The sequence below is a fragment of the Agelaius phoeniceus genome, chromosome Z (assembly GCF_051311805.1).
Source record: "Agelaius phoeniceus isolate bAgePho1 chromosome Z, bAgePho1.hap1, whole genome shotgun sequence".
NCBI classification, from domain to species: domain Eukaryota; kingdom Metazoa; phylum Chordata; class Aves; order Passeriformes; family Icteridae; genus Agelaius; species Agelaius phoeniceus.
This window is the reverse complement of record NC_135303.1, coordinates 55,706,602-55,811,726: the sequence shown is the minus strand read 5'-3', so window position 1 is coordinate 55,811,726 and position 105,125 is coordinate 55,706,602. Positions and strand designations below refer to the sequence as shown.

The window sequence follows — 105,125 nt, the reverse complement described above, 5'->3', positions numbered from 1 at the left end:
CTGACATAGTACAGAAGAGTTATGAAAGAGGCTTTTAAAGCAGTAAGAGATATATAGTTAAATATATAGTGAATATAGTTAAAGTTAATAATAGTTAGTTAAATATACAGACCTATTAAAGACACCACTGCTGGATTTTTTTCTGCTATTTGTTGATATGCAGGTTAATGGAATGTCATGTATGGAACTGTTGCTTCCTAATTCTGTCAGTATTGAATATAAAAATCACAGCTAAATTTCTACAGCTGAGTTTCAAACATGTTGGGTTTTATCTTTTTTGTCACTCCCTCCCTTCACACACGTGCAAGAATATAGAATGCAAACTAAAGCACCACTCTTGCCTATGGACTACATCACCACAACTCAGCTAGAGCCAGCTGACATTTCAAATTTTTGTTTCAGTGGCTGACAGCAGTCCAATGCTTATCCCTAGCTGGCTCCTGGCAGCTCAGACAACAGGGAGCACACTCAAGCCATCAGAAGGATCTTGTGAGGTTTATTCCTTCCCAGCAGCCAGACAGCTGGTTAAAGGAAGATGGCCAGTGCAAGCAAGGGAAACACCTCCGTGGCATTCACTAGTGAACAGACCACCTAACAACAAATTCCCAGAATAAGCTTCTCTCTACTAGGGCAGCAAATGGAATATCTACCATGAACATATTTTTTAAATCCAGGCAAACATTTTAGAAAAATTTCTATCACAAGTAAGGAAAACTTGCCAGAGAAGTGGATTTAAGCAGCCCCCATCTGAGCACTGCAATGAATGAAGTGCTAGAGGGATGCCTCCAGCACCAGAGCATTCAGCTACAGTGGCCTGACTACTGGTGTTGCCCAACATAACATGCTGGTTGCTTAGGAAAGCCATTGCAGACTATCAGGAAAGCATAAAAAATTCAAACACATGTGCTCTGTGTGCTCGTGGAGGACTCCTGTAACATTCCAGGTTTTGACTTTTCAAACTTGGGTCTAGTAGAAAACTGTGTTTTAATGAGTATGACATTACTCATTCACACAGAACATTAGGTACTTTATTCTGACATTAGATAACACAGCAATGAAGCGGTGTAAATCTGATTTAACAGTATTTTGTTTAGCAACTTCAAGTAATTTGTGCTAGATATTTTATCCTATATTTCTATAATGCTAATGCTTCAGAATTTTTTTAATTATATCCCTGCCAAGCCACACATATATCACAGTTTTCAGCTCACTGAAACAAATATTAACTCACTGTGTCTATTAACATCTCTTGACACTTACAATGCTGAGAGTACAGAAACTTAATCACAAATTCTAGCAGTAACACAATAAATGTTACTGTTGGTCAGCTAAATTGCAGTATCTGACAACACATGATAAAATAAAATACACTCTGCTTTGTATAGGCACTGTACTGAGATCTTGATTAAATAAAAGCCACAGAAATGACCTCTTTTTCTGCCTGAAGAAAATCCACAGGAACTAACCAGCACCATGCTGCAAAGCTTGCAGAATCCAAAAAGCTCTAACTTAGCAGTCTTAGACTGGAAAGGAGCATAATCAACAAAGAAGTTAAATTTACTGTCTGTATTCTTATTCAAAAAACACCTTGAAGCAGAGCAGTTTTGAGAAGTTCTCTATGTACTGAACACAACCAGGGTGTGTGCTGCAGATAGAACGCAAGGGAACAATCTTCTTCAAGTCTGACTTCAGGACTTGTTGGCTGGTTCAGCAAAGAAGTACAGCCTTGAAGGCCCCAAAGAACCTTTCCAGAAAGCAGCAATTACAGAGGAAAATATGCACATTGGATGGATAATGCAGAAGCCACCATATGAGAAATCTTCCATTACTCAGATTTACCAAACTGCTCTGTAGCTTTCCACTGGCAAACTAACAAAAGTTAGCTTCAGCATCCCACAAAATCACAGCTTATATCAAAGTCAGATCATAATTCAAGCATAGTGAAAGAGTAAGGAAAAAGAAACACCAACAATTTATAATCACTACGCTAAAAAGAGCTAAAAGAATGCCAGTACAGATGTATATTTTTTAAGTTACAGACAGTATCAATTAGCTTTCTTCCTTAGAGCATCCTGAAACTAGCAAACCCTCCTTAGTATTTAAATCATTCAGTTTTTCTTTGGAAGCCAAACACAAGAAAACAAGAATATATCAATTCACTACTAATTCTGGGCTTTTACTGCCTTCATTGTGCACTTCCTTCCTGTTTAATTCTATTTATCCTTATTTATCAGCATAAAGATTTTGTTAAATGAAGTTAGAAGAATTTTCATGCATTTTGTCAATGGATAAATAAAAACACTGACAAAGAAAAGATACTTAAAAATACCTGTCCAAAAACTGCCATACGCATCTAAATATTATACCCACAACATTCACCTAATTAATCTGCAAGAATTAGATATTGCAGTTCTTTGCTTATCTTTCTTCTACATAGTTAAAATTACATATAGGCACAATATGTAGAAAACACAACCAAAGAGCCTCACATCCAACAACCAGATTAGACATTAAACCAAAAAAACCCCAAAAAACCACACAAACAAAAAAAATCTTTCTTCCTTTTAGTTAAAATTTTAGATTATTTATCATTCTAAACAGAGCATTCCACATCTGTTTCCACTAGATGAATACCTCTGGGTTTGTGACCAAAAAACAATTTAGTTTAATCCCATGCTTTTCAGTTATGGTATTCAGGAAACAGAAAACTGGGTTGCTTGATTTTACTTTTTAGATATATGTGCCTTATTAACAACAGAAAAATTGCTACTTATTTCTTTCTGAATTTTCATTTAAAAATATTTTTGATCAAAAAAGAGAAATAAACCTTTATTTGCAGACATATATTATGTATTTGCTATTCTTTCACCAGCAAACTGACTGAGAGGGCATGTAACTTCCATAATATGACTCACTGGGAACAAAATTGTAAGAAATCAGTTAACAGCATAACAGAAAATATCTTTCCACTTCTTACAGCCAAAGGACACTAAGTACATTGTTTTTCTTTCCTCTTGCTCAAAAACAAATGCTACATTCAAAAAGCTTTATTAATTCAAGATACATGCCTTGGATTTTATAAGCAAGACTAGAATTCCAAGTAGCATCTTTGAGTAGCATAGCACAGGCATTGGCATTACAGAAAAGTAATACAGGGGAACAAATTACTGAGGAAAGCTAGGATGCTCTGTCACTACTATTCTCCATGGTCATTTTTCTAGTTAAGCTAGAGACGGGTTCACAAAACTTCTAGGGATAAATACCTTCCTAAGAATAAAAAACATAAGCCATTGCTACCTATCCTTGCTACTTGCAGGACTCAAAAAACCTAAACAAAGAAGTAAGCAAATTACTGCTGGACACAAAAATGAAGGCAATGAGTTGCAACCTTTATAGGAAATCTGTCCCTTTGAACTGGAAGATGTCCCTGTGTCTCTGCTTTGCTTGCCCTCTTTTGTCTGAATAAAAGCCCCATATTTCTTAAATGAATAAATAATAGCATCAGTCATGGCACACTGTTAAGTGGGCTGTACTGCAAGCCATTTTATGCCTGCAGTATCTCTTGACAAAGACCAGCTATTGGTCTAAGTACTTAGTACTTAGAGGAGAACACTGCCCGGTGAAAGCTGCAGTATTGAAAACCCCCACATTTAGCAAATCTGGGAAGAGTTTCATTTTGGAAACATTTTCAAAAAGAAGGAAAGAGTTCAGGAAATATCACTCACTGATTTCCTGAGAACACTATGAATCACTTCAGATCATCGTTAGTTTCAGAAAAGCAGAAGCACAGAACAAAACATTTTAGTAACAACTTACCAATCAAGCAATAGGATATTACTTACTTAAAAAAGCCCACATGAGTAATTTGGGAGAAAAACTGATCCTCAGCCAGATAAACAACAAGGAGATGAGCAAACTACTTTAAATGATGTAGGTCTTTTGTTACAGAAGGTACTCAGAACAAAATTTTCATGCATCTTTAATATTTACTACTATGCTTCAAAAGATAAACAATTCCAAACAACAGATTATTTTTCAGTATAGATGAGGGAATATAAATTAGCAGCTATAGCTTGTATAGGTATCTTTCTGCCCGTGGTAATCTGCAGCACTAGATGCTAATGGAAGTCTGACACCTGGATAAAGACCTGATTTGTTGGTTTGATAAACAGATCACATTGAAATTCTAAACTTTCAATGTAAATTTTTGAAGAAGTTCATTCATCAGTTTCACAGTCCTTTGGTTTTCTTCTCCACTACGGTTAAATCTGTAAGCAGTACGGATAAGAAGGTTATAAACTTCTTTGCTTGTATCAGTTATCTCAGTAATCTGAAAGAAAACACAAAAAGTTAAATTTGGCAATTATGTTCCTCAATACTAAGAATTCTTCAAAATACTTGAAAGAAAACCAGATTTTTTCCTCACCACTGAATATCTGAGAAACATTTTCTGCCCAAGGTATCTCTTTCCATACATCCCAGTGGAGCCAAGCAAGATTGAGATTTCTGTTGTTGTCTCAAATTTAAGTGAAACAAATCAAGAGGCCAGAAAGTTTTTAAAGGAAACACAAATGGATAGTATCACCATTTGTAAGTCATTGCCATAGAAAAGAACTAAAAGCACATGAAGGTTCTGCATGTATTTAGGGAGGCAATTCAATTCTGTAAAGCTTTCAAAAGTAAAAATAAATACTTCCCCCAAAAGATGACAAAAAACAGGAGAAGACTCTAAGTTGCAATTTTTGCAGATTGGAAGGGACTTGACTCCTCATTATCTGTGTTAAACCTGAAGTTTACTGTGCTAAAAAGAACCACAACCATGCATCCCAAATCAGTTCCACACCATTCTGCCTTTCATATATTGTCTTTAGTCCCTTTCAAATCATATGGAGAGCCTAGCTACACATTAGTGATTATAAAGATACAGTCAAAATTAATCAGATGGATAAACAAACTGGCCTACAACAGTTCATGACCCCTCTGCACTGGGAAATACTCAGTTTTGAAAGTTAGTTATATGGCTATCTATAAAGAAGCAGAAGATTGTCTTTGGTCCTCCTGGAGGGATTTAAAGTAGCAGGCTAGTACATTAGAGCATCACAGCTCAACAGCTGCACTTTCTTCATGAAGAGAAACTAGAAATAGCAGTCCGTAAAAATATATACAACCCTCCAAACTTTATCATTACATTCTTGTGCTGAGAAAAAAATCGATCATTTGTGAACTTGCACCCTAGGATGTGAGAAATACCTTAGCCCTTCTTAAAGAGAAAGTGTTACGTCTATTTAGTCAGCCAGCTGTATCAGAATGGCCTTACACATGCCATATACCCTATACAGGTCTGTACATAAGGCCACACAGCTGCTGAATGGAAAAACTTTTGGAAGTATTAAAACTACACACTGGCCCTAGACCTGCTTGCATAGGGGGGGCATGCACTTCTTACAAGAATATGGTTTGATAGTAAGGAATGGGTTTCTAATCCTACACTGAGATTGCACTGTTTATCTTAATTAACACAAATATATTTTATAGTTTGCACAAATATACCTGAAGGCTGTCATCACCAAAAGAAAGATACTGTGGCAAGCTTCCAGCCTTTTATTCCTCTTCATCTCTTTTTACACCTTAAAAGACACTGTCTTAGCTCTTAATTTTCTCCTTCCCTCTCAATTACCACACTGTTTTCTTCACTGGCTTTGCCAACCAGGCTTCTGCCACATCAATGCCAAGACCTAGTAACCAGCTGTTCCACCCAATGGAATACAGCAAGAAGAGAGTTCCATCATGTCTGCAGTAGCTGGATAATTCAGGGAGTGATTTTTTTTGGGAAAATCAAATGTTTGCACATGCTATCTATACCATTGTAAATGAACTGTAGGTGTCTCTTTAACTGCAAGCCACTACTTCAGCTGTTTCTGCATCTGTACATTGATATCAGTAACCCTGTCAGTGAGAAGTGAATGGAAAATATTTTAACTGAATTTTAGCTGAAATGGATATGTAGCAGATTAGATATGGCTGTTGTAGCCACAGTCTCCTTTAATTCTCTATTATGTGTTTTCTTTATTAAGAGGTAGAAATTTAAATCAAAAATAGTAAAATAAGTATGTATTGAAGTTAACCTGAAAAAAAGGAAGAAACACTTACATGGTAAATACATTCCTGGGCAATCTTATGTCCACCAGAGGAAAAGAGCAAGAAGTTGGTCAGAAGATGTGTTGTGAGTTGCTGGTTACAACACTGCTCCACACCTGTTACCCTGTGTACAGCAGCCTCCAGGTCTTTGAGAGAAAGGTCTCTGCAGCTGAACAGTGTCATTAGATGGTTGTAGAGTGCTTGGGCTTCTACCTGTAGGAAATAATTTCAAAGGGTGCAGGATCAGAGAGGAGTAAAGCTGAAATCTACGGTATTTTACTTTGGATTTATTCACTAAAAGAAAACTGAATCTTTGGAGAAACAACTCAAACATAAAAAAAGTTTGAATTTAAACAGCAGGAAAACCAGGAAAGGAAGGGCTGTAACACATTTCTTTTATACTGATTCACACACACAAAGGTGGAAAAAATGGACTTCTTTTTCTTTGGTCTTACAAATGAAGCAGACAGGGCATCAAGCCAGGATTTTACCTTTTTTAATAATATAAGGAAATGGAGAAAATCCCTCAGAAGAACATGGTCTGATTTTCACATTGTGGGAAAAAGAACAAAGGCTCCTCAAGGGCTCATTTCAGTATAGCTGCTGCAAATCAATTAAATCCCCATGCAGTCTGACCTCAGCTGATAAAATGTTCTGGTAAGAATGTGCAATTTAACTTCTTCCTGTGTTGTTCACAACTTATGTTTTTATGTTGTGAGCTAGACAATAAAACCTAACTTTTACTCGTGGTAGGAAACAGAAGAGTTTGGCACCTCTAGAAAAAGGACTATGAGCAACTACTGAAAAAAAATCCTAACAATAATTCTGTTCACTGAATTAAAAATTAACTGAAAAAAACTTGTAGATGGAATGCAAATGAGTATCAGCTGGAACAACAGAAAAATACACCACTACAGACCTAAAGAAAAAGAACACCTGATTCTCAAGGATATTCACTGGGACAATTTTTTTCAGACATTTGTCTGACATTGACCTACCCTTTCAACAATTTCACATAATATAGCCTGAAAAAGCTGCTATTCTTGCATTAAGTCCACAACTACATGTGAGGCACAAATGATACTAGGATCTACAGAAAGGTAACTGGAATTCCTCATGACTCTTTATTCCTCTGTGCATCATATGAGCCAGAGACTGCAGATGGAGAGTAGCTGGTCCTGCTCCAAGAGCTCATGTACCCTAGAAATCTCATTCTTAGGGCCAAACTCCAAGTTTTGCTTCCTCAGTGTTTCAGGCCCTAAAGATATGAAAGGAGTGCAACAAAGGAATAAATATTGAGAAGCAGAATTTTTAGTCCTGTACATATGAGTGAACTTTAGTGAACAGCAAAAATAGCCTTTTTCTTCTTTAAATAATTTAAGCACTTTGTATTACACTCTGGCTAATATAAAGGTGTCACCTAAAGTACAGAGCAGGAAGACAAAATCCTAAGTCATAAGTGCAAACCTTTCCACACAAAAATAATGCTGAATGAAAAGTACACCATACTGACATCTACCAGAAGTTCCCACGGCATGCTAATCCTCAACTAGTGAAAGGTGCTGGGTTTGAGGTGGAAACCACTTCATTTGAAAAAGCTGAGACCTAATCTGCCAAAGAACAAATTAAAAAAAAAACAACCCAAACACCTAACTAAAGGCAGAAGTTTTGCATAAAGTGTGGGAATCCTCCTGAAGAAGCCTGACCTGCGCAAAAAAAAAACAAAAAAGAAAAAAAAAAAAGAGAAGTCTCAGTTCAAATACCTAAGAAAAGAATGATAATGAACCAAAATGTCAGACCTCTGGAAAAAGATGAGTCACTGCGTGGGTTGTCAGCAGAAAAGCTTTTTTGTTTCTAAAGTCTGTCTTATGTTATGATTGAATAACAAAATGGAATGAGGGACACACAGGGAGATGATTTCATATATGGAACAAAGTGATTTCATTCTGCGGAGTTAGAACAATACATTGATCTGCAGCTATAGTGCACTAGCTTCAATCACTCCTGTTTATCGCTCATATATTGCCTACTTTCCCAAAACTACGTTCTAAAAACAACCCTGATTTCTTTACTTCACCCTAACTCTTACATAACTCAGTCAACCCTTCCCTTGCCTTCCCAGCCAAACCATCCCATCCCTTGCTCCTAGACTATGAGAAGTGTAAGTGAAAAAAAAAATTGTAGGTGATTGGGATGCGATCTTTCATTTGTAGTGCCGTCTGAAAAGCAGGAGGGGAAGGAAATAAAATATTGCATAATTCACTGTTGTACGTGGAGCGTTAGATGTAAATTTAACGCATGATTTTTACTACTGTGGTGTACTGAGCTGCATTTTTAAATCCATCAGAATCCATTTTAATTTAAGGTAAACTAGACAAGTTGCAGCCTTTTGAACTGGGCCTTTGTAGATCCAATTTCTTGGGCTAGTTCAGATTTGCACAATAAGTTTAAATTAAAGACTTTCAAGTATCTGCTTGCATACACAGATGCACAGCACTCTTCATGCAGTACAGTGTGTAAGGTTAAAGCACTGCTTCTTCTGTTACCAGCCCAGCATATGGTATTATGATGTATTTGTTACTGTATCACATGCCAAAAACTGGAGAGAAATCAGAGTAGCTGGGGAAGGCTAGGATTCAAGACTGTTTGATTAAGTATCTTCACGGTTTCAACTGCTGTGATTTCTCTTGTTTCCTTCTCAGAAGATGTCATAACACAGGCATGCTGAATTCTGTCACATTGATTTTAAAAATGCTATCACTATGGTAGTTTTATTTAGGACTAAAAACACCCTGGTTATCCAAAAGAAAGCCAAGAGGGTGCTAATCTATATCACATACTTAAAAATGAGGAAAAAGCTTTTCTAAATGCCAAAAATAAGAAAAAACCCAACTTTCAAGTAGTCCACTGTGACACAATTCCCAGAGACTTTGTAAAGTCAATACCTTTCATTTTTCTGATGTGCACTATTTGTTTTACAGCAATAAGATATAATCAGACTATTGACTGCATATTGCCACTACATTACCCACCATTGTTTGAGTCCTTTGTTGATTTTCATTCTTAGGACAGTAGTAAAATGCCAGCAGCCACAGCACAGGATCTGGTTCTACAGCAGCCTTCAGTAATTGCTCTGCTGCAATATCCAGCCAGTCTCCAAAACAAGCAACCAAAAACCAGATTTCAAAGAGGTCAGTGAGAGAACTGGAAAACAACGCAGATAAAATTAGGTATCTCTCATTATTTAACGTTTATAATTGCCTTAAATTAACTAGAAAGGATGCTGACAGTTAATTAAAAAAATATTTAAACTACTCTTTAACAGAGAATATCTTCCCTGCTAATCATACACCCATGTACTACTTATTTAGTCTATTATCTGAAATCACAATCAAATGAGACACACCTAGTGTTACTACAGGTTACTTTGACAGTACAACAGACTATCCTTAACAGCAGCTTCTAATAAACTGTGACAAAATATTATGTATGAAAAGATATGCTTCAGCTGCAGGATTTCCAAAACTTTAAAATCGTATTACACTCTTAACATACTGCTCCCTTTCACTTTCTCTCTGCTGCTTTCTAGGGTTATTTTCTGCTTTTTGGTAATTCATGAAGTGCATCCTTTTTGGTAATTAACAAGGAATTACATTTAGATGGACTAAATAGAAAGTTTTAAAGTATATTTTCAAGTATATCTCCTGACTTTTAAAATTCATGTTTTCTTAAATGAAAATTTTGAAGGTGTTTACAGAAGGATTATTGCTGTAAGAAAGGACCACCATTCATATCCATACTTTCTCATGTGCATTCACATAAAGTCGGAGAAGACTAAAGAAAAGAGATGCAAAGTAATGGCAGGTGTCTCAAAACCAAAAAGTTAAACTAAGCATGGAAGGACAAACAGAAGGACAGCTAGATTAAGAACTAGGAACAATTATTTCTAATAAATTTGGAAAAACTTGAAAGAATTAGATGGTTTTCTTATGTTTTATTCCTGGGGACTCCAAAAGCTGCTGCGCCACCTTTGCAAGGAGACTACAAGAAGATCTTAGAAATTCCAGGAATTGATGTTACCCTTATCTTGAACACTTTCTACCATTATGGAGCCTGTTTTGGATTAATGTACCCTGTGCTTCCATCCCTACTGCTGTTTCTGCCTGCTCTGTAGTGGCACCTATGCTCCACTGTCATTGCCAAAAGTGCCCCTTCACTATTTTTGGGATTTTTCCCCACAAAATGTCCATAAGTTCATCAACTGATCAATTGATTTCTAGTTTAAAATGTCATGTAACATTCACTGCTCACTGAGAGCACTACATATAATAATAAATCTCAGCACAGAAGCAATCTGTTGATTAGAAGGACACAGAAAGCACTTTCCTGTAAGACTCACATTTGATATAAAATAAACCCCCTGAAAACCAACCTATATAAGTAGAGAGCACTGAGAACCAACAGGATATACTGTCTAACAGAATTTTTTTCTCCTCTGTAAGTCTTATTAAGTCGAAAGACTACAGAATCAGGAATAAAGCAGTAAAAGAAAACTGAATATGGTTTCTTCATGGATATTAGTATTTATAACATGTTAGATCCATTTTCTTTCCAACTGGGAGGGGTTTGGTAGAAAACATAATTGTTGTAGGAGTTCTAAAGGAAGTAGGAGTGTATTCTGGCAAGTACAATACTGTTCAAACTAGTGTACTGTTCAAAATAAAGGGGGGAAAAGATTATATATAAACCGAGAAAGGGCTGGGACACAAAAGGAGAACAGACATGGTTATACTACTGTAATGCGTTATGATTGATGGTATTTGTTTTATTTATTTGCTCTAAGCTCAAGTTAACATGTTTCTTTAAAAAATCAGGGTCAGCTATGGGTCACAGTCCAAGGACAGAAAGGTTTGACACACTTCAGGGAGGAACAGGTGAGCACTGAACTGCAGCTCGCACAGAAAGTGAGAAGCCACCACCAGACAGCCTGGCCTCAGAGGGAGCAACAAAAAGCTTTTTTCTGCCACTCAGCAACAGAAAAAAAGGCCCCTGTGAGTTAACTGAAACCAAGCATGGTTGCAAGTAGCTTTGTTCCAGTACCCAGGGGGAAATCTGGACAGCAGCCAGGCAGAAGGGGACCTGGGGGTACTGATTAAAGGCAGACTGAACACTAGCCAGCAGTGAGCCCAGGTGGCCAAGAAGGCCAATGGATCCTGGCCTGTACCACCAACAGGACCAAGGCAGTGACTGTCCCCCTGTACTGGGCACTGGTGAGGCCACACCTTGGGTGCTGTTCTTCCCTGAATTTAGGTAGGACAGTGAGATGCTGGAGCAAGTCCAGAGAAGGGAAAGCAAGCTGGTAAAGGGTGAATCAAACCCTATGAGGAGCAGCTGAGGGGGCTGTTTAGTGTGGAGGAGGCTCAGGGGAGACCTTACTGCTCTCCACAATGACCAGAAAGGAGGGTACAGCCAGGTGGGGGTCGGTCTCTTCTCAGAGGCACCAGTGACAGGACAAGATGATAGTCTCAAGCTGCACCAGGGAAGGTTTACATTGGACATTAGGAAGAAGTTTTTCAGAGAAAGAGTAATCAGACATCAGAATGGGCTGCCCCGGGAGGTGATGGAGTCACTGCCCCTGGATGTTTAAAAAAGACTGAATGTGGCACTTGGTGTTGACAATGTGGAATTATTAGGTCATAGGTTGGACTTGATGATCTCAAAGGTTTTTTTCCAGCCTAGGTGATTCTGCGATTTTATGATCTTGTTTTGCAAGTCTGGCTGGCCTTGGTGTTCTATGTTTATTTTTATATATTTCAAGTTTAAAATCAAAATTAATTTGGTTTTTTTTGAATTTAAAAGCTGTTCAACATTCTTTGGACAGCTAACTCTCAGAGCAGACCTAAGCAAATTTGTATCCAAGCGCTATACAAGTCAGGTCTCATCACACTCCTTATAAGAAAGAATTAAAAGGCAGCAGCAGATAGAGATGTATGCTTTTTCATTATTTTCATATAGTCCCAGAACATCCCCTAGCAAAGCATAATTCATGTAGACAAACAAACAAACCCCCAAGGGCAGCAGGTCAGAAACATGGAGTGACAGCCCAAAGATTAACACAACAAAAATGATACTACAATCTGGCAGTCATATTTATGAAAATAAGGAAGTTTACAGTTTGGGCATTTGTACAAGCCTGCAGAAAGCCAAGCTCCTTCACAAAACAGGGTTAAAAGTTTTGAGGGAGAAATGGGAGAACAGACAAGTAAGCATTTCCATTATGCAGCTAGATGCTTTTTTGGAAGGAATGACAAGATTTTGTTTCCTCGGAGGCTTATTGGCCAGGTAGATGCTAAAAAGCTCAGGTTCAGAAAGTAATCCAAGTCCTATTCTTAAAAATAAAGCCCGACTTAGAGAATAATAAGAAACTGATGAAATACAGCCACTAAAGATTTCAAATGACATGACCTTTCACAAATTAACATGCAAAAGACAAAAGTTTGAAGATCTTATACTGCTTACCTAACATTTGTATCTTCTACTATTGCTTTGAGCATATCTGAAATGTGTTTCACATGTTGAGACCAATATGTAGTTGGGAGTTCTGAGGATGAAGGATGAAAACAAAACACTTAAAATCATAGCCTGTCCACTAGAATGTAACACTGAAGCATAAAGGTAGCTACAAATTTCTCCAAATTGATTAAGTTATAATGAAGTATTTAAAATTTCATTTCAAAATTTCCCAATTTTAAGCAATATCTGTTACTGTATTTCATACAACAATTCATTGATAAAGCCATGGAAGGAAGTACAGCTAGGAATATTGAAATGAGGTTTATGTTCCTTTGCTACTGCAATATTAATATATAATCAGTGCAGTAGTATTTTTAGAGACTCTTGCACAGAGCTTTAATTATTGTCCATAAAAAAATCGTAGCAAATTGAACAGTGGTTTCTTGATATGTATGAATAGGAAACCTGAAAAAAAGTTGGGTTTGCAACCTAAAATATCAGAATTCAAGCCTCAGAAAGAAACAGAAAGCCTGTTTCCTGTGAAATACATGTGAATTTTTCCATAATGACAATTACTGATATTATAACATAACAATATTGCAGTATTTTTACAATCTCTTAACATGGCAATCATTCCTACATAATTATTCTTTCTTTGTTATTCACTTCTGATTTAGTTCTCTTTAAAGTTACATCAGTAGTATTGTTACATAAGAACCAGATGTTCCTGAAGAAAAATATATTAAAAGAATATGATGAAAATTGCTAAATCAAACACACCCTAGAAAGGAAATACCAAAAAGTTACCTCTATCCCTTTTAAAGTTATTTTAAGACATATACAGATCATGCAGACTCATAATGCTGCAAAGACTTTATGAAAAAACTTACCAAAAGGATGTCTGACTAAACTTCTAACAAGAGGCTGGTGATGGTATGGGAAGTAGGCCTTCAGTGGAAATTTCTACTAAGACACAAAATCATTATTTTAAGAGGTTTCTGGTCAGTTTTCAAAACAAACCCACAGTGAATAATCTCATCTAAGGCAGTAATTAACAATACAGACTGAAGCAAGAAAACAGAAAATTAACTCTTTAGTTAATTTTAGGATTTGGCATTAAAAGGGGGATATTTAGGAAATGCTTGCTTATAAAAAGTAATTATTTATAGATTTTAAAAGTATATGCATGAAAAGAGATTCAGAGCATGAAGAAAATTACGTTACTAGTCTTATCTTTTTCCCTGTAATCACGTAAGTTTTCATTCCTAATATGCAGAGCTTAAAAGAGACACTAGTTTAATTTCATTTTCCAGTATAAACAGATTCACAGATTATATTAAACTAAGAAGTAATAACATCTACAGAATCTGAGGGTGTTGTGTAGATTATTGCCATCTGTTCAAAAATGGAAACCTAAACTTCTTAGGACCTGATCCAGCAGCAGGTAGGGCAGTCACAGATAACAGACTTGCCCTGTTTATCTGAGAATGTGTGACTTGCATGCTGTGAACACTGCTTGTGTAACTGAGACTAGCAGTATTAGCACACCTCTAATCTGTCTGTGCAGCAAACACGTACTACAGGCAGGTCTAACATGGAGCATGTAGGTGCAAGTGCAACACCAATTCCCCTGAGACAGACAGAAAGCCAGCCAGGCCTATGTGGTGATCACTGGCACAAAATCTAGCTGGAGTCCAGGGCACAGCAGGGTCAGCACTGGGCCCAGTCTTATTTAACATTTTCATTAATGAACTGGATGAAGGGGCAGCAAGTTCCCTTGGCAAGTTTGGTGATGACACTAAACTGGGAGGAGTGGTTGATACATTTAAGGGTTGTGCTGCCATCCAGAGGGACCTTGACAGGCTGGAGAAATGGGTTGACAGAAGCCAAATAAATGCCAACAAGGAGAAAGTATAAAGTCCTGCACTTGGGCAGGAATAACTCCAGGTACATGCTGGCGGATACCCAGCTGGAAAGCAGTACGCAGAGAAGGACCTGGGGACCCAGTGGACACCAAGGTGAGTGTGAGTCAGCAGTGTGCCCTGCAACAGAGCAGAGTGACATCTCGAGCTGCCTTAGGCAAAGGATTGCCAGCAGGTCCAGGGAGGGGCTCCTTCCCCTCCCCTCAGCACTGTAAGCAGCCATTCCAGCAGCCTAACCTGAAGTACTATGCCCAGTTAATGCTCAATTAAATAAAGGACCACAAGGATCATTAAAGGACCAGAGAACTTCTATGAGGAAAGACTGAGAGGGCCTGAAGAGAAGGCTCAAGGGGGATCTTGGTATATGAACACCTAAAAGGAGGGTGCAAAATAACGGAACAAAGGTTTTGGTAGTGGTGCACAGCAACAGGATCAGAGGTAATGGCACAAACTCAAGCATAGGTTATTCTGTCTGTGTATCAGAAAACACTTCTGTAATTTATCTTTTCACTTTGTTTCCACTGTGAGGTGGCTAAGCACTACCACAGTTTGCCCAAAAAGTTGTAGAGTCCCACCTGGACATAGGCCTGGACAATTGGTTCTAAGTAGCTATGATTTGGAGCTCAGGAGTTGGACAAGATGATGTCCAGAGGTCTCTTCCAATTGTCAAGCAATCTATGATTCTCTCATTTACATCTTTGAATCTCCATACCATTAATCTTTCTGACAGCTGCCACACTGCAACAGAGATTCACTCTCCTATCACACAAACCTGTGAACTGCCAGACACAAGCCAGTTCTTCTGCAAATTTTATGGATGTATGTTTGCCTAGAGTTTTTCCAGTTAACTGTCTCTGAATTCTGAAGGTCTCAGTGACCAGGTAGAACCCACTTCATATTGTCAATAATGTTTTTACCATTCTTCTGCTAAATGCTACAGGAGCACTTTATGTCCTGTCAAGGGCAATCAGATAACACAAAGACAGATACCTTATGAATATATGTAATGATGGTATGACCAAAGGGGAAAGAAGAGATCTGACTGACTTAAAGTTTAGGAAGCAATCTGTACCTGCCTTTTTGCAAGTTAACTAAAATTAAAATTACATTTGATTCATAAACTGTGAGACAAGGGACTTTTAATTCTATCATTGAAGATAACAGCTTAATTAGAACTCCATTACTTAAACAGTATACAAGCTAAATAAAGTAAACTCAATATTTAAAACCACTTTAGAAAAATGGGCTGCAGTCCATGTTAGCTGCTAGCTAGCATGCCAGCAGGCAAAGGACTTTCACCTTCAAGAAAACATATCACCTGCACAGCAGGATTAGCTCTTGGGTGTCTGATGGGTGTGGAACCTTTACTTTCTTTCTCACCCACTGATCCCCACCTGGGGCTACACAGTGTGTTGTTGCCATGCAGTCAGGGTGGCACAAGATTATCATGCACAGCATTAATGTATTAAGCAAGACAGATGCCTGAAACAGGAAGACAGATTCAATCACACTGCTAATTAAAAGCCAGTATGCCACAAGTTTCAAGAAATCCCAGTATTCTCTTAATTATCATTGGCCTCAAAAAGATGCAAAAACTCAAAGGAACAGAAAATTTTCTTAAGTTTAAAGTGTAAGGTTTTAAATGACAAGTTCTTCCTAAACTTGCATCATACGAATTTGATTTCAAAAAACAAACAAGATGAACAAGATGGTCAGGATGTGACCATGTGATTTGGGAATCTGAAGTCAAGTTTGCAACCTGTAAGTAAAGTAAGATTTTTCATATCTGTATTTTGAAATTTTAAGGTAAGAAACTGATCTTGCTCTTGTTTTAATTAGCACAAAACTATTTCTATTTAATTCAGTTGAGTAAGACCATTACAAAAACCTGTGCAGAAGAAGAAAGACTAAGCTGTAAAATTTGAAAATTTAGACTAAAGAAAATTTTAGAGAGACCACTGTTGAGGGTCAGGAACTGAAACCAGTATGTATTCTGTGTCCCAATATGTATTACCCTGTGTCTTTTACCTTCTGAACAGACAAATATGACTATTCAATATCCTTCTTATAAATATTTAGGGGACTAGAAATGGGATTGTTATTTCTGTTTCATTTATAGTCAAAGACCCTGCTTCTGCAAAAGAAAAATGCTTCTAGCATTTTTCCTCCTTTTTATCAAAGACAAATGTTCATGTTCACTCTACAGGCAGAACCCTCAGCATCAGGGGAACTGAGCCAGGGAAAAGCACTTTAGGCTGATGAAGGTTAAGTTAGGTAAACTGCTCTTACGTGCTAGTTTCATGCTATAATTTTATGCGCAGGTGAAGATGTTTGAACTGAACTTTGGCATATCTATGCAGCTACAGAGGGATGCTATTATTTATATTCAGTCACCTCACTTAAGAGTAGAATTGGGTTTTTTTTCTTGTGAAATTTTGCATTTTGTCACTGGAGAAAAATAAGAAAGAGATCTTGACTAACCTGTTTGTTTTCATTCTGATAAGCCTGAAGGAAGAGCTGTGTAAACACCTGTATAATTGTCATAACTTCTGGGGTTCCATCAGTTTCCATCAGTGCATTCCTATGCATTGAAAAGTTAGATATGACACATCAGATAATTAGTCTGCCCATCACACCACTGTTAACTGAATGAAAGAAAAAGGTAGGTATATTCTTTGTATGCTGTAGATTCAAACTGTGTCTGAGCTCATTACACCACTAACAGAAATACTAACTTTGCAGGCTTTTTAGATTTTATTTTTAGTTAAAAAAAAAACAAACAAAAAACAAACCTTACACACAACTCCTACAAATAAATTAGACTTAGTAAATATATACAATATATACAATATACATGCAGACACATAATTTATCCTACCTAAATAAGTATACAATTAAAAAGACTAGCACAACTTTATTAGCCAAATTTGGCATCTGATCAGTTTATTGTGTTCAGAGCAACTACTCCCATGATTGAGTTAAGCATACTTTATAGTGTTTTGTGGCATCCCATAGGCCACTCTAGAGGTTTACAAAGGTGAGTGCTTCAATTTGCCTTCCTTGAGCAAATGGAGCAAGTAGAGAAAAGCACATAGCAGCAATTCTCATTCTCTTATTTGAAAGACATATAGTAGAAAGGAGAAAAAATGTTCAAAGTAAGTTGCCAGTGAGATACGAGTATTAGAGAATTGTTTCATTCCTCCTAAAATATATGAAGAGTTAACACATTACTGTAACATAGAAATGTCACAAAACTACAGGCAAATAGGCAAAAGGCACTGGTAAAAAAAATAAGAAATAGTACATGGAAACTCAAGACAATCTAGGTGTATGGGCTTCTGTATAGCCACACAAGGCAAGAAAACATATCAAGAAAACACTGGGAAATAAAAGCAGTAAGTAATATCACTGTGATAAATCATATAGAACAATTAATCTCAATATGCATGCAAATAGCAGGAAAAGTTATTACAGAAAGAGACACAATGCTTAGATCCATACTTCTAACAGAACACTAACCCCAAATATAAAAGAAATTTTGTGCCAGCTATAGAAATCTAACACAGTTTCCAAGCAAGAAAGTACATTTTCTTTATCAGCAGTTCTCTAAAATCTCACGTGTGATTACAACTTGTGTAGTAACTTAACATCTGCACACCACTTGATAATAGTTGGAAGGACATGGAGAAATAGAACAAAAATAAACAGAAGGCTGCATAAACCAATTGGTCTGCAAAAACCAGCTAACATATACAGTTTCATGTAAGTATCAAGAGAAGGTGAGGCATAGTATTCTTAAAATACATCAACGTTTTAATACCAACAATGTAGAGGGACAAGCACACTAAGCAGAAACAATTCAAAGTAAAGAAAGGGAGCAGAAATGCAGGCTTAGAAACAGGAAAACATCATTTTTAAGACAATTTGAAACATTGATAGAAGTGCAAAGTTTTACCAGGAAATACTGTGTTGGACAAAGCCCTGCATTAGCTGAGAAACATAATTTTATCCATTTCTATGTCTACCAAAAGGGAAGGATGCAAAAGAGTAGTGAAGTCATGTGGTTTTTTAAAAAAATATTCCATATGCCATGACCTTAAATAAGCTAGGATGCTTGGACAAATTTTGTCTCCCTGTACCATCACACTATACAGTCTCCAGCCTAAGACATCAACACACATCTACTGAAGTCACATCAATTTTTAAATGCATCTTGCTTTGGGAAAGTGATTAATCTCAACTCTTCAGAAAGTGCTCTCTGTGTGCAGACACACAGAGACCACAGCAACAAAGGACTGCCAGAGCAGTGACTCCCAAGTGGCTCCACTCTCACAATACAGTGGTCTACAGTGCCTACAGCCAAGCCTCTTCTGTTAGTGCTGGCACAAACCTGAATGTGCACACAGACACACAAATGCCCCCACACACATGCACCTGGGAGCCCTCTTTTCCTAAGAAAGGAAAGACTCGATGAGCAAAGGATGTCAGTCACTAAATACATAATTGCTGTATTGGTATTGTCAATACTGATAACCCTGGCAGTGGATCTACTTAAAGACTTGATTAAGTCAAGTGAAAAGAAGAGAAAAGCCACTGCAAACTGTGTATAAAGGATTTGAAGGCCCTGCATGGTAACCAATATATTGGTTGCTTCAAAATAATTTTAATGTATTCAAAACTAAATTCACTATTAATAGGTGGATCAATAGCTGAAGGCCATTAAGAGCATATCTAACACAAATCCTGAAAAGTATATAAGCAAAATGTAAAGGAGGCTACACTAGTAAGAGCAAAAGGTTTTGCTAAATGCTACCTTCATGAAATGGCCAAGCCATTTCAGCATTTAAAATTTTCACCTCAAAACTGTATTTCAACCACAAATCTCTACTGAAGTACAAAATAAACTACAAATTTTAAAGGCTAAAATACACTGTAGTCAACTGGACCAATGATTATTATGATGTAACTTTTACTTAAAGTTGATAAGATTTTTAACATTTTTCATTATTTTCAGTGTACTACACAGAAAGGGACTTTAGAGCCTACAGGTAAAGAAAAAGATACCCTGAAATTATAGTATGTTGCAGATTATAGTGCTGCTTCTGCTCTTGAAGAAAACCTCAGTGTTTGAATGGGTCATTTGAAGCCCCTCCCACAGTAATTTCAAAACTTACTTGAAAATTTCATTTACAATTCTGAAAATAGCAGGATGGCTTGCTGCTTGTGGCTGTTGATAATCAAATGAAAGAAAATTAGGTATTAATAAGGAACAACTCACACAACTGTCATTGCATAATTTACAGCTTAACTCATTGATGCTATTTACACAGCAATTATTAAACTGTAACTCTAAGATCAACTCTCACAAAGCCCTCAGATTTTCTCAAGATTAGAATTCTTAGGATTCTCTGTAGCAAGACCAAGCAGGCTCAACAGCTGACAAATGCAAACACCTGGGATCCCAAACTGTTTATGAAAACATCACTACAAATACTGAAGTTGGCAGACAGAAGGAACAGGTCGTTGCATGCAATTGCTAGAGGCTAGACACAGGGAGTAGATTTTCAACAAGCTCTTCTTTCCTCTCTGCAGAAAATCCTCTCAGGATGTGCTTTGAGATTCTTGCTACATCTTCAAAATTAAATTCCACAAATTAAATTGATTTTATCACCTTTGTCTTTAATAGTTTTGCATGCATTTTCATCCCAGATATTTTCTCACAGTATAATCTTCTTTTGTGAACTTCAGTGTTGCTAGTATAAGCTAATTGTCTTAGTGCATCAAAAACAATTTTTTAACTAGTGAAGCCTTTTACCATGCTACCACACAAAAGACTGTTTTGAGAAAGTTGTTATATTAAACACGCACCAGTAAACAAACTGCTTTCTAATTCCATATTCTCAGGCTTTTATGCAACACCTAGAAAAAACCCCACTTATACATTTCCCAAAGTACTAAGTTAAAGTCTAAGTTGAAAAGCAAATCCTCACTTAGTGTCTCTGATGCTAGTGCCTGAAGATTTAGTAAGAATATAGTTCTTGAACAGCCTAGAGTAAAGCATGTTTAATAAAATGCATTATATAAACTTTAGGAAGCATGGTATTTATAAAATTTCATTTATCAATACAGCTTAAAGTGCATAATGCACTACTGAAAACTTGTATGCGCTCATTTCAAGCTAAAAAGTACCAAGTAGAAAATTAAGATAACACTGAAATAGTAAATATAAATTATGTTTATAAAAATAAGCGATAATAATTACTATAACAACACTAATAACGATTAAAATAATATCTTTTTAATGGTACACAGGGAGAACAAGGACTTTGCTTGGTACGATCCGTACATGATAACATTAGAAAACAAACAACCCTTACTAAGGACTGTTTATCAGAGCTGCTCCTCCCCGCAGCTGCGGCTCCGTGCTGGGCAGAGGAGGCGGCAGCTCTGCCCCATCTCTGCGCTATGGAACGGGCGCCACCTCCTGCTCCAGAGAGGAGCAGCGCCCCAAATCCCGCCGGAGCAGCCACGGAACCCCCGGCACCAGGCTGCCAGGAGGCACGGGCCGCTCCTTGCCTGGGGGGCTGGCTCTGTGCTCGTGTTCTGTCTGTTTCTGTCTTGGTTTGTGGGAAGACTGGGCTGTATCTCCAGAGCTGCCTGCTAGATCCAACCATCCTGAGGTGCTGGAGAGCAGTGGAAAGTGAGAGTGTGTTTTCAGTCCAATTGATTCCATAATTCCTCCCCTCCTACCCACCTTTGCACGCACACTTCTCTGATGAGGAACTCACACACTGTTGCTTAGGACAGGCTGGATACAAACCAGAAAGGGTCCACCAGAGGATCAGCTGACAGATCAGCTGACAGAATGTGCTGTATACAACAATGAAAAACTCTGCACGTCTTCCCGGCAGACAGCAGCAATTTAACCGTATCCACTATAAGAAATCATTGTTACTAGCCCCTAGGGTTTTATCTACACTACTGAAATCAATATGATTGATATTTCATCACTGGTAGTCAAAAGGGAAAAACAAAAAAACAAAACCCAAGCCCAAACCCCACTGTTAGCAAATTTCACAAGATTTTGATCAATGGACTGTATGGAATTAATTTGCAAGCATTCAAGAACAAGCATGCTGTGATAATGCAAAATTCTGCCCCACAATTTGAATATACCCTTTGTGTAACAGGTCAAGAACAGGCAGCACAATTCTGCTGCTGCTAAGAGCAGTTCTGGAATTTGGGAGGGATTATCATTTTCAGGAGGGATTTTAATAAAATTTTCTTCTTGTTGACATTATCTCCTTATATTTTCAAAATAAAAAGGCATTTTACATTTCAATAATCTTGTATGCAACTATTCAATGCTTTTCACAGAAATCAAACCTATGTATTGTTCAATCACTTCTAAATCATGCACAATACAGACAGCACAATACACACTAAACAAAAATATTCAAACACAGAATTGGACCTGCATGTGTGGTATTATGATAGAAAAAATGTACTTTCAACATAACATTTTCCAGACACTAGTCTTGAAGAACTTTACTACTTATGTATCTGTATTATTAGAAAGCAGAATCTGAAACAACTTACTTATAACACAAAGCCAGAAAGTGAGTAAAAAAACAAGAATAATATATTTGCATCTACAGTAAGCAAGTAAATGGGGAAAAAAAAAGAGACCGAATAATCTGCTTTTTATTCATATCACAGAATCCTCTGTAACAACCACAAGAATAAACGTGGGGAACTAAACATGACCAAGGTCATACAGATTTGAGGTGGTAACTCTCAATTTTCAGACTCACATGCAATTAATTGGACATGACACTTCTAGAAGTTAAGCACATCTAACTTCAGGAAACTACTGCAGTGCTGTATTTCAAATGTTGTCTGCACCTTCCAATTGTATATTTGTATTTCTGAATTTTATTTTATATTTGCCAGTTTAAAATAGGAAATGTTACTTTTTTCTTATAGGAAATGCCAAATGTGTTTTTATTTTGAGGAATACATTTATTTTTAAAGCACACGTATATTTTTACAGAAGTTTTAAAAGTGCCTGAATCTATCAACATTAAGAGTAATTTTCTCTATCCTTCCTCATTTCTTCCCCATTAATGCCTCTTTCATTGGTTCTGTACATTGGAGAGTATTTTTACTGTAGAGCTCAGGGACAGTGGGGATAAGGCTGAGTGCCTGTGGGTGACAGTCAGAGGGATGGCCCACAAGGCAGAGATCCTACTGGGAGTCTGTCACAGACCACTCAGCCAGGATGAAGTGAAATATTCTATCAGTAGATGTTTCATGATCACTGCCCCTTGTGGGAGACTTTAACTTGCCAAATGTCTGCTGGAAGCTCAGCAGTGGAGAGGAGACAGTCTAGAAGGTTCCTGCAGTGTGTGGAAGGTAAATTCCAGACACAGCTTATGAGGGAGCCTAGCAGGGCATGCCCTGCCAGACCTGCTGCTCACAAACAGAGAAGGGCTGTGGGACGTGTGGTGGTCAGAGACCATCTTGGGCACACCGACCATGGTATGACAGAGTTTCTCTGTTCTTGGTGAAGTAAGGAAGGGATCAACAGAACCTCTACCTTGGACTTCCAGAGGGCAGACTTTGGCCTGTTCAGGACACTGGTTCAGAGAGTCCCTCAGGAAACTGTTCTTAAAAACAAAGGGGTCCAGGAAGGCTGGATATCCTTTAAGAAGAAAATTTTAAAGGCACAGGAGCAGGCCATCTCCATGTGACAAGAGATGAGATGGCATGGGAACTCAGAGAAAAAAGGAGAGCTTATGACCTTTGGAGGAAAGGGCAGGCAACTCAGGATGTCATTAGGCCATACAGAGAGAAAACTAGAAAGACAAAACCTCAACTAGAACTCAATCTGGCCACTGCTGCGAAAAGACTATAGAAAGTGTTTTTACAAATACTTAACTACAAAAGGAGAGTCAAGAAAAATCTCCATCCTTTACTGAACACAGAAGGGAAGAGAATCCCCTGTTCAGTATGAGGAAAAGGCTGGGTACTTAATGCTTTCCTTACCACAGTCTTTAATAGAAAGCTCCATTATCCTCAGGCCCCTCTGAGCAGGTAGATAGGGATGGGGAGCAGAACAGAGCCCCTGCAATCCAGGAGGAAGTTATGAGTGACCTGCTCTGCCACACAATCACAAGTCTGTGGATTCAGATGGGATCCACCCAAGGGTACTGAAGAAGCTGGCAGAAGTGCTCATTAAGCTGCTCTCCATCATTTATCATTAGTCCTGGCTAAGGTCTCAGATGTCTGAAGGTTGGCCAGTGTGACACCCATCTACAAGAATTGTGGAAGGGAGGACCCAGGGAACTACAGGCCTGTGAGCCTGACCTTGGTGCCAGGAAAGGTTATGGATCAGGTTCCCCTTGTGCACCATCACACTGTACATACAGGACAATCAGGAGATCAGGCCCAGCCAACAGGGATTTGGGACAGGCTGCCTGACCAACCTAAATGCCTTTTATGACCAGATGACCTGCCTATTGGGTGAGAGAAAATTTGCGGATATTGTCTACCTAGACTTTAGCAAAGCACCTCATTGCAAGGGCACTGAGGGGCTGCAGCAAGTGCAGAGAAGGGCACTGGAGCTGGTGAAGGGTCTGGAACACCCTGTGAAGAGCAGCTGAGGGAGCTGGGGGTGTTTAGCCTGGAGAAAAGGAGGCTCAGGGCAGACCTTATCACTCTCTGCAACTGCCTGAGAGGAGGGTGCAGCCAGGTGAGGGTTGGCCTCTTTCCCAGGCAACCAGTGACAGGACAAGAGGACAGAATGTCAACCTCTGTGTAGATCAGTAATAATTTTGTCAGTTAAACATTAGAACAGGCTGCCCAGGGAGGTGTTGGAGTCACCATCCCTGGAAATGTTCTAAAAACAACTGGGTGTAGCACTTAAGAGTCGTGATTTAGTTGACATGGTGGTTTTCTCAAAGATTGGACTCAATGATCTTGGAGGTCTTTTTCAACCCCAACAATTCTACCATTCTACACTAACAAGGTGGAAAATAAAATGCAGCAAGAACAGATGGCTTATAAAGAAGAAGAAGACAACAAATTTTAAGCCCTCTCAACCTATTGCACTTTTCTTGCAACATACTTTTGAAACAAATAAAACTACTTTGGAAAGCTATCTCAGAATCAAACAGAAACTAAATGACACCAATTCAATCACATCTCTTTTTATATACATGGGTTTTAAAAATCTGTGTATACACATATCTATCCATTCCTGGTAAAACATAAAATACTAGTATGTGTATTTACTGCACGTTTAGACATACAAATCCTAAAGTTACTTCAGAAAGGAAGACATCCACTAACCCACTCAATTTCAAAGAAGCTAAGAGACCATCTGTGATGGTCAGTTCACTTGTTTTTATTACTTCTGAGTAACTACAGAATTTCCAATATTAATTTCAGTTTAGCCACAAACATAATAGCATGCCATATAAACATAAGTTAGTGGACCATCACACAACAATTACTCTTGGAATTAAAATATGTCAGTAGTACATATCAAGTTTATTTCATCAGAGAAGTACAGTAGTTTACAACTATCTGTGTACCTTAGATCTCGGTGAGGTTTATGTACAGTATGATTATTGCATTAAGACACCTGATTTAGGTAAGTTACTCTGATAATGAAATTATGAAAGAACTGATTGAAGTTTCCTTCTTATAATGTACTATAATCAAATCACTAACATCACTATTTTTCCTCTAAAGGTTTTCTTCTAGGTAGGAAAGTAGAAATCTAGTTTTGTCTCGTGATTCCACTATTACCATATCCATAAGGTAAACAGAGCTGACATCCTAAAACACCATAATCCAACTGCCAAAAAATTCAGATCCACATTCCTAAAAAAAATATTTAAATATCCTTTAGGCAGGCTAAATTAATATACTGTGGATTCAAAGTGCTTACTAATTTAACGTCACACAAGAATCTTTACAGTAAAATGAACATGTTGTACAAAATACCGTTATGCATCTAGACCACTATTTCAGGATCACGTTATTTTCCTTCTATACTGCCTCTCTGAAGCTTCTCATCCAGTTGTTTTTACCTCTTATGCCATCTCCCATATATGCACCCTGCCTCTTATCAATTCCTATCAATCCAGCTGCCTACTGCTCTCTTCTTTACAGCTCCATTCATTCCATTCTTTGTCCACAGGATGTCCTCTCTAAACCAGCTTTCAAAGCTACTGCACTGGTCTTGTGAATATCTTATTTTGAAACCACAAAGTCTTTGGAGCAGAGGCAAGTGAAGACAATCTAAGTGTGCCAGCACAGTAATGTTCCATTCTTTTCAGAGATCAGGATGTGACGGAAACTGAAGGATGAAGATTTTTATTAAATTACAAAAACCAACATATGAAACAAGTATTTGACTATTTTAAAAATATATTTTATATTTATAACCTAGATTTAGATATCTTTTTTTTCCTCAGCCAGTACATGGTATAGTACCAGATACTATATAAAGTTTACAATATATCTGATATAGAAAAACTATGCATAGGCCTTCTATGTAGTCTTGTTTGCTGTAGTACCTAAATCCCCAGTTGGCATGTGAAGAACTGCTGACACCAAGGCATTTATGAGATTTGCAAGTATCGTAATGGATCCCTAAAACAGAAGATTTCCAGGTTCAATTAAAAAGGAAGAATATGTAAAGGTAGCATTCTTTTCCTCACTAGAATGCGTACTCTGTAAGCAGTTTCATAGGCTGAAAATAAAACACCATATGCCATTCATTAGTTCTGTCATTTTACGAAACATATAATTTGACTGCATAGCACACATGCTATTTCACACTGCAATTAACAATTAAATTTACATTCAGTGCTGCAAACTAGCTCATTATTTTGGAAAAAGTACAGTGCCAGGTTTTCTCATAGGGAAGATTTTGGTGCTCTGCATAACACAGCATCTGAAAACAAATTTTAATTACAGGTTAGCAAATGTTTTGCATTAAGAATTTTGTTCAGGTTTGCAAACAAAACCAAGTAACTAAGCAGTCCATAACAAGGGACTCCAGTTGTTCAGACTGCTGGACAAAGGGCACAGCGTTTGAAGTAAAAACAGAATCAAATCCTTCCTGGCCAGAGTTTATAATTTTTTAAGAAAGAAAAACGTACTCAGCACCCTCACCACTGGGATTTGTGTTTCTTTACCCATTTTTCATCACTGGATGAGATCTTTTTTTCTCTTCTACCAATTCACTGCAAAAACTAAAAAATTAGTGATGTTTGTAAGACTCAAGATTTGGTTTGAATTAACAAGTTTTATGTCCCATAATGGCCGTTTATGCTGATGCATGTCTCTACGCTGACATATTTGCAAACTGTCACTCCTGAAGCATGAAAAAGCAGTATCAAATGTACTATATGTTGCACATACCAGCAATGAGTCTTTTATGACACGAGCCACTTCTTCCAGTGAATTCAACTGAATGGAAAACAACTGGTCTAAAAGATGTAAGGTAGCTTTTTCAAGGCTTGGTAAGTGACGAAGCCAAAGGCTGAAGACAGCTGATTCAGGAAGGGAGATCTTCTTCCTGGTTTAGAGAGGAAGATACTGTTTTACTTGAGTAACTAGAAGGAAGACCAAAAAAAATTTACTCTTTTTATTTTGTTGGGTTTTTTTTAATATATTGGGGAAAAAGGAGACACAAAGATCAACCTGAAGCAAGAGAGAGAAGATCTTGTTTACAGTTCAATAGCAAATCATAATAGCAAAGAATGACAGGAAATCACCATCATCTACAAATGCAACTTTACCACGTGTGTTTAAAACCTAGAAATTTGGTCACATGGGAACTCATCAAAGGGAAACAGAATGTTTAAGTCTTGAGTTCCCTTCCTCTCTCAAGAAAGATCCTGTCCCTGTGCTCTCCTCAAACCCAGATTAGTTCCTGCAGACAGCCACTGACAGATGAACAGGAAGGTTTCTGCTGTATAAGCAAAGCATTACCTATCTTTGCAGAGAAATAAGCAAGATACCCAAAACCAACAACAACAAAAAGGAAAAAAGAGATAACAAACAAAGAGAAAAAAATTACTTAGAGGTAGCTAAGTCTTCAGCCCACCAGCACTGACCAGTGCTATACAACAGACAAATAGTTAAGAAGACAAGTTATCTCTTCACCTAAAGACTTCAGCTATTGGTGTTGTATCACCACAAAAGAAAAGGCACAGTGTGGACCAGCATGAATCAAAATACACTAAACTAACCTCCCAAGAAGAGATAGCACAAACACCCTAGAATATTTTTGTAGCTATTTTGATAGTTGCAAATTAAAAGGTTCAAAGCAAAACAATACATAAATAACAATAAATATTTGCCTTGGTCTTAAATCAAGTTAAGATTAAAAAACCTAAAATTAGGATAGAGAATACATGCAAACTAAAGCTACTGATAAAAGGAGAAAAACACCAGCAGAAAGAATATTAAGCTGTTTTAGGATCTATTTTCAATGTATTTATTTTGCCATACATTTGTTTCATTAAGAGCTCTCAGAATCCTGAATTTCATTTAAAAGACTGTATTTTTTCTATTCAGTATTATGGAATGACCTTAAATTATACATGAGGAGAAAAGAAATACATTGAAGTACCCAGAATTTCAAAAGTGTAAAGCAATGTTCAATTTCAGGATACTGTTTTATTAAATATTACTATTAAAGCACACACACGTGAGAGTAAATAAAGAATGACAAGAGATTAGCTGATTTTGCCACTATCAACTTTCTTATTGTTTTTGTGACAGCATGGTAGATGTTATAAATATTATGTCAGGAAAAGAACGCTAATAAGCTTACACAGAGGTGCTGCAACTGTAAGATATAAAAACCATACAGGAAGTTAACTGTAGTGATTATACTCCCACAGCTGAACTTGCAGATGTCCCCACCAGGACAATTTTGAGTTCTTTGGAGTCCTGCAAGTGCCCTACTCTCTGGGGCAGGTTCCACCCATTTTCAGAAAGAAGACATGTTCAGAACTCAACAGAGTAAGGGAAAATAGAAGTCAATTGTCAGAGAGGGGAAAAAAATAAAATACAAGCACATTCACATTAAGACCACATGAATTCAGTGACAGTCCTGGAATATATCATGCAAAGCATGTGTGATCCTGTACCTCTCTCAGGGAAACTTTTGCAAACTGCACTTTTGTTGAGGACCCTGCAAGAGCCACTAAGTCAAAAGCCATGTGAAATCAGGTATATTTGTTCACTGTGATAAGTAAGTAGCTCAACAGTTAATAAAAGAGACATTTCTTTCAGTCAGAAGAACCTCTTACTACCATCCAAAGAATGGCCTTACTCACAACATGAAGTGTCAGAATGGTCATGATGGACTGCCCATCAGCTTACTGATATGAGAACAAAACATCTGTACAGAACCTGTGAACTTGCTCTCAAAGTCTTTCAGACTTATGGAACAGGAACAGTCAGAAGCCACAAAATATGGACAAGTGGAAGGGTGAAAGACAGCTCTGTGCTTTTGAGCACATCTTTCACTACCAACTGCCACATTCACACTCCTTTTTAATTCCTTTTCCTCGACTTCTAGTAACACGCATTGATTAGTTATTGTACTTTTCCATTAATTATCTATTTTTGTCTGGAGCCCTCAGTGGATCACCACAACAGTATTCATAAGAACATCTCAGAAATTATGATGAGTACAGAGGAAGCAATTAAGACTACTTAGAAAAGGAGAGAAATGGATAATTGACACAAAATGTTCACAAGGGACATTTTCTAGTATAAAAAAAATGTTTATAATACGGCCTTTCAGGTACAACTTGAATAAAGCAATTCTCAAGCAAATGCAGGCTGTGCTTTTCCTGACATTTTCCCTTCATGGCATAGGCAACCTTGCTGAGTTCAGGTTCACTCAGCTGGTTTCCATGCATTGACTAATTTTATCAGAACAGTAGGTTTAGTGGTAGCAAAACAAGCAGAGACGTATTTCACAAATTGCTCCTCTTTCAGACTCATTAAAACTAATCTGCTGAAAACCAGAAGAATTTAAAATCTGGAGACACAATTTCACAAAAAAAAAGAGAAAAAAACAACAACAACAAAACAAAACAAAACAAAAAAAAACCCCACCAAAAACAAACAACCAAACAAAACCAAAAACAAAACCCCAAAAGAATTATGAAAACATCAAACATAAGGATCTATCTTACAGAAAAACTATAATCACTCCCAAAATATCAAGTTAGCAAAGGTAATACACTTATATGACACATAAATGACATTTCTGTAGCAAATAATCACAACTTCCACAAAATTCCTAAAATCTATTGAAGGTTTTAACCTCCTTTTTAGGGAATAGGTGAGACAAAGTCACAGTCAATATTTAAAGCTGTTACGCCACATTTTGTGCATTACAGCAATGTAAAATTTGGCTTTGGCCCACATCCTTAGCTCTGCTATCCAACTGCAAGGGAAATACCTTACTAGAAAAGTATACAGTGCATTCAGCACACAAACCTAGAAAAAGGACATTGAATTGAATTTATAGTCTTTATGAAAAAGCAAAACAATACAAACCCTGCTACTTACTTTAAAAAGGCCTCATTCACAGCCTCTAGAAACTCTGAACTGAGAATTTCTTTTGATGACCCTCCATGGTAAAGAAGGAGAGTTTCCAGCAATGGAGTTAGATCAGGCAAAGTAATGAGAGGCACACAGAAAATGGAAATAGCATTCACACGACTGGCTGAAATGCTGAGGGAAAAAATAAACACAGTTCATATTTCAGAAAAGTCATAAATTCTAAACTGTTAAGCAAAGAAAAGGGCATTAATAATTACAGAATATTAAATGTAAGACGTGCATACCTAACTGCTCAAAAATTATTTACTAGAATGACTGTTGACATATCATTTCTTATTTTGCCTAGAATTTTAAGAAGTCAGATAAAATTTTGATATTTAAGTGCTCAAAACAAACCATGTGAGGGATATCAACACAACTCTGAATTGAACCCAGTTGTGATGGCTCCATCACCACATCCTTACTAGTAGATACTTAACTGTTCAGTGAAGGAAGACTGGAGATTCATAGCTCCTAGGCAAGTTTCCTGGAGCCCCAGAAGAGACAACCTAACTGCTTTTCAGGCCTCCTGTTGCTTTTTTAACCTTTCTTTCCTCTTAACAGAAACAATTTATGAATCCTGCTGTCTTCAAGTGCTCAGCTGGAAAATTTTTGTCTTACAGATCTACAGCTGAAGAAAAATGTAGCCCCTTTGGACCTTAATACACAAAGCACTTGCTGGATCTTCTCACTAAAACTACATGGTTGGAAGTGGTTAAAGACAGTGGAATCTGGAACATAAAGAAAATACAGAAACTTTGGAACTTTAGGAAAATTAAAATACTAGGGACTAGATTTGCAAAAAGAAGTCACAACTTTCCCAGAGAATGTATATTGTTTCTAGCATATGAAACTGTAGCATTGACAGGAAGATACTTATAAAGACCAAGAACTATGAAACACTGAATTCCAGCAAATTAAAACATTGTCCTATATTGTTTGTAAAAGGCTTCCCTGAGTTCCTGCAAATTTCTCCTGATTCACTAAAAGAAGTGTATTCTCTGAAAAAATCTGGAAGTATTTTTTTTGAGGAGTCACCAACAGGACTTCAGGACCTATTGGTGAGGACAGGGAATTAAGAAGGCTGCTCAGCAGTATGGACATGAGGTACTAATCATCACTATTTAACCAGAGAGAGAAATAAAATGAAACATTTTCCAAGATGCACATTTCTCAGTAATTACCTAATTAAATATTTGTTTAAGGTTTCTTATACTGAAATACTTCAAAATGCTCTTTTGTTACAAGTATTTTTGTAAGAATGGTAATTATTGGGATGATCTGATTGTGCAGCAGTATTTTCCAGGATACACAGACCTGAAACTCTAAATCAGCTCCCTTTACAAAATTATGTTTCTAATTCCTTATCCAGGATTAGCAAAATTCAGCAGATGAATTTACTCTTACCTAACTTCAGAAGAAAAACCCTGTAAAGATAGTTTTGTTCTAGATAATCTTCAAAATATGTTCTTGGAAAATAGTGCACAATCCACTCTACTGTGTACAATGAATTTGCAACGATGTTATCATCTGAATTTTTAAAATATCACTAAGTGGAAAAAGGAAAAACTGTACATCTCTAAAAGCAAACTACTTTTGTCTCTGGAACTTGAATAAACATCCATATCGTAATTTCTACATTCAAAAATCAACCTAAGTTCAAAGTTTTCTCTTTCTCCAAGCAGAAATCAGGTATTTTTCTTCCCAACAGTCTCAACCAGCTTTACAGCTAAGTCTATCTCACCCTACTTTTAAAAATGTTGGCCTTCAGTTCCTATATGGAAAGAAACTTCATGATACTCCTCATTAACTGCGTCCATAATTTTAATACTAAAGTCAGTTCTAAACAAATCCAGCTCACTTAATCTTCCTTAGCAAATATCTAGATGCAAAGAGGAAGGGGAGGATAACAGCCAAGTTAAGCCAAGAAAGGCATAAATCAGACAGCAAAAGGACATGATCATGTGACAAAGAGTGACAGCAGCACCATTAGCAAATGATCTTTCAAGGTCCCTTCCAATTCCTCTACTACTCCTAGGTTAAGTACAAACACTTACATGAAGAAGCCAAGCCTACCAAGCTTGTCCACACCTTAAATTATCTAACATATGTATCCAAAACTTTTCAACTGAAGCCTTATTTGCCCAAGACTGTAAAATGATTCTCACTGAACTGTAATGACCCAGACCAAAACATATCAAACTTATGTTTAGATAACACCTACCTCTCCTGAATGTTAAATCCATTGCACTGGTTTTCTCTGAGTTCTGTTACTAATGAAACGACCATCTGTAAAATAAAATAAAAGTAAATACATTACATTTACTGACAATAAGCAGACACAAGTTGCATGGTTCTCTGTGTGACTGTAAAGGATGTACTGTAAAGGTCAATTACTTCCTCTGTTCATCTATTTTGATTTTTTAATTTTTTAACTATTGATGTCAAATTAAAGCTCTCCAAATCACTGAACAGACTATACTGCAAAATGTTATTTTACACATTATACACTTTATACATTTTAAAGCAAAGAAGATATTCATTTTAGCTCTGCTTCCCCAAGAGTAAAGGCATAACTTGCAGAAGAGCATTACTAATAATTTTTACATACTTTGTCTAATTTGAGTCAACATATCATGAAATATTATTCCCATTACTTTTATATATCTTAAATAAAAAAGTGACTTTAGCTAACATTTAGGGTTCATCTCCCATTTTAAATGCAGCAGATACAGTAAAAAACATTCAGAAGTTACATTCTAATACAAAAAATTATAAATATAATTTTAACTTCATGGGTAAAAAATAATGATAGAATAGGTTTTTCTTTTGTTATAGCACAACGGGAATGGGAATTTTGTTTTTATGAATATTTATTATAGTGTAATCTAATAAAAATTTCTCATTCGTCCAGAGATCTCCCACTTCATTTTTTTCCTTAAAAGGTTGTAAAAGTAACTGAGGTAAGAAAAGATAAACAAAGTTCAGTTCATGTTCCTTATCACAATGACAGCTCCATGTAGGTGCTTATAAACTAGTGATTTATTATTGTCAAAATCTCAATTACACCAAATACTTACATTTTTAACCAAGTGACAATAATAATCTGCTGACGTGTAGCCCAGAGCTGATATGAACGTACTGGTTTCCGCTTCATTACTTTCCCACTTAGAAGAAGAAAGGAGATGGCACAGCAAACTCTGAAAAATCAACAGAATGGCAATGAAGTTCCAGGCTAACACAAGCTGTGTAAAGGGATATTGAACTCTGCCTGGGGTAAGGCCTTTTGATCAGCTGTGGCCATTTTACACCATTGATACAGAAGAGCAGACAGCCCCACCAACCATAAGGAAAATGCTGCAGCTGCTACAATCAAATGTGGGGTCACACACACCACAAAATCTCAGCAGCTGTCCAATCTCAATGGAGACCATTCACATCAAAACCACAGACCGTAGCTAGGTTTCAGTTCTCTGAGAGCCATTTCAATCACCTGTAGTCTTGATCAGTACCATGATCAAGAAGTGCAAGTGTGTAATTAACATCTACTTTTCCATATCACTTCTTCAAGATGCTCCGGGATTCAGAGTCTGGTCTCACACTGTAGTTTGCTTAATTTACTCATTATTTTGAGAAGATGATGATAAAAATCTTATCTTGACATTTACTTCTCTACCAATTTCACTACAAAATGCTTTATGTTTCATAAAAGCCTTTTAAATACATCATATGATAATCTAAGCAATCCTTTGATGATAGATTCCAAGTCAGATTAACAGATTTGGTATACAGGCATGCACAGGGGACTCTGAGCACAGTACTCATGCTTTCCTAGTTCTTCAGCCCTACTACAGCTCTGCTGTCATTTGGACAGATCTTACACCCCAGCACCTTCCCTAGCAAACTCATTATGAAAACCAAAAATGCAAAATCTTAAGCTTCTTTTTTTTTTTTTTAATCTTGGTGTCACAACTGAGCTGAGATAGTTCTAAGTTGATCATCAAACTATCTACTCTGCATTTTTTACAGTTTCATTCCTGTTCTTGACTGCTAAATGCTAACATGACAACAGTTATGTTCCCTTTCCAGGGTTCATTTCAGGGCTTTATACATCACTGACACTTAAAGTATAAACTTTATATGGCACTAAGTATATAAAATTCTTTGTAACAGAGGGTCAGGATTAGTATACACTGAAAAAGGCCTTCATTTAAAAACATGATTAAAGGAAAGTTCAGACAAAACCTCTGTGACTTCCATGGGTTTAGGCTGCTTCATTCTGTGCATTCTTATTAATAAAAAGAGGAACATGATGAAAGATTTTTGAGACCAAAAAAAAAAAAAGGAAATCTCATTAACTTATTTTCTCCTTTCAGAAACTCAAGTATTTATACATGCTTTTGTTGAACATCCCTAAGCAACTGTTTCAGAAGTCCTGGAATTAGATATACTCAATCCATGCGTTCCATGTTTAATTGATGCGAGAGAGAAGAATCAGCAGAACACCAGAGGTCTAAGAAAATTCACTGTTCTCAAAATAGGTAAGAATTTGGGATACCTTATTTATTGTACTTCAGGATTCTTTTACTACCTTGAGGAGTTATGTTAAATGTCTAAATATGTCTTTTCCTTCATAACTTTTTTCCTAGATAGCCCTCAACAGGAGCAGCTGCTGTTCTACTGGCGTCCAGAGAATTCCCACAAATAAAAGAGAAAGAAAAATGCTATGGCAAAACAGTTTCAAAGTAGTAACTTACATTCAATTTTTGCATTCTTAAGAAAAAGAAAAGAGCAGATACTAAAAATGTACAACCCTCTCTAAAGGTGTCAAAAGCAAAAGTTAAAATCTATTAACTCTACAATCTCCCAACAGGCCTTAATCAATTCATTAATAAAAAATAATAACCTTTATATATTTTTATTGTCTTTTGCAACTATTACTAAAGTTAAATTTTCTTTTCAGAACACTAACAAGGGTACCTACAAAACAGGATAGTTTTCCAAGTAGAATGAGATAAGGGACCAAACTGCAAGTCAAAAACAAAATAAAGGAGGTGTTACAACAGCAAACCTGGGATGCCCCTTTCATGAGAGGTAAGGAAGGGCTTGAAAAGTACAGAGTCTGTTGGATTGATTAATGAAAGACTTACAAAAAGCTTGACTCGTGATAATAAACATAAAAATCTCTGAAAAGGATTTGGCAGGCTGACATGGCACCAAATGACAGCTAAATGAGGGAGTGGCTTAAAATCCCACATATTCACCTGTACCAAATTTATTATCTAGTGACCCTTTCTGTAACCAGAATTTTCCAAAAGGTAAAATAAATTGAATGGTCTCTTTGTGAAGAGTACTTTTGAAATTATTCCCCCCCAGCCCTTGTGTAACAGCCAGTGTTAACCAAGCAGTAGAAGAAAAGAGAAGCAAAATGACTATACACCATCAGAGTCTGCGTATGTCCTGCAACACTCTCCTGTGATGGTTTTCAGTTTGGTACTGTTTTGGGGTTTTGCTTGCTTATTTACTTGCTTGGGGTTTTTTGTTGCTTCATTTTCAATTTACTAGATCCATGCAAGGAATTTGCAGATTTTTTTTCTTGAAATGTACAAAATCTCTGAGCGGCCAGAAGGGGGCAAGGGAAACACAGGCAAGAAGATATTGTAGTCAAAATGAAAGGAGCTATTAAGTATTTATATATGACAAATAGGTATAAAAGATGGAAAACATTTACAATTCAGCTCTGTGTCTTATGTATTTCATTTTACTGACAGTGTTGCAGTGGAAAGCCAGAGACACCCCTACATGCAAAAAAGGTATTTGTTAAAGTAAGTTAAAGCATTTATCTTTTTCAGTTTGAAAGCTTTCTTAATCTTCTAGAACACACAAAGAAAGCTCTCCTTCTCTTGAGAAAAAGAAGCTTATTTATTTCTTATATAATTCTGGTTGTAAGTGATAATTCTTTTACTACTCTATATTAACAGAGAGCTGTCTGGAAGAAAAATTAGTACTGATGCTTCACTCATAGTTGACAAATGAGTTGTTAGGGTAAGGAATATTTAATGTCTTCATCAATGGGATGGGATTGAGTGGGACAGTAGGATCGAGTGCACCCACAGCAAGTTTGCAGATGACACCAAGACACGTGGTGCAGTTGATTCCCTGTGGGAAGGGATGCCATCCACAGGAAGGAGGGGCGGGCCTGTGCGTACTTCACCAAGTTCAGCAAGGCCAAGTGAAAAATCCCGCACCTAGACTGAGCAATCTCCAATATCAATTATCAGGGATGAATGGATTGAGAGTAGCCTTGAGAGCAGAGAAGGGCTCAGGAATATCTGAAACTAACTCTTTCAGAAAGTACCATAGAGAAATATAAAAGATTTCAGATTTTCTCACATATATAGGAAGCAATACAAACATTCAAACCTTGTGACAGGTTCCATTATTACATTATGAATCACCCAAGCATTTGGAAAATCAAAAGGCATGACATATTACAGAGCCACAGTATCAAACAGTTATTTGATACTGATGGCTTTTAAGGAATCATTTCAAGATCAATACCTACGAGATATTCAAGTACATGCTGAGAAAACTGTCAGTACTAAATGTACTCCTGTACTGATAGTATCAGCCAAGGATCCTACACTTCCCCAGCAAAATTAACAACTGGTGATCTGCATAATCATCAGTTACTCCTGGCAGTGAATCAATTACCACTCACTGTCTAATCCACTAATACCACATTCTACAAGCCAAGAAAGTGGATCTGCAGCAGAAATGCTGCATTCAAAAGGAAAAATAACAAGGGGTCTTTTATTTTTGTATTTCCAGAATCAAGATGGCTGATTCTGGAAAACAAACACCAGTCAGGCACACTCTAATATCCTAAATGACTTTTTTCTTGACTTCTCTCGCCACTAAGTAAGGAAACCACCTTGGCTGTAATTGCAAGAGAAGAAATCCATCCCCCGGCCTAGGATTAAAGGCATGCTATTCAAAATCCCATTCAACCTGAAACTGAATTAAAGAATTTTTATAAAGCCCTCACAATGACCAACTTCTCTGAACAACCTTGCAAGTGACTTTATTGTACTGATGCAATTTATACTGAGTAATACTGTAGATAATTCAAAATCCACTGTTGCAGAGAGATTTCTAGTACCTTTAACAGGCAGATAATCCTATGAGCATTACCACAAAGATGTAAACTCATAAACTTTCTTTATCAGTGTAAGCACACTGCTTCATATCTACAAGATCCTATAGCATATCTCCACTTCCTCCCCACTCCCACAACAAAATTCAGTACGGGATATGGAATAACATATGATTTGCTGAGGCAAAGCAAGGGAAGAAAACAAATTTTCCAGTTCTTAGACTTCACAGTAGTTCTTGTTCTGTGGATGGTCCAGAGCTGGGATACCAAGACAAAGAAAACAAAAGAAAAAGAGAGGATAAAGAGAGAAAAGAGAAAGAAAGCCAGAGAAACACAAGAATGAGAGAAAAAATAAAGAGGGGACCTGATTTATTCCCTTTTATAGTTCATCTGGTGCATGCCTCTTATGTAAACTAGACAAAACACAATTTTGTTCACTCATGCACAGTCAGCCCTTCTCCTGGAAGTGAGGTGGGGGTGGGGGACTAAGCATGAGTCTCAAGGCAGAGCAGGATCTTGGCTCAGAACAGCACTGCCCCAGCTCTACAGGACTCTCTCCTGCAATCACACCTTTCCTGTAGCAATACTCAGAATGTTGAGACAAAACATGCTTGGATCTGATCCTCTACAGTGGCCCCTCAGTCAGTTTGCAAATGAAACCAAGTTGGGTGGGAGATTTGATTTGCTGAAGTGTAGAAAGCCTTTACTGAGGGATCTGGACCAGCTGGATCAATGGGCTGAGGCCAGCAGTATGAAGTTTGGTATGGTGAAGTCTGGTCACAACAACCCCAGACAGCACTACAGGCTGGGGCAAGAGAGGCTGGAAAGCTGCCCAGCCAAAAAGGACCTGCAGGGGCTGGTCAGCAATGAGCCAGCTGTGCCCAGGTGGCCAGGAAGGCATCTTGGCCTCTACCATCAATAGTGTGGCCAGAGGACAGGGCACTGACTGCCCCCTGCTCTAGGCACTGGTGAGGCCACACCTTGAATCCTGAGTCCAGTTCTGGGCCGCTCACTGCAAGAAGGCCATTGAGGGGCTGGAGCAAGGCCAGAGAAGGGCAACAGAGCTGGTGAAAGATCTGAAGCAGAGACCCTATGAGGGGCAGCTCTGGGAGCTGGGGATGTTTGGCCAGGAGAAAAGGAGGGGAGACTCTACACCTATTGTTCTCTACAAGTGCCTGAAAGGAGGGTGTAGCCAGGCAGGGGATGGTCTCTTCTGTGACAATCTCAGTAACAGCTGACAGGACAAGAAGACATGGTCTCAAGTTGCACCAAGGGAGGTTTAGACGGAAAAATGTCTTCATTGACAGTGTTGTCAGGCATTGAAATCAACTGCTGTATTGGTGGTGGCATCATCACTCCTGGAAGTCTTCAAAAGGTGTGTAGTTGTGGCACTAAGAGATGTGGTTAGGTGGCAGTATGGCAGTGCAGTGTTAACATTGGACTTCATGTTCTCATAGGTCTATTCCAAACTCTATGATTCTAAAGTGGACTAAGTAACTAAAATACTTTTCATAAAAGCTAAGCTAACTCTTTTGATACTCCTCTTTAAGTAATGAAGGCTGATTTCCATGAGCTATAAGGGATTTGTTGAGTTACTCCATAACTTTGTTTGTAACAACCATCTCATGAGGCACATGACTATATGAAAGCCTGGAAATTAGTTTTCTGGAACAGAATTTGTCCCTCCACTGATTTAAGTAACATAGTCCCAGGAAAACAGGAACTCAACTAGTGTCCACAAATCCAGCACAAAGGCAGGAGGGGCTTTAGGTTCTGATACCATATTTACCAAGCAGGGATCCAAAAGCTCTGAACCCCTTTACCCCTTTTCTTTCTGAAATAGCCAATATTTTCCTGTACACATCAATGGGGAAAAGTATAGAAGCTTGAATTAAAGGCACTACTACTTCTGAAATTAGACATCAACACATAAACAGAACTAGATTTTTATTACAAGATGACAAGTTTTATGCTAGTAACTGTATTTGTGTAGCAACTGTCCTGGAATTTATGACACAGTTTCAAAGAAATTCCAGGGGAGGCAGATAAAGCAGTTTATTTCTGGAAATTTCTCAATGCACTCTTTCCAAAATATTTATGGTTCTGAATGTCCTCAGAAGCAGATGTGAAAATCAATAGCTACACTATATTTTGAACAGTGGAGATGGACAGTTTCACTGAGATAAACCATTCAAACCTAACATTGATTAAGACTTCCCAGCAATGATACTGAGCTCGTTTTTGCTATCTTGGATGAGTCTATCAAAGCAAAAGTAGAGCAGGATTAAACTGAATAATCTATCATTTATTCTAAATAATTATTTCTCTTAAGTATATTCTGCATGAAAACACAAAGTGCAGTTATTTTTTGAGAAGAGACCATTAATGACATTTTGCAAAAAATTATGATTTGTGTAAATCTGTTGGAGTAAGTACAGCATGGATACCCAAGGGGAAATCTCTGAAATCTGGTCAAGTAACAGGTTTATTTCTGACCTTTCTATCTGCTTCAACAGGACCAGATTTTTTCAGCTCTACTAAAAGAAAGCAGGTATATTACGAAAAACTACATCTTATTCAGAGGAAGTTTTAGATGTAAGTGCTATTTCTTATTTGCATTTAATAAGACTTTAGAATGAGAATTCCTTGTATGTCAATGACTCCAGGAGTCTGTACATCAGTGTTGCTCTTGGGCATTTCCTCTATAGCCAGATGGCCCATGGCTTTCAATGCAAGTCTAGAAGACAAGAAGTCAAATTCTATTTCCAATCTGGCTTAAAAAGTAATCCAAAACTGTATAATTGATTACATTACAGATAAATCAGACAATATGATTTCCAGCCATAATTTAAAAATATAAAAACAGTACATAATAGGGTTTTTCTTTAAATGTAGGGCTCTAACAGCCCACATTACTTCCTAAATCATTTAAACAGAGTCCTCAGTAAGCAAGATATACACATTGCTCTGATTTGTTTTGTAAATATGAATTAATTTTTTGTTTGCTAGCTTTCAGCAGCTCAAATTCCTGTAAGTATTTTAGTAGCATTTTCCTAAAAATCCTGCCTAAAGGCCTGTGAGTTTTATCATGTCCCATATTCTCTAGATTGAATAACTAATTGACCATAAAACACAGAGTTGGTACTTTAAAACCTTCTTACCATGAAATAAGTAGCCAGTTCTGAAGAATCATGGTGGTTAAGTCTGTAAATCACAAAGCAGTATATTCTTTTAAAGACCATTTCACCAACTGTTTACAAAATCAATTCTGGGACCGGGATGCTTACACAATACAGTTCATATTATTTCCACACACCCACTCAAAACAGAGTTTGTGACTTTTAATTTTGCTTCTAAGACCTCTTGCTCACTTGCTCCTTGGCTTCAGGAGAACACAGAAAAACAGTTTTCCGCAAACCAAAATCAAAATGTAAAAGAATATAAGGTGTGGGAAATGCAAGCACAGAGAAGCAAAGCTTCGATCATACAAGTTCAGAGATAGAGATGGGTACAGTGTTTGACCTAAGACCTTGGAGAAGGCTTGGAGCTTTAGAATAGAATAGTGAAACAGACATGAAATAAGAATAAAAATGTGTACTTTAAGCACAAATATGTTTTAAGCAAGTAGATATAGGCCTCATATAAGTGAACAAATACAGTAAGCAAAATAGTAGAAGATTTTAGAGTTTCACAATAGAACCTCTTGTAGAGTTGATAAAAAGCAGAGGATACAGCAATAAGTTTCAATAGAGTTACATGATTGGATAGAAAAAGACACATTGTGGCAAATTGTGCAAAACTTAGCAATTACCAATTGGTTATGAAAGTGCTAGCGAGCTTTGTGGAAGTAGCTGATTGGATAAGAAATTTATAAGAGACATTGTAACTAGAATTAGTTAGAATTCTAGAATTAATGGCTTCGCATACAAGGCTTCTAACATGGTAACTATGGATGTAACAACCTTCATCTCACCCTTCCACGAGACTGATTTTGCAATAAACCATCTTTTAAACACCTCATCAGTTGACCCTGTCTTTCTGCATCCCGAACAACTGGTGCCCACCGTGTCAGGAACAAGACTTTCATCTCACTTTGGGACGGCCCTGGAGGATGATTAAAGGAAGCCCTGAAAAGAGGGTGAGAGTCAAGTTCCAGTCGAAAAGAGGGTCAGAGTCGAGTTCCAATCGGCTGCTGAGAGGAAGCAGATTCCCAGCTCCCATCAACTGCTGAGAGGAAGCAGATTACTGTGCTTGCTGGACCCAGCCTGGCCTGAGTCTGACTTGGATCACCTGCAAAGAGACATCAGGTGAGCTCTGGGGAACAGGACAAGAGATGTGTCCAAAGAACAGAGAGACATTTATACTCTGGTAAGATCTAACTCTTGTGCTGTACCCAAGCAAGAACTTAAAGATCTTTCAAGCTGGGTACAGAAAAGTTTTGAAAATGCAGATTTTGAATTTGCTTTTACTATGTGTTTTTGGGACACTGTTGGAGTTAAGCTATATGACTATGGGAGTTAAGCTATTGGATTTTACAGTCGCTAGGTTGCTTCCTGTATGCCATGTGCTTATCAAGATATTTAACAAACAGTTCAGGCCACTGCACCCTTGGTAACTCCCTCAGCTCTGCCACTCACTGTGGCTGTGCCTGCTGTGGCTCTGCCTGCTCAGGCAAATCCCCTGCCTCGGGTGGGCCCCCTCCTGCTCCTGCTGCTCCTGCTGCCCGGACTGCGCCTGCAGGCTGTGTTACCTCTAGCTGCTTCTGATACTACAGAGAAAGGGAAAGATAAGAAGGAGCTTGAAACTTTTAAACAAACTATAGAAGAACAACCATTTTCTGACTCTTGCACCGCTATAGTTTGTTTAAAAGTTTCAAGCTCTTTCTTATCTTCGCAGAGAGCTCCCAAGCCTCCAGCATACAGGCTCAGAGATAGAAATGCATACAGTGTTTGACCTAAGACACTGGAGAAGGCTTGGAGCTTTCTGTGCTTGCATTTCCCACCATGAGGTATCAAACACCATACAGATTTAAATATCATCTAGCTTTTAAAATACTATCATACTCAAAATTATTCTGTTTTCTCAATATTTTATAAAAATTCTCAGTGTATCAATTAGGGGAAATTACATGGCATATATTTGTGAACAACAATTAGTATGTACGAGCATATTACACCAAAAAATAGTAAAAATCGTAAAAAATTTTTTTAACTAGACCATTGATTAGCTAACCAAAAAGTTCAGTCTCTCCTTTAAAATTAAAACTGGTTAAAACGGATTTCAAAAGACAAAATGTTAAATCACATACACACATACTTTTCAATTATTAGCTACTGAACACAACCTCTCACTTCAGCAAATTCAGTCTATTCCAGTAATCACTCAGAGGTTTTGCAAAAAAGAAACCACTTCAGTTTCAATTAACATTGGGGAAGCTTGGAATATTCTTCAGTAATTTAGTTAATTAGGGTCAAAGTGACTAAGTACATAGGAGAGGTTTGCTTCCTACATTTCTTTCTGACATTTACTGTCAGGGAGTTTTTTTGTTTCAGCACAGTTTATGGATACATGCATCTACAGGATGGTTTTCATTAGCTAAATTCTGTGCCAGCACACTAAATAAAACTGCTGGCTATGTTTAGGATTTACTGGATCTTCTCATTTTAGTCCTTCTTCACTTGGAACATAAGTCTGATATCTGCCTACATCTAAATCTCTATTGATAACCATGACAGACCAGTTGATCATAAACAAATTATTCTGCTAAACACTCATAGAAAAGCAAGGCTCTTGTCATTCAAGCATGTGATCAAGTTATAGAAAATCTACAGATAAATGACTAGACTGAACAAACAAAAAAAAAAACCCTACAGGAATGGTACTATTCTTTCAGAAAATTAATACTCAGACTTCATTACTTTTCACATATTCCCAGACATGAAAACCTAGATTCTCTGAAGTTCTCCACACTCTGTCTGATGATTACCCTTAACCCTGTTCTGTCCCTGAAGAATTAAGCAGGCTCATCTTCAGTCAGTGTCTTCAGTAAAACTGCTTTAGGTGCTCTTATATTAGGCCAATTTCCTTAATTTTCTTTCAAAAGTCGTAACTACATTTTTCTCTTTAAAAATATTTTAGAAGTATGGCAAAAATACACTAAAGGACCATGAAAGCCTACTAGAAAAACTTAAATGAAAAAATTTCAAAAACCCATTGAGACAAATATGCTTTTTCTTTAGAAATTAAAGTATGCTATAAATTGTATTACCCTTGCTGATACATGAGGCTTAGTAAAAAGACTAGTCTCATATTCTACCTCTCTTCCTAAAATGGATGAAAAATGTTACATGATCCTAATTTCCAAATGAAATGTGGAAAAGAAAATTATAGGGAGGGGAAGGGAAGGCTGCACTGTTTTTTCCTCACCAATTCAGCCTCAGTTACCTTCTGTGACACTGGTACAGTAAAAACACATTGCACTACTACTGCGGCTAAGACCATGAAACTTTTTAATGGATGAGTTCCAAAGCCTAAGCTCCATCTGTAAGTCACTAACAAAACCCTCAGAAATCATAAGAAAGAAGCTGAAGAACTGCTGGGCTGGCAAGCTTTGAGTCTAGTCTTGGCCTCAGACAGGAAAAGCAGTTTCAAATCTCCTTCCCTTTTCTCTCTCCTTTCTCTTTAAGAAACACCCACCTAGAAAGTGCTATTACTCTTTGTATTAAAAAAGGGGAGACTTTTGATGCTGAAATAAAACACACATTTACACTAAATTACAAAAGGAAATTCAATAGCTCTACCAGAGTAAACCATAAATCTTTTTTCTTTTTTTTTAAAGCTCTCTGGTTTAACTAGCCAGTGATTTAGAATTAATTTCCTTCTTCCCTCCACAATTTTCAAAAGCCAAAATACAAGCTTCCCACTGAAGAATTCCTTTTATCCACAAAAAAAAGGTGTGGAAAAGAGGGATGAATAAGTTTAGAAAGAGTGGATGGATTGTAAGATGTTTCACTTTTACTTTAAATCTGTGAGTTACATAATTTCTAGAAAAATTATAATCTTAAATTTATGCTTTTTTCAATGAATGTATGCACCCATTTTTATACTTCCAATAGGTACACATTGCAAATACTGCATCTAATTTACAATGATATTTAGGGAAAATTACTTTAATCCCTTTGGACTTCCTAAGTCTCATGCTGTTACATGTTTAAGGGGAGAAAATTATCCACTGAACTTCTTAGCAAAAAAAAGCACAAAACACACTTATAATGGTAATACAAAAACTGCTGGTCGCAGTTATATTAAATTGAGCAAAAATATCTAATGCCAGTAGAATTTCTTCAAATAGAGACCTATTTTTGTGTCTCAGTAACAAATCATTATTCTTTACTAGACCCACCTGGCAAACCTAAAGTGCTCTGAGAAATGTCAGCTGGCTAGCAATTTGTGACACTTGCTGTTAAAGCTCAAGCAGCCTTGCAGGAAAGCAGAATCCTTGGTTTCTCATTTTGTTCTTTGACATACTTAGCCTTTGTTTATTTCGACCCAGAAGCTGAGAAATCCTTTATAATCATGTTAGCTTGGCATTGTTAAAGAATTACATTTGAAGAAGAGAGGTCTGTTTTTTCCCAGCCCACTCATAATACCATTCTATTTTCAACCAGAAGACTACAGGAATGCTTGCAAACTTGAAAACATTGCTAATTCTCTTACATCCTACCAATGCAACTGTCTATAGGTGACCAGAGAAGGTCCAAATAAGCTTAAAATGCTGATTCTCAAAAGAGCTAGTGAGAAGACTAACTAACTATCTAGATGTATAATCTTCAAAATGTTCAAAATTACCAAGAACTCCCTCTGGCTAACTTTACAAAAGTGAAAGAACAACAGAAAAAAGAAAATACTGACAGTGAATCAGTAAAACTTCAAGATAATAAGTATTAGAAATAGGTTATGTCCTATATATGAAGAAATCTTCATTCTAAAATGTTTTCAATGTTAAACAGATCCAGCCCCAGTCTCTTCTTGTATGAATAAGTTTAACATCTTTTATCACTCTCCCATCCTTTATGAAATAAATTGTTTTAGAATCTATTCTACTAGAAATCTCGAATATATACTACCACTGTATCAATTACTCATCTTTGATTCATGGGTCAATTCCCATTTTCAATGCAGGATTTCCCCTCACCCATACTTAACCATACCTAAGACCCTTGGGGTCTTTAACCTTTAACAGAACTGTACATTAGCAAGTTTAAGAGGCAGATATGTCAAGTTTCAAGCAAATACTGCTATGAGATGTGGGTTTTCTAAGGTGTGTACACCTTAGGAAGTACACTCAATTCAACAGGATAAAGTCCTTGGTATCTGGAACACAAATTAATCGCGCAAAGGACAGAGAAAAGTGCCTGAATCGCTCTTTACTCCCTTGGGACACATTGTAAAGCAAGCCAGCTTGATTATTAAAATTCAATTTTAGCTAGCAATTTAAAATTTGAAAAGTCTCTTATCACATTAAGAGTTCATTAAGTCATTAGGCTTTAATTAATTATGTCAGATCTTAAACACATGCCTACATCTCACATAAGTCCTCTGTCCTCTGTTTTGATTCAAATGAACATTCACTTTGAACTATCTGTTACTCACTGACACTTAAGACATTTCTTTCAAGCTCATTCACACACTTGATTCCACATATGGCTAATTACAATGTAAAAAGTCATCTATCAAAATATATCCTTTCATGCACATGCACTTAAAAATAAAATTAAATTATTTGTCCTCAACTGCAGCTGATTTACACACTCCAAAAAAGGCCTGTAAATGCTATGTAACAATTTTCATGACACCAAGTTTAGCTGCTTAAATCTATTCCATTAAACTCAGATTCCAAATGACTATATGTCAAATATCAAGGAGGGGTAATCAACTTTCAAAGGAGTAAACTGGCCACAAGGTTAAAAAAACACAAGAAAGTTCCCCTTCATTATGGTTGGAGAAAAGGTATTGTGCTAATGGCTAGAGAGAAAATAAAGCATTTTACAGAAACAGCAAAACCACACCGGGCATTGAAGGAAAAAAAAATCAGGAGAATAAAAAAAAGATGAAAAGCTTTTAAATTTAACATAACACAGCATTTAATGTAAGGCCAGAGGTTTTTTCTTGCTGCAAAAACCAACAAAGGTTTTAAAGTAATATATATTTTAATAACAAAAGCCGCAACAGAGCACAACAAACTTTTTAAAGAGCCCATAGATAGTACATTATATACAATTTAGTTTAAGCAAAACTGATTTGGTAGGTAACAGCTGACAGAAGCAAGCAGCCAAAAGGAGGGGTGATGGAAAGCTATATTTTTTCAAAATTAAAACCCCTTAATGGTCTGTGGAATGCTGTTTACTTCAGCTCTTTTTTACAACCACTGTTGCATGGAGAAGGGATTGACTGAAACGTCTGCAGCCTGTGGCCACCCACACTATGGGAAGCACTATGATTAAAGAGAATGCTACGTTGTTGTATCTGCCAGCAGTCTGTTCCATGCTGTAATTATTATACTAGCCGTCTTCTTATAATCTATTGCATCTGTTGCATCTTGTGGCAAGACCCCAGTGTAAGCACTGTCCAACAAGAAAACCGTTGAACCTGAACAGCAAGTTATTTTTAATGCGCACAAATGGTCTGAAAACTGGATACTTTAAATACTTCTCCTTAAAGTTTATGAAAACATTTTGCCTTACAGGATAGCCAGTGACACAGAGAAAGCAGATCTACCACTGAAATATTCACTTTAACCTAACTACTTAAAGATACAGTCTGACACATCACCCATTCACCCCAAATCTTCACAATGAGCTAAGATGTTGCATCAGATCTTAGAAGCACAAAAACTGTGAATTCTAGATAAGACATGTATCTAGAAAATACTAATATATCAGAATATATCTCTTAATATTGTTATTACATCCACTGTATATTTCTGATGACCCTATGACTATAACTGCTCCCTTCCTCTATAAGAATATTTAATAGTGAATATTTAATAGCAACAGCAACTTTGAAAATAAAAAGAAAAGTCCTAAATACCAAAATAAGTAGCAGTTCTCTAAGCAGAAATTTTATTTTGAATTCTGATCTCTGCATTAAGTGGTAAAGGAGTTCAAAACTTACACTACATGCATTCTCTTGATTTTTTTTTTGCGTTTTATCACACAAAATCAAGCAGTACAACACTATTGTGCACAACACATAGCTGTTATTGCACTCTTCTCTAACAAATGGTAAAGGCAGCCTGTACCATTTCAACAATTTTACCAGGAGTTGGCTGCAAATGCTCCTGTGAAAAGCACAGACTGTCTACTGGCTGTAACTATGAGATATTGCACTAAGCAGCGTGCCACCACCTAGCAAAAGAGGGAAAAAGGATATATCACAAGCAAGGCTGAATGAAAACAATCAAGGACTGAGTAAAAGCCCATTTATCTCCAAGCACTCCAGACCACTTTGAGGAAATGCCTTTAGACCCTCTTACATACAAGCCGTTGATGGAAGGCAAGGGTAAATTCCATATATAGTGATTGAGGAAAACTGCTACAAAGACTTCTGTAGGACCAGTGAAAAACACAGAAAAAATTAATACAAAAAGTATAAACAAGATACATACTTTAATCACCATCAGACATCTTTCATCTGAAGGAACACTCTATGATCTCTGCAGTGATCAAAGCTCCTGATGATTATTTGCACAGGTTAGAGGAGGAATGACAACGCTTTTCCAAACATACCAAAAAAGCCATAAGATCCGTAAAACCACAAAACTGAGTCTCAGAAAGTGATTAAGTAACTTTGAACTACTTTGGCCTCCAGGAGACTTAACATTTTCCATTTGTCTCTTGGATGCATGCCTCCTGGAACACAGACGTCCATCTCCCCACAACTGCCAGGGAAAACCAGATCCCCTGCTCCACGCCTTCCCATCCCTCTTACACTGACATTCCCTTCTGATTATTTTGTGTTTTATCATGGTAAAATATTGCAGTGATATTATCAAAAAGGTAAGAAATAGCCCAAAACAACAATTAATCTTAGTCCAAATACTACTCAAATTGTTTTCCCTTTGGAGAGGAGAAATGTATTGTAATAAAACCCTGTTAAAACCTATGCTCTATGACACAGATTCTCTCTCCTTTAACTTTCTCAGTAATAAATAGCAGGTGAAATATGTTCATATTTTAACTCAGATATCTCTGTTCAGCTCTTAATCTCCTTCTTTCAAAGTTGTCTAGATAAGAAGGAAAATATATGTTTCTCAGTATGTCCTCTAGCAACTCATAAGCCTTTTAATAGACATATTACCCATATATGTCCTTAAAGTAGTACTCTTATCTCATAGAGACATCCTTTATTATAAATCAAACACTATTTTAATAAGTCTTCCATCAGATGATCTTGGGGCCCATATCCCCTGTGGAATGACAATTCACAAGTGATTTAGGCTCTTCCTACTAAAGAACAGATATTGAGGTTCACTCTAATTTGAGCACTAGATATTTTCTTTATGTTACCTGAAATTCCTTTCTCCTAGAAAAATGTGAACTTGAAGACTTTCTTCTATAAGAGTTAATTATTAAAAGAACATCTTTCAGGAAAAGAAGAGAAAAGCTCTTTACATTATGTTTGGATTACTTCTAACATTTGTCCTTTCCTAACAATTTCTAATGTTTTCCTAACAATCTGACAAAGCGTGCATAAAAAAAAAAAGTAGGTAATGAGTTTGAAAGATGGCAAGTATATTGGCCCCAAAATCAAATCAACATTCTTTACCTGAGAAGAGAATATTGTAATTCCAATTCCATGTACATCCTACTTAGCATCACAGAATGGTTTGGGTTGGAAGGGGACCTTGAAGATGATCTAAATCCAACCCACCCATCCACCATGGGCAGGGACACTTTCAAGGCATCTGGGCCTTGCCTGAGCTCCGCTGCAGCCGTGCCTGTGCTGGCCATGTACCTTGCTGCCTTGTAGCCTGAGCCCTGGCCATGACTTCACAGCCAAACCTTGGGCCTGCCTCGTCCCTGTGGGCCGAGTGTGGCAGTCACTGGACTCACGGCTGACCCTGGTGATTGCCACCGGACTTGCTCTATATTCAATTTCACTAGGTGTCACTAACAAGTCTTTTCAATTAGCCTCTCTATTGAATAGCCCCAGATCTTACAAGGATTAAGAGTTGACCTATATCTACATTTTGCTTCACCAAATGCTTATTGAATTTTCCAGCCAAAGGCAATTCTGTTGAGAGTCTGAATTTACCTTCGTAAATGCAATAATTAGGAGCTGAAAAGTGTTCCATTTCTGAATTTATTTACCGACCTTTTGGCCTCAACTGGATTACTATTATTTAAGATGAAGCTCTATTTTCACAAAAAAAAAAAAAGAAAAAAAAAAAAAGAAACCACACAAGCATCTTACTGCATGAACTGAGGTCAGTGGATGATTAGGATTTCTTATTTTTGTTTATGTTAAGCCCATGACACAAACAGCAGAATTTTCCCATTTTAACTGACATGACTGCAGTGATACCATCTCTGGGTTTTTTTATTTGCAGAGATGGTCACCAAAAGTGAGGATTCTTCTTCATAAATTTTTTATTCCATTATGTTTTGAAAATTTTTCAAGATCTGCACATATTGCTTCTTGAAGAGCTTTGCACAAGAGTACACTTAAGGATGGTTCAGGCCACTTGATGAAGGATATTCAGAAGACTTTTTATACAGTGCATCCATATGCATGACATTCTTAGTACAATCTGTCTTGCTCTACTCTTCTCCACAGGTGTGTTATGCCTGTGCAAAACCCTTTGTGCTTGTTTCACTTAGCTCAGGAATTCTGCTTCTTTCAGAAATTACTTGGAGCTTCTGACTACATGCACTTATTTATATGCAGCTTTCCCTACGGTGAGGGCTGAACTAGGACTGTTTTTCTAAAAGCAAGCCTGATGTTATAGAAAGCTTAATATCTGGCACCAGCCAGAAACTTCCATTTTTGTGTTATTATCACATATTTTCTTCTTATATATTTAAATGAATAATCTTTCATTGGTCTTGGGTTGGCTTTGTATATTGCCAAAAAACACACCAGTTATTCTACAGAACAGGTGGCCTTCAGGAAAGAGTCACAGAACATCTGGGCCTCTCCAGGTTTGTTCTGCACTTTGAGTACTACTCTACTGAACTGGAATTTTTTTTTTTTTTTTGGTCCACTGTCCCAGCTTCTGGCAAAAGTTATTCAGTTCCATCAGGTACTTTAGATCGGCATGCCCTTTCAGCTCACCTTTCTTCCTCCCTCTCTGTCAGATTTTCTTTCATAAGTGGCCCTGACAAAATTAGTATTCAATTTTTCCATGTTTAGCTTTGACTGACACAGCCTTTTTCGTTTTCTTTTGGCTCTGATTGTCCAATTGGTGCTTGATGAATACAACCAATCACAGCTTTGGTCTATATCTGCTAACATGTAGCTCACCACTTGTTCTAAATTCTAATTTACACTATGATCTATTGGCTGTAAGTCAGCCTTTAAGTTTGTAAGATTGGCGTTTGTTGGACCCAATTCTGATGGCTTATCAGGATGGTTTATCAACTCAGAAATGACATTAAAGTCTGCATTTCCCACCCTCTCCATATGGGTGAAGTTTTCATGCCTATGTGGCATGAAAAACTGGATTAAAATTTTCATGAATGTTAAGAACATTAATAATAGCATAGCGTAACAATAAAATTTCTAAAAATACATTGTTCCAGTGCTTCAAGACTTTAACCAATCATAAATTATCGGAATAACCTAAAAAAACTCCAAACATAAAAAATGCAATATGACAAAAGGGATCACTAGCCTGTAATTATTCAGAATCTCTTGTGTGCTCAGAAGAGCCTCCAGAACAGGCAACCATTAGCAGCAGGAAATATAGAAAATGTTCTTGTTTCCTTTTTTATAAGACATGCTTATTTAATGATTGCTCTTAGTTTTAACTAAGAAAGGAAAACTTTCAAAACAGAATAGCTGAAGACAATGTATATGTACAAGAACTAATTCCCAGTTTTTATTTTCACCTTCTGCTCCGGTGAGACCCCACCTGGAACACTCCATCCAACCTGAAGTCCCCAACACAGGAAGGACATGGACCTGTTGGAGAGAGTCCAGAGGAGGGACACCTAGATGATCAGAGGGATGGAGCACCTCTCTTGTGAGGAAATGCTGAGAGAATTGGGGTGAGCTTGCATAAAAGAAGGCTTTGGGGTGATATAATTGTAGCCTTCCAGCACCTGAAGGGAGTCTACAAGAAAGATGGAGAGACTTTTTATGAGAGCATGTGGTGACAGGACAAGAGGAAATGGATTTAAACTAAAAGAGAGTAGGCTTAGATTTGATATTTAGAAGAAATTCTTTACTGTGAGGGTAGTAAAGCACTGGCACAGGTATACCAGACAAGCTGTGAATGCCCCAACCCTGGAAGTTTTCAAGCTGGATGGAGCTCTGAGCAACGGGTCTAGTGGGACCTTTCCAACCCAGGCCACTCTACAGCAAGTTTAACAAATTATCAGCAACCCACCATATGATACTGCCTTTTTATCAAAACACATGCAGGAACACCCGGGAAAGGCCACCACAGCACTGCATTAGGTGCAGCAGCACCCAAGTTAGAGCCCTGTGCAGGCAGGGATGCACGGGGCACACAGCAGCGAGCGCTCAGGGCAGAGATCGCCATCTCCCGGCTCCGAGCAGCGCCGGCTCCGGCAGCAGACCGCGCCCGTGCTGCTGCACCAGGGAATGCTGGCCCCTAACCAGAGGCCACACACAGAAGAATGAGCAGCTTGTTGTTCCCCACATCACGGGGAAAGTCTCACACCCACAGGAAATAAACTCGTGAAAGCAGCAGCAATTTAAAAAGAGGTTACCGAATGAATGAAAACATGGGAGCAGCAAACCAAGAAATACGATGAGAGACATGCTACAGATATTCAGAACAGATTGGGTAGTTTGTGCTTTAATAATACAAATGAGCTACTAGGAAACCATGTAATAGGAAAATAGGAAAAACAAAGGAGTGGAAATACAGAAAAACCTGTGCTGTTCAGAATACTACTTGTAAATTTACAACAGTGAGAGGAGGAGGAAGTGAGAGAAAAGAAATAGCTGTTTCTTTTTACTCAAGCTATTTGCAATGTGAGATTTTCATTGTAAGTACCTCAGAACCAAGGTTTGAGGTGTTCACATGTAAACTATTCACATATACTCTTTAAACAAGACATCCTTGGATAGAAAGCCCTAAGTGCTACAACCCCAAATTTTAATAAGCAGTCACTATCAAAGAAAGTGAAAACACAGGTAGAATTCTTCTACATCTGTGGAAAAATTATGGGCAGAAAAATTAAAAACTCAGCTCAACTGAATGCATTGTGAATACAGCAAAGATAATGAAATTAATTTTCTTATTAGTGAGGATCCTGAACTGTTGCCAAAAATGTCAGGAATCTTAACGCACGATTCTCATTACTGCAATCAACATTAGAAACAAAGAGTCGAAACAATGCCACACAATAAGGGCAGCAGGGAAGCTGGCTTCTAAATTTGAGACTATTATTAAAATAAATGTTCAGTTTTCCTTGGAATTGTATTTATTAGAATGCTGTGAAACAGAAAACTGCATACATATTAATAGAAAATTAGTATATGCGTACCTGTATGTGATAGGAAGAATGCCATCTACTGGTATATAAAAATATACACCACTGTTTCTAAGTTAGCAAACATGCTAATAATATCATAATAGGCAACAATGTTGTCATTACTATGTTCTACAAACAACAGTGTCCAGTTTTGAACTTTGCCTCACATATTCAGCATACTATATTTTAGCAAATACACGTCAGCCATGTATCCTACAACATAAGCTTCTACCCATAAAACAGACAAAGAAGCAAATACAATTGTCTTATTTTAAGGTCTTCAGACCTTACTGCAGCCTACCAGTATTTAAAAGGGGCTTATAAGAAAGATGGGGATAGATATGGCCATGCATAAGATACAGATTTTCAAAAGAAAAGCAGTATTAGAAATAAATTCCAGAGACATAAACAATTCATAACCATAGCTCATAAACTGAGAGCACAGAATAAGGTGTGGCCAAGTTAATAAAAAGGAAACCTGCTTCAAAAAAGCTTTCACTTGCAGCAATGTGATTTCAAGAGTAATGTGCAGTGAAAGGAAGCTGTTCTAGCCACATCACGGAGAAGTCTATTCTAAAGCCATACATACTTCACAGCTCCAAAAATCTCTGCTCAGAGAAGGCCAGCTGGAGAAACTAACTTTCCTAGAGACTGGTTTCACCAGGGCATGATCGTTTTTATTAGTGAGACATCTGTGGCAGCATGTATCTTGGCTTCCTGTGCTGTTGGATTCCAACACTAAGGCTCAGAGTCATAAACAAAACAAAAAATATCTACCATTTTAAGTAGCATCTAATCCTAAAAACAGTCTACATCGCACACTTTATTTAAATATCACTAAATTTCTTTTCACATTTTATTATTTTAAAGAACTTACCAACCTGCACACTCTTAGTTTCAGAAATGTTGTAATAATGCATTTCAAGTGGGTAGCTACCCTTTTTGCCATTAAAAACAACACAGCTTCTCTATGACAATGGCAGGAAAGTTAAAAAGTAAGCCAGAATTAAACACATTCAACATTAAATACATTTTTTGCAACTTTGAAAATGCAATTTAGTAGCTAAAAACAAAAGTCTTGAGATCAGCCCTGCTATCAATGATCTTAGCTAAAGACACACTGAATGGCCCCAGTACCCCCCAGGAACTCACGCCTCCCACCAACAAAAAAAGCAAGGTGTAAAGTCACAGTTAATGTACACAGCTATTAAAACAAGGGGATGAAGAGATTCAACACTAACTTGACCAAATAATGTAATTTTCCAATCAGATACAACTTTGTATTTTGTTTGTTTTTTAAAATATAAATCATTATCACAGATGGCAAAAGAAAACCCTCAAGAGTAGCAAAACATTTAGTTTAGGTTCTTATGTAAAAACAAGCATGATAGTCCTTATTGTACCACAATTGCTGGTGACTAGAATGACAGGGATGATCAGGAAAGGGAAATAAAACCACTTTCTTCAAAAAGTTTTGTGATGACACCCACTGGGCAGTAAAAAACTGAGAAGAAATTCTACTAACTCTAGAAAACAATTTAATCATACCCTTTCTTTTAATCCCAACTGCTGTATTCTCATGTGGTGCTGCATTCACCTTAGACAACCAGGTAAGTGCTGAACAATAAAAATAGCGAGTAAGATATGTTTGTGCTTTGAACTCCTCCATGCCCTCTTTCCCTAACCTTTAGGTTAACTCTTGACGCATCAAGTTACAGTGGCTATTACAGGTGATTGAAACACACAGAGTAGGTGGAAAAATTTCTGCGTATTACAGGGCAGTTTGAACCAAATACTTGACATGTTAGTTTCAATACAAGACAAAAGCAGCAGTCCCATCTCCATCCATCTCCAACTGTTTGTTCTTGCTTACCTGATTCTTTTTCCTATATCAACATCAATTCAGTTACATGGATCACATGAGTCAGACATTGTAGATTAAAACAACTGAAGTTTTTTTTTTTCTGTCTGTAGTAGACTGTCTGGGTACAACTCTCCCTCACCACTGAACATCACTAATGCACATGTTATTAATATGCATCATTAATGCATCTGTATGTGCTATGCTACTAAAAAGCAAAATGGACAAATTTTGCTCTCTTTAGCAACTAACTGCATACTACTGTGCCCCTCCTATTTCATTACAAAGAATACAAGGAATCAGCAAGACTACATTTGGAAAGGCAGAGGGGTTTTTTGTGTCATTTTACTTTGGTATTCAAGCATTGCCACACTTTGAATTAAAAGTATACTAACCTCAGTAAAAGCCTCCTGCAAAACATTAAAGACAGGAAAAAAATAAGGGTGATTTTACTCAGCATTAAATTGTTCAAATTTTCATGGTAAGTGGTACAGCCCACTAAACAGGTATATACAGGTACCCAAGGCCACCTAAAAGACTGTGAGAACATATTTCTAAGACTACTGCTTTTATATCAACAATAGCTGTTTACTAACAACAAAAATGTGCATTGTCATCATCATCAATTATTTTATAATAATTTGTACATCCTAGTATTACATGCATACCTAGATAATATGACACACAAAATAAACTAGTAAGTAAGAAATTATCTACCTACAGAAATCTAGTAATATTTTCAGCTTTAGCAGAGCTGTACATAAATATTGATTAGGCTGCTACATTCCCACAAGTTGTGAGGACTAAAAGATTTTTAAAAATTCCCTTTATATTTTCTACCACATTTTTACATGGAGTCATGGAAAAATGAAGGACACAACAGAACTGCACCCTCAAATTAGTCAGCCATGTAAAATATTAAGCATCAATATGCTGCAAGCTATTTACATGCTGATGCGCTTTGTTAATTCAGTGTGGAAATACGAAAAATATGAACAGATGTGCCATGCAAAACTCTAATTTTGGGACTAAAGTTAGATATTCATTATTCATTAAGCCACTAAATATAAATCCACACACAAGCACTGCCTCTTCCCTCTCTGACTGTCTTTGAAAAAAGTTCAGACACAATTAAATTCTTCATAGGCAGGAGATTAAACAAAACCAAAAAAGAATAAAAATTACAGAACAAATATAAGTTGCTTTCTAAACAAACCATGACATTTTTCCAGGTTATGTATTTTATCCTAATTGAAAGCTTCTTTATTTTTAATAGCAACACTTGCTTCCCTTCTGATTTGAGGTTGCTGCTCCTTATTCAAGGATACTAGATCTGGTGAATCTAGGAAGAGCATCAAAACTATCAAACGTAAAATACCTCATCCTTTTCAGATTTAAAATGAGACTAACACTGACTGTGTTATAATTAGAATCATATATTCTTCAACACAATATGTATGCAAATTGTGTTTGGAGCAGTTTCTTAAATGACAGAATGACAGTGTATCCATGCTATAGATGTAGAACCTTTAAATCATCATTTTAATTCAAAGCAGTCCAGGGAAGGATTCATTCACTTACCCGTATCCAGCTGTTGGCCTTCAGTTCCACAGCATTCTGTGGTTCACTGCTGTACAGACAGCATAAGCACCACATCAGAGTCTTCTGGCTTTCATCTGCACGGAAAAAAGGAAATAAAGATACACTTAGAGGGAAAAGAAAAACCCAAACAAAACACAGACGGAATTACACACAACAATCTCTATTCATCCACAAAATTCAGGCCCTAAATATCAGCCTCAGCTCATGCTGCTCCTATTCTACCAGATTCATACCACACACTTAACTTTAATCACTATATACTTCTGGTGTAATCATTTCCTTCAACAGCAGTTTAAAAGGTACCAAAGTTCAGAATCTATACAACAGTTAGATGATCTTAAGAAATTTGCAGGACCTAGTAATTCACTCACATAAATAATACCTGAAGCTACCTTCAAGGAACTTTCAACACAGTAAATAATATCATTCATAACAGAGAATAGTCTAGTGTAGTAAAATAGTTTATTACATTGTGTCTAAAGCTTGCACAACTCAAGTATGCTCAATTACAAAAAACTAAAGTTTGTGAAGTATGAAATCATTCATAACTAGAATATAAATTACCAAGTTCTCTGTAAAAATAGAGAAAGTCTCCATGCGTCAGGAATATGACATTTCTGCAGACAGCAGAATAGCTAAATGATAATGCAAAAAAATCCCATTCCAATTTTTTGTTAAGGATCAGATTGGGTTTTACTTAATTCTAACCCACTGTTTGAAATTAGCTCTCTTCTTTAAGAATCTACTACAAAATGAGCACAACTCTCACTGCTCAGATGAACAGATATTATAGAGGAGCTGATTATCTGAAATAAGCAGCTGAAGAGACATTTAACTCATGAGTATTTCACACAACTTTGTTTTCAATAGGCTTTGGTGGCTTTTTCCCTAATGTTCTTTGGCACATACTAATATGTTCTACAGTGAATTTAATGCCAGAACAAAACTGTGTGATTGAAATTCTGAAAACCACATGTAGTTCAGATATAATGTTCACTTAGTAAGCAATAAGCTTCTTGTTAAAAATAATACAAATAAGTGATACTATCAGTTTTAGACATTATGTTATGAGACAATTTGATTATCAAGCTGAACAAGTAAATTCTTTTGTTTTCTCTGTATTTGTTATCCAGGATGCAATAAACAGTATTATTTAGAAGTGTTTTGTTGAGAAAGCCTGAGGAAAAAATAAAAGGTCCATTAAGTAATGCCTGTATTTTCACCAGGTGACCAAAGATGTTAACACTGATTTAAACCAGTATTCCTCAATAAATGTCCAACAAACCTGGAGGCCATTACTGACCTCCCACTGACTAACATCTCTGCAATAGAAATGGTTTCCCAAGCATACACTTTTAACCCACCACAGTTCGGGGTATTCTGCTTTTGTGTGTTTGGGGACTTGTTTTAATATGGATCTTTACAAGGCTAACAATTTCCTATGTTTTGTAATTCTGCAGTTAAAGGATGCATCTTGCATACTGCTCAGCAGAAGTTCTTAAATCCCGATTATATCCAACTGGCATTCAGACATCAGCACCAGCAGACAACTATCTTCTTCAAAAGCACCTTTCATCTAAACTCTACTATGACATTATCTGCGAGGAAAAAATAATGAGTGGTTTATTTACTTAAATGACTAAATCACAGCAAATTCCTTCTTGGAAAATAAAGATTTTAAACATTATTAATTAGTAATACTAAATATTGCCTGATTGTGAAGTCTGGCTTTTGACATACCCTTCAATTATATAAATTACACAGAAAAAGGGAAGAAGACATCAACTCCAAACCTCTTATCTCAAACAACATATACATAGTTCAAGTATTTCTTCTTTTGACTCATACAGTTTATAGTGTATGTCTACAATATGTCAATAAGTAACTTTATTTAAATTTTGGTTTTCTTTTAACTTAAAAAATTAAGAAAAGCTGTGAAGAAAATACATGTAACTGCTTGAATAGATTTCTGGATGAGAAAATTTTTTGTTACATGTGATGACTTGCTGCATACTATAAAATACTTTGCATGTATTGCTCCAATATGCAAAATGCAAACCAGTATAATGAAAGCTAAAATGATGAAAACAAAGCCTAAATAAATTGAGCTGGCACACTTTGCTAGCATAATAAGTTTACACAGATTAACACAGATAGATTCAAACTTCATCCCCAGTGAAACCAACCTATGCTGGTCTCACAGATAAGTCAAAAGTTTCCAAAAAATAAGGAACTGGTACAACTTCAGATTTTCCTAGTTCAAAAAATTACTTTTTGACCAAAACTGAGGTAGCCTCCCATAGATCTATGAAAAAAAGAAAAAGAGCCCATAATCTTGCTGATATACTCCATGACACACTCTGAGGGAAACTCTTGGTTCACTGTTTTCACAGCTGCCCTGGAACAGGGGATGAAAGATGGGAAGATTAGCCCAGATCTTAAAATAATTACAGCAGCTGCAAAATATAATCCTATCAAAAGACCAAACACAGAGCCATCGAAAACCTAGTGGTGGATTTTTTCCTCCCAGTTTTCTAGCAACTGTGATCTCAATGGAAAACCTATCATCATGATGAACACTGAAAAGCATTATCAGGATACAAACAAAGGCATTTAATCTTACTATGGCATGAAAGGTTGACTAACACCCAAACAACCAATTAATACATCCACAGAAATAAAATTAAAAACTCAAAGGTGGATACTCCAGCTCAAAAAAGGTTATCTACCACCTATCTACAGAACTCCTTTAAGAAGGTTAATGTTGTATTCCAACAAAGAGAACAAAAAATTTCTGTAGGAAATTTTAGACAGCTTGCAAGTTGCTTTGGGGAAAAAAATGAAAGAAAGAAAAACAAAACACCAACCACAAAAAGGGAAAAGAATACCAAAGAAACAAACAAGCAAACAAACAAAAGAACTGAAACACTTCCAACCAACCAACCAGTCAAAAGTCCAAACCTTTATGATAATTTTGTACTTCTTTCCTGCCAATCTCACAACGAAAAAAAAACTATAAAAAACCAGACAAAGAACAAAAAGATATGTTTTTCTCATAACACAAGGTAGTCTCAATCATCCCAAGCACATTCAGTTTATAAATACCCTGTGGCCAGACAGAAGAAAGAAAACCCTAATCTTACAGCCAGAAATATTATTTTTAGAGTTTGTTGTAAAATTTTATTGAAACATATCACAAAATGTGGATTAGCTAAAACTGAACTTTCTGTTGATATTAGTCCATTCTCAAGCTTGCCTGTTCACACACATTTACTGACATAGAGAGCCACCAAGAAACCTCCCAGCATTTATAGTATTAGTTTGGGATTCGAGGCATTTGGGCTTAAAACTCAAACCAGAAGGGTTCCACTGAGAAGATAATCACACAGCCCACAAAAAAACCAAATAAAAACAAACAAACAAAAAAAACCCAACTAACCCCCCCTTCCGCCAAAAATAAACCAAAAAAACCCACCACACACCAAAAAACCCAAACAGAAAAAACACCACCACTGGAATTCCAATAACCAAAACTGAATTCCTCCTGTATCCCTTGTGGTTCAGGACCACAAGTACAGCCATGAGATTTTCTTCAGTCGTGCTTCCCTCACATTAGCATTCTAAACAAGGCTAACTTGGTCACCTCCTCCTCAGGAGTGTTAATGAGGAGATTATTTTCCCTCAGAGACTATGCTTCCTGCACTGAGTGGTCAGCCATGTCAGCCTCCAGCACCAACAGACATTCATCTAAGGCGATAGGTATTGTGGTTTGGACATGATGCAAAATTATATTGTTTTTCCTGCTCCATTTTTTGGTATGAAAGACTGAATTGAACAAAATTAGTTCCTTCTTCTGTGAGGGTGGCCTGATCTCGACACATGCCTGAATGAGCTATTTATCCAAATGAGAAATTATATGAAACCCACTTGAGAGTCAGCATCTGCTATAGCCAGCACTATCTTAAAGAATATCTTCAGAACCAGTGCCAAACAAAATGAAAAACTGCTGAATCTAAAATGCCACCAGTCCAAAGAGTGCTCAGGTGACTCTAAGAAGAGGAAGTGGTGGGAATGTATAAGCAGACATCTTCAGGTCTATTGATGTCAGAAAATCTTTAAGCATTAAAGTGAAGGATTCCATTTTGAGCAAGTAGAGCTCTTTGGTTTGCTTGCCACTTGGAGACAAAAAAAAACAAACTGTAGCAAGGCTTCATTGTCAAGCAAACTTCAGAGGTGACCAAATTGCAGAAGAAGTGCAAATTGCAGCTTCAGAAAATGCTGAAAGAACACAAAAAAGAGGAAAGAAGTAGAGGAAACCAAGAATGTACTGCTGGGATTTTTGTGAAAAGGAGCCAAAAGCAGACAGAGATGGCTTTCTACTCTGATGAGAAATATAAGTGAAGCTACTTTCTATAACACAATATACTGTCAGCTCAGAAAAACTTACCATCTGAAGACTTGCATATTGCAAACAAAAACTTAGAAGCAAAGCATGTAAACATTAATGGTTACCAACACACTCAAAATCTATGATTAGAAGGGAAACCTCTCTGTAGTAAAAATAGATCTCTAAGTATGAAAAGGCTTTTCAAAAAGCACACATTTGTTCCTCTGCAAAAGTGGTCTATGTCTAAACTTATGTTTCCTTCCCAAATTTTGCTTTCAGAGGTGAAATGCTGACATTACACACATCTACTATGTTTTACAGACAAGTTCATTTTGCCTGTGCTTGGAGCTGTCTAGAAGACAAAGCCAAAACAGAAGATGTATGCTGTGCTTGACTTAAAAAGCCCTTCTAGCTGAAAAAAATTTGCCCTTTTCTCTATTTCCCCAAAAAGAAGCATAAAGCAGAAGAGACATAATGTTATTTAATTTTTCTTTTCTTTCCCTTTTATTTGTAGTTGTAATAAGAGAAAAAGACTGACAAAAAGTTATTTTAAGGGGCTCACAGGGAAGCTCAGAATCAGTTTTCTGCTTTAATGAGATCCCAAGTAAGTTCTCAAAAATTTAACATCTCAGTTCCTGAAAAATGCATCAGAACTGTTGATGGCATAGCACAAGGAGCGCCTCCTCCCTCCAAACAATTTTCCTGTGCCAAATTTATTTTCTCTTCTATATTCTCATCCACACACATATTCACCACCAGTAAGAGCATTTCATTTTTCCATATGCCTTTTTCCTATGTTACTACTTTACTGTTTTAATTTAGATTCTATGTGCATTGTCACTAGTTAAGGACAGAGAGACGGGGAAAATACATCCTAAGGATTCAATAAAAACAGACAAATCATAATATAGACTAATTACAAAACACACATATCAGATAAGTTATTTCTTCTGTCTTAGCTGTCTATGTCTATTCTGATACACACAGAAGGAAACTTCCGTTGTAAGAATCTGAAGCACTAGATTTTGTACATTTTGAGACTCCAGCAAAATGTAATCAATACAGCAAAAAATGGGAATGGAAATCATGATGCACATAAACACTCACTGGGTTTAAAACTTACTGGTCCCAAGCCAAGATTCCATGAAATTAATTAGATCCAAAAGTGAATTTAACATTTCTGAATCCCATATATTTTAAACACCATGGATAGCCTTTTCATCTCAAAAGTTTACTTCATTAAAAAAGACTGCTGTGTTTTTATGGAAAAAAAAATCATAGTATGCAACAACTCATATTTTCCTAATTTCTACAAAACAAAGTTTATGGAACTGCTGCAGAAATATCTTAACACATTCTTACCATATCCTATAACAAAAGGATTCCAACAGAGCCTTCCTAGAAGCTGTCCAATTAAAGGGAACTGCTGGATTGCTACAGTGGGACCCTGCTAAAACACAAACAAAAAGATAGTAAATATACTGCACATCAAAAGTAGGTTAAGAGAACTGTTAATGATACTCACTGCTGTAAATTACAATCCAAATTATTATACTGTGAAATGCTCTGAAAGCAAAACACATGCAGGTATGTAGATTTTCTATAATATCATCATTCAAGTAAGTTAAAACTTAGGTAATTTTCTTACCTAATACTTAACTATGTTAGAAAATTTGTTCATTTGCCTCACACCCAGCAGATCAGTATTAGTAACTAGCAAGTATACAATATCATTGTATTAAAAGCCTAATTAACATACATTTTTTTGATTGTTATAATACACTGTCTCACAGTTTCTGAAGAGATTAATATCTACTGTGGCATAAAATTACTTCGTTACTTTTGTTTGCTTTCTTTAAATTAACTTCCTTAATAACTAGCCAGTAACAAACTGACATTTAACTTCTAACCAAACAGAAAGACGTTTCACTATAAAAGTAATAGACAACGTATTTTATATACAATCCTGTGTAGTCAGTCTTATTTTTCCATTTTTGTAGCTTTACTATCTAATAAATGAAGGCATTAAAAAACAGTGCTGCGCTGAGATAACATACAAGTAGCAAGGATGATGAGCATCTCCTGCTACTACAATAAATTCCTTACAGTGTCTCATGTTTGGGGCTACACCAAGACTTTCTGGGGCCATATTCACAAAATCCATTTCAGGCCATGCCTCAGATTACGTGAAGTAGCAACATTCTTTTTCCCCCTTAAGGAAAAAGAAATGCAAATATGGGAAGAAACTCCACTCCTCCAAAACCTTTTACTTCAAATGTAACATTTAAAATCAGTTCAGAAACAAACCTCACTCTGCAGTCTACAGATAAGAATATTTTAAAAAAAGAACTTCCAGAAGAAGCAAGCCTTATGCCATAATGCAGTACTTCTAAGGCTAATTATACTGAATATATACACTGAAAAAGTGATACTCAGAAAAACATACTAGCAACTAAACATGAACAACTACTTTTACTCAAGAGTGCAGACAATAATTAAATCAATAAACAGAACAGGCACAGTTTATGCCAGTGATCTGACCGTGCTGCTAGAATTCACTGTGTGTGCCATAACAAACACTGGGGTTAACACGTCAGCAGACCCCCTAAGATTTAAAGGACCAGTCACAGTTTTGCATGTTAAGGCCTTTAAATCATCCGATTTATGACCTGACAACCAGAATCAAATTCTTCTTTACTTAAAGAGTTTTTTTAAGACGCTAGAGCATTGGCTGGGAAACTTCACCTGACATCAACCAATCATGTAGAAAAAGCCCCTTTCACAATAAATCAGGGAAACAGGAAGCACACTCCTGTTTGCATTACCTGTGACTGTTTCCCCAGTTTGCCCCCCTGATCCAGTATTACCTTAGGTCAACAAGATAAACCTTTTTGCTACTGTTACCCTCTGGTTTTGTCAAAACATGGTGCAAATTGTTTTGGAGGACCTCTTCAAAACAGGTCACTCTTCCTTCTAAAGCCACTTACCAAATGTTTTATTGTTTCATAAAGCTGATGTAGAAATTCCTGGAGCTGGGGCAAGTGAAGGCACACATCTTTCTGTGATTCCAAAGTAGTGGCCTGACCCCACTCAATAGCTTTATCCAACCAATACTCAAAGTTCAGTTTGGGCACTGTAGTGTCCTGAGCCATTCCACAATCCTGAAAAAAAGATTTTAACTCCACATCAGGCAGCACTGAACACTGGCTTCAAACCAAGAACAAATATACAAAGAGAGGATTTATACCACCTTTTTTTGTGTGCACACAAGAATGGGCTGTAGGGAGTGTCTGTTTACATCTCATAAGGCTGGTAACTTTATCTGCAATATTAAGAAGTTAAACTAATAACCCCATCATGACGAAGTAGCAAAAGAAGCACAATAATCAGCAAATCATCTTAGAAAAAATTTAACACCCAGATGTGTTTCAGGCTTTTCTTATCCAAATTTGTCATCATCAATAGTTCACTCAGAATTTTAGAATAATTTGAGCATGCATTTGTTTCAAATGCTATGCATGATGAAAAACTAAAAATGCTTGTTCCAAGATAAATGAAAGTATTAAGATTAGGCTTAATCAAAACAAAAGGCACCAGAAGGCCTTCGATCATTGTAATTTCTGTATTTGTAATTGATCATTCATATTTATGTGAAAAAAAGAGTATTCTCCTTAATAGAAATGAATAAATTTAATATTTCAGGTCTGTTTCTCCTTGCATACCCTACAAGTAAGAGGGAAAAAAATATAACCGTATGCAGCTGTACATATAACCCAGTTCTGAATGGAACCTGGATCATATAAATGATCTCTATCCTATGGCACACTTCACTCTAAAAAACTGGTCTTTGTGGGATAAGCACTATCATAAAGCCAGAACATTAAAACCTAACCAAACTGCACTGGTAAAAGATACCAAAAAACAGCATACAATTTTTTTCTGCTTTACTATTATATTTTTCTTTGACGGAAGGACAGAGATTAGCACAGCAGGCAGTATAACAACCTTTAAATCTCTCTGAAAGAAATGTCTCATAGGTTGGAAGACCAAATGAGCTCTTGCAGCCTTTCAATCATTGTTCTTTCTGTCAAAACTGTAAAGACAACTGTCAATTAACAGAATGTGGTGGCAATTTTCAGAAATGAATTGTTGCCCACTTGGAGACATTCAGACACTCATAGATGCCACAGAAATGAATGAATATGCATCTTTGCAAGCTATAAACCAAAAATTACACCAGAACCCCCAGAGCAGTCCTGCAAACCAAGCTTGCTTTATACAGCTAACCCTTACAAACACAGGATTTGTATAGCATAATAATCTCAGCCAGACAAAAATTTGAAGATAATTAATAAGTTGTTTAATTACTATGAGAAACAAATAAATAAATAAATACATAAATACATAAGCCCTAGTGAATCACAACTATCATTTGAGTTTGGATCCTGTCCAGAAAAAATAAAGAAAAAAGAAAAAGTGAAAAATAAAATTGAGGTTAAGCTGTTGGATTGCTAGTGTACAATATGTATTTGCCCCAAATTTGTTCAAAGACAAGTAAGCAAAGCCACTGCTCTTGTGTTCTTTACTACGCTCCCATTTTTATCTGCCACTGTTGCTGTCAGCAGAGCTCTTAAAGGACCTGTGCAGTACCAAGATGTTACTGATCTCCTCTGAGTATCAAAACATGCTATGAGGCCGTCCAGCACAGCAGCTGGCTGAAGCGACATGGGTCCCACAGGCAATTAGCCATCAAACACTTTTATCACCACAGGGACATAAGAAAGTCTCAGAACAAGTTGAAGCCAGGAAGTGAACTAACACATGTGGTTAAATTAATGAGCCTGCTTGATGTTCCCAGACAAGATCAATCCTACCAAATAACTGAAAAATCAATCTCCTAATAAAATGGCTCCTAAAACTTTTAGGAAAGAAGATAAAAAGGAAAAAAAAAAAAAAAAAGAAGAGGGAGCACAAAAACTCCAGCATCAGCATTTTGGGGCTAATCATGAGTTGATTAAGTATTAACTGAGAATCGAAATAAAGCAAATCAAGCAGGATAATCTAATATACTGAGTACCTGTTTCTACTATTCAGTATGCAAAATAGCACAGCCATCACTCTTCTTTTTCCAGAAGTCTGAGATCCCAGCTCTCCAATAAGAAAGGTGTTTTGTCTCCCTGGTTAATACAGCTAAATAAACTGGATTGCACATTCTATCTTTTTTTTTTTTTAAGTACTGCAACTATTTAAAAAAACCCCAAAACAACAGCACAAATCGTAAGTGAAAGAAAATCTTAGAAGTGTACCTCTTCTTTATGCTGGTAACTGCAAGTGTGAATTTTTTACTGTTTCTGATAGCTAACTCCTTTAAAACATCTGAATATTTTGGAGATGAGAAAAGTGTTCTCCCATCAACAGACTTGCAATAATCACACACAAGACAAAGCAGCTCTATGTTCGGTGCTATTCAAAACCCTCACCTTGTTGCATGGAAGCACAAACGAAGGACCTGGACCAAAAAAACTCCAGCTATACAATCTAGGGTTCAGAACCTATCCTCAGAAGGATCAGTCCTGGCCTTGATCTTTTTGCATTATTTTCTCATGAAAATGAAACACCACACTGTTTCTTAAGCACAGTTCAGAAATTCTAGCTGCAATTTAATGCTCAATTAATGGATACATTTATTGGTAAAAAATAGAGGAGACAGTTCTATATGCATTTCCAAAGTGGATTAAAGGACAAATATATGTGGTTTTCTGTGCAATTAATTTTCTGCAACTGCTAAATATCCTAATATATCAGCAATAGGGAACAAATGATCCCTGTGATTAAGAGAAGATGTAATCTTCAGTGCACTTCTTTATCTTTGAATAACCATTTAGAGTGACATGTAAAGATCTTTGCACTTGTGGGCAAGTGGGAGGAGGAAGGGTTGTGCTCTTCTGTAAAGTTTTGGACACGAACTACTCTTGTAGATTCAACGGTAGCAGAATCCCTTACCGGAATTATTACACAGCCACAGAATCCTCTGAGTTGGAAGGGACACATAAGGATCACCATGTCCAACTTTTAAGGAAATGGTCTGTGTGAGAATGGAACCCATATTCCAATCCACTGAACTCATCTCAGGGCTGAATGCAGATTTTCAAGAATTATAATCACCAAAAATGCTAAAGGCACTGCTGCTCTCTGTTTTGGAATACTACCAATTCAGCTCTTTTATAAAATTATACTGAGATTAACAGAAGAACACAATAAAGTGGCATTTTGAGGAATTGCTGCGTTATTCATATGGGCCACTGGCCCTTGTTTAGCATTTACTATGTGCTTCAATTTATCCTTGATCATGAATTAATCAAGTGATCAATTAATATACATTAAGTGATTAATTTAATATGCATTAAGATTTTCAGCATCTCAACACCACATGTTCCACACTATTTCCAATAGTGCTCTGTTTTCAATAGCATGACTTTTAAGCAGTACTTGTTTGTTGTCACTGGAAGTTTCCAATTAGTTATTTTATTGATTGTTTACTTCAACTGTAGCATCTAGTCCTGAAAAGAGCAATTTGATTAATACAGCTTACTCTTGTCTTCATCCCAACATTACTGGAAAACACACAGAAAAGCTACTGTGTATATATAAATACTGTGAATGTATAAATAACCTGATTAAAAAGCAAACGTACCAGAGACACAGATTTCATCTCAAAAACCATCATAGGATATAGAATATGGTTTATCAGAGAAATAGAAAACTGTTAGGTAAACAAAGGTAATTTAAATGTTCAGGTTCTAGTATCATATAGAACACACTGGAAGAGCTACAGGAATCACGGACAATAAATACTTGATTAATAATTTGACTTACAATACTGACAAGTATATTCCTATAGTCTCTTTCGGATTAATTTCCATTCTTTTCAGTTAGTCAGGACTCACTTTAGCTGCCAAAAATCAAAAACCGATTCTCATTTTGACTGGGTTCTCCACAACATGGCAAATTCAGAAGCCAGATTTATCGTAAATCATCTTATAGTACCTTTTACTTCTAGAAAGAAGTCTTTAGTCCTCTTCTCTGAGAACCCCCAGGCAAACCCTCTTGGCCTCATACTTTCGAGCACATGGAACCTTGGGGAGCTCTGGTATGAGGGTACTCATTATACCTTTCAGAAGCTAATGGCAGCATTTCTAACCAGGAATTTTATTCTTTCAAGTGAGCTCTCTGGATAGTGTCTGAAACATACCACTTTAGTCAATAACTTTTGCTACCAGATCTTGAGGCAAAGTCCCCAGATCTTGCTTTAGTAGGTTCACAAAAATTACAATTAAACTTTCATTAATTTATTTCTATTTAATCTTGTAAATTCAGCTGGTAAATTTAAATTAAGCCTTTTAAGTAGAAGGAACTTTGAGGTACTGCTAAGGTACAATATTTCCTTATGTCACAGTGTTCCAAATACACATGACTAAAACTTGTATTCAAGGTATAAAGCTCTCACTTTGCCTTGAATCAATGATAAGTAGCTCCGTGATCCAAATGAATGTTTTACTTTCCACTCTTCTTCCTCCTCTTCTCTTATATCCTACCCACCAGCAACTTTAGCTTATGAGGAAAAACATAAAATAAGAAAACAGTTAAAAATACTCTTATGATGTCAGGGCCCAAGGGCCCAAAGCAAAAGAATTCACCATTAAGATAACAAAACATATAAATATGCACTCCAAATTCCAAACTATTTTTAAGGGGTTTTAATACTTACAAAAGCAGTATGACAGTCCTTTTGTGCATATTTATTACTCTAATAGATATTAGGAGACTAAAATTACCAATTAGGAGCACTTCAGTATATTATATAATCAAAAGATACCATCATGTGACTCCTTAATCACCCTTAACTTGATTGTGATACAGCACCGATGATACAGTAATATAACAAAAGCGTATTCACTTTTTCAGGGTGTCAAAGGTTATTATAATCATGTCACAAATTTACTACCTAATGGATATTCTCAGGTTATGCCAAGAGGAAAAAAAAAAAGTACCAATTATCCTGATCTTTGCAACTGCTTTCTGATTTATTAATTCTCTACATAAAATATGTATTTCTTTACCTTGTTCTCAAGTATATTTTTCATCTTCACCTTGACAAGTCTCCTGCTTGCCAAGAACAGAAGAAAATTCAATATATACTTAGATAGGAGGTAAGAGCAAACATAACTTATTTCCTACTGTAAAGACAGTCTGTTACCAGCCTCCCCAAAATAAATTTTAAAAATAGTTTATTAGGAAAAAAATCATATTTTTTAGAAACTTCAAAAGGCCCAGGAGTAGTAAAGACTATGTGAAAATTAAAAACTATTGTTAGTTTTAAGTATGAAAATTAAAAACTATTACTATAAAAACGATTTATTCCTGTCATCTTATTTTCCAGTACACTTTGTAGAGAAATTTGCTTCACAGGCTGGTTTATAGGTTGGTATTAAGTCTAATCTACACACACTGGCAGTCCAGCAGTAAAGAATAATCGAGAGAATAACTTCCATCTTCATTTCAGACTGGTGTGCTTATAAGCAGTGTTGATTAGTGTTCATTTTTTATTTAGTAAATTTTCACATAAAAACAAGTTTGCCTATTTGTATATCTACAGATATTTTAGAGCAAGAAAAAACAACTATTGTAGAAAACTGCCTGTCTACATGCACACTTTCCAAATTAAAACAAATTGCATGCTACTATATCTTCCCCTGGAAATAAAATTAAAGGACAGAGTTTTGCAAAGGAATCAATATTGGCTAAGCAACCTGTGAAATCTGGCAAACTGAACAGCTGTCAACCAGATGGCTAACATTATTATTCAATGTTTAGACTAAAAATTCTCCTGGAGAAAGTAATTAACTCTTTCCTTTTGCTACTCTATATTTGTTTCTCCTATTTACTCTGATAATTAGTAATTTAACAGAGTTGCCTTCTGAATTACATTATCAGGTCTCACAGGAAAAAGAGCTCAGTTTTCATGTTTAAGCAATTGTGGCCCCTAGCAGGGCTAATTTTGAGGCCAGCATATATATTAAACCTCTCGCACAGGTATCATCTGAGTATCATTGCAAACTGCAGAACTATATTTCCAGTTGCATTCTGTTGCTCTGCAGGTCTAGAGAAGACTTGATGCCCTGAGGAAGCAAACTTTGCTGGGATTCATGCAAGATCTCCCTTTCTCAGATACTCTGAAAACATTACATCTCCCTCTCCCCACAAAAGGACTGTATGATCATGATAAAGCGTTTCTCTACCAGAAGGAGGTTGGGCACTGAACAGGATCCCCAGGGAAGTGGTCACAGCACCAGCCTGACAGAGTTCAAGAGCATTTGGACAATGCTCTCAGCACGTGTTGTGACTTTTGGGGTGTCCTGTTCAGGACTACGAGCTGGACTCGATGATCCTTATGGATCCCTTCCAACTCAACATGTTCTGTGATTTCCATTAATCAGGTTTCATGACCCCAAAAAAATCATTTATTTGCCTCACACAAAAATTAATTTTAAAACTTTCTGGTTCCAATAGCTCATCTTGTAGGAGCAGATCTTCCCTCTAATTTACCCCATTTCAAGAGGCTTAAAAACAAAGAATAAAACCCTCTTTAATGGGAAAAGCAGAAATAGTATCTCAGCACATCCATCTAACTCTTATCTTCTGTCTACAGGAACAGTGAAAGCAGGAGTGATATCACTGAATTTTACATATGTTATTTGCTACCTTTCCATAATGAATCTTAACAGGGCAAGAAGGCAATCAACTATACTTTCAAACACAAAATACGCAAGTACTAACCCACACAATGGATTTTTAGGAACAAACAGAAAAAAAAATCTCATCACAATCCACTATAAGACACTCCTGGCAAGAAACACACCAAAGAAGTTACTAATACTTAAATTTAAGTGGAGAAAACAGGCAATAAAGTAAGGTACCTTCACATCTCTGGCAGAAGACTCTGCAATTCAGCAAAGTACCAAAACATACCATGTCCTAGTTTAAAAGAATTTCAATGTCAGCAGGAGCCAGAACAATATCCAGCAAGACCAACATAAAGCTATCCGTACCAGAACACAGGGAATCAGATGGATGTGCAAAATCTAAACTTGTCTCTATTGTCTGGCTATTAGGCAAATCCCAGATTTGATCAATGCGCACTGATGTGAAGCAGATCAACATCACATTCTAGAACAAAATCCAGACTTGAAAAAAGACTTGAAAAAAACAGGGGGCTGCTAGCTCACTCCTTAATTCCTTACTTGCTCTTCTGTATGTGGATTGCTTGCTCTTATCGGTGATCTACCACAGAGGTGGTACAACAACAATACACCTCAAAATACAAAAGAAGCTAAAATTTACATCCTGAAAGTGTGTGGCATGGTGAACAGAAGCACAAACAATCATACACCTTCACAGGTTTCTAGAAATGGAAGGAGGGAAGGGGGTGTGGAGCACATCTCCTTTCAATGTATTTCCTCAGTAAGGTTTTTATGTGTTTTGTGTTGCAATCTAAATAGTACACCTTACAAGACTATTTGGTAACACTCAGCTCACTGGAATGTAGCAATCTCTCCTAATGCTTGAGGAATGAAGTTTCTGGGGGGATATCTCTAATGAAAATTAACGTTCAAAGATCCTTGGATTTAGCTTGTTGGACAGGGCCTTTTCATTCAGTCAGCTAATTTTCAGCTCACTTCTATGACAACAGTGGAAATAAAGATGACACATGGGAAATTGCAGCTAAAACAACTATGCAAAGAATAAAGGCAACTCTGGGAAGAGACACTAGGTCTGATCGAGGCTTCAAACTACAGAAGGCAGAACTGTCTCAGGTATCTGGCAACATAAAAATATTTTTACAGCACTTTGGAGAAAGTCCAATTATTGCTAACACCACTTTAGCTTCACTAACAGTTGCAGTAACATCACACACCAATTTTGTATGGGTCTCTGATAACAGCAGTCTAAACGCCACATAAGTTAGATCTTATTTTGCAGATTACAAGAAAAGGAATGAAATGCTCGTTGTGTTTACATCAATGGCAAAATTTTTGTTAGTCTCAGTTAAGACTAAATTTCACATTGAGCTTTAATGACAGTGAGAAACCCATCCACATAAGAGCTTACCAAGTAACTACATTAGAAAAATTAAGCCTTTTAGCGATAATGGTAAATTCTTGTTAGATTAAATCTGTTGTTTGGACCCATTCTCCCATACCAAATCTACCAGCTAATGCATCACTCCTTATCTTGTGGGTTACCTAACAGTTATCTGGGTTATCTGGCTATAGAGTTTTCATTACCCAATTCTAGCAAACGAGAAATTTTTTTACCAATTAGAAATTCTACTTTTTCACTTAAAACTTTTACATGTGGTTACCACCGTCTCCCATAGCTTAAAACCAGTATTAGAGATTTATACTGTCATTTCAAACATCTGAAAGATTTTCTTCAACTCCTTCTCTACAGAGTAACACTTCAGAAAAAAAAAACTGATGTGGGGGTGCTGGTGGGCAGCAGCTCAGGGTGAGCCAGCAGTGTGTGCCCGGGCAGCCAGGAGGGCAAACCCCATCCCGGGGTGCAGCAGACACAGCATCACCAGCTGGGATTGGGATCATCCCGCTGGATCCAGCCCTGGTGCGCCTCACCCCGAGTCCTGTGTGCAGTGCTGGGCCCCACACTCTGAGAAGGGTGGGAAGAAGGTCCTGGAATGGTCCAGAGGGAACCTGGAGAGGGAGTGCTGGTCTGTTCCCAGGATTTCCTGGAATCCAGTAACAGGATATGTGCAAATGGTTCAAGCCTTATCACGGGATGTTCAGACTGGACACTGGGAAATATTTCTTTACCAGGAGAGTGGTCAAACACTGGAAGAGGTCTCCTACAGATGTGGCTTTTGCTCCATGTCTGTTAAGTGCCTTAAAAAGAGGCAGTTGGACAATGCATTTAATACCAAAGTTAACATTTGTTCTGTTGTGAATTGGTCAGGCAGTTTGACTACATGATTTTTGTCCCAAAAAACCCGTCCATTCTATTCTGGTCTGAACATGAACTGAGCCAAACCAATCACCCAAATTTCCCTCATCACAGAACCTCCTTTTCTATCAACTTGTATACTGCTTGAGTGGAATACAAAGAAACCTATTTCCTTAAAGTTCACTTCCTCTGGGGAAAAAAAAAGGTAAAGATTAATTCAAAGTTTCACCATGGAATTAGCAGCATTTTGTGCCAGTTACATACTATGAGCTATCGGTGATGAGTATGTTGCATATACACCAATCCTTGGCAGGCACTTTCTTTTTTAGAAATTTAAGTTTGCAATTAACAGATGCATTATAAAATAATTCTCCCATGTCCAAGCATGAACAGAAGCACATACACTAAACTGTACATAGCAAGTTAGAACATTAATCCTCTCATCAGAGGAGTCACTTATGACCTGTAATATAGAAAAAAACATGTATTCCCTTGTATTAGTGTATCAAGGAATAGCATTTACTTCCACCTGTATGTACTAAAATTACAAGGAGGCAAGGGGAAAACCTAAAAATGTTCCTGCCAGAGCATAATCTTCCCCCAGCTAAGCTGTGGGGGTTGGGAGGGAAAGCAACAGAGACACAACCTGTTTACATGCAGAGAAGAATCACTACTCACCTTTCTTCCTTCAATTAAATAATGAATGAACATAAGGGGCTTTATAATTCCAACAATGCTTCTATAATAGTCATGCAACTGCTAAATTCAAGCTTTCCCCCGGCTTACACAGGTATACAAAAAGACATATGTTCCAAATTCTTTATCTCAAGTATTTGAACATAAGGTAAAATACTGACTGTGTTATTGATATCCAGAGCTACTCATACAGTTGGGTTCTAATTCTTATACTAAGAATTTTTATAAGAATCTCTAATATTTATTTAGTAATGAAAAACATACCTTTCATTGAAATCCCACAGTTCTACAGAGTTAAAGCATTTCTGCGTTAGCATAAGGAAACAGAGGAACAAACAGAAAACAATTTCTTCAAAGTCACTGAGGAGACATATGACAAAAAGAGATGAAACACACAAATCTTATATACTTTAGCCTATTAGGAAACACTGTTTTTGAAGGCTTTCCTCAAAGACAATCTATTATTCAACTTAAGCTCCTCAAGCATGACATGACAATTTATGCAATGATGGTCAATATTGTACCAAAAAGAATCCCAAAAAAGTATTTTCTTTTCAGTTTATATTACACACATTTACCTTGATATGAACTCTAATAACAGCTTAATAAGTGTAAGTAAAAAAATCTCTGAAAAGTATTCACAGAGTCCACAGTAAAAGCAAACCTGTAAATGAAAGAATGCACTTCTCTGGCATAAAAGAAAAGAGTCTCATACTTTTCCCCCTCCTCTCTCACTGACTACTCACACTCAGAAATAGCCACAAAATAAAATCTTCAGAATAAAGATGTATTTATGGCACTAAGTACATCTGACAGAAAAAGAAAAATTCATTCTTCAGAAGAATAAAAATAACTTCATGACATCCACATCAACATTTACACGTTTTTGTTGTACATTATCTTAACACACTCCCACAGATACTTGTCCCTGGAGTCCATTGACAAGGTTTCATGCTATTCACAGGCATTAAATCAGGCCATTCATTCTTTGCAAACAAGAAGAGATAAGTTTCCTCAGAAACATCTAGAGCAAAGACTTTTGCTCATTCACTCAGTCAAACTCATACCGAAGCAACAATTAGCTGTGTGGGCATTTAGACTGAAGACAGGGAATTGACATTCAAATCGATGAGACAATGATTAGTGGAATTTTCAGTCAATTATTCCTGCATATTTTATGAGCACTTACTTTTTAATGCTACAGAGGATCCCCTGATTTGTCAATAATGCCTGTCACATCCGTTCACAAAAACCTCCCAGTTTTGCCCCGGTATGAAATGAAAGATGTATTTTTCTCTTATCTTATGGGAAGAGAGCTTCTTATGAAAGTGGTCAGTTGATGATAAATAAGAACTTCTAATGTACAGCGTAGAAAAAAAATACTAGCTAGTAGTATGTCTCCTGGCCTCTTCTACTTGGACACTCATTTATGTCAATTTAGTTGATACCTTATTAAAATCTTATCTGCAATACTTCAATACTGTCACACAGTTAATCAAGATTTATTAAAAAAATGTCCAATGAATCTATTAATAGGGAGGAAGGACAGCACTACAATTTGGCTTCAGGAGTCAGAAGTCTAAGAATCCAATTCTCACATCTGACACATGACACTAAATAAATTAAAGTTAGTTAAGTAAGGCTCACTCTGCTCCACCTCTGCAGAAGCTTGATTAGTTCTGCTCTAATTTTAAAGAATAGTACATTTACTTATATACTTGTCTACTTAAAAAAAAAAAAACAAAAACAAAAAAAAAAACCCAAACTAAAACCAAATATCTGGTAACATCAGATTTACTCTATTCACAGGTTTTTTTAAATTTATTACTCTCAAAGATTTACAAAGTTCCTTTTGCTGCAGTAGCCTTGTGGGCTTTATTTTGCAAGATTACCATAAATGATACTGCGCAGATTACACTTGAGCAAGTAATAATGTGTCCTTAGAGTGCATCCAGTAATACCTGTACAAATCATCACTAGTAAAATCATGAAACTATAGCTCCCAGTATTGCTTAGAAATACACTTTCTACTGGAAGTTAAAAATGCATGGAGAAGTACTGTGTCATAACCCTGCAACCATATGCAAGGCTAACAGTTAAAAAACTAACAGAAACCTCTCACAAACAGCATCTGACATGAGTCTGCCCTTTATTATTACACAGAGTAAAAGCATTCTTGAACAAATTTTAAAGACACTGTAATCAAAACTTCCAAAATTCAGAAGAGTAAATTGTGATTGTTAATATAAATAATCTAGATTTATCTTCGTTAATTTATTATTTATGTTTACTGAGTTTATTATTAATATAATAATAATAAAGAGTATTTTGCACCTCCATAATATTTAACATACTGTACATTCCTGTAACTTAGAAAGTAGACTAACTGCATGATCCTAAAGTGTTCTTGGGACCTGGTGGTATGTGCCACCAAGTCTCAAACACAAAGAATTTTCTAATTCCCAAAACTGCATTAAAGGAGTTACAGATTTTTAATGAGTATTACCATTGTCTTCACTTTAATAACATTAACAATGACAGCAATTTATTATAGCATTAACTGAAAAACATTTTCTGGGAATACCTTTCATAGTGAAGGTTTAATTGTTTAAGATTTGATTTTTGAGAGCTGTTCTACCACTTATGCATGTAGCAAGATCTTTACAATCTAGCATACTTTTGCTCATTGTTTAGGTCAGGTTGACACAAAATATGCTGCATTCACTTTATTTATTATTTATTCAAATAATTTTTTTTAAATTATCTGATAAAGACTAAAGATTTTTATTTGGGAATGATCTCATGCAATATACACATCTTCCTGTAAATGCCAAAAATTATTCCATGTACACCAGAGGATTCTAAGGAAACGGGAACTTTCTGAGTTCCTGTTTCAAGAAAGACTTGTTTCACCTATCTCTGTCACCCTTCTTAAGATCCTCCACCCAAATGTGTTTTGAAAGACATCTTTGCCATAAACAGTACCTTCACAACTGTAGGGCAGTATACTGAAACATACATATTCAGGAAAAAGAAATTATAGTTTAAAAGTACACTGAGCACCCAAGGATGTTCCACTGATGGAACAAGGCTGTGTCGAGTGCCTTCAAAGGGGTATCCTTTGTTGCTGTAACTCCTCATAACATCACCCCAACTCCACCAGTGTCCCTTATGACCCATGGTATACTCTGTGGTTAATTTCATGTGCACTCACCCTGCTGGTCCATATGTACATGCTGACCAGATGGAATCACAGAATCATACAATGTTAAGGAGGTAGAATGGACCCTACAGATCATCTAGTCCCAACCCTCCCTGCCACAAGGAGGGACATTGCCCACTAGACCAGGTTGCTCAAGGACTTGCGCAGCCTGGCCTAGAACACTGCCAGAGATGGGCACCCAGAACCTCCCTGGGCAGCCTGTTTCAGTGTCTCACCACCCTCACAGGAATGAACTTCTTCCTAATATACAACCCAAAGTTCCCCTCTTTCAGTTTGAACCCTTTGCCCCTTGCCTCATCACTACAGCTCCAAATGAGGAGTCTCTCTCCAGCTTCCCTGTAGCCTCCCTTCAGATAATGGAAGGTGGCTGTGGGTTCTCTACACAACTTTCTCTTATTCAAGCTGAACAGTCCCAAATTTCTTTGCCTGTCTTTGTAAGGGAGATTATCCAGTTCCAGAGGACTCCTGCCCAACAACATGGGGAATATCAGTCTTTCTCTTTGACCCTTCCTTCGAATTTTAGAATATATATAGGAATAGAATCACCATAAAACCTTTATTCTGCTTTGAAACTTGGTTAAAAATACCATGTTCAATCCTTAGTAGCCAAAGACACGGAGAGGCAGACTCACACACATCTCACTTCCTGAGAATACAAACATAAAAAGCACAGAAGTTATCAGCAAAACTGATCCATGCTTGTAAGCAAGAAGATAACCTCCGGGATCCTTTTTCGAATCAGGTTTTCCCAGCGCCACGTTCTCTGGAGCCCAGGCCCTGCGGCGGCGCCCAGCCCTGCAGCGCCACCGCCGCCCAGGAGGCGGCAGCAGTGAGCACCCGCCCCGCCGCGCCCGAGGCGCCCCCGGCAGGGCCGAACCCAGCGGGCAGGGTTCCATGGATTTGGAATTAACAGATATATTGCAAAGTAATATAGCAACGCCCCGATCTCTGCCTTCCGCAACGTGTCCACCCCTGCTTCGAACACTGTATGGTGATCAGTTCTTATGACACAGCTTTCCAATCTTTAGCTAAGAAGGGGAGGTGAGCATAAACCCAAAAAATGGAGCAAGTAGTTCATGTAACTCGGAACATAAACTGAATTAAATTTATTTGGCACAGACAATGAAGCCTTCTTTTCACAAAAGGGATGGGGGACAGCTTAAGAGCCTTTAATTACATATCAGAAAAAAATCCCAAATTCTGAAGGTTCTCCTAGTTTTCAAAAGCCCGTCACTGGATTGTTATATCATAGTAGTTTTACCTAAAGGATTCTTCACTCTCAGAGAGAGAGCATTATGCCATTTTAGTTATTTTAGTTATCCTCCCACATGAAAAATGGCCATTCGGAAAATTTTTGAGAGGAGAGGAAATTTAATTACCTACATTTGTGAACCAAACCCAACACTTAAAATGTCAAATTCTCCCAGCACTTATGGGACATCTGTCTTCCCTAATCTTTAGTTTAAATAAAAGGCCAGCTATATCTTCTGACAGTATTCCTTAAAAGCCTACTCTGCTGGAGTTCCTCCACCACAGCAGATGTCTGTGTCACATTGCACAGAACAAAAGCTGGCAAAGTCTGCTGAATCAGAAACAATCCCCCTCCCTCTATCAACCATTTAGGAATGTATCCGTGTATTATTGTTGCATCCATCTTGCACATACATCACAAAATGACCTTTTGTCACTCTGTTTCCTCCCTAGAAGGAGGGGGTATAGCAAGACGCTGACAGCACAGATGTTGATGCCTCTCTTCGCGGATGTTTTCAGTACCAGATAGTACCTACACGGGGAATACAAGAAGGCTGGACACGGACTTTCTACAGGGGCACGTAGTGATAGGACAAAGGGAATGGCCTTAGACAGAGTACGTTTAGCCTAAATGTTAGGAAGAAACTTTTCACCCAGAGAGTGGTGAGGCACTGGCACAGGCTACCCAGAGAAACTGGGGCTGTCTCATTGCTGGAAGTGCTCGGGGCCAGGCTGGCCGGGGCACGCTAGCACGGACACCTCATGAGCCAGGCAGGCAGGCACCAGCAGCTCGGGCAGCAGCGCCAAGGACGTAGCGCAGGCCACGGTCACCTCCCTCTGCCCACCTCAAAGCCTCAGGGAAGGCGGGCCCGACGCCTCGCTGCCCATGTCACCCCTTCCCCAGCAGACTTGTCGCCGCCAGCTCTCGCGGAGGGTGAAAGGGGAGGGCGCGGAGCCAGGCGGCTCATCCGCACTAGCGCATCCCCTTCCCGCCACGACACCCCCGGACCCCGACCACCGCGGCGCGGCCAGCGGGGGCAGGACGGGCGAGAAGCCGCGGCTCCCTGGAGCGGCTGGGCAGGTCCCGCCGGAGCTCCCCGCTCCCGCTCCGTCCCGCCCCTGCCTGGCCGCCGCTTACCGCGCCCGCCGCGCCGCGCCGCGCCATTGGGGTTTCGCGCGCGCTGCCCGCTGCCCCGGGCCGCGCCTGCGCGGGGGGGCGGGGCCGGGCGGGGCCGCCTGTCCTCTGGGGACCCGGGACAGGGCCCGGGAGCGCGTTGAGGCTGGCTTTGGGCGGTGCCTCTGCGCGCAGAGGGTGGCGGGCACTGGAACAGGCCTCCCCGTACTAAGCCTGTCTGTCTGAGTTAAAGAAGAGCTTGGACAAGGCTCTCAGGCACATTCTGTGACTCTTACGGATGTCCTGCGCAGGGCCGGGAGTTGGACTTCCATGGTCCTTGTGGGTCCCTTCCATTTCAGGATACTCTGTGATTCTTTGATTATGAATGTGTGATTCAGCCCGCCCCAGCCACACACGCTTGGCCTCCCGACTCAAACATGGGACATCAAGAGGCAGAGCTGTGGCAGAAGCCCTGTCGTTCTTGGCCACCGCACTCCCAGCGGGACCCTAGCGACAGTGAGGCATCTCGGTGGCCTGCATGCTGAAAACTCACTGAGCACACTGAAGAACACACTGAAAACCAGTGACATGGGCAAAGCCAGTCTGACCCCGCACATGCAGCTCAGGAGCGCTCCACAGGGAAACCAAAGTGACAGGGACATGGTGGCCCCAGTGTGGGTTGTGTCTTCTGGGCCGCCATGCACTGAAAGCTGGCCGTGGCCAGGCCAAGGTGCCTGCACACAGTTTTGTCCTTTGACCATGAATGAATAAAACCCTTCATCTGTACCACTTTTTAAGTGCAAAAAACTTTTTAAGTTGCTTCTTTTCACTTTTCTGAACATAGAAGGTCCTTGTATCCCTGAGAACAAAATGCTACCAGTATGAGTACAGACATAGAGCAAGTAAGAAATTTTGTTTTGGATAAACTTAGGGTTGGAAATAAATACTCAATTTACTGAAATTTGTGTTGGTGCCAAAGTGAGAAATATAGACAGGGTGAACCCTACTGTCCCTCAGTTTGTTATAAAGCATTAGTAATAAAACTACCAAGACCTGTACTCTGACACTGATCCTCAAAGCAGTCCTGCTGAAAATACCAATGCTACACAACCTAACTACTTGGTGCATTTTTGCTCATCATTCCCTAGCCTATTTACACAGTCATACTTCATTCTCTTCCTCTCATTCTTCCTCTTCAGCTCATCTCCTCAGCTCCTTCTCCTGTTTACCCTGGTAGTTCTTTCATTCCTGCCTGGTTTTACGTCCACGTTCATTATTTGAAAAATAGAGCTGGTGGGAATTTGCTACTATATTTCCACCTGTCTTTTTGAGAAGCCATCAGCACACAGAATTCTTTGTTTCCTAGCATCTTCCTCCAAATATGTATTCTTACACCTTGTCTTTATTTCCTCCTTGAAGAAACTGGATAGTAAAGCACTCATTGCATTCCTACCTATGGGAAAACAAAACAGAAAAAAGTAAAGAACAAAGTTACTAAGGCAAAACACTCTCTGTCTTAAACCTAGGTTGAATTGTTACTTTTCATATGGATTTTAAATTAAATTGCAGTGACATCATTAGTCTGAATTATAGGCTAGTTTGTATTAGACTTGTATTCAAGATTTAAAGTCTGCTTGAACATATGACAACCACGGCTGCTGAAGTTGAAATTGCTATTTTTCTTTTCTCAATTTTAAAAGACTAGCTGTTGTTCAGACTCCTTACTCCCACTCAGCTTTCATATTCTTGCATTCATTCTTGCATTCTTGCTTTTTTTTTAGAGGTTGCCTCTTTTTTGATCACCTCTGCTTTCAATTTTCTATAAAATGAGACATCCTTATCAGTACAAAAGCAAGTTCAACCTACTCGTACAGTGAAATCCCCACGCATTACTTAAATTACTTTTTACATTTCATCCTGTCAAATCAGAAACACCTGATGAATTAAAAGCTTGTTTGTGAAAAGTTCAAAGTTCTTTCTTGGTAAACAGCAACTGGTCATGAGGCAACCCATCAAGACAAACTGTCAGGAATGTTTCCCATACATCCAACACATTTGCAGAGCATAACTTGGAGCTTTGTATGTAATGCCCATATTCACACAGTGAGTCCAGTTCATAACTCATGCAATTCTTCTAATCATTCTACTCCTCTTTTTTGTCAAGTGAAAATATGAAAGAATTTGTCTTTGTTTTCTATCATGAATTGTGTTAACACTTTCTTAAATGTCAGCATTTTTAGTTGTTTCATTCATGACACTTTTTATGGCTCTGGTACACTGGAAGAAGCTTGAGTGGAAGGAGTTTGATAACATCATTTTCCATGTTCCTGATTGAACATATTCCAGAGTTGTCCAAAGTGTATTTCTGCTCCATAGTCAGAGTAGCAAAAATGGCCTTTGTTAATCAGCTTGATGCATACACCCTCAACTTACACAATTTTGTTGCTGCTCAACAAGCCATTGGCACAAAAAGTTCTCATGCACACCTGAACATATGGCTAAAGATCACTGTAATATAGTAGGAGCTGTAAAAAATAAACCCAGGAATTAAAAAAAAAAAGCAAAAAGACCTAGAGCATTTAAGGAAGTAATGGGAAAGGGTATAATAGATAAATATATAAAAAAATAGAAGCAAATAAAAAACAAATGTGAAAGTAAATTACTAATATTAATAAACCCTAGTAGGTGGAAAGAACACTAGGTAATATTACCTTCAAAGGACCCTCATTTTAAATAATCAAAAAATAAGTGGAAATGATACAAATAATGAAATAGTAGTACAAATCAAGTGAATGCCAATACAAATGTTATGTTACTTCAGACATTCTGTGTGGAGTTTTCCACTTCCTCTTTTAATAAATGCAAAACTTTTGAGGTTAAAAAATGTCATGGGGATTGCTATTTCTTTAGCCTTCATCTTTAATAACAGATACTACTACATATAGAGCTAATACAGCTGCCTTAGAGAATTACTAATAGTAAATCTCTGACACAAATAATATTTGAAATTATTAAGTCACCAGAAATAGCACTGCTACAAATATAAAATTCCATGACTTCAAACCCTGAATATTTCAGAAAGGATATTCCACATAGCAGAGAATTTCTGGCTGCTCTCTGAGAACCTTAGCAATCTCCTCTTCCCCAGGGTATGTTGCCAAAGCGCCTCATTAAGCCTTGCACTTTGATGAGACACAGCAGATACTATACTTCAGTTCGGAGTAAAATATCTACTTTTGATCTTTTGGCCAGTATTAATTTGGTAGAAAAAAAGTCCTTTGTTAGGGAAAGAGAAAGAAATACATATTTGACAAGTTTGAGGGGGAAAAAGGAAGAGAGGGAAAAAAAAAAAAAAGGAAAAGTTCCAGCTGTTTGAAGCTTTTCAGAAGTTTGGAATGTTAGAATAAATGCTAGGGGAGGTAGTAGACTGATGGAATGAACTGCAGGTGAGGTGCACAAAGGTACATGGTAAATATAATTATTAATGCACATGACCACCACATACATAATATATTATATGTACATCATAACAATTAGCTACAGAGGACAAACTGCTCAAAGCAACAGACAAGTAGCAAGCAAAATGCCCCCAGACCCCTTAGCTGAGGATGTGCCTTCATGTAGATCTGTGGCTAGCTCAAAATGGTTGGTACAGAGATAACAGAGATAACAAGGAGCTAAGAAAATGCTGCAGCCATACTGTTGTTCTTTAGATATGGGATGGGAACTACATGACCACCACAGTGGCAAGCAAAGCATAGATCATATTCAGGAGATTCCCGGAGAAGACCACAGTGTGTTACAAGTCACCAATAGATTTAAGTGTACTGCTGTTTGCTAGCCACAGTAGGGGATTTCTGAATAGGCAGATAGGGCATTTCTAGATGCTGATTATATATTTGAAAATTTACCCACTAAAATACGGTGTTTTGGGCAGGTGTTGGTCAAATAGTTAGACATGTTGACTTCCATGAGTTCCAGGTGTTCATTTTCTCCCATATCACCCATTTGATTTGCAGTATAATTTCATGGTTGCTTATGCTTTTCCATTAAAGAAACTGTCTTCAGTAAGGAGGAGGGAGTTGCTTCTTGGAGGCATCAGAGTCTGCAAATCCTGTTGGTGAACTTTGTGAGCAGTGCATACCACGCAGTCTTTATGTTCACACTGGAATAATTTTATCTCTCCTTCTTTTTTTGTTGATTTGGAATGCAGGTCCTGTTGATTTGACATCCTGTCATGTCAAAGATGTTTACTTACTCCTGAGCAGGACAAGAACATTTTCTGTGTTCTGTATCCCAAGTGATAGATGAATATGTATGGTTTCTTCTCAATGCAAACACCATTAAATCTTTAGCTGGGGACCCTATGAAGGATCCAAAAAAATTGGCCCTGAATTGACCAGTGCTGTTAAATGTTCTTTAAACCAGACCTGAGGAGTTCTCCTAGGAGTTCTCCTACCTTCTGTTAAGGGAGGCCTCTTATTTCTCAGACTGGCATAAAACATGGTCACAAGGATAAAATTTGGAAATTGTACCATATATCAATCACTTAGCTAATCTTGGCACAGTCAAGATTTTCATAATTCATCTTATTATGTATATTTCCAAAGTGTTATTAGAGAAGCTGAAGTGTTTAGGTTGGTGATTATGTTTCTATCTATAGTTTATACATTTTTTTGTTGAAAATAATCCTGAAAATAAATCCTTTTCCTGTACCTGCACTCACAGCAGGTGCTATACAGAGAAAGCATGAGTTACATCAATTATTCCCAAGAACTGAGACAATAAAAATTTAAAAAAATCTTTCATGATTTCCTGCTCCTATTGTGTCCTGCTGAACCCTTGAATACTGGAGAGCATTTCCAAACTTTGTTCCACAGAATCAAGCACAGTACATTGAAGCAGAGAGCTTAGTAATTTCTGTAATTTTTGCTATTTCATTTTGCATGATGCATTTGCATATATACCTTTCATTTATAGAGGTATATGAAAAAATAATTCCCAACCATGTGGGAAGCATATGTGGTCTGTACAAAGCTGTAAAAAGCTCTTTTGAACACTATGAATTATATTAATGCAAGTGATTATCAGTTGTGAACAAATTCCCTTATTGATATTCTAAAAATTTGCTGTAACATATACAGAAGAAGCATGAAATACTTGCTACAGGATGGAAAGTTAGTGACTTTGCCTTGACCTGCTCTCTTACTGACAGCTATTAACAGTATGAAATATCCAGCGAGCATTTCAGTTTCACGAGTGTGACTATATTCTTTCCTGCTTTATATAAAATACTCTCCTTAACTAAAAGAGGTATTTACACATTCTAGAACCTGTGAGGTTTAACCAAAATTTGAGATGATAAAAGGGGAAATGTTGTTTTTGCTGGCAGAAAGCAGGAGCCATAATAAATAGTCAGCAAAATGTGATAAAGATTGTGCTTGAATCAATTTTCAGAGGGTTGGAGATATGGGAAACTGCCTGTTAAGAATTGGTCTTTCATGAATTCCATTATTATTTAAACTCATTATAAGCTATGAAGCATTAAATCTTACAAAATAAAGTTACTATTATAAAATAAACCACTGAACTCAAAGATATCACACACTGAAAGTCATCAGCTTTTTCCTTTGCAAACCTGATTTTTACAGATGATATTTTCAAATTAAGCAAGTAAATCTTAATAAATTCATTTTTCTTCACAGTTTAAAAGCATGAGAGAGCTGGCCACTACTTGAAACTGAAATTTCAAACAAGCCCATAACACTGTAAAACACTGCAAGTAAAAGAGTAATTATAATTTCTAATTCCATTAAATACAGAAATTTACTAAATGTACTAGAAATATATTAAAAATCCATCAAATAGTCATTGTCCATGGAATATAAGACAAGTGTAAGAATAAAAGGAGGAAAGAAAAGCCTTTAAGTGAATAAATTTCCCTAAAACTGCCTTTCACCATATGGATTAAATGCTTTTGTTAAAAATGGAAGCACAGTTGCCACACTAACATAGTTTTCCTTGAAATGCGAGACTGCTTCTTCATCTATAAACTTTGCCAAGCCAATGTCTCCATCAAAACCAAACAAATCCCACATGTAAACAAAGATGTTATACATCAGATGAAAGTGAGGAAATTACCAATATTCACTCAATAGATGGATTTCCATCATAGTGCTCCTAGTGATGACTTTGCTATTAAAAAAAAAAAAAAAGCCATAGAACAGAGGAGAAGAGGGCTGAATGGAAACTCAATTTTATGGTCTGCATTTTTCTGTATTTGCTGAATGTTGTATATGATCATTTGTTCACAGCAACATAGGCCAGTCTGTGATTGTAGCCTTTAAGCCTTTACAAATTACATATTTTCAGTATTGCAGACCACAGCCTTACAGAAAAAAAAAAAGAAACCCCACAGTTGGGATCCCGTCAAAATGGAAAAGATCTCCACTATTGAGTAGCTTGCCTAAAGCAGCTACCAAAATAGTATAGAGAAGTCTGTAGAATCATTCCAGTGTTAATAAAAAAGTGGGTAAAACAGCTCTATGACAGAAAATAAGAACAGCAGTTTGTGGATTGCCAGCTTTCCCCCCACAGTCTCTGTACATTACTGAAAACCTTCTATTTTCTCATTCCTTCGTTTAGCCTGTTAGACACTGCAATATCATGCTTCTCTGACCTCCCAAAGGAAGTATAACTCTAGTATTCCATTGCCTTCACTCCTTCTTTAAACAGTTTGTCATCCACACTCCTTTGCCTGCAGTACTCATATTTGCAAGTCGGTGGAATGTACTCTTTCATAAATCTCCTTTCAGTTATTTTAGCAATCATTCTTCCTTTATTGGTATTAACCTTTCTTTAACCTTGTTTATCTTCAGATTTAATCCCTTCCTTGTGACATCTCCGATGAAATACCAATTTGTTTTCCATCACATTCTCTCATTAATACAGTGTTCCTTTGTTCCCTTAATTTCTTGCATCATTAACTGATTATTTACATTGGGTCACCTTTAAATGATCTATAATCTAATACACCGAATCTTATTCACAACTGATAATCACTTGCATTAATATAATTCATAGTGTTCAAAAGAGCTTTTTACAGCTTTGTACAGATCACAAAAAGCCTGGTTGGGAAGCATTTTTTTATATACCTCTATAAATGAGAGGTATATATGCAAATGCATCATGCAAAATCAAATAGCAAAATAAATATTGTGTTAATGAAAAGACTGAGAGTATGTATCTGTAAACTACGAATAAATACATTTTTTAAATTGTGTTGAATTAATTGAAATCTGAACATCTCAATGCCAAGTTGTTGTCACCTATAAAATAAATTTTAATGTATTAAAAGTCACAAAGTAGTAGCCCAAAAGCTAATAAGGCTGTTCATTCAATCCTAACTTTAAGGCATAGAGTTTGTTGCTCCATAAAAGATTTTATTAATTTTGGAAACAGTTGCATCCCCCTGTTTCTCTTGTACGCACAATGTCACATTCCTTGTTTTCCACGTTATCTCTCAGAGATGTGCCCTGAAGTTTGTTTAAGAGCTTTAGCTCAAACCTGAGATTTAACTATGTATTTCCTTACCGTTACATATTTCTTTCATTTCATAGGACATAAAAAAATATCTGACAGCAGTTACAATACTATTAGAGATTCTGTCATACTATTAGAGGTTCTGTCATATTTGATCTCACAAAATAGATTTTGTCATAAAATAATATGATATCAAACATGATATGTAGGTGAATTCCCTTTCTCCAAGTGGCTGTTTTTCTCCATCTAGTAAATGAGCAATGTCATACTGGCATTGTAAAATGTTGTAGAAATGGGGACCAAGGAATATTATTTAAAAGCAAGTATAATAATTATTATAAATCAAAGAAATACACTCAAATGATAGGACTACAAAAGCCTGGTTGCTCTGAATCTTTATTATTTGGGTTTGTGGTTCCTAGGAAGACATTAATCCTTGCCTTTGCCAAGGACTAAATAAATACTATAAGGCCATAATGTAAAGGAAAAAAAATTAAAGCATCAGTAACTTTAGTAACAGAGAAGGAAAATTTAAGTGACGCTGGGCAAATATCTAGAATGCAAAAAGCCTTCTGTGTGATTTCTTGGTGTATTTACTGGTTTTAGACACCACAATATAGAAAAGATGTTAAGCTCTTAGAGAGCATCCAGAGGGAGGCCATAAGGATGGTAGAAGGCCTTTGGGGGAATTGGTATGGGTGGCTGAGATCACTTGGTCTGTTCAGCATGAAGAGGAGACTGAAAACAGGCCTTACTGCAGTTACAACTTCCTCAAGAGGGGAAGCGAAGGGACAGACATTGATCTCTTCTCTATGGTGACAGAACCCCAGATAATGGCCTGAAGATGTGCCAGGGGACATTTAGGTTGGACATTTGAGAAAGGTTCTTCCCCCAGAGGGTGGTTGGGCACTAGAACAGGTTCCCCAGGGCAGTGGTCCCAGCAGCAGCCTAGAGCAGAGCTCTAGAGCATTAGGTCAATGTTCTCAGGCACATGATGTGACTCGGTGATGGTGCTGTGTAGGGACAGAATTCGGACTCAATGATCCTTGTGGACCCTTCCAACTCAGCTTATTCTATGATTCTGTGATTTGGGATACAGCAGTGAAATGTTCTAAAAATGATCATATGCGGCTATACATTACAACATGTGAAATGCAACCTGTAAAACAAGTAACTAAATTAGTTAGGGAGACATTACCTATTTTCAATGTTTCCAGTGTGCTCAATATCCAAAACCTATGTGGTGGCTGTGGCATTACTAACTACCTCTCAAAAATCCTTCTCTATGCCACAGGGTGAGAGCCAAGCTGCACATGGGAACAGATGAGGAAGGATGAGAAGATACGGAGCTTGACCCTATCTAGATTTTTTCTTAAGGTGTAAGGAGGGTGGAGCAAAAACTCCATCAGCAAGACCTTGTGCATCTTTTGTCAGAGCTGCTCTTGTGCTGCTGACATCCTGGAGATTCATACTTTGCCAGGCACTCTGTTCAGTTATGGTTGCTCTGTACCACTAAGAGGAAGCAGAAATGGACATGATTTAGTGCTGCTCTGAGTTGTGCCAGTGCATGAATGGGAATTGAAAATACATATGATCTGTGTCTGGATAATAGTGTGATACCTGTTTGTCATGGGGTAAAGAGAGCCTAATTAAGAAACAACAGGGAGAAAGCACAAGAGGTCTTTTCAGAAAGTCTGCAACAAATGAAAAACAGATCTCTAACTGTCGTTTTGCTAGTTTCAGCAGCACTCTATTTAAAATTATAATAAAATGTATTAGTGCTTGTTCAGAGAACTTGTAACCATGTTAGACCTACAAAATTCATAGTACGCCAGTTGCAAGTGATAATAAAATTAAAAATATCAATGCTGCAAAATATTCTTTATCAGAAGACCTGTTTTTATTTCCTGTGGCTTTGGAGGTTGATTTCTCTAGTAGTTTTATGCTCATCACTGGTTTTTATTCATATCCACATTATAAAATTCCTTAACCAACATGTGACAAAAGGTACTTATCATCTTATATTTAGCATTCTTACAAATCTGTAGTATTAGTCTCCTCTCATGCACGAATTTGAAACAGACAGGTTTAACAGTGGGTTATGAATAAGTTTCAGGCTCTAGCAGCTCTGTGTTTCTGTGTAGTGTAGCTGCATACCTAGCAAAGCCTTCTGCACAGCCTTTTCTCATGGCCTGACAAAGTCTTAGGTCCTGTGCTTAAGGCCAGGCAGAGCACTTGGCAAGTACAACCGATGTGCATGCTGTTAAACATGAGCTTACATTTTCTCAGCATCAGGACTAAATTCCTTGGCACCTCACTAATGCTTGTGCTTGAATGGGAAATGGCCTGAATGTGCCATTCTGACCACGCTAGTGTTACAGAGTAAGCTAGAAAATCTGGCTTCCAGAGAGGTGCTTCCTCTGGTTTATCAGTCACCGGGTCTGACTCTTCATACTTCTAATGTCATACTTACTAATGTCATCGCAGATGTTTTTGAAGACATGGCAGCAATCAAAAATTATTTTGTTTGGCTCATCCCTTTCAGTAATCACATTTTCCTCATCTGCAGCAAGCAATCACTGCAGATAAGGCTCTATTGCCTTAGATGTCTTAGACATTGTACATACACAAAAAGACTTAATCACAAACAATTTACTTTTTTTCTTCCTTGCCATTCTGATTCTCTGGTGACAGACATTTGCAGACAGAAGACTTATAAATGTCCACAAAACTCGGACTGCGTTGCCCAATAGCCAGCAGTAGAAGAGGGTAATGCTGATGCTTCCCTAGCCTACAGCCAGAAACACCAGCAGTGAGCAATGACACAGCCCCAAGGGTGTATAATTTCTCAGAGACATACTGGGAATATGCATCTGCTTAGACCTGTCCATTATGAAAGACTATTTTCCCAGGAATATAATAATTTCTGCTTACCTTCTTTTTCAGAACCCTCACCTTGTAAATAGTTTGGAGTCTTTTCTGAAGGAAGGTACTATGTGCATTTAAGAATATCATTTTCTCTGCCAAGAGCTATTTACAGTCTAGGCTGTCATGCTGTTAGGCAGTAACAACCAAGGAACAGAGCATTTCCTAGGAATTAATGGCTTGCTAGGCTGAGTTTAAAGCCTGAGGTACAGCCAGAGGCTATTAACTCCAGCTGGTCATTAAAAATCCTTTGGAAATACCTTGCTCCAAGGTCAGTATTACTGTTAAAACAAATGTAGGCAGATGGATTTATTTCATGGGTTGCATTTTCAGCTGGTATGCACAGGGCTTTTCTGGAGAATTTACACCTTCTTAACATTAACCAGTCAATTATTTGAGTCACCTCTCAGCATTCCAGTCATGCAGTTTTAATTATTCTTATTATGAAAAATGGAAGTGTAGCACTCTGGCAAATTTCATATCAGTTTATCTGATTAGCCTTTCCCATCTGCTGGCAAATGTAGCATCTTTTTTGCCTACCAAGGAAACAAAGTCTCTGATATGAGCATTTATTCCCCAAGAAATAAGTACTTCATCTTCTCCTAAGTATCTAGTGTGTTTGCACAAAGACAGATCATTCAGAATACTGAATGATACAGCTGGCCAGCAGGCCAAAATGAAAATTTAACACAGGCAGAATTTTACAGTCTTTAACAAGAGCCTATAAATAATAAATAGTTCAATTTAAAACATCTTCTGGGGAGACAGTGTAGTAGCAAAAGACGAAGTCAAGAAAATACATTTGGAATTGATTTGCTGGAATGGAATAGAAGCATTCACTGGAATTATTCCTGCTCAGAAGTGGAGATAGGCATAGGTAGGAATAAACCATGGGTTGATTTAAGCTCTACAAAATAAATCTTGAAACTTACATACCTGATAGTTCAGGTATCTTTCAAAATAGACATCTGCACGTGGGTTTATATTTTTGTAATATTCAGATTTTAAAAAATAAAACACAGTAAAGACACTGTTATTGAAAAATTGCTATTGCTGCTGGGGTAAAAAAAAATGACATTCTATATATTTAGTAAAAAATTATTATTTTTTACTGCCTATAATGTGTTTTTTACTTTGATAATACAAACAAGTCCAGCTATAGATAAAGCCTTTTACGTTGCCAGTTCTCTAGTATTTGCAGTTTTTACCTCAATATTGACTTTTCTCAGAAGTGAAATGACCTACCTGAAGTTTGTGACCTTTATCAGTACTTAAATACATACCCATTCTGATCTTGTCAAATTACAGACTTTTAATTCACCAGAGTTTAACTCCCTGGGTGATTTAGAGGGAAGAAGCAGGGCTTTGGGATTTGACTTCACCACTTTTAATAAGACAAAACTAAGTATCAGCACATCCCTCGCAGCCACTGCTGGGTTTCTATCAGTAGATGGGGAAGTTTCTAAAGTTTTACTGGGAAAACTATATTGCAGCAGTGAAACTAATTATTTTCTTAAGGTACTCAGAGCTGTAGAGTAAAAGGTGATTCCAGGAATCCTGTTGATGTCCTTTTGCACTACAGAATCTTGTATCTTTTCTGCTAAAGTGCACCTGTAGTTACTTGCTTGCTTTCAATACCCATAGATAGACATACAGATCCTACAGATAGGTGTTCCATCCTACTTTTAAATTATTTCCACTGGCATATGAGTATCTTCTACTTTCAAAAATATTTCAACACCTCAACAAGACTTTTAAATATTCCAGACTTGACCTTCATGGATCTTCATAAGATACAGAAAAGTCCTAAGGCACAAATCCTGCAAATAGTTACATGTCTGCTTAGTTTTACAAACTTAGGAGTCCTTTGAGAGTTAAGCACTTAGTAAAGATTTGCAGGATTATAGCTTGACTATTTTTATTGTAATACATTGTTATTCATGTTGGAGTATGCTTAGTCCATGACTGTACTACCTGTTTAAATGTAAATTTTCTTTCTGTGTCACCAAATTCTGATAGCAATATTTGAATGCAGTTTGTGATGTCAGATTCCTAACCTGAATTCAAGGCAGTCTAAGAAATGCAGGTTTCTCCAACAAAGAAAGAGGTGCTTTCCCAACTTAGGCTGAAATAGTTGCGAATCCTGCCTGTGGCTGGGCATGAATTATGGACTTTTATAAAGTGTTTGAAAATCTGTGCTTTTAGCGTACGAGACAGTGTGTATAAAACCAAATTTTGTCCTTCTAAATGTGCTTCGAAATGAAACATCCACCCCTTCAACATTAACTGGATAAGTTGCAGCAGTTACAGTGAAAGGATGCCAAGACTAAACTATTTACTTAAAGGATTCCAATGTGTCCAAGCACCAAATGGTTTAAGTCTTTCAACCAGGCAATTAATAATAAAACCACTATTCCAAAACACAGTTATCAGCACCCCAGATGTATACCCGAATTTAGCAGTATCTGATTGTCCAACATGTTGCATGTTACCCTGAACAAAAATTTCTAACCAAATGGATAGCTTCAGTCCTGAAATCACTATCAGATGTTCAGAAGGTATACTGGCAAAAAGATTTGCCCCAGGTTTTAAAATGCAGCTTGTCCTTCTGTGGACAAGTAGTTGGAAAAAAAAAAGCCCCCCAGACCTTTGGAAATATTTTTTTTCCACTGGGTTGTTCCATGAATTAGCTCTTCTTCATATTTACAGACTTTTTTCCTTGTGAGGATACCTAGATATCATTCATCTGGGTAGAAAGGACATTTTTCTTGAACAGAAAATTTTTGCATCAAAATAAAAGGAAAATTTCTTGGGGCTTTATCGTTTATTATTTCTACATTATCTGACACCTGTTTAGAAGACCTAAGTCAAGTGTCTCTGGTTTCTTATGTGAAAAGAAGGGGGAAATTGGAGCAAATGCAAGTAAATATCCAAGTGAAAAACGTAAGTGAACATATATAAGCAGTATTGAGGTCCAAAACAGAAAACTGGGAACCAGAAACAACCACAAATTTCTGTATTTTAATAAAAGAGGTACAGCCACTGCTGCAACATTCAGAAGTCGCAAATCCAAGTAGGCAACATCCATTGAATTCTGTTCACAAGTCTGAAGTCAAGTAGATGTTCACATGATAGTGTTCAGATTCCACGAAAGATTAAACTAATTTATACACAAAGTTGCAATGTTTTACTGCTCTGCCAGAACCACTAATGACAATTCCCAGAATAACTATTTGGATGCATTTTATTCTTTAGAAAGCTGATTTATTGAAGGTAGTGTACACTTCTTGGAGGCAGCATTTTATGGTGAAAGCAATTAATAATCCTCTTTAATAGGATTGCAGGTATCCTTTTATTTATTCCAGGAGTTTTCCTCTTCATTTGATCTCATGTACTGTAAGGATATTAGAGAGAACCTAACAAAGATGCTTTTGCATAAACTTCTGGAATGTGTATAAATTATTCTGCACAGCAGCATACAAAGTTGCACATTTCATAGAGGCAATGTCTTCTTTCAGCCACTCACAAACAACATGCAGTTTCAAATTTTGTATGCCATGGAGTGCTGTACATCATTGTTCCCAGGCTATGTCAAACTGCTTAAATGGGCATGCACCTAGACATGCCATTTTTATCAGAGGGTTTGTGAAGACCAGTATTGTGGCTGTTTCTGCTGACCCAGTGAACATCTGTTTTCAGCAACATGTTTTGAGACACGTATGAAGATCATGAAGTAGATACCTGACCAGACTACAAGATCTAAATTCTTTGCATTTATGCATGCACAGTAAATTCTGTGTATCATATTTCCACATTCACTTCAGCTCATCTCATCTCAGCTAGTTAAAGAAAAATCCTCCTCAATGCCTCCTCCTGAGTTACTATGTATGGAACTTTCCTTCCATGGAAGTGCACAAGGGAATTTAAACCCTGATAAAGGTACAGGAGAGAATTTATATCAAGTTTAATTGTATGAAGCTTAGAGTCACACATTTTTTAATTAGTCTAAAGGATTACACAATTTGTCTCTTTATTAATTTTCTACCTCAGGGCCACTCAAAATCCATTTGAATTAAAGAAGCAATAAGCCATTTAGAAAAATGTAATGATAATAAGTTGATCTCTGAAAGCACTGAGGTAACTACTCCAATAATGATGGCATAATTTTTGTTTAATATCCTGTAAGGGACAGATTACAAATCTATGTTTTCCATTACAGTAGTGGAAGAGATCTTAATAAAAGGGTGCCCTTATGAAATATGCTGCATCTCAAAAAGCTCTGGTCAGAGAGAAAGTGCTCTGACCCTATAGTGCCATTTAAGACAATCATATTGGATCAAAGGCCTGCTGGAATATGGAGCATCTGTGTTGGATGAAAGGCTTAGATTTTATCAGTTAGTGAAAGGTATAATCATAAAGGAATGGGAAAGTATTCATGGAACACATTAAATAGAATGTATAGCCACTTTTAATTTTGAAACATAAAGGACTCTAATATCAGTATTTTCCTGACAATTTACTACTGTAATTTTACTGTAGATTACACTAGCCATTATGATTTTCATATATTTTCAAGTGACAATACAGCACCCTCTGTTCTCCCAATGATGCAGCACTGGGTGCGAATCTGAAAACAGAGCAGCAGTTAAACAGATGACCAAGGATTGAATTTAAGCCATGATTTACAATGGTGAATGTTTCCAGAACCCACTTCCCTTGGAACAGCGTATAGCAAGAAATAAAAGAGAAAAAAGCTTTGATAGTTCTTTCCTACCTCTGTAGGATGAAACAAAGGGGCCAGCATCCATCCAACAGAGAAACCATAGCTGAGCTCTCTGCACTCCTGAAAATTCAGTAACCTCTTTTGGTGCCTAAATAAAATTCTATTATACTGAAGAGGACCACGGGATAAACCAAAGCCAGAAGGGACTTGAAGCAAGGCAGAATTCCCTTCTCACTTGCTTCAGTTATAGAGTGTCAGTCTTTTTTATTGTGGCTCTTTCCTGCTTTTTTTTAAAGAGTGCTTTGTTATCAAAACTTTATAGAAACAAATATTTGAGATGCTATCTTGATAAGAAAGGTTCTTTGATCATAGATATGAATCTATGAATTTGCAACCAGAATTTCTGAAGTTAAATAATATCTATTGTCTGTGTATTCTTAGTACGGTTATGCTCTATATACAGCTAATCACAAAATCCTATTTGCCTTTTAAATAATTTGTATTTAAACAAAACCACTAAAAATTACAGATTTGATCTTGAAAAAAAAGAATCTACTTGTAGGCAAAACAGAAAAAAACACAATAATACAATGCATTTTTCCTTGTTGCTGGTTTTGTTGTAGAAGAATTTCAGAAGAAAAGGATCTAGAATTGTGGAAATCCCCCCATGGACCCCTTGATGGGGAGACCCCTGAAAAGTTTTGTGCCAGGGTAGAGAGACAAATGGGAGGTTTGGTTTTTTTAGTCTTCAGGTTGCTGTTTATTTTTTCTCTTATCAACAGTTCAGCATGCTGTCTACATACCAGACAGCGTACAAAGAGAAGGCACCAAAAGTCACAAGACACACAGGTTCAAGGTCTTTTAAAATTATTTTGTCCAATTAATTCTTAGAACATATTTTATTTCTACCTTTCTACCAATAACTAATCATTTGTCTCTCCACACAACATCTGCATTGCGGTTCTTTCTAACCAATCACTCTGTGCTACCAACACTGCAGAAAATGGAGTAGATAAAGAGCAAGAAGGAGATCAGACAATGCCCAAAATCCCCCATCCTGTCTTCTATCTACCTCCATGTTGAAAACCCAAAACTCTAAGTTTTTCACTCTGTGATAAACTACACTACTATCTATTTCACACACTCATAGATTCTGATTCATCCCAAAGTCTTGGAAGCTTTCTCCATGGACGAAGGTTAAAAGCAGTGTTCTCCTGGGGATCAGGACTTCCTAGGACAGGCAGAGAAACATTCCCTGTACCCTGGGTTCCAACAGAGAACAGCACTAGCCCCTCTTATATTTGGGGGTTTTCTTGTGTCATCGAAAAGTTTTTACAAAATGATAGCAAAGCGGACAAAATGTCAACTGAAGCACGTTTGTAAGAGAATATAACCCAAGCCTGCCAACAAGACTACTTCTCTCAGTTCTATGAACTGCAAGTGCTTTACTTACCCCTGTGAAGGTCTTGCCTTCAAACAATGCCTAAGTCTAGGAGGTTCCCAGAGTTTTTGGCAGAGAACTTTCTGACACAGCTGGTGTGTGAGCCAACTAGGGACAGCAGCTCCTGGACCTACTGTTTGCAAACAGAGAGCATCTGGTGGCTGACGTGATCACTAGAGGCCATCTTGGGCACAACAATCACAAAATTATGGAGTTTTTGGTTCTCAGAGATAGAAGGAGGGGGGACAGGAGAACTGGTGCCTGGGACTTCTGGAGGACAGAGGTTTAGGTTGAAAGACTCCCTTGGGGGGCAGTCCTGAAGGGCAAAGGAGTCCAAAAAGCCTGGATATGCTTAAGCTAAAGAAATCCTAAAAGCGCAGGATCTGTCCCCATATGCTGAAAGCAGTCAGGGAAGACCAGCTTGAACATAGAGCTTTGGCTGGAATTCAGGGAAAGAAGGAGAGTTTATGAACTTTGGAAAAAGGAACAGACAACTCAGGAGAACTAGAAGGATGTTGTGAGGTTATGCAGTGAGGAAATTAAAAGGGCCAAATCCAGTGAGATTCTAATCTCTCTATCCCATAAAAGAAAATAAAAAATGCTTCTGCAAATACATCAGCAACAAGAGCAGATCTAAGGAGAATTTCCATTCTTAACTGGATGCAGAGGAAAACACAGTGACAAACGATGAGTAAAAGAGGCTGATGTACTTAATGCCTTTTTTCACTCAGACTTCAATAGCAAAAACAGTTGTCCTCAGGGTACTCAGCCCCTGAGCTGAAATACAGAGACCAGGAGCAGAATAATCCCTCACAACCCAGGAGGAAATGATCAACAACCTGAAATGCCTCTTAGATGCACACAGGTCTATGGGGCTGAGTGGGATCTACCCGAGGGCTCTCAGGACACTGGTGGAAGTTCTCAGAGAGCCACTTTTCATCATTTACCAGCAGTCCTGACTGGTAAATGGATCCAGTTGACTGGCAGTTAGCAAATATGACCCATTTACCATCCACAACAAGGGTCAGAAGAAGAATCCAGGGAACCACAGACCTCTTACCCTGTCCTGGAGCAGGTCATCCTGAGTGCCATTATATGGCAAAATACATGCAAGATAACCCAGGGATCAGACCCAGCCAGTGTGGGTTTGTGAAAGGCAGATCTTGCTGAGGGAGCTGGGGTTGTTTAGCCTGGAGGAAAGGAAGGCAAGGGGAGACCTCACCACTTTCTTATAACTACCTGAAAGATTGTAGCAAAGTAGGGGGGTGGTCTGCTCTCCCAGGTAACAGAAGACAGGACAAAAGAAAAGTGCCTCAAGTTGCACCAGGGGAGGTTTAGATTGGATATTAGGAAAAATTTCTTCATTGACAGGGTAGTCAGGTGCTGGAATAGGATGGTATAGGAATAGGCACTGGAATAGGATTGGTGGTGGCATCACCACTCCTGGAAGTGTTTGAAAGGTGTGTAGATGTGGCACTTTGGGACATGGTGGTAAACATGATAGTGCTGGGTTACTGGTTGGACTTGATTATCTGAGAGTCTTTTCCAACCTTAACGATTCTATAATTCTATGACCAGAGTTTAGGGATTGAAAAACACCCACCAAGATGCACATACCACAAATTCCCACAGAAAAGCCAAAAATCCCCAGGAAATGCCAGCATAACAACCAGATTCCCAGCTGACCCATAAATGATGGCTTACTAAGCAGTCCTACTGCAGTGCGTCTTCATGAGGGCTTCCGGAGCCTTTGCTTTTTCACATACTTAGTCTGTCACATGGCATGTGAGAAATAATATGGTGCTTATTAAGGGCATGTGTGTTCTCTGGAACTGGAAAAAAGCATCAGCTGGGTTACAGCCCACTTCTGGGTCTGACACACAATTTCAGTGGGAAAAAAATTAAGTGTTATTCCAAGTATCCATGCAAAGAAGACCTGAAAGGGAAAGGTACTCTGAGAGAAAATGACTTTAAATGACATAGTGGAGTGTCTTCAATTCAAAGTCTGTTTCTTGTATTACATGTACATTAAGGAAGCTAACAAGGCCTCTTCCAGTAAGTCAGTACTCTTCCATTCTGCTTAATCCTATTTGTAGTCCAAAGAAATAAATCAGAACAACAGGAGTGTGGAAAGAAGGTCTAGAGACTCCCATGGTGTGTAGAACAGTGCAGAAGAAAATTCTTCATGGAAAGTCAGGGAAATTAGCCCCCAGACCTAAGACAAACACTTGTCTGGAGCCTCTTCTTCTATGATTCCCTTTTGCTAAACAACAAAAATTAAAGCAGAATCAGAAAACGAAGCAATATGCACTGGGAATGTCAGCCCAAAGGAAAATGTGAAATCCAAGGTGCAACTTCCCGCATTTTGGAACTTTTAATACATTTCAGGACAAAAAAGCACATGAAAAAACATAAGCCTAACTGGTATTTATCTTGGACTGAATGCTAAAATAACTTGCCAGTAGCAAATTCCATACACTGAAACCACAGTTCTTAATACACACTCGCGTGTTTCCCATCATACACACTCACACACATAGACACACACACATTGCATAGAAAAACACTCAAAAAGCCAGCATCAACACTATAAAAAAATATCCCCCAAAGCAAGTTATCACCTCACCTCTGAGTAGGAACACTGGTCTCTTATGCTCAGCATGCAGGCACAGCCAAACCTCCTTGTCCATCAGAATGACACCCCTCGTCATTTCTACACAAACTTCAAATGCACCTTTTCAAGAAATTTTTGTGAGTCCTCCTACTTGGGCTCAGGTGTAGTTCTCTCTATTTTCTTTCTGCCATTTCCTTTATTTTCTACTGTACAGCTCACAAGCCTATTTGCTTCTCTGTGTTTCAGCATCCCTTCAGCCCGCATCTACCAAGTGTGTCTGTGTGTACTACGGCAAACAGAACATCCAAGTTCCATGTTGCCAAGCTGAAACAAGTCTCATTAGTAGTAAAACTCAACCTTTCTTATATGTATTTTTATCAGTTACAGCATTCGCATCTGATTTCTGAATTAATTTTTCCAGTTTGAACAGTCCTAGTTATTTGCTATGATTGTGAAACAAAGGACTTAACTGTTTAAAGGATCAGAGCCATGTCACTTTTTGTTAGGAGAATCTTGGGCTTTCTCTATCAGTAATTTTTCCTCTAATCATGTCTGATAAAAATGGCTTTCAAAAATGTAAACTCTCCATTAGACTAATGCAAGATCTGAATCATAAAATAATTTGTTAAACATACACAAAACAAAAAGTAAACAAAAGGAAACAAAACAGAAGAAGTACAGGTAATCATTTCCCAGGGGATACACTCTGAAGGCTTTTTACAGAGATTTATTTTTGGGATTCCTCAGGCCTGCCCAGCCCCAAACCAAAACTGTAAGAGCTTACTGATGCTCAAGAGATCTTGTATTTCTGCACAAGCTCTTTTCATTGGCTTTTTGAAACAATTCACACTGCATCTTAGGTATCTGTGGGTAGAGTTCCATTCACAAGCTAACCATGAGCCATTCTGTATACCATGCTGACTGACATACCTGTAAGGATGTACAAGGGGGAAAGCAAAGAAGAGGAAGGCCAAAGAAAGGAAGAAGTGTTGCAGTTGTGAGTAAAATGATATTTAAAGTGAAAGGAACCACACCTCAAATATTGCCCTACATAGATGCAGTTCCATGGAGGTAATGGTGCCATAATTTCCTTGACTTAGAAGGTTTTCTAAGATTTAAACGGAAAAAAAAATTAAAAGGTGATAAATTAGTACAGAATGGCAAAACCAGAACACAATTATAAAGTATTGCAATAATAAGAAAAAGACCAGTTATAACGGCAGTGACCTGGAGGCCTAGGTTAATGGTTCACAAGGCTATCCTAGCATAGCTCTTCTGCACATCTCAGGTGAGTGTGACAGGTCCCTTCCACAAACAAAATCAGCCCCTTGTTGTTTCTCCATGTGCAACTTTCTGCTTCAGATGCAGCTCAAAAAGGCTCCTGAACTATGTGAATCCCTTCATGAAGTACCAGAGCACCATTGACTAAGTTACGATTACAGTCTAAAGGAAAAAAAACCCTGTACTTCTTTTTACTTGATTCTGAACTACAGGCAACTAGCTCAAGAATGAGCTGAAGCCTCAGCAGTCAGAAATCTCTGCACCTCAACAACAGCAGAGGACACCTCCATAGGGATGACCCATAGTGTCCAAGTTATATACTGTGAATTAAAGGAAGGGTACGAACAGCATAACCAGGATCACGCTTTTCACTGTACACCAAACCATTAAAGATAAATACAAAGTTACATTTGCAGATTTACCTTTGAGTAATTCCACTAATGACAATTTAAAACCTGTATTTCCTTAAAGATCTTAAATGCCTTTGCTGACTCATGGCTTATTCACACCAGATTTTTCAGGAATTTCCATGCTCCATGTATACTTATTTAAGTAATGAAATGTTCAAATGTTCAGAATGGAATAGCATGGCACAGCATAGAACAGTATAGAATAGACTGTTTCAGTTGGCAGGGACCTACAATGATCCCACTGCCTGAACAGGGCTGACGATAAAAGTTAAATCCTATCATTAAGGGCCTCTTTTCACTGACAGGCACAGGCCATTGAGAACCTCTCTAGGAATCCTGTGCCATTGTTTGGCTATCCTCTCAAGGAAAGAAATTCTTCTGAATGTCAGGCCTGAACTTTCTATATTGTGAGAGTTCCAGAAATATCCCATGCCTTGCAGCCAAGCTCCCCCCAGGACACACCTCTGTTCCTCTGTGCAGCTCCAGGCTGGTGGTGCCTGGCCTGCCCTGGCAGCTTTCTGCTTGCCCACAGAGCCTCACCATGTTCTGCTGCTCCCACCTGTTCCAGCTGCACGCCTGAGGCCATCTGGAACCATCTCTTGGCCCGGGAGCTGGGCCTTCCTCTGTGGCTTTGCAGCAACTCCTGATATGAAACCCAGCAGCTGCCCTCTGTCCCTCTGCTCATTTTGCATGGCCAGCTTGGCTGCAGAAGGGAGGAGCCCTGGGGAGCACAGAGGAGAAGAGTTGTTTTGTGAGGTGCCCTCACAGCAAACAGCACTGGTGGACATCCTGCAGAGCTTGTGATGGGAGGGCAGTGGTAGGAGGTGCTGGGGAGCTTGAATGAAGAGTCACAGAATCACCAAATCATTTAGGTTGGAAGAGACCCTGAGATCACTGAGTCGAACCTTTGACTGATCAGCACTAACAGCTAGATCATAGCACTGAATGCCACATCCAGTTATTTCTTGTACACTGGAGACTGACGCCACCCCTCCCTGGGCAGTTCATTCCAAGGTTTAACAACTGTGAAGAAATTCTGCCTGATGGTCAGCCTGAACCTCCCCTCCGACAGTTTGAGGCTGTTTTCTCTTGTCACTTTCTGCCTGGAAGAAGAGACCCAGCTGCACCATCCTTTTAGGAGAGTGTGGAGAGCAGTACGGTCTCTTCTTGAGCTTCCTGTACTCCAGGCTAAGCAAACCCAGCTCTCTCAGCTGCTCCTTACAGGACTTGTGCTCCAGACCCTACCTCAGTTGCGTTGCCCTGCTCTGGATACTCTCCAGCCCTTCAATGTCCTTCTTAGAGCAACAGGCCCAGAACTGGGGACTATCACTGCCCTGGTCCTGCTGGCCACACTATTGCTGGTACAGGCCAGGATGCCATTGACCTTCTTGGCCACCCGAGCACACTGCTGGATCATGTTCAGTACCACCAGGTCCTTTTCCACTGGGCAGATTTCCAGCCTGTCTTCACCAAGACTGTTGCACTGCATGGAGTTGTGGCTGAAGCGCAGGACCCAGCACTTTGCTGTGTTGAACCTCATGCAATTGGCTTTAGCCTGTCTGGATCCTTTTGCAGAGCCTTCTGACACACCAGTATATTGACACTCCTACCTGATATGTTGTCATCTGGGAACTGACTTGGGGGCACTTGATCCTCTCATCCAGTTCATTAATAAAAATGTTAAACAGGACTGATCCCTGGGTCCCCAACACTGATCCCTGGGGAACCCCACTAGTGACAGGCCACCAACCAGATGTGCTACACCAAGTGTGTGATCCTGTGCTATAATACCTGCCCTTAGCCTTTACAATCATTTTAAGTTTTATCTGTTAGCCTTCTAAAATGTTGCAACATGGTACAACAGCATATTAATTGGCTAACAAAGTAAATATTCTCAAGTAAAATGAATAGCCTAATTAAAATGGTTGCATAATCCTGAAAGAGGGTTTGAATTCTCTTCCTGCAAATACTATTTCAGGATGAAAGTTGTGAGTTTCCTATTTATCCTCAATATTATACTGAAATAAGGTGCTCAAATATTTTGCCTTATTAGTTTTAATAGCTGAAAAAATATCTGGTTCTTTGTTTAATGAGAAGCAATGATCTGTTTGTCTCACAAGTGAACTCTAATTGTAGATGGTTCGTAAGTTTGGTAACTAGGAAACGGTCAATTGGCATTTTAACCTCAAGATTATTAGTTTAAATTTAGACATCTCAAGGGCTATTGGTCACCTGTGTTTGCAACTTAGAGAGTCATCTTTATACTGTCAGCAAAGCCAGCTTAGTGCAGGAGCATTACTCTATAATGGCAGGCTCTCCTAAAGGAAGCTCCCCACATCTGACAGACCATAGAGGTGCAACCCCTTGTCTTCCAGATGAGACACAACATCTGTCACCAGGTGGACAAAGAACAAAGATTTCCCTTCATCAAAGTTACAAAATCTGAAAAAAAGAAGCATGATAGTGTAATTCCTTTGAGTTCTTCTCAGTTGCCAAGTAATTCTTGTTAAATGCCTTTGCCTTCTTCTCTCTTTCAAAAGCCTAGACAGACATGCCTTCCTACAAATCTTTTCCCCAAACAAACTTGAGATGAAAAAATCCACAAGTGCTAACCTGGACTCAACCTGGAGCAGTAAAATCAGTTTTACCTAGGTGTTGAAATAAATTTGTAATATCATTTTGGGTCTCCTAAATCAAATGGTGGAGGTCTCCCTCTTCCAGAGCATCCAGAGTCTCTTGTTTCTGCCATAAATAACTTTTCAAATATTTCAGTTGTCTTTCCCCACTCAACAGATGGGGAAATCCACCTCATTCACATACCCATAAGTGAAGTCTGGCCCCTCTTCAACTGAGGCAGAGCCCTTCCTTGCCTAAGAAGCAGTTTCCAACCTCCAGCTTCCAATATCCCTGTTTCCCAGCTTCTCTGGTTTATGGCCTTGCTCCCCAGCAGGTTTCATTAGGCTGTGGTATGTTAGGCAGCTAGGAGCCTATGAAGTTGGGCCCACTGCAAAGACCCGAACTCAAGGGATGGAAAGACCAAAGAGAAAAGCCACATTTTTTGTGCTCCATTGTGCAAAAGTTTGCGTCCACTGTGCATGCTTGACATTCTAATTCATCTAGGAGATTCACAGACCCAGTAACTTTTAACTGGCAGCTTGAGTTAAGCTTGGAGAAGAGCCTGTGAGAATGCTTGGATTAGCGAAACAGGCTAAAACACAAGCTGCTTTGTGTTCTGTGCATCATTAACCTTAAATACAATGTTCTCCATTGCAGCCTTACCTTGCACCAATGGCAAGGTGCTGCTTTTCAGCTGCTGTGGCAGGTTAAACACTAGTGACCCACCCAATTACAGCTGTTAAAATGAGAGTGGAAATGTTCATAAGGAGACCTGTGGTAGGGTGATAAGTGGCCCAGATGACACTGCAGACAACCAAGTATCTGAGCCAGAGATTTCTTTCATAGTGTCTATAGGAGCAAAATGATTTCTGCAGTATCAAATATGCCAGCATATGCATTAAACTTTTCTTCTTTTTTCCAAAGCAGAGTACTGCTTCATTTTTGTGCTTAATTTGCTGAAATTAACCAGTTAAACTGGGTGTGTGTTTTTTCAAGCCACTCAAGCTAGGTAGTGCTGTTGCCTGGCACACACCCTGTTCGAGCAATAAGATTCAACATGTTTGCAACAAAAAAGACAAGAATGATTAAATGGAGTTGGAAAGTAGTAATTGTTCTCATTGCTTGAAGCAGACATTAAAAATAATTACAATTTGGCAATGGTATATTCAGATATAAACACTCAGTGTCTCAAACGCTCCTTGGAAGTAAAAGTTAACAAAAATGAAACACCTGTTCATATATCAGTGCTGCTGCAGTTTAGCAGCATGTAGCATTCCTGAAGCTGTTAAATACATGCATTATGCCAACAAAAATTTGGCCACATGTTTACTTAAGGCCTGAATAAATACGGCCAATCTCTGGCAAAAATCAGATCAAGTTCTTACCTGGGGTTAATCAGACTGACAGCAAAATGATAAGAAAACTAAACATGACAAGTAGTATTATGTAAATAACTATTGTTGTTGCAAAACATAATGTTTAAAGGAAAAAATCCCATGTTCTGACGGACAGAATGTGTTGATTTATTTACATGGTTTCCAGCTGTGTGAATGGAGCAGCTCCCATGGATCGCTGGACATAAAAGATGAAGTGAGTGAGTTGAGCTAAAGCAAGGCCAAAGTGAGCACTATTCTCATGGGCTTTATCCACAAGAGTCAAATCTGCAACCTGACTCAGGCTGGCTAATCCTGAGGGTGTGAGGGAGAGTATTTTGAGTAGTAAAAAAGTATGTGTTGAAGTTTTGCAATTCAAGTCCTTTAACTCTGCTTTTCTCTTTTGTGGTTAAACTTCCAGAAAACATAAAATTGAAAATTGTATTTGTATTTACTCTGGCCGTGGAAGTAAAGCCTGAATTACAAATTATCTCAAGACAGGTTTGGGCTTTTTCCTTATGAGACGTTAAGAAGTCTCATGTAAAACAATCATCTAAGGGTTAAAGGATAAAGTGAAGGACTGCTGGCTCTGTGGAACTTAGAAGGATGCTGGGCAGAGTATCTGCACAGGGGAAACCACCCTGCGGTTTGCGATGCGAATGACTTCAGACAGATGTTGTTACTCTGTTCCCTGCTGCCCACCGCAGATTCTCCTCCCTGCCTAGTGGGGCTTGTGCGGGGCACAGGGACCTGCATCCTGGCTGGCAAGCAGTAGCATGCTTCCCGGAGGGAATTTTGTCAAGAGTCTCCCTTCTTATGGATGGCTGTAGTTTTCAGAACTCAGAACACATTTATTTTTTCTTCCACAAAGTGGAAATACCAGACTGATTCTGTTATCAAATTTAGGGCGCAAATTCCCACAGAGATGGGAAAAAGACAAAGAATT

General features: G+C 37.8%; 1 protein-coding gene across 1 annotated transcript; it reads right to left on the bottom strand.

The window, feature by feature from the left end:
- Positions 1-1,003: 1,003 nt before the first annotated feature.
- Positions 1,004-79,378, bottom strand: FANCC (FA complementation group C). Its single transcript, XM_077171500.1, has 15 exons — positions 79,279-79,378; positions 63,943-64,116; positions 62,318-62,405; positions 56,548-56,642; positions 33,302-33,421; positions 32,446-32,510; positions 30,189-30,353; positions 27,012-27,168; positions 19,748-19,800; positions 17,055-17,154; positions 13,542-13,614; positions 12,658-12,739; positions 9,171-9,342; positions 6,151-6,351; positions 1,004-4,330 (listed from the first exon to the last, which is right to left on the bottom strand). The coding sequence occupies exons 1-15, from the start codon at positions 79,303-79,305 to the stop codon at positions 4,187-4,189; spliced, it is 1,716 nt and encodes a 571-aa protein (XP_077027615.1). The 5' UTR covers positions 79,306-79,378; the 3' UTR covers positions 1,004-4,186.
- Positions 79,379-105,125: the final 25,747 nt, after the last annotated feature.

Coding starts and splice junctions, on each gene's coding strand:
- FANCC (XM_077171500.1), bottom strand. CDS start 79,305: ATGGCGCGGCGCGGCGCGGCGGGCGCG. Junction 19,801..27,011: donor TCATAAAAGACTCATTGCTG/GTATGTGCAACA, acceptor GATTATCAACAG/CCACAAGCAGCAAGCCATCC. Junction 4,331..6,150: donor CCCAGGAATGTATTTACCAT/GTAAGTGTTTCT, acceptor GTTTTCTTTCAG/ATTACTGAGATAACTGATAC.